We start from the raw sequence: 144,179 nt of genomic DNA, 5'->3' as shown, positions 1-144,179 counted from the left end.
CCAACGAACGTGCCGAGCATCCCTGCTATCCTAGCTCTCCGTTGAATGCATTCAGAGAATTGGCCTCCACTGCCTTCTGAGGCAGAGAATTCCACAGATTTACAACTGTCTGACTGAAAAAGTTTTTCCTCATCTCAGTTCTAAATGGCCTACCCCTTATTCTTAAACTGTGACCCCTGGTTCTGGACTCCCCCAACATTGGGAACATGTTTCCTGCCTCTAACGTGTCCAACCCCTTAATAACCTTATACGCTTCGATAAGATCTCCTCTCATCCTTCTAAATTCCAGTGTATACAAGCCTAGTCGCTCATGTCTTTCAACATATGACAGTCCCGCCATTCCGGGAATTAACCTAGTAAACCTACACTGCACTCCCTCCAAGTTCTCACCATGCTATCTTTGCCTAAAATGTATACCGTTTCCTGGGCTGTTCTGGTTTGTTTATCTTTCTAATGGACCTGGGAGGATTTGGTTATAAGGTCATAAGTGATATGAGCAGAATTAGGCCATTCGGCCCATCAAGTCTACTCCACCATTCAATCACGGCTGATCTATCTCTCCCTCCTAACCCCATTCTCCTGCCTTCTCCCCATAACCCCTGACATCCGCCTTAAAAGTACCCACTGACTTGGCCCCACAGCCGTCTGTGGCAATGAATTCCACAGATTCACCACCCTCTGACTAAAGACATTTGTGAAGATTGCATACAATAGTGAACTCCTAACGTCTTTATAGACAGTGTGCTGAAAGATTACACATATTGAATTAATTTAAAGTGATTTACATACAAAGGAATCAAAAGCCACAATATTAAAAAATCAAAACAGATCATGTTTCATGTGCAGACGTGCCAGTGAATATTACACAGTAGTTGGTGGTGATTTACAGACCTGTAATCAGCCACAGTTCAGACATTCTTGTCTGGGTCTGAAGTTGTGGGTTAAAGACTCCACCAAGAGACTTTGATCCAATGATACTTTATTCTCACATGTACCTAGGTGCACGAAATGCTTTGTTTTGCCAACAGCCCGGTGAAATCCTGCAGCAGGTCCCACCTGGGCAGTACACAAACATCACCACGTTTCACGCACCGACAAATATATTTAAATAGAATCTCCCTAAGATATCTAAGAGGTTCACTTGCACCTCCTCCAACCTCAGCTACTGTATCCGCTGTTCCAGTTGTGGACACCCACTCTGGCATTCAAGAGAGAGCTAGATAGAGCTCTTAAAGATAGCGGAGTCAGGGGGTATGGGGAGAAAGCAGGAACGGGGTACTGATTGAGAATGATCAGCCATGATCACATTGAATGGCGGTGCTGGCTCGAAGGGCCGAATGGCCTACTCCTGCACCTATTGTGAATTGAGACCAAGCGCAGGCCCGGCGATCGTTTCGCTGAACACCTCTGCTCAGTCTGCCTGAACCTACCTGATCTCCCGGTGGCTCAGCACTTTAACTCCCCCGCCCATTCCCACACTGACCTTTCTGTCCTGGGCCTCCTCCACTGTCAGAGTGAGGCCCAGCACAAATTGGAGGAACAGCACCTCATATTTTGTTTGGGCAGCTTACACCCCAGCGGTATGAACATTGACTTTTCTTTCCCTTGCTTTCCCTCTCTCTCCATCCCTCCCCACTCTAGTTCTCCAACTAGTTTCACCGTGCTCCTGATTAAATGTTATTAGTTGTGTGCCTCGTTGTCACTTTCCCCTCACCTCACAATGATCCATTCTACATTTCCTTAGCAGCATACCCTTTGATTCTGTGTTTTCACACCTTTCCCTTGCATATCTTTATGTTTCCCTCCCCTGACTCTCGGTCTGAAGAAGGGTCTCGACCCTGAACGTCAGCCATTCCTTCTCTCCAGAGATGCTGCCTGTCCTGCTGAGTTACTCCAGCATTTTGTGTCTATCTTCTCTCGAAGATACCAGTTTGAAGCAAAGTATTGGTATCTCTGTTTCACCCTTTTAGGTTTAAGTTCATTATTGTCACATGTACCGAGGTACAGTGAAAGGCTTTGTTCTGCGTGTTGTCCAAATAGATCAGATAATATTATACATAAATACAATCAGGTCAAACTCAAGTACAACAGGTCGAGCAAAGGGGAAGATATAGAGTGCAGAATATAGTTCTCAGCATTGTAGCGCATCAGTTCCACAGACAAAGTCCAATGTCCGCAATGGGGTAGAGGTGAATCGGACAGTACCCCAGCTTATGGAAGGGCCGTTCAGAAGCCTGATAACAGAGGGGAAGAAGCTGTCCCTGAGTCTGGTGGTGCGCACTTTCAAGCTTCTGTACCTTCTGCCGGACGGGAGCGGGGAGAAGGAATGACGGGGGTGGGACAAGTCTTTGATCGTGTCGGCTGCTCTCCCGAGGCAGCGTGAAGTGTAGATGGAGTCAATGGTGGGGAGTGTGGTGTGTGTGATGGGCTGGGCTACATCTACAATGGTGAGGAGTGTGGTGTGTGTGTTGGGAGTTTGTAAGAGTCATTGGAGACATGGCAATTCAACAATCGAAGTCCCGGGACTAAATTCTAACATAAATGGCATGTTTCTTCACATTTGTTCTTTAACATATAACATATACCATATAACAACTACAGCATGGAAACAGGCCTGTCCGGCCCTACCAGTCCACGCCGACCATTCTCCCTGACCTAGTCTCATCTACCTGCACTCAGACCATAACCCTCCAATCCCCTCCTATCCATATACCTATCCAATTTACTCTTAAATAATAAAATCGAGCCAGCCTCCACCACTTCCACCGGAAGCCCATTCCATACAGCCACAACCCTCTGAGTAAAGAAGTTCCCCCTCATGTTACCCCTAAACCTTTGTCCCTCAATTCTGAAGCTATGTCCCCTTGTTGGAATCTTCCCCACTCTCAAAGGGAAAAGCCTACCCACGTCAACTCTGTCCGTCCCTCTCATAATTTTAAAAACCTCTATCAAGTCCCCCCTCAACCTTCTACGCTCCAAAGAATAAAGACCCAACCTGTTCAACCTCTCTCTGTAGCTTAAATGCTGAAACCCAGGCAACATTCTAGTAAATCTCCTCTGTACCCTCTCCATTTTGTCGACATCCTTCCTATAATTTGGCGACCAGAACTGCACACCATACTCCAGATTCGGCCTCACCAATGCCCTGTACAATTTCAACATTACATCCCAACTTCTATACTCGATGCTCTGATTTATAAAGGCAAGCATACCAAACGCCTTCTTCACCACCCTATCCACATGAGATTCCACCTTCAGGGAACAATGCACAGTTATTCCCAGATCCCTCTGTTCCACTGCATTCCTCAATTCCCTACCATTTACCCTGTACGTCCTATTTTGATTTGTCCTACCAAAATGCAGCACCTCACACTTATCAGCATTAAACTCCATCTGCCATCTTTCAGCCCACCCTTCCAAAAGGCCCAAGTCTCTCTGTAGACTGAAAATCTACCTCACTATCAACTACTCCACCTATCTTAGTATCATCTGCATATTTACTAATCCAATTTGCCACACCATCATCCAGATCATTAATGTAAATGACAAACAACAGTGGACCCAACACAGATCCTTGGGGCACTCCACTAGACACTGGCCTCCAACCTGACATACAATTGTCAACCGTTACCCTCTGGTATCTCCCATTCAGCCATTGTTGAATCCATCTTGCAACCTCACTATTAATACCCAACGATTTAACCTTCTTAATCAACCTTCCATGTGGAACCTTGTCAAATGCCTTACTGAAGTCCATATAGACAACATCCACAGCCTTGCCCTTATCAATTTCCCTGGTAACCTCTTCAAAAAATTCAAGAAGATTAGTCAAACATGACCTTCCAGGCACAAATCCATGTTGACTGTTTCTAATCAGGCCTTGATTATCCAAATAATTGTATATATTGTCCCTAAGTATCTTTTCCATTAATTTTCCCACCAAACGGCCCTTCCATAATGTCTCAACTGTTTACGATCAAGGTGATAAACATTTTTATTTCCACTTCCGTTGAGAATGATTCAACAAGACTCGATTACAGAGCTATCAGACCTGTTTAGATCTGACAGGTTTTCTGCACGGTGGCACGGCGGTTGAGTTGCTGCCTCACAGAACCAAAGACCCGGGTTTCATCCTGACTACGGGCGCCGTCTGTACGGAGTTTGTACGTTCTCCCCGTGACCTGCGTGGGTTTTCTCCGAGATCTTCCGTTTCCTCCCACGCTCCAAAGACGTGCAGGCTTGCAGGTTAAATGGCTGGGTAAATGTAAAAATTGTCCCTAGTGTGTGTAGGATAGTGTTAGTGTGCAGGGATCGTGGGTCGGGGCAGACTCGGTGGGCCGAAGGGCCTGTTTCCCCATTTTATCTCTAAACTGGTTCCCTCCCACACTCCAAAGACATACAGGTTTGGAGGTTAATTGGCTTGGTGTACATGTAAACAAATTGTCCCTAGTGTATGACAGTGTTGATGTGCGGTGATGGCTGGTCTGTGATGGCTGGTCTGTGCGGACTCGGTGGGCCATCAATCTCTGCGCTGTATCTCTAAACTAAACTAAACCTGATATTGTTACAGGATTTATTGGTTTATAATCCCTTCTATTTGTGTCTGTGATTAGCGGTATCAAACGATGTTCCTTTAGTCTTTTATTAACTTTCCAGTGTCATCATTTCGAGGTCGGAGTTATCGGTGCATTTTAACAATTAATTTTGTGCGTCTACTGCACTTAGGGTTGCCAACGTCCTGACTCCCAAATACGGGAGAAAGGGTGATGTCACCGCCCCGCGCCCCACGTGACCTCACCCAGTCAGCGGCCACGTGCTCCCGGCCCGGGCGGCCGCCATTGGTGGAGTGGGAGCACGTGGCCGCTGGCTGAGCGAGGTCACGTGGGGCGCGGGGCGGTGACGTCACCCTTTGTCCCGTATTTGGGAGTGAGGAAGTTGGCAACCCTACTAATACGGGACAAGGGCGGTCCCGTAAGGGGACAAACTAATTTAGCCCAAAATACGGGACGGTTGGCAACCCTGACTGCACTTTAATAACACAATCAACTTTTACTCCTGCACTCCTTTCAAATTAAAGTTCGCTGTGGTAAAGTACAGGGTTTATCACAACATCAAAGTGTCCCAAAGACTTTACGGACTGTGGAATAATTTGGATGAGTAGTCTCTGAAGGAATTTGGCACAAATTTGTACAATAACAAGGCAAAAGCAAATTTATTTCAAGAGGACTAGAATACCGGGTCAGGCAGCACCTCTGCAGAGAAGGAATGGGTGATGTTTTGGGTCGAGACCCTTCTTCAGACTATTAAACTATTAAACTGACCTGGTCACCTTCCGCTGTGCATACGTACAGTCCTAATTCTCCTTGTGCCTGTCTCTGTGACCCACACTTTCAAGCTGCCCCTCCTCACTCTTCAAGGCAAGTGTGTTTCATTGTCGTACGTACGAACAACAGAACAATGACATTCCTACTTCCAGCAGCATAACAGACCTGTACAGGCAATGATATGAGATAATTCACAATAAACAAAACAATCATTAAAATGGCACCCCCAGTACCAGTGCAAAAAAAGCCCAACAAACTCCTAATGCAACCAGATCCATAGACGTTCATAGTTGAGGTTCGTGTGTTGTGTAGTGTTCAAAAGCCTGATGGTTGTTGGGAAGAAGCTGTTCTTGAACCTGGAGGTCACGGTTTTCAGGCTCCTGTACCTTCCTCCCCATGGTAGCAGCGAGATGAGAGTGTGGCCAGGGTGGTGTGGGTCAGTGAGAGTGTGGCCAGGGTGGTGTGGGTCAGTGAGAGTGTGGCCAGGCTGGTGTGGGTCAGTGAGAGTGTGGCCAGGCTGGTGTGGGTCTCTGATGATGCTGGCTGCCTTTTTGAGGCAGCACCTCCTGTAGATCCCTTCGATGGTGGGGAGGTCAGTGTGTGATGGGCCTTCGATGGTGGGGAGGTCAGTGTGTGATGGACCAGGCAGTGTCCACCACTCTCTGTAGTCTACTTTGTTCATGGGCGTTCGAGTTGCTGAACCAGGCCCTGACGCCACCAATCATTTTTCTCTCTGCCATCTGAAGAAAGATCTCAAACCGAAACGTCACGCATTCCTTCTCCAGAGATGCTGCCTGACCCGCTGAGTTACTCCAGCACCCTGTGTCCTTGTCTGTAGTTCCTTGTTTGTAGTTCCTTGTTTGCTCGGGTACAGTATTATCTGATCTGATTAATACCACACAAACAAAAGCTTTCCACTGTATCTCGGTACATGTGACAATAATAAAACAAGACCCGTACGTCAGAAGGAAGAGTTGCTCAACAGGTTGGGCTGCTTACTGCAAGAGCTTCACGTGAGTTATCCAGAGCATCCATGTGAATTAAATTCAAGTAGTCACAAGGTGCTAGTCATCACCATCATCGGCGGTCACTGGAAGCGAGTGTGACTGTCCTCTCCATAGGGTCGGACGCCTGTGCGTGACTTTGTTTAACGTGGGGAGACTGGTGCACAGACAGCCACCACACGGTCCTTGACAGATCTGGGTCAGGATCCAGTGGCGTGGAGTCCAAGATGACCGGGGACCCTTTTCTGCCGCAGCCTTCATCCATCCGCCTTCCCAGCCGTTGTGATGCCCCACTAAAGTCAGCCATCATCCTCCCTCCGCCTGTTCCACCATTGAGGTCTCGGTTGGATCGCTCTTTGTCAGGGACCTCCCCCCCCCTTCGACCTTACCGCCATGGGTGACCCTACCAGGAGCGTAGCTCCAGACGGCATCGCTCTCAGGATCTCAGGACCACACGAGCTTCTCCACCGCGACAAGGCGACGATTCACGGAGTAACTCAGTGAGTCAAGAACCAGAGGATGTAGGTTTATGGGTCAGGCCGGAAAGATTTAACAGGAACCTGAGGGGCAACTATTTCACAAAGAGTGGTGGTGGGTGTATGGAACGAGCTGCCGGAGGAGGTAGTTGAGGACTGGGACTATCGTAATGTTGAAGAAACATTTGGACAGGTACATGGATAGGACAGGTTTAGAGGGATCTGGGCCAAACGCAGGCAGGTGGGACTAGTGTAGATGGGGCATGTTGGTCGATGTGGGCAAGTTGGGCTGAAGGGCCTGTTTCCATGCTGTCTCACACTATAGCAGCATCTCTGGAGAACATGGATAGGTGTCGTTTCGAATCGGGGCCTTTCTCTAGTCTGAAGAAGGGTCCCAACTTGAAATGTCACCTATGCATGTCCTCCAGAGATATTGACTGCCCCGGCATGGATAGGACATGTTGATCTGCACGGGGAAGATGGGCCAAAGGGCCTGTTTCAGTAGTGTGTGACTTTGAGACTCCAAGCTGACCCGTTGAGCTGAGTTTAGTTTAGAGATACAACGTGGAAACAGGCCCTTCGGCCCACCGAGTCCGCACCGACCAGCGATCCCCGCACACTAACACAATCCTTCACACACTAGCGACAATTTTTACATTTACCAAGCCAATTAACCTACAAACCTATATGTCTTTGGAGTGTGGGAGGGAACCAAAGATCTCTGAGAAAACCCACGCAGGTCACGCGGAGAACGTACAAACTCCGTACAGACAGCGCCCGTAGTCGGGATGGAACCCGGGTCTCTGGCGCTGCATTGGCTGTAAGGCGGTAACTCTACCGCTGCGCCACCATAGCGTTCCGCCTTCACTTTGTGTCTTTAGCCCCTGTAGTTCCTTGCATCTGCAGAGTGACGCATTAGTTTCTGAGCCTGATGTAGGCAGGGTGACTCTCTGAGTCAACACAGGTGTGACGATGGTCTATTGTTCTGGTTTCTCAACAAGGCTTGGTGGCTGCACCCAACAAAATCTCTTTTGTTTTGTCAAGGGAGGGAACTCGTGATGCACCACTCCTGAATTAATCAGGTCAGGAAGATATCTTTCTTCACTTTAGACCTTGGAGATACAATGCCGAAACAGACCCTTCAGTCTGTACAGGAGTCCCGACCTGAAATCCATCTTCTCCACAGATGCTGCCTGACCTGCTGAGTTACTCCAGCACTCTGTGAAACGTCACCTATCCATGTCCTCCACAGATGCTGCCTGACCTGCTGAGTTACTCCAGCACTCTGTGAAACGTCACCTATCCATGTCCTCCACAGATGCTGCCTGACCTGCTGAGTTACTCCAGCACTCTGTGAAACGTCACCTATCCATGTCCTCCACAGATGCTGCCTGACCTGCTGAGTTACTCCAGCACTCTGTGAAACGTCACCTATCCATGTCCTCCACAGATGCTGCCTGACCTGCTGAGTTACTCCAGCACTCTGTGAAACGTCACCTATCCATCTTTTCCACAGATGCTGCCTGACCCGCTGAGTTACTCCAGCACTCTGTGAAACGTCACCTATCCATGTCCTCCACAGATGCTGCCTGACCCGCTGAGTTACTCCAGCACCCTGTGTGTATCTTTGTACTGTGCAGTGTGGAATCGAATCCAATAAATGACTATGATGTTGCTTTAAATTCATTAACACAATGCTTTTGTGTAAGCCCCGATCTCTGTTTAGTATAGTTTTGTTTCGCGATAAGGCATTTGGCCTCCCAAAGTGCAACACCTCACAATTGAATTGAATTGAATTGAAGGAAAGAAACAGGCCCTTCGGCCCACCGAGTCCATGCTGACCATCGATCCCCCATTCACACTAGTTCCATGTTATCCCACTTTCTCATCCACTCCCTACACACTAGGGGACAATTTACAGAGGGGCCGATTAACCCACAAACCCGCACGTCTTAGGGATGTGGGAGGAAACCGGAGCACCCGGAGGGAACCCACGCGGTCACCGGGAGAGCGTGCAAACTCCACACAGACAGCACCCAAGGTCAGGATGGAACCCGGGTCTCCGGCGTGGTACGACAGAGGCTCTACCCACCGCGCCATTGTGCCGCGCCATTGTGGTTGAGGTTTACTCTTGCTGTTGAATATAAAAAATAAAGGAAACGTTCTCCTCTGAGCCTGGAATACCTGTTTGTGCAGGTGCTGCGGTTTATGTGGGAGATGAGATAAGCTTGTTTGTCCCATCACAAAGCCATAACTCTTCATCGATGGAAGTGGATTTCACACCAGCTGTGAATGTCTAGCTTATCTTAAAGATGCTTATCCAGGGTACTCATTAGTCACAACCCTTGCCCCCAGGGTGGAAATGGCCAGGACTAGAGGGCACAGCTTGAAGGTGAGAGGGAAGGGTTGCCAACTGTCCCGTATTAGCCGGGACATCCCGTATTGTGGGCTAAATTGGGTTTGTCCCTTACGGGACCACTCTTGTCCCGTATTAAGCCCTGGGGGAGGGGGGGGCGCGCTGTGGGCCCAGACAGTGTAGGCCCAGGCACTGTAGGCCCGGACACTGTAGGCCCGGACACTGTAGGCCCGGGGGCCGCAGTAGGCCCGGATACTGTCTTTTAAACTAAACCTAATGTAGTGTTACGGCGTCATAGCTGCAAAGAAAGCGCAGATAAAATAAAAAGTGCAAGGTGTGCAATGAGGTAGGTTGGAGGATTAGGAATGGTGCTTTGCTGGTAATTGGTGCACTCCAGGGCATTAGAACGCCTCAAAGAAAGCAACTCTTAGTTAACTGGCCGACTGAACACTGGGTGTGGTGACCTGGATTCCGGTTTTAAATCGTTTCAGCCCTAGCGGTTTGTTATGTTAGATTAAGTAGATCTGGGCTCTTGGATTGTTGAAATAATTATGGTTTATTCACCCAGAGGTGTAATTATAATATTAAGCATTTCAGGCCTAAGGTGCCAGATTGAAGGTTATGCATTTCATTGCACGATAGTCAAATAAATAACTTTGTTGAATGAAGTGTACGGTGTGTGTATGAATTTACATTCTGTGTGTGCGTGTGGATGTGTGTGTGAGTTGTCTCTACGGTTGCCAACTGTCGCGTATTAGCCGGGACATCCTGTATTCCGTGCTAAATTGGTTTGTCTCGTATGGGACCGCCCTTGTCCTGTATTAGGCCCGGACGCTGTAGGCCCGGACACTGTAGGCCCCGACAGTTTAGGTCCCGACACTAGTGTGCAGGGAGTGGATGAGAAAGTGGTCGGCGTGGACTCAGTGGACCGAAGGGCCTGTTTCCATGATGTATCTCTAAACTAGGGGTGGCACGGTGGCTCAGCGGTAGAGTTGCTGCCTCACAGCGCCAGAGACCCGGGTTCCATCCTGACCACGGGTGCTGTCTGTGCGGAGTTTGTACGTTCTCTCCGTGACCACGTCGGTTTTCTCCGGGTGCTTCGGTTTCCTCCCACACTCCAAAGACGTGCAGGTTTGCAGAATAATTGGTTGCCCTGGTGTGTGCAGGATAGTGTTAGTGTACGGTGGTCGGCACGGACTCGGTGGGCCGAATGGCCTCTTTCCAGGCTGTATCTCTAAACTAAACTAAAACTGGCAAATGATGGGCAATGAAGATTGGAAAAATTAACAGTGAAACTTCACGTAATGTTAAATGTTATAAGGTTATCCTGTCAGCAATATTTAGCTCACGGTTTCATCAAAGGTTTAGTTTAGTTTATCATTGTCACCTGTACCAAGGTATTGAAAAGGTTTTTGTCATGTGCTCTCCAGTCAGCGAAAAGACTTTGCAGGAAATCGCAGCGAATTGTGGACGCAGCCCAGACCATCACACAAATCAACCTCCCTTCCACCGACTCCATCTACACCTCACGCTGCCTCGGCAAGGCCAGCAGCCCAGACCATCGCACAAACCAACCTCCCTTCCACCGACTCCATCTACACCTCGCGCTGCCTCGGCAAGGCCAGCAGCATAATCAAGGACCAGTCTCACCCCGGCCACTCCCTCTTCTCCCCTCTCCCATCGGGCAAGAGGCACAGAAGTGTGAAAACGCACACCTCCAGATTCAGGGACAGTTTCTTCCCGGCTGTTATCAGGCAACTGAACCATCCTACCACAACCAGAGAGCAGTGCTGAACTACTATCTACCTCATTGGTGACCCTCGGACTATCCTTGATCGGACGTTGTTGGCTTTACCTTGCACTAAACGTCATTATTTTTATCCTGAATCTGTACACTGTGGACGGCTCGATTGTAACCATGTGTTGTCTTTCCGCTGACTGGTTAGCGCGCAACAAAAGCGTATTGTTTATTGTCACTGTACCTCGGTACACGTGACAATAAACTAGACTGAACTACAGTTTTCATGATTACAATCAAGCCATCCAGAGGGTGTCGACCTGAAATGTCACCCATTCCTTCTCTCCTGAGATGCTGCCTGACCCGCTTAGTTACTTCAGCATTTTGTGTCTACCTTCGATTTTAACCAGCATCTGCAGAGTAAAATTCAGCTGCTGTGTGAAAGTCTGTGCGTTGTACTAGTTGACTGGTTTTGATGTTCAGTTGGTCAATATGACCTTGTAGCTTATATGTGGGCTTTCTTTTGATGGAGAGATACCAGCTCAGCCCTGGATATTTTAACTGGTTCATCTGAAAGCATTTTGTCCAATATTGGGAAGAGGGGTATTAGGAAGGAGATGAGGAGGAATTTCTTTAGTCTGATTAAAGATCTTTATTCATAGGGTGGTGAATCTGTGGAATTCATTGCCACAGACAGCTGTGGAGGCCAAGTCATAGAAACACAGGAAACACAGAAACATAGAAAATAGGTGCAGGAGGAGGCCATTCGGCCCATCGAGCCAGCACCGCCATTCATTGTGATCATGGCTGATCATCCACAATCAGTAACCCGTGCCTGCCTTCTCCCCATATCCCTTGATTCCACTAGCCCCTAGAGCTCTATCTAACTCTCTCTTAAATCCATCCAGTGAATTGGCCTCCACTGCCCTCTGTGGCAGAGAATCCCACACATTCACAACTCTCTGGGTGAAAAAGTTTCTTCTCACCTCAGTTTTAAATGGCCTCCCCTTTATTCTAAGACTGTGTGGCCCCTGGTTCTGGACTCGCCCAACATTGGGGAAATTTTTCCTGCATCTAGCTTGTCCAGTCACTTTATAATTTTACATGTTTCTGTAAGATCCCCTCTCATTCATCTAAACTCCAGTGAATACAAGCCCAGTCTTTTCAATCTTTCCTCATATGACAGTCCCGCCATCCCGGGGATAGTCAGTGGATTATCTTTAAGACAGAGATACGTAGACAAAACCCGTTGAGTTATTCCAGCATTTGGTGTCAACCAAAAGATGGACTGACTTCAAAGTTGATTAGTACGGGTGTCAGGGGTTATGGGGAGAAGGCAGGAGAATGGGGTGAGGAGGGAGAGATAGATCAGCCATGATTGAATGGCGGAGTAGACTTGATGGGACGAATGGCCTAATTCTGCTCCAAGAGCTGATGAACATTGATTCTGTGAATACAAAGAGATATCAGGACAGCTGTCAAAAACTAAGTTATGTGAAGAGGTTTTAAAGGGGAGAGTGAGAGAGGAATCTAATGTGTTTGGGAGTGAGGAAGTTGGCAACCCTACTAATACGGGACAAGGGCGGTCCCGTACGGGACAAACTAATTTGGCCCAAAATACGGGATGTCCCGGCTAATATGGGACAGTTGGCAACACTAGTGGTGATAAAGCATTGCCCTCGAGTGTTATAGTTTCTCCTATCCTAACTCATCACCTTGTTGAGAGTAATTATCCCCTCGCTATGGTTCTCAGGGGATGTTGGGCCTGGTGGTGCGGTGTTACATCAGTTGAACCAAAGACCAGAGGGCACAGTTTTAAGGTGCGAGGGGCAACGTTTAAAGGAGATGTGCGGGACAAGTATTGTTTTACACCAAGGGGGGTGGGGGCCTGGAACGCACTGCCAGGGGTGGGGGTTGTGGCAGATACGATAGTGGTGTTTAAGAGGCTTTTAGACAGGCACTTGGATTTATTTGAGCCTTTTACATCAAGTCAAGTCAAGTTTATTTGTCACATACAAGATGTGCAGTGAAATGAAAACCTGCAGATTGTGCTAAACTACAAACAGGAGAGAAAAATTTTTTTTTGACACAAAACATAAATGAATACAGTAAATTAAACGAGTCCCTGGTGATATGAGAGTTAACAGTCCTGATGGCCTGTGGGAAGAAACTCCGTCTCATCCTCTCAGTTTTCACAGCTTGACAGCGGAGGCGTTTGCCTGACCATAGCAACTGGAACAGTCCGTTGCTGGGGTGGTAGGGGTCCCCCATAATGTTGCTGGCTCTGGATCTGCACCTCCTGATGTATAGGTCCTGCAGGGGGGCGAGTGTAGTTCCCATGGTGCGTTCAGCCGAACGCACTACTCTCCGCAGGGCCATCCTGTCCTGGGCAGAGTTGTTCCCAAACCAGATTGTGATGTTGCCGGACAAGATGCTCTCTACAGCCCCAGAGTAGAAGCACTGAAGGATCCGCAGAGACACTCTGAATTTCCTCAGCTGTCTGATATATGGTGTATGGACATGCTGCATGTTGCAGGCACATGGTTGGGACCAGTGGAGACGGGGCATTTCGGTCGCTATGGGAAAGTTTGGCTGAAGGCCCTGTTTCCAGGCTGTATGATTAAGAAGGATACCGTCCTGAAACATCGCCCATCCTTTCCCTCCAGAGAAGCTGCCTGACCCGCTGAGTTACTCCAGCACTCTGTGAAACGTCACCTATCCATGTTCTCCACAGATGCTGCCTGACCCGCTGAGTTGCATTGTGTGTCTTTCTCTGTGCTGTTCTTTGCTCTCTGCAAGGTTTCCTGAGCGGGGGAGAGAATCATCTTGTGGAAGGTCTCGCCCGCCTGCCCGCCCGCCCGCGTGTGTGTGTGTGTGTGTGCTGAGGGTTTAACTTCCACCTCTGCTTCCGTCCCCAGAACAGTGCATTCCCCTGCACGGGGCACGTCTGGAGACAGGGTCTTACCTTCGCCGCCGCTGCAGCGGCCTGAGATGCCAATGGAGAATCTGTACGCAGAGTTAAACTTTGACCGCTCTCCGAGCTCCAAGATACACAGGATGCAACGGAAGGCCAACGGGGACAGTGGCTTCAGCTCCAGGTCCAGGAACTCCGACTCGGTGAGTGTTCCCACTCGTGCCCCCTCCGACCCCCCCTCACACGGCTGCCCCACCACCCCGGGGTTAACCTGGCCAACCTACGCAGACCAAAACTGCACACAGTACTCCAGGTGTGGACTCACCAGGGCCCTGAACAACTGCAGTAGGACCTCCTTGCTCCTAAACTCTTCTGGCAAACCACGGACAAATGCCCCGATTAAAATGGAGTCATAATCACCAGCGTGATAAGGCGTGGAAACAGGCCCTTTAGCCCAACGTGCCCACGCCGACCAACATGCTGCCATCCACAGCCAAACACAAAGTGCTGGAGGAACTCAGCGGGTCAGGCAGCATCTGTGGAGGGGGTGGATGGGTGACGTTTTGGGTCAGGACACTTCTTCATAAGTCACAGGAGCCGAATTAGGTCACGAGATATCCACGCTGTATTTCTAAACTAAACTAAGCTTCAAAGTTAGACACAACGTGCTGGAGTAATTCAGCGGGTCAGGCAGCATCTCTGGAGAACATGGATAGGTGACGTTTCACAGAGTGCTGGAGTAACTCAGCGGGTCAGGCAGAATCTCTGGGGAACATGGATGGGTGACGTTTCAGGACGAGACCTTCAATGGTTGAATGGTTTCTTTATCATCACGTATACCAAGATTATTGTCATACATAGGTACGATCCACGGTTAGGTACACAATGCATAGAAACAGCTCTCTGAGTACAAGAGTCGCCAGGTTTTGGCTCCGTTTCCCAATCCAGGCTGCAGTTGGCCATAAAGGCCCGTTTGCAGCTGTCATCTCCATTCCAGTCAATAGACAATAGGTGCAGGAGGAGGCCATTTGGCCCTTCGAGCCAGCACCATCATTCAATGTGATCATGGCTGATCATTCTCAATCAGTACCCCGTTCCTGCCTTCTCCCCATACCCCCTGACTCCGCTATCCTTAAGAGCTCTATCTAGCTCTCTCTTGAATGCATTCAGAGAATTGGCCTCCACTGCCTTCTGAGGCAGAGAATTTCACAGATTCACAACTCTCTGAGTGAAAAAGTTTTTCCTCGTCTCCGTTCTAAATGGCCTACCCCTTATTCTTAAACTGTGGCCCCTGGTTCTGGACTCCCCCAACATTGGGAACATGTTTCCTGCCTCTAACGTGTCCAATTCCAGTCGTCCCGCAAACCGTCGTCCTTACGCTTACGGTGGCGCAGCGGTAGAGTTGCTGCCTCACAGCGCCAGAGACCCGGGTTCCATCCCGACTACGGGTGCTGTCTGTACGGAGTTTGTACGTTCTCCCCATGACCTGCGTGGGTTTAATCCGAGATCTTCGGTTTCCTCCCACACTCCAAAGAAGTACAGGTTAATCGGCTTGGTATCAATGTAAAAATTGACTGGTTAATTGACTGGGTAAATGTAAAAATTGCCCCTAGTGTGTGTAGGATAGTGTTAGTGTGCGGGGATCACTGGGCGGCGTGGACCCGGTGGGCCGAAGGGCCTGTTTCCGCGCTGTATTTCTCGACTAAACTTATCCGTGAACTCTCGCCCTTGTGAAGGGTGACTGACTTTGCGTGTCTAATTTTTTAGATCTTTAGATTTAGAGATACAGCGCGGAAACAGGCCCTTCGGCCCACCGGCTCCGCGCCGCCCAGCGATCCCCGCACATTAACACTATCCTACACACATTAGGGACAATTTTTAAAAACATTTGCCCAGCCAATTAACCTACGTACCTGCACGTCTTTGGAGTGTGGGAGGAAACCGAAGATCTTGGAGAAAACCCACGCAGGTCACGGGGAGAACGTACAAACTCCGTACAGACAGCACCCGTAGTCAGGATCGAACCTGAGTCTCCGACGCTGCATTCGCTGTAAGGCAGCAACTCTACCGCTGCGCCACCATGCTGCAGAACTTTGTGCGTAGTCTAACTTTGTTCGTAGTCTGACTTTGTTCGCAGTCTGATTTTGTACGTGGTCTGACTTTGTGCGTGGTCTGACTTTGTACGTGGTCTGGTTTTCGGTGCGTAGTCTAACCGTTGTGTTTTGCCCGGTGCGTGGTCTGATTTTCGGTGCGTAGTCTGACTTTGTACGTGTCTGGTTTTCGGTGCGTAGTCTAATCGTTGTGTTTTGCCCGGTGCAGGACGATGAGCTCCTCAGCTACCTGTCTCGCGAGGAGCAGGAGTGCATTCTGTTCTTCGACACCACGCTGGACTCCCTGAATGACGACTTTGAGGACAACAGCTCCATCTCCAGCGTGAAGAGCAGAGATGCTTCCTCCCCGACCAGGGCCAACTCCACCAGCGAAGAAATCATCGATTTAGTGACGACTCACCGCCTGCCTGCAAAGCCCATCCCGAGATACCTCAACATATGTCCAGGTGCGTTAAACGACCAAACTTTCCTCCGTTCCACACGTTTCACCAGCTTCAAGGCTCAATCTCTGAATTCATTCTAGCTCTTCCTCATAGTCATGGGGTCATACAGTGTGGAAACAGGCTCTTCGGCCCAACTTGCCTGTGCTGGCCCATCTACACTAGTGGGCCGAAGGGCCTGTTTCTGCGCTGTATCTCTAAACTAAACCGGGAGGAAACCCACGTGGCCACAGGGAGGTACAAACTCCTCACAGGCAGCAAACTAACTCCACGCAGAATGAAGGTAGACACAAAGTGCTGGAGTAACTCAGCGGGTCAGGCAGTATCTCTGGAGAGAAGGAATGGGTGACGTTTCGGGTCGAGACCTTCATCAATCTGAAGAAGGGTCTTGACCCAAAACATTACCCATTCCTTCTCTCTAGAGATGCTGCCTGACCCGCTGAGTTACTCCAGCATTTTGTGTCTATCTTCGATTTAAACCAGCATCTGCAGTTTTTTTCCCCACACAGATTGAACCTGGGTTATGGGTTCGAGAATCTGCAGACTGCCTCACCTTAAGCTTATATGTGATAGGAGCAGAATTAGGCCTTTCGGCCCATCGAGTGTGGTGTGTGTGATGGACTGGGCTACATCTACAATGGTGGGGAGTGTGGTGTGTGTGATGGACTGGGCTACATCTACAATGGTGGGGAGTGTGGTGTGTGTGATGGACTGGGCTCTCCGCAATGTTTTGCGCTCTTGGGCAGAGCTGTTCCCAGACCAAGCTGTGTGCAACTCGACAGTGTGCTTTCTACAGTACATCTGTGGAGGTTTGTGAGAGTCAAATGGTGAATTGCCTCAGTCTGCTCAGGAAGCCCAGGCATTGCTGCACCTTCTTGGCTGTTGTTTGTCTGGTCGGCCCTCGATACAACCTTTACGTTTTAGAGATACGGCGTAGAAACAGGCCCTTCGGCCCACTGAGTCCTGTTCACATAAGCTCTGTGGTACCCCAGTTTCCCATCCCACACACTTGGGGCATTTTACAGAAGCCAATTAAACCACAAACCTGCATCAGTTACACGAGCAGAATTAGGCCATTCGGCCCATCAGGTCTACTCCGCCATTCAATCACGGCTGATCTATCTCTCCCTCCCAACCCCATTCTCCTGCCTTCTCCCCGTAACCCCTGACACCTACACTAATCAACTTTGAAGTCAGTCCATCTTTTGGTAGACACCAAATGCTGGAATAACTCAGCGGGTCAGGACCCGAAACGTCACCCATTCCTTCTCTCCCGAGATGCTGCCTGACCCGCTGAGTTACTCCAGCATTTCGTGTCGACCTTTGATTTTGACCAGCACCTGCAGTTTTTTCCCATCTTCTAAATGGTTGCTTTGTGTTCTCTTCCTTGCAGCTGATGAAGATGGAGGAGGGTGTAAGGCGGAGGAGGTCCGTGAGCAGTGGGGGGTGGTGAAGCCCCTGGAAAGCCAGCCCCCACCGTTGCCCCCGCCGCGGGTGCCGAAACAACGTAGCTTTGAGATGGCGAGGGCTATGGAACCCGCTGTGGAGAGGGGCCGAGCGTCCAGCAGCCAGACCAAGCCGCCGGGCTCGGTGCCAACACCCATGGTCATCGCTCAGAAGATCGCAGAGGGGCGGGTGGAGAATGGCGTCCCACACCCCACGTCTCCATTGGAGCGGAAGCCCCCTCCCCAGGAGAAGCCGCCGCCCAGTGTGTCCCCTCCCCTCCAGGCCAGGGTGGTCTCGTTGAGAAACCCAAACGTCCAGAGGCTGCCGTCCAACATCAGCATCTCCGTGGCCAACAAGCACAACAACACCATCACCATGGCAGCGGTCAAGGTGCAGGATCGCAAGGCCCAGGTGCTGGCCAACCTGGGGGATGGCGGTCTCTTGGCCATCGAGTCTGAGGAGAAGCAGCTGAGAGGATCTAGCCCCAGCTCCAGACGGAACTTCTCCTTCGTGAATCCCACCCATGGGCCGGTCTCACCACCGCCACCCGTCAAACAGGCCGCGGACCAGACGGACAACAGGATGTCCAACGGCCTCAGATCGCCGGTCAGGATTGGTGGGGTGGCTCCATCCCAGCAGGTCCATGCAGTGGCCCCGACTGCTCACCATCTCCCACCTCCCGCCCATCTCCCACTTCCCGCCCATCTCCCACCCCCTCACCATCTCCCACCCCCTCACCATCTCCCACCTCCCGCCCATCTCCCACCCCCTCGCCCTCTCTCACCTCCTGCCCATCTCCCACCTCCTGCCCATCTCCCACCCCCTCACCATCTCCCACCCCCTCACCATCTCCCACCTCCCGCCCATCTCCCACCCCCTCACCCTCTCTCACCTCCTGCCCATCTCCCACCTCCTGCCCATCTCCCACCCCCTGCCCATCTCCCACCCCCCACCCGTGTGCCCAGCACCAGACCGGCCCCTCAGATGATGGACTCTCCCAAACCCCCCGCCGTGCAGCGCGCCCGCTCCTTCCAAAAGCCGTCGGGATTCCGGCCGCAGGGAATCACCGTCCAGTTCTCTGGCCGCGGGTCCACGGATGAATCCCGCAAAGAGGCGCTACGGAAGCTGGGCCTGCTGAGGATCAACGAGGCCCAGTGAATCCCCGACCCACCGACCCACCGACCCACCGACCGACTGACTACAGACACACACAATACTGGAGTAACTCAGCGGGACAGACTGGGCAGCATCTCTGGAGAGAAGGAACGGGCGACGTTTCGGGTCGAGACCCTTCCTCAGACTGACTGACTGACTGGAGATGCTTGCTTGGTCCAGGAGTTGGGATTGCAAGTCCTTCCAACCCTGTTGGGTTCCTCACAGAGATGGGTCCATGGCCACTTTCCGATTCTACCATCGGGCATTCCTGCAGGAGGCTGCATCGCTGCTCAAGAGCAGAGGACCTCAACAAGATGTGTAGCAAAACACCTGCAGATGCTGGTTTACATCGAAGGTAGACACAAGATGCTGGAGAAACTCAGCGGGTCAGGCAGCATCTCTGCAGAGAAGGAATGGGTGACGTTTCGGGTCGAGACCCTTCTTCAGTCTGATGTCAGGGGAGGGGGCGGGACATTGTCCCGAAACGTCACCCATTCCTCCTCTCCAGAGATGCTGCCTGACCCGCTGAGTTACTCCAGCACTCTGTGTCTACCTCCACAAGATGGTTGACTTGCCCAATCTGCATTCCACCAGGACTCCAGCACAACCAAGCCAGTCTTGGTGAAGCCAATGGAACATCATTAACCAGGACAAATGCAGCTTGTTGGGTGTGCTGGCTTGCGGTGTTTCCTGTTTAGTTTATTGTCACATGTACTGAGGTACAGCGATAAGCCTTTGTTGCGCGCTAACTAGACAGCGGAAAGACCATACACGATTACAATCGAGCCGTTCACAGTGTGCAGATACAGGATAAAGGGAATAACATTCAGTGCAAGGTAAAGCCAGCAAAGTCCGATCAAGGATAGTCCGAGGGTCTCCAGTGAGGTAGATAGTAGTTCAGCACTGCTCTCTGGTTGTGGTAGGTCGGTTCAGTTGCCTGATAACAGCCGGGAAGAAACTGCCCCTGGATCTGGAGGTGTGCGTTTTCACACTTCTGTACCTCTTGCCCGATGGGAGAGGGGAGAAGAGGGGGAGTCTGTAAAATCGTGGTTTGGTGCCGTTAGGAGATTATATGGCTAAATTATTATCGAAGTCATTACCTTCGATGCAACTCAAAGGGCCGAGAATGGGGTTGAGAGGGAAAGATCAATCAGCCATGATTGAATGGCGGAATAGACTAGATGGGCCGATGGGTCTAATTCTGCTCAAATAACTTACGCAAATTGACATCTCGTCATATTTTAACTTCAATGTTTTGCTCCCATATTGTATTGGTAAAGGATTATTATATTGTACAGTTTATATTATATTATTATTCTTTATATCATATTGTAGTTCTGGTCTTCAGCGGGTTAATGGGACACAGAGGGCTGGAGTAACTCAGCGGGTCAGGCAGCATCTCTGGAGAACATGGTTAGGTGACCTTTCGAGCCCGTTTGTAGAAGGGTCCCGACCTGAAACGTCACCTATCTATGTCATCCATTGATCATAGAGTGATACAGTATGGAAACGGGCCCTTCCTCCAACTCACCCACATGTCCCATCTACACTAATCCCACCTGCCTGCGTTTGGCCCATATCCCTCCAAACCTGTCCTATCCATGCACCTGTCTAAATGTTTCTTAAACATTGGGACAGTCCCAGCCTCAACTACCTCCTCTGGCAGCTTGTTCCACACACCACCATGCTCTGTGTGGAAAAAATTTACCCCTCGGGTCTGTGGTAAATCTTTTCCCCCTCACCATAACCCTATGTCCTCGATTCCCCTATTCTGCGCAAGAGACTCTGTGTGTGTGTGTGTCTACCTGGTCTACCCTCATGATTTTGTACACCCCCATAATATCACCCCTCATCATCCCAGCCTGTTCAGCCTCTCCCTGGAGCAAAGACCCTGGAGTCCTGGCAACATTTTCGGAAAGCGTGTAGGATAGAACTAGTGAATGGGCAATCGCTGGTGGGCACGGACTTGGTGGGCCGAAGGCCCCGTTTAGTTTAGTTTAGAGATACAGCGCAGAAATAGGCCCTGCCGGCCCATCGGGCCTGCACTGACCAGCGATCCCTGCTGTAGCTCTAAACTAAACTAAACTCTTACCTTAACATATCACAGAGGACACTTTGCCTTGTGTTAAGTCCTGCATTTAGAGTGCTGCTGGAGGATATGAATCTGTTAAAGTAGTTGCAATATAAAGCATTATGTTTATGAACAAAGGTTTTCGATTATATCAGGGGGATGTGCATTGTATTCAGCTTTACCTGTTGCTTGAAAATGCAATGCTTGCCAAGTATCTCGAGTTATCTAGTCGTACAGCATGGAAACAGGCCATTTGGCCCAACTTGCTCATACTGACAAAGATGCCCCTTCTACATTAGTGTCCCCCCCCCCCCCCTGCTCGGGTTTGGCCCACATGTCTCTAAAACCTTTCCTATCCATGTGTCTGTACATATGTCTTTTATATGTAGTTCTAGTACCTGCCTCAACTACATCCTCCGGCAGCTCATTCTATACATGTAAAAAAGATGCCGTTTAGTTTAGAGAACAGGCCCTTCGTCCCACCCAGTCCCTGCCGACCAGCGATCCCCGCACATTAACACTATCCTACACACACTGGGGATAATTTGACATTTTAAAAAATACATTTATACCAAGTCAAATAACCGACAAACCTGTAAGTCTTTGGAGTGTGGGAGGAAACCGGAGAGCCCGGAGAAAAACCACGCAGCTCACGAGGAGATAGGGTTGCCAACTAATCTCACTCCCAAATAAGGGACAAGGTGACGTCACCGCCCCGCGCCCCACGTGACCTCACCCAGCCAGCGGCCACGTGCTCCCGCTCCACCAATGGCGGCCGGGAGGCCGGTTGCTATGCCTCCAGGCCTACAATTTCCGGAATTACGCTGTCCGGGCCTACGCTGCCGGGGCCTATGCTGTCCGGGCCTACGCTGCCCCAGGGCCTAATACGGGACAAGGGCAGTCCCGTACGGGGCAAACCAATTTAGCCCAAAATACGGGATGTCCCGGCTAATATGGGACAGTTATCAACCCAATGAGGAGAACATACAAACTCCGTACAATCAGCACCCTTGGTCAGGATGGAACCCGGGTCTCTGGCGCTGTGAGGCTGCAACTCTACCACTGCGCTCCTATCTAAACCTTTCCCTTTGCTTCAGAGTTGCAAACTATCCCTTCTAGACTTGTGACGGGTTACATCTTTGCAAACTGGGTATAACTTATGAAATGTGAAATGTTCATTCAGACTTTGTTCATGATACCAAATAAACTATGCACACAATGGTCTTGAAACATATTATCTTGATGCAAGTTATGTGTATATATAGTCTATGTTCTCAACTGATCATTCTGAAATGTGATTTTATAATGTATTTACACATGATGTAAGCATTAAATAATTCAAAGGTTACTTTATTGATTTTTATTACTTAAGTCAGTTAACTTTGTAAACTTGCAATTTTTGACATGTCCCCTAAGGAACTAAGTATCGACAATATTTGTTCTACAAAAAAACTGTGAAAGGTTTCTGTAATAATTGCATATATTGGTGGAAGGTGTCACATAATGTATTTGTTATTGTAAACATTAAAACTTATATGTAAAATAATTCCTGCATTGTTGGGAAATATTAATATGAAATTACTTTATTCTATCACATGCTTAAACTCGGGATGGCCGGAAGTGTTTTGAAACCATTGATGGACATTTTTTGGGGTTTTAGAGATATAAACAGGCCCTTCGGCCCACCAAGTCCGTGCCAACCAGCGATCCCCTCACACTAGCACCATCCTACTACACAGTCCAGGGACAGTTTTACATTTATACCAAGCCAATTGACCTACAAACCTGCACGTCTTTGGAGTGTGGGAGGAAACCCACGCAGGTCACGGGGAGAACGTGCAAACTCCGTACAGACAGCGCCCGGTCAGGATCGGACCCGGGTCTCTGACGCTGTGACATTTAATCACTGTTTAACATAGGATATGGTGTAGCCCTCACCCCATAGTCCTCTAATTAGCGTGCGACCTCACACATTACTGCTGCTCTTTCCACAGATGCTGCCCGGCCCACTGAGTATTTTCAGCATTTACTAGTTCTTATTTGGGATTTCCAGCATCTGTGGCATTTGCTTTCTTACCTATAAGAGTGATATAACTGCTTAAAAATCAGGACATTGATCAAACAAAGGGAAGGGTAAACCAATTGGGAATGAGAAACATTTTTGGTTGAAACAAAGAGATGGCTCTTTGTTCACTGCCGAGGCTGCAGGGCTTATTTATATTAAAAGAAACCCTCCACAGAAGTGTTAGTGTGCTGGTGCTACATTTACTGATATAATATACCTCTTGTGATTGAATTGACAATAACCCTCTTCGCCCTGTCATGTAACTGCAAGTTACCGAGAGAATGAGGAATGAAATGGTAAAGTGATCCGTTGTAAAATAACACGTTGGTCGTAGAGTCAAAATCAGGTCAACCTGTCAAATTATTGAACACAATTCATCTCGAGTTCAATTGTGACTGAGAATTAGACTGGATATTGTTTTCACAATCTGGGTTTGATGTTAGAGGTGTTGGTGTACAACAGCAACAGGTGTATGGTTTTGTTTTGAGAACCAATTTGTTATCGCAGATGTGAAGTCAGGCTTACTGTCATATGTGTAAGTACGGTCAGCTACAGATACAACGGAAATCATGCAACATACAAACTCCGTACCCATGGACCCAGACAAACACACAATAATATAAATTGCACATCAGTGAACAGCTGCACGGTGACGCAGCGGTAGAGTTGCTGCCTCACAGCGCCGAAGACCCGGGTTTAATCCTGACTACGGGCGCTGTCTGTACGGAGTTTGCACGTTCCCCCCGTGACCCGCGTGGGTTTTCTCCGGGTGCTCCGGTTTTGACTACGGGCGCTGTCTACGGAGTTTGCACGTTCCCCCCGTGACCCGCGTGGGTTTTCTCCGGGTGACAATAGACAATAGACAATAGGTGCAGGAGTAGGCCATTCAGCCCTTCGAGCCAGCACCGCCATTCAATGCGATCATGGCTGATCACTCTCAATCAGTACCCCGTTCCTGCCTTCTCCCCATACCCCCTCACTCCGCTATCCTTAAGAGCTCTATCCAGCTCTCTCTTGAAAGCATCCAACGAACTGGCCTCCACTGCCTTCTGAGGCAGAGAATTCCACACCTTCACCACCCTCTGACTGAAAAAGTTCTTCCTCATCTCCGTTCTAAATGGTCTACCCCTTATTCTCAAACTGTGGCCCCTTGTTCTGGACTCCCCCAACATTGGGAACATGTTATCTGCCTCTAATGTGTCCAATCCCCTAATTATCTTATATGTTTCAATAAGATCCCCCCTCATCCTTCTACTCCAAAGACGTGCAGGTTTTGTAGATTAATTGGCTTTGGTAAAATTGTAAATTGTCCCCAGTGGGTGTAGGATAGTGTTAGTGTGCGGGGATCGCTGGTCGGCGCGGACCCGGTGGGCCGAAGGGCCTGTTTCCACGCTGTATCTGTAAACTAAACTAAACTAAAAAGACTGCAAAATAAATTGATGCAAAACATAATTAGAAACAGCCGTGTGGCGTTGCTGAGGTGGGATTACGGGCGTGTGGGTCGGTTCAGGACCCTGATGGATGTAGGAACCTGGTGGTGAGGGCCTTCAAGCTTCTGTACCTCCTGCCTGATGGTAATGGTGAGAGGAGGGCCGGGCACACTAACACTATCCTACATACACAAGGGGCAAGTTACATTTACACCAAGCCAATTACCCTACAAACCTGCACGTCTTTGGAGTGTGGGAGGAAACCGGAGCACCCGGAGAAAACCCACGCAGGTCACGGGGAGAACGTACAAACTCCGTACAGACAGCACCCGTAGTTGGGATGGAACCCGGGTCTCTGGCGCCGTGAGGTAGCAACTCTACCGCTGCACCACCGTGCCGCCCCTAAGGATCTAACCATGTCTTCTTGTACCTGAAAATGAACCGCTGCCTCACAGCACCAGAGTTGCGGGTTCGATCCTGACCTCAGATGCTTTCTGTGTGTCTGTGTGTGTGGAGTTTGCACGTTTCTCCCTGTAACCCGCGTGGGTTTTCTCCGGGTGCTCCGGTTTCCTCCCACATCCCAAAGACGTGCGGGTTTGTAGGTTAATCGTCCCCTCTGTAAATTGCCCCCCAGTGTGCAGGGAGTGGATGAGAAAGTGGGATAACACAGAACTAGTGTGAACGGGTGATTGCTGGTCGGCGTGGACTCGGTGGGCCGAAGGGCCTGTTTCCACGCTGTGTCTCTAAACTAAACAAAAACTAAACTAAACTCCAATGACCTCCACCAGCCTGAGTCATGACCTTGTCTGTGGCTTTTGACTGTTCCATTTGGGACCGATCTCAAGTGACTCCAGATAAAGACCATTATAACCGGAGACTTCAGTCTACAATGGGAGCTTTATACAGTGTGGGCTTTGGTACTGCAGAGATGGGGAGTCAAAGCTGCCTGATACTGTACGACCTTCAATTTCACCATTCAGAACGGGCAAATTCTCAGCGGCTATCCAACAATGGAATCGTTGAGTCAAAGGACTTCTAAAGTGACAGGGTGAGATAGTTTAAATATTGTTATCCGTAGCACGGGACTCCTGCGACCAAGAGTTCTTCTTTCATTCCTGGCTATCGGGGAATTGCACTTGTACGAGTTATTTCAGAGACGGAAGTGCAGGTCTCACCAGAAACACTGGCCATCTCTTTCATGCCTCTGAAACCTTCCCCTCAATAACTGAGCTCTCTTTGTTGCCACTGTAAACAGACACTGTGTGTGGGGATCATTAGCCAAGGATCCAATTTGCTTTGATCCCTGCCCAGAAATACTCTGAATACACAACAGGTTTGCCTTGAAACCTCTTTAACCTGGCCGCCTGAATCCCACCTGAGTTCCAAAAACACCAAGGGTGAAATGAAAATCAAAAATATTCTCCTTTATATTGGGTCCTTAATGCAACGAGAGTCAGGGTGCGTACATCGGTGGTGTGTCAAAATACATCACAGAGAGAGAGAGGGAGACAGAGAGAGACAGAGACAGAGAGAGAGAGAGAGAGAGAGAGAGAGGGAGAGAGACAGGCAGGGAGACAGAGAAACAGGGAGAGACAGTGAGACAGAGAGAGACAGAGACACACACACACAGGCAGGGAGACAAACAGCAAAAGGGAGAGAGACAGAGAGAGAAACAGAGACAGAGACAGCAAGACAGAGTAGAATCGAGAGAGCCCACCTTTCTATCGCTCTGTATTTCTTTCTCATTCACTCGCTCTGATTGTCTCTCTCTATCTGTCTGTCTTTCACACTCTCATTCTATCTCTCTTTCTTTGCTTTCTCATTCTTCACTCTCGTTGTCTCTCTTTATTTCCCTCATTCTCCCTCCCTCTCTCTCTCTCTTTGCCTCCGTCTTTCCTAAACTGTAGATTGTCCCTCGTGTGCGGGATACTGCTAGCGTGCGGGGTGATCGCTGGTCGGCACGGACTGGGTGGGCTGAAGGGCCTGTTTCCGGGCTGTAGTCTCTAGTCTAGCGGTCGGCACGGACTGGGAGGGCTGAAGGGCCTGTTTCCGGGCTGTAGTCTAACGGTCCAGAACGTTGGTTACTGCTTGGGTAAGTTAACCATGTTTTTATTCACAAAATGCTGGAGTAACTCAGCGGGTCAGGCAGCATCTCGGGAAAGAAGGAATGGGTGACGTTTCGGGTCGAGACCCTTCTTCAGTCTGAAGAAGGGTCTCAACCCGAAACGTCGCCCATTCCTTCTCTCCTGAGATGCTGCCTGACCTGCTGAGTTACTCCAGCATTTTGTGAATAAAAACCTTCGATTTGTACCAGCACCTGCAGTTATCTTCAAGTTAACCATGTGTTACATTGCCTGCTGAGCAGCCAACCATGACAGGCAGTGATGTTTAGAGATACAGCGTGGAAAGAGGCCCTTCGGCCCACTGAGTCCACGCCAACCAGCGATCGCCCGTTCACACTAGTTCTACATTATCCCACTTTCTCATCCACTCCCTGCACACTGGGGGGCAATTTACAGTGGGGCCGATTAACCTACAAACCCGCACGTCTTTGGGATGTGGGAGGAAACTGGAGCACCTGGAGAAAACCCTCGTGGTCACGGGGAGAACGTGCAAACTCCACACAGACAGCACCCGAGGTTAGGATCGAAATGGGATCTCTGGCGGCAGCAACTCCACCAGCTCAACAACTGTTCCACCCCTAATATTAATGAGTCACCATCTGCTCAAGGGCAATAACCACAGCTCAGGTAGGAACCTTTTCCCAGCCTGTTCAGCTCGATGAAAACATAGAAAAGCACAGCACAGGAACAGGCCCTTCGGCCCACAATGTCTGTACCGAAAATGAAGCCTAGACCTACTCTTATCTGCCCGCACGTGATCCATAACCCTCCATATCCACGTGCCTGTCTAAAAACCTCTTAAACACCACTATGGTATCTGCCTCCACCCCCTCCCCTGGCAGTGCGTTCCAGGCCCCCACCCCCCTCTGTGTAAAAACACTTGCCCCACACATCTCCTTCAAACTCTGCCCCTCTCACCTGGCAGCCACGCCCTCATGTTTAATGGGATGATTTGAAATTCCGTTATCGGTTCGAACTTTCACACACTTATTCATCTACGTGTTCACTCCGGTGGAGCTTTGGAAAGCAAGGCCGACACTGCGGGCATTTCTTTGTGTACAGCCTCAGATAACGTATGGCTATGGACCGTTCAATACAATGGAGTGTAATCTCTCCATTGCCCACCCTTTGCACACAATGTTTACAGTGGGCTGACGGATGGTGGTAATTGGGAACTCGAGTGCCCCAAGCTCTCAAAATGTAACACAAACTTCACTTATTGGGGCGTAGTGTTGCCAACCGTCCCGTATTAGCCGGGACATCCCGTATTTTGGGCTAAATTGGTTTGTCCCGTACGGGACCGCCCTTGTCCCGTATTAGTAGGGTTGCCAACTTCCTCACTCCCAAATACGGGACAGAGGGTGACGTCACCGCCCCGCGCCCCACGTGACCTCACCCAGCCAGTGGCCACGTGCTCCCGCTCCACCAATGGCGGCCGCTCGGGCCGGGAGCATGTGGCCGCTGGCTGGGTGAGGTCACGTGGGGCGCGGGGCGGTGACGTCACCTTGTCCCGTATTTGGGAGTGAGGAAGTTGGCAACCTTATTGGGGCGGCACGGTGGCGCAGCGGCAGAGTTGCTGCCTCACAGCGCCAGAGCTCCGGTTTCGACCCTGACTACGGGTGCTGTCCGTATGGAGTTTGTACGTTCTCCCTTGGATATTTTCTGGGTGCACACACTCCAAAGGCGTACAACTTTGTAGGTTAATTGTCTTTGATAAAATTGTGTATAGTCCCTAGTGTGTAGGATCGTGCTTGTGGATAACTTGGCCACAGAATTGAGCGTATAAGCCGTAGAGGAGAGGGGGGGAAGGAAGGCTATCTTAAATCTCCTGCACTATTTAAAGAGTTCAGAAGAGCATACAAGATACCATCAGGTATTACATGAATACACCTCTCTCTTTATTTAACTTCTATTAACTACTCTGTGATAAGTTATCTGGCCAGCCATAGAAAGCAGAGCCTTTGATAATTCCCAGGTCTAATTTCGCGTTGCTCCAGTGGTTTCAATTTGAACAATGCCCGGCAATGAAATCATTGATGTTTGTGCAAAAAAAGCTTTTGAGTCAGAGTTGTGGAAGGAATAAGCAGATTGTTTAATAGCCCAGGGGATGTTAGATTTAGTATACGTACGGAACACAATATTAAAGATATTTGACAGCCACGGTGGCGCAGCGGTAAAGTTGCTGCCTTACAGCGAATGCAGCGCCGGAGACCCGGGTTCCATCCCGACTACGGGCGCCGTCTGTACGGAGTTTGTACTTTCTCCCCGTGACCACATGGGTTTTCTCCGGGTGATCCCGTTTCCTCCCACACTCCAAAGACGTGCAGGTTTGTAGGTTAATTGGCTTGGTATAAATGTAAAATTGTCGTTAGCGTGGGCGATGTTAGTGTGCGGGGATCGCTGGTCGGTGCAGACTCAGGGGGCCAAAGGGCCTGTTTCCGCGCTGTATCTCTAAACTAAAAGGGCAGGGAATGAAGTCTGAAGGGTCCCGACCAGAAACATCACCCGCCCATTCCCTCCACAGATGCTGCCTGACCTACTGAGTTCTTCCAGCACTTTGTAATTTGCCCAAGAATCCAGTTCATTGTGCCTCCATTGCACTATTTTGGGCTGGTTAACTTGTATTACTGTTTATTGTATTGTGGATGATTAGAGTCATACAGCATGGGAAACAGGCCATTCGGCCCATCTGGTCCATGCTGACCAAGATGTCCCATCCAAGCTAGTTCCATTTACCCACATTTGGCCCATATCCCTTGCAACCTTTCCTATCCATGACCCTGTGCAAATGTGTTTCAGTCTGAAGAAGGGTCTCAACCCGAAACGTCACCCGTTCCTTCTCTCCAGAGATGCTGCCTGTCCCGCTGAGTTACTCCAGCTTTTTGTGTCTATCTTCGTGCTTTAAATGTTGTTTATCATACCTACAATAACGACCTCCTCCGGCAGCTCATTCCACACACATACCACACTTTGCTTCAGATTCCTATTAAATCATTCCCCCCCCTCACCTCACCTCACCTTATCCGTGACCTCTGGTTCTTGATTCCCCTAGTTTGGATAAAAGACTGTGCATTCACCCTCTCTATTTCCCTCATTGTCCACCTCGACAAGATCGCCCCTCATCCTCCTGCGCTCCAAGGAATAAAAGTCCTAGCCTGCTCAACCTCTCCCTGTATTTATGTTCCAAAAGTAAACTTTATTCAGAATTTAAAAGTATACACGAAACGAGAACAGTGCAAGAAAACTCTTCCAACGTTCTCAGGGTTTACACATTCATTAATGTTATACACCGATCAGCCAAAACATTATGACCACTGACAGGTGAAGTGAATAACACTGATTATCGTGTTACAATGGCACCTGTCAAGGGGTGGGATATATTAGGCAGCAAGTGAACAGTCAGTTCTTGAACTTGATGTGTTGGATGCAGGAGAAATGGGAAGGAGTAAAGACCTGAGCGACTTTGACAAGGGCCAAATTGTTATGGCCAGACGACTGGGTCAGAGCATCTGTGAAACGGCAAGGCTTGTGGGGTGCTCCCGGTCAGCAGTGGTGAGTACCGACCGACAGTGGTCCGAGGAGGGACAAACCACAAACCGGCGACAGACAGGGTGTTGGGCGCCCAAGGCTCATCGATGCGCGAGGGCAACGAAGGCTATCCCGTCTGGTCCGAACCAACAGAAGGTCGACTGTGGCACAAGTCACTGAAAACTTTAATGGTGGTCACGGGAGGAATGTGTCACAATACACAGTGCATCGCACCCTGCTGCGTATGGGGCTGCACACGGAGGACCAACAGCATATTAGGCAGGTGGGCATAATGTTTTGGCTCATCAGGTCATAATGTTTTGGCTGATCGGTGTATATGATAGTGTTCCGAAACAATCCTTATACCAAGAACCCTTGGCACTCATGTGGCTCCAGAGGTGATATCCCTTCCCTCGTTCAGGGGTGTCCCCACCGGACTCTGCCCCTCAATGTGCATCAGTTCATAACACCCAGGAGCAGAATTAGATCCTTTGGCCCGTCAAGTCTAACTTTGGGTCACTGGAACTGGTGAGGAGTGTTTCAAGCTGCACACTAGTAGAACAGATTTATACAGAACAGAAGTTAAAGGAGCAGAGTCCATTCTGCCCATCGAATGACACCGCATTCAATCGTGGTTGATCTATCTTTCCCTCCTAACCCTATTCGCCTGCCTTCTTGGTTCTTGATTCTTGGTCCTCCAAAATATTCCAAATGGAATTTAAACCCAGAATTCCAGAATTTCTCCCCATAATCCGACACCCGTACTAATCAAGAATCTATCTATCTATCTCTGCCTTAAAAATATCCACTGACTTGGCCTCCACAGCCATCTATGGCAAAGAGTTCCACAGATACATCACCCTCTGACTAGAGAAATTCCTCCTCGTCTCCTTTCTATAGGTACATCCTTTTATTCTGTATGTGCAACAGCGGAAGGAAGGACCCGAGACTGTGGTCCTCTCCCACAGGGCCTTGGCGTTGGCTGCACCGAGCTTCAGTGCATCCCTCAGCACGTCCTCCTGCAGTCTGGAGCGGGCCAGTCGGCAATATTCCCCCAGACATCTCGCTCTGCTGGGAGGTCAACAACTTTCAGACAGACACTAACCTCTCCCTGTAGCTCTGCCCCCCCCCCCCCCCCCCCCCCGAGTACAGGCATCAGTTGCTTCCCAGCTGTTATCAGGCGACTGAACCATCCTGGAGTACTGTGTGCAGTTTTGGTCTCCAAATTTGAGGAAGGATATTCTTGCTATTGAGGGCGTGCAGCGTAGGTTTACTAGGTTAATTCCCGGAATGGCGAGACTGTCATATGTTGAAAGACTGGAGCGGCTAGGCTTGTATACACTGGAATTTAGAAGGGTGAGAGATCTTATAGACAATAGGTGCAGGAGTAGGCCATTCAGCCCTTCGAGCCAGCACCGCCATTCAATGCGATCCTGGCTAATCACTCTCAATCAGTACCCCATTCCTGCCTTCTCCCCATACCCCCTCACTCTGCTATCCTTAAGAGCTCTATCCAGCTCTCTCTTGAAAGCATCCAACGAACTGGCCTCCACTGCCTTCTGAGGCAGAGAATTCCACACCTTCACCACTCTCTGACTGAAAAAGTTCTTCCTCATCTCCGTTCTAAATGGCCTACCCCTTATTCTTAAACTGTGGCCCCTTGTTCTGGACTCCCCCAACATTGGGAACATGTTTCCTGCCTCTAATGTGTCCAATCCCCTAATTATCTTATATGTTTCAATAAGATCCCCCTCATCCTTCTAAATTCCAGTGTATACAAGCCTAATTGCTCCAGCCTTTCAACATACGACAGTCCCGCCATTCCGGGAATTAACCTAGTGAACCTACGCTGCACGCCCTCAATAGCAAGAATATCCTTCCTCAAATTTGGAGACCAAAACTGCACACAGTACTCCAGGTGCGGTCTCACCAGGGCCCGGTACAACTGTAGAAGGACCTTTTTGCTCCTATACTCAACTCCTCTTGTTATGAAGGCCAACATTCCATTGGCTTTCTTCACTGCCTGCTGTACCTGCATGCTTCCTTTCAATGACTGATGCACTAGGACACCCAGATCTCGTTGAACATCCCCTCTTCCTAACTTGACACCATTCAGATAATAATCTGCCTTTCTATTCTTACTTCCAAAGTGAATAACCTCACACTTATCTACATTAAACTGCATCTGCCATGTATCCGCCCACTCACACAACCTGTCCAAGTCACCCTGCAGCCTTATTGCATCTTCCTCACAATTCACACTACCCCCCAGTTTAGTATCATCTGCAAATTTGCTAATGGTACTTTTAATCCCTTCATCTAAGTCATTAATGTATATCGTAAATAGCTGGGGTCCCAGCACCGAACCTTGTGGTACCCCACTGGTCACTGCCTGCCATTCCGAAAGGGACCCATTTATCCCCACTCTTTGCTTTCTGTCTGTCAACCAATTTTCTATCCATGTCAGTACCCTACCCCCAATACCATGTGCTCTAATTTAGCCCACTAATCTCCTATGTGGGACCTTGTCGAAGGCTTTCTGAAAGTCGAGGTACACCACATCCACCGACTCTCCCGTCAATTTTCCTAGTTACATCCTCAAAAAATTCCAGTAGATTTGTCAAGCATGATTTCCCCTTCGTAAATCCATGCTGACTCAGAATGATCCTGTTACCGCTATCCAAATGCTCAGCAATTTCGTCTTTTATAATTGACTCCAGCATCTTCCCCACCACTGATGTCAGACTAACTGGTCTATAATTACCCGTTTTCTCTCTCCCTCCTTTCTTAAAAAGTGGGATAACATTTGCTATCCTCCAATCCACAGGAACTGATCCTGAATCTATAGAACATTGAAAAATGATCTCCAATGCTTCCACTATTTCTAGAGCCACCTCCTTAAGTACCCTGGGATGCAGACCATCAGGCCCTGGGGATTTATCAGCCTTCAGTCCCATCAGTCTACCCAAAACCATTTCCTGCCTAATGTGGATTTCCTTCAGTTCCTCCATCACCTTAGGTTCTCTGGCCCCTAGAACATTTGGGAGATTGTGTGTATCTTCCTCAGTGAAGACAGATCCAAAGTAACGGTTTAAATCGTCTGCCATTTCTTTGTTCCCCATAATAAATTCCCCTGCTTCTGTCTTCAAGGGACCCACGTTTGTCTTGACTATTTTTTTCCTCTTCACGTACCTAAAAAAACTTTTGCTATCCTCCTTTATATTATTGGCTAGTTTACCCTCGTACCTCATCTTTTCTCCCCATATTGCCTTTTTAGTTAACTTTTGTTGCTCTTTAAAAGAGTCTCAATCCTCTGTCTTCCCGCTCTTCTTTGCTATGTTATACTTCCTCTCCTTAATTTTTATGCTGTCCTTGACTTCCCTCGTCAGCCACAGGTGTCTCTTACTCCCCTTAGAGTCTTTCCGCCTCTTATCGAAACGTATAAGATTATTAAGGAGTTGGACACGTTAGAGGCAGGAAACATGTTCCCAATGTTGGGGGAGTCCAGAACAAGGGGCCACAGTTTAAGAATAAGGGGTAGGCCATTTAGAACTGAGATGAGGAAAAACTTTTTCAGTCAGAGAGTTGTGAATCTGTGGAATTCTCTGCCTCAGAAGGCAGTGGAGGCCAATTCTCTGGATGCTTTCTAGAGAGAACTAGATAGAGCTCTTAAGGATAGCGGAGTCAGGGGGTATGGGGAGAAGGCAGGAACTGGGTACTGATTGAGAATGATCAGCCATGATCACATTGAATGGCGGTGCTGGCTCGAAGGGCCGAATGGCCTCCTCTTGCACCTATTGTCTATTGTCTACCACAGACAGAGATCAGCCCTAAACTACGATCTACCTCCTTGGTGACGCTCGGACTTTTCTTGATTGGCTTTACCGCGTACTAAATGTCATTCCCTTATCATGTATCTATCTATACACTGTCAATGGTTCAATTGTAATCATTTATGTCCGTTGACTGGATAGCAGGCAACAAAAAGCTTTTCACTCTACCTTGGTACACGTGACCATAAACTAAACTAAACCAAACTAAATCATTCTGGTAAATCCTTTCTGCACTCTTTCCAACTTACCAGCCTGACTCACCTGCATTTAGTCCACAGCCTCCTTTGTCTTGGTGTGCATAAGTGTTTTTCAAAATGGTTCTTCAACGTTGCATGTCTCTGCCTCCATCTCCTCCTCAGGCACTGCTCGGGGTCGCCAACTTCCTCACTCCCAAATACGGGACAAAGGGTGACGTCACCGCCCCTCGCCCCACGTGGCCTCACCCAGCCAGCAGCCACGTGCTCCCGCTCCACCAATGGCGGCCGCCCCGGACCCTTGCTCGCCACCCAAGACCAGCTATCCTTGTCCCACTTGCCTGCCCTATCCATGTACCTGTCCAACTATTTCTTAAACGATGGGATAGTCCCAGCCTCAACTACCTCCTCCGGTCTGAAGAAGGGTCTCGACCCGAAACGTCACCCATTCCTTCTCTCCCGAGATGCTGCCTGACCTGCTGAGTTACTCCAGCATTTTGTGAATAAATCGATTTGTACCAGCATCTGCAGTTATTTTCTTATACCTCCTCCGGCAGCTTGTTCCATACACCCACCACCCTCTGTGTGAAAAAGTTACCCCTCGGATTCCTATTAAATCTTTCCCCTTCACCTTCAACCTATGTCCTCTGGTCCTCGATTCCCCTACTCTGGGCAAGAGACTCTGTGCATCTACCCATCTATTCCTCTCATGATTTTCCTCTCACGAGTCGGCGACAGCAGGCACTGGACAGAGGGCCGGTCGGATGAACCAGGGGGTCTTACCCTCCGTGTCCTCGAGGTCGGCTGCGGGATTTGCCTACCCCCCCCCCCCCCCCCCCGGGGCACGAAGGTTGAAGAGGGGCCGGGCGGGGAGAGGGATGAGTTCACGTGACGAGCGGAATGGAGGCGACGGCTGAAGCGAGCCTTTGTGGCCAACTGGGCGGTCACGGTGGCGCAGCAGTAGAGTTGCTGCCTGACAGTGAATACAGCGCCGGAGACCCAGGTTCCATCCCGACTACAGGCGCCGTCTGTACGGCGTTTGTACGTTCTCCCCGTGACCTGCTTGTGTTTTCTCCGAGATCTTCGGTTTCCTCCCACACTCCAAAGACGTGCAGGTTTGTAGGTTAATTGGCTGGGCAAATGTAAACATTGTCCCTAGTGTGTGTAGGATAGTTTTAGTGTGTGGGGATCGCTGGGCGGTGCAGACTCGGTGGGCCAAAAGCGCTTGTTTCCGCGCTGTATCTCTAAACTAAACTAAACAAAACTGCAAGTGGGACTGGGATATGGCGCTAACACCTGGCGACTCTTGCATATGTGACAGTGAGCTGCTTCTATGTGTTATGTACTTAACCTGGGGATTGTCCTTATGTTTGGCAGTAATCTTACTGATCTGTATGGAAAATACTCATCTCACTGTACCGCTATGAGATGTGGCTGGCCTATTGTTTCATCCTGTAAGGTTGCCCCGAGTGGGAAAACATAGAACTAGTGTGAACGGGTGACCGATGGGCGGTGTGGACTCGGTGAGCCGAAGGACCTGTTTCCGTGCTGTACCTTTCAAACCAAAAACATAAAATAAATTGGACCCAAATTGACGTTGCAGGTTGCTCCTGAGTTGATAGCCAACCAACCAATGATGGAAGGGGCAGATGATGGCCAACTAACCAATGATGGAAGGGCAGTTAATGGCCAACCAACCAATGATGGAAGGGCAGTTAATGGCCAACCAACCAATGATGGAAGGGCAGGTGATGGCCAACCAACCAATGATGGAAGAAGGGGCAGTTAATGGCCAACCAACCAATGATGGAAGGGCAGTTAATGGCCAACCAACCAATGATGGAAGGGCAGGTGATGGCCAACCAACCAATGATGGAAGAAGGGGCAGTTAATGGCCAACCAACCAATGATGGAAGGGCAGTTAATGGCCAACCAACCAATGATGGAAGGGGCTGCTGGATTACAAGCTGATCAAGCTGGTTCATTCATGGGGCCATCACTGGGCCCTTCGCTAGTGACAACGGGCTGTTTGGTTCTGATCAGGAAAGTTGCCAGTACCAGGGCAGTAGCTGATGACACGCTTTTGATGTTGAGTTCCCACACCACCTCTTCAATCTTTCAGGAGCCCTGTTCGTGAACCGCTGCTAGCTTGCACCTTCGGAGGTCAGAGAGCTTGGAGTCTTGTTTCCAGGAACAAACCTTTACCTGACTTAACTTCACAGATGTTCGTTTTGGACTGACTTCGATATAATTGCAGGATTTCCATCTGCAGCAGACTGTAGGTGAGCCAAAAGCTGACAAAGGCGACTTTCATCCCAGCGATCCAAGCAGAGTTTGATTCTGCATGTGAAAAACTCTTGTGCAATCTCACCGCAAACTACCCTGGTGATTTATTTTACACACAAGGGCTGTAGGAAGGGCTTCGGGGCTGCAAGTTTCCAAAACCGTGAGGATCAAGTTTAGAACAGAACTTTCTATGCAGTCCTTGATGTGTAGGAACGAACAATGACTTGGTTGTGCTTTTACATTGGTCCGAACCTGCAGTAAACTACACTGAAACAGTAGAGGATCTCGAATTAACATTAAAGATATTGGTGCAAAGTGACAACACAAGTAGAGAGATGGTAAAGAAGGCATATGGTTTACTTGCTTTCAAAGGTTGGGCAACGCTCTACCTCATTGGGGACCCTCGGACCATCCTTGATCGGACATTGCTGGCTTTACCTTGCACTAAACGTTATTCCCTTATCATGAATCTGTACACTGCGAATGGCTCGATTGTAATCACGTAGACATTCTACCGCTGCACCATAGAGAGCATCCTAACACGTGGCATCCCTGTGTGGTACCTCAGCTGCACGGAGGCAGAGAGGAAAGCTCTTCAGCGGGTAGTCCATAGAGCTCAGAGGACCAGAGGACACAGCTACCAGCCTTGGGGGGCATCTACAACACACGATGCCTCAGAAAAGCCACCAGCATCCACAAAGACTCTTCACACCCCTGCAACAGTCTGTTCGAACTCCTTCCATCGGGCAGACGATACAAGGCCTTCTACGCCCGCACCTCCAGACTCAGGAACAGCTTCATCCCCAGGGCCATAGCTGCTATGAACCGGTCCTGCTGAGCCGGATGGTCACATCGCACAGTGAACCGGCATAGACCTACTTGCACTTTATTCTGTTTTAAAACTGTTACAATTTGTTTCATTGGGTTGTTTAAATTAATACTAACTAGCTAATTAAATTAGCGCACCGTATGGGAGGCGCATTCCCAATCTCGCTGTACCCCTGTACAATAGAGATATATTGTATTGTATTGTCTTTCTGCTGTGGTTAGCACGCAACAAAAGCTTTTCACTGTACCTCGGTACACGTGACAATAACCTAAACTGAACTGAGTACAAGAGTGAGGAAGTCATGATGCATTTGGAGTTCTGGCCGCCCCCATTACAGGAAGGATGTAGAGGCTTTGGAGAGGGTGGAGAAGGTTCACTAGAATGATGATGCCTGGATTAGGGGGCATGAGGTTGGACAGACTCAGATTGTTTCCCCTGGCATGCCGGAGGTTGAGGGAAGACCTGATAGAAGTATGGACTGGTTCTAGACAGACAAAACGTTTTCCCCTGAGGACGGAAAGATCAAATACGAGAGGCAATAGTTTTAAGCTGAGAGGGGCAAAGTTTAAAGGAGATATGCAGGACATACTTTTTTTTAAACACAGAGTGGTGGATACCTGGAATGAGCTGTCGGTGGAGAGGGGGGGGGATTGAAACAGATACGATAGTGGCGTTTAAGAGGTTTTTCGATAGGCTCGTGGATATGCAGGGGATGGAGGGATATGGATTATGTGCAGGCACATAAGAGTTGGTCTTGGCATGATGTTCAGCTCGGACACTGCGGGCTGTTCTTGTGCTGTGCTGTTCTGTGTTACATGTTCACATTTGTACACACATACTTATTTGGCAGGGACTCAAATCAGACCCACGAAGGTACCACGAAGCTTTTATTGACGATCCAGAATAAAATCGAGATGGACTAAAATTCCCTCTGGAAACTTCGCAGGATTTCACCGATAAAACTTTTCTTTTTATTCCCGTCGTTCGAAAATACTTGGGAGCACAAAGAGGCCGAGCAGAAACTCAAGGAGGTCAACAACTTTCTTTTTGTTTTTACTGCGAGGTTGGGCAACAGCCAACGATTCAGCAAGTCATGAATTAGACCCATGCAGCCTATGTCAAGCCAAACATACACATACATCTACACTTTGCTTCTGCAAAAAAGTATTGTACAAACAGAAGAAACAAACGGTGGCGCTCGTTAAAAAAACGGAAATGACAGAATTCTTCACGTAAAGAAAAAAAGTGACATTTTATGAATGCACATGGCCATACCTTCAATAACACATTTAAGCAAATGGGTTTGCTGACAACTGTGCTCCAACTAACAACCAAAATGGCATTTCTGGTGCAAAAATTCCAAAACTCAGTTAGTCTGCGATTACTTCATCCGTCTTGCCAAAGGACTGGCAAAAGAGGAAAGAAAAAGGTTTAAGTTTACAAATACTTTGAAAAGTTTCAAAAACTGAATGCAAAAACAGAATTAGTTCTTTCCTTGCCCTTTAACACCAGTTTTGGGTTTTTTTGCTGCCAAGTGTTCAGGTTGATAGCAATCGTTAAAGATAGACTTGACATTTTGTTTTTAAAGAAAAACTTAGCTGGGATTTTAAGTTCTTTTCTTTAAAAAAAAAAAATTCCCTTTGAAACTCAAACGTAATCGGGGACCCGCGAATGACGCTGATGTTGAGGGGTGCCCAGAGGTTGAGGGGGGTACAAGGGAGATCGGCTTTTGGTGGGGGTTTTTCGCTACTTACTGACTGACACAAAGGCCACCTCAAAAAATTCCACTCTCATCCTAAATAAAGGTGCCAAAGATGTGAGAAGGATTAAAACACTTGGGAGTGTTCCACAATTGATGACGCATTATCAATTGTCTTGTTTGTTTTTTTAGACTGCCAGCCGCTCTGCGCTACTGATGGAGTCTGCAATGTGTGCCCGAGAGGCCTGGCTCAGACCAGGCACATGATGATCGCTAGATAGCCATGGTGAGGTGTGTCCACTGCTCTTGCTGGGAAGGACTCAGATATCCTTTGATATCAGAGACAAACAGGGCAAGTCAAAGTGCCACCTGTCACTAACATCAACGTCGCCTGCAAATGATAAAAAAAGATCAATAAAGTACTGATTTGACAAAGTTCAAAGAAAAAGGTATTCCTTGAAAACAATTTACAAGATATTCATTGCTTTTTCCCCTTCCAATTCATGTTCATAAATCATAGGAGCAGAATTAGGCCATTCGGCCCATCAAAGTCTACTCCTCCATTCCGTCATGGCTGATCTATCTCTCCCTCTCAACCCCATTCTCCTGCTTTCTCCCCATAACCCCTGACACCGGCACTTATCAATTTCCCACACTAATTCCCTCCTTCCCCTTCCCTGCCCTTCCTCGTCCTAATGGATAATATTTGAGGACATTTCATGGATGTCGGCCTGATATTTTCTCACATTAAAAGATACAAAAAGCGCTGGAGTAACTCAGCGGGTCAGGCAGTATCTCTGGGGGGGGGGGCAGGGGTTAAGTCTCCTATCAGCATGTTCCCAACAACTCTCACCAACATCTGCAGAAGCACCACAGACAGTGTTTTATCAGGACGCATCACAGGATGGTTTGGGAACAGTTCCATCCAAGACCGCAAGAAATTGCAGAGGAATCCGGACGTAGCCCAGACCATCGCACAAACCAACCTCCCTTCCTTTGAAGGTAGACACAAAATGCTGGAGTAACTCAGCAGGTCAGGCAGCATCTCTGGAGAGAAGGAATGGGTGACGTTTCGGGTCTCGATCCAAAACGTCACCCATTCCTTCTCTCCAGAGATGCTGCCTGACCTGCTGAGTTACTCCAGCATTTTGTTTCTACCTTCGATTTAAACCAGCGTCTGCAGTTTTCTTTCCCACTCCCTTCCATTGACTCTATCTGCACCTCACATTGCCTCGGCAAGGCCACCAGCATATTTTACTAACAAACTCAATGGAGACTCTGACTATTTTTTAATCAGACTTTACCTCACACTAAACGTTATTCCCTTTATCATGTATCTGTACACGTGGATGGCTCAATTGTAATCAAGTGTCGTCTTTCCACTGACTGGTTAGCACGCAACAAAATCTTTTCACCATACCTCGGTACACGTGACAATAAACCAAACTGAACTAAAGGAGACGTATTGGGTCGGGGCCCTTCTTCAGAATCCATGTTCTCCACTGACTGACCCGCTGAATTACTCCTGAACTTTGTGTACTTTTTTGTAAACCAGCATCTGCAGTTCCTTGTTTTAATTTTTTTCCTCACCCTGTTAGTTTAGTTTAGAGATGCAGCGTGGAAACAGGCCCTTCGGCCCCTCGAGTCCACCCCAACCACCGATCACCTACTCACACTAGTTCTATGTTATCCCACTTTCTCACCCACTCCCTACACACGCGGAAGCAACTAGGGGCCTATTTATTGCAGCAAAAGGCTCTACCTGCACGTGATCCATATCTCTCCATTACCTGCATATCCATGTACCAACCTAAACAAGCCTCTAACGCCACTAGCGTATTTGCCTCCACCACCACCCCTGGCAGCGCGTTCCAGGCACCCAACATCCTCTGAGTAGAAAATTAACTTGCCCCACTAATCTCTTTTAAACTTTGCCCCCCTTACCTTAAAGTTGTGCCCTCTACTCTCTTACAACCATTTTCCTTGGGTAAAAATGTGTCTTTTAAGAGTTAGATTTAGCCCTTAGGGCTAATGGAATCAAGGGATGTGGGGAGAAAGCAGGAACGGGGAACTGATTGTGGATGATCAGCCATGATCATATTGAATGGCGGTGCTGGCTCAAAGGGCCGAATAGCCTACTCCTGCACCTATTGTCTATGTTTTAATGTTTCCTTACAAAAATCAAATTTGTGAAATTCTCCATAAGTGAATTTGTGGAATTCTCTGCCACAGAAGGCAGTGGAAGCCAATTCACTGGATGAATTTAAAAGAGAGCTCGATAGAGCTCTAGGGGTAGCGGAAGCAAGGGGTATGGGGAGAAGGCAGGCACGGGTTACTGATTGTGGATGATCAGCCATGATCATATTGAATGGCGGTGCTGGCTCGAAGGGCCAGATGGCCTCCTCCTGCACCTATTGTCTATGTTTCTATGTTTCCTTTTCCATCAGTGTCTCTCTTCAACCTCTGAGCCGCAGAGAAAACAATCCAATTGTTCATCTCTCAAGAGAGGTTCTCTTGGAATCTGGGCCTGAAATACAATATGTGACAAAAGAACAATCTGTTATCAGGCAATTGAACCGCCCTACAGAATTGAGACCCTCAGACTATCTTTAATCGGACTTTATCTTGCACTAAACGTTATTCCCTTTATCCTATATCTGTACACTGTGGATTGATCGATTGTAATCATGTGTTGTCTTTCCACTGACTGGTTAGCACGCAACAAAAGCTTTGCACTGTACCTCGGTACACGTGACAATAAACTAGACTAGACTAGAAAGTATTAAACATCGAAAATAGGTGCAGGTGCAGGAGTAGACCATTCGGCCCTTCGAGCCAGCACTTCCATTCAATATGATCATGGCTGATCATCCAAAATCAGTACCCCGTTCCTGCTTTCTCCCCATATCCCTTGATTCCGTTAGTCCTAAGAGCTATATCTAACCCCCCTCTCTATTCAGAAGCTAGCTACATTTTAGTTCAGTTTGACAGGTTTCAGTATTAACAAACATCTTGTTATTCTTTAGTTTGTCCATTCTGCCCTGCATACCTTTAGGATCTGCTGTGTAATTGTTGGCAATGCTTAACAAAGCGGGTGTATTAATTTCTTAAAAATAACTAAACTAATTTGGGTACAAAGTTGTATAAAAGTTGATTTATTGAAGATACACAAAACCTCAGCTGACTCTTCAAATTAAAAATAATTCACAAAATAACCGTGGTCAAAGTGTGCAGACAGAAACATTAAACTATAACACAAGGAGGGGTGAGGAAAAAAGGGGAAAAATTGCAACAAGCAGCACAAATCTAAACAAGATTTTATTTATAACTATCGAATCCTTCCCCATGCTTTCCACTAGACTGTTAAAGGTTGTCACTTGAACCATTCTCATTCCCAAGCACAGATCAATTTCTTGCTGTTTTGGCACCATTCATTTACACCAACCACAATGCAAACACTGATTATAGTCGTCACAAAGTTTAGCACAACCAGAATCTAGCTTTTAAATCACACAGGGTAGATGCAGGAAAAAATGTTCCCCATGTTGGGGGAGTCCAGAACCAGGGGTCACACTTTAAGAATAAGGGGTAGGCCATTTAGGACTGAGGCGAGGAAAAACTTTTCACCCAGAGAGTTGTGAATCTGTGGAATTCTCTGCCATAGAAGGCAGTGGAGGCCAATTCACTGGATGTTTTCAAGAGAGAATTAGATAGAGCTCTTGGGGCTAATGGGATCAAGGCATATGGGGAGAAAGCAGGAACGGGGTACTGATTTTGGATGATCAGCCATGATCATATTGAATGGCGGTGCTGGCTCGAAGGGCCGAATGGCCTCCTCCTGCATGTATTTTCCATGTTTCTAACTGCGTTCACTGCTATGAGTTACTCCAGCACCCTGTGAAACGTCACCTATCCATGTTCTCCACAGATGCTGCCTGACCCGCTGAGTTACTCCAGCACGCAGTGAAACGTCACCTATCCATGTTCTCCACAGGTGCTGCCTGACCCGCTGAGTTACTCCAGCAGGCAGTGAAACGTCACCTATCCATGTTCTCCAGAGATGCTGCCTGACCCGCTGAGTTACTCCAGCAATTGTGTCCATCTTCGGTTTAAACCAGCATCTGCAGTTCCTTCTTACGTACTTTGTGTTTTTGTATTGTAAAGCAGCATCTGCGGTTCCTTGTTTCTACATGTAAATCACCCAAATTGATTCAGCCACGCTACTCCATTTCAGCTGATAAAACAATGCAAAACAATTTCCCACTTGGCAGGTCTTAAATTTGCAATTGTCTCTGCATATTAATACGTAACAAAGAAAAGGTAATTATAATAAGAAAGGAGGGAACTTCAACAGGAGTCAGTTGTTAAATTGCGGTTTTCAATGGCTCTTTTGTTTAGGGGAAATAGACTCTTGCTTTTATGCAGAATAAGACTTTAAATGCTCCCAGTAAGCAGAGCTGATTTACAACAGGCAGTTGTACAAGGATCATTGGACAAATCCAGTCCTCTGTTCACCACTGCTGGTGCAAATATACCAAAGATAAAGTGGTGTTTGCCAAGAAGGAGGAGAGATATTTGCAGGTCAATCTAGATAGTTTATGCACACATCTTATTTAGCCACCCCAGGTGCAGATAATCAGGGGTTACTTGTACCAAAGATAGACACAGAGTGCTGGAGTAAACTCAGCGGGTCAGGCAGTATCGGGGCAGCTCGGTGGCGCAGTGGCAGAGTTGTTGCCTTGCAGCGCTCACAGCTCCAGAGACCCAGGTTCGATCCCGACTACGGGTGCTACCTGTACGGAGTTTGTACGTTCTCCCCGTGACCGCGTGGGTTTTCTCTGAAATCTTCGGTTTCCTCCCACACTCCAAAGATGTACAGGTTTGCAGGTTTTCTTGGTATAAATTTAAATTGTCCTTAGTGTGTGAAGGATAGTGTTAGTGTGCAAGGATTGTTGGTTGGTATGGACTCAGTGTGCCGAAGGGCCAGTTTCAGCGCTGTATCATCGAAACTAAAACTAAAACAGCATCTCTGAGGAAAAAGGATGGGTGACGTTTCAGGTCCCGTTTGTTCCAAGCTGGACAGTTCAAGACTCCTTTATATGTAGGAAAGATCTGCAGATGCTGATTTACACCGAAGATAGACACAAAGTGCTGGAGTAACTCAGCGGGACAGGCAGCATCTCTGGAGAAAATGGGCGGGTGACGTTTCAAGTCGGAACCTTTCAGCAGAACCAGGGCCCACAGTCTAAGGAGTCCAGAATCAGGGGCCACATTCCAAGGAGTCCTGAACCAGGGGCCACAGTCTAAGAATAAAGGGGAGACCATTTAAAACTGAGATGAGAAAAAACCTTTTCACCCAGAGAGTTGTGAATTTGTGGAATTCTCTGCCACAGAAGGCAGTGGAGGCCAATTCACTGGATGAATTTAAAAGAGAGTTAGATAGATCTCTAGGGGCTAGTGGAATCAAGGGGTATGGGGAGAAGGCAGGCACGGGTTACTGTTTGTGGATGATCAGCCATGATCATAATGAAGGGCGGTGCTGGCTAGAAGGGCCGAATGGCCTCCTCATGCACCTATTTTCTATGTTTCTATGTGAACCCTCATGATGCCCCTTTTATACTTCTTTAGGTGGCCTCTCTGAATTATAAAAAAAGACCCTCCCTTAGACAAAAGCAGCCCTGTGTAAGGTTAAAAGTATGCAGAAGAACCTGCTCCGTGGGTGGTAATATAATCCAAACAGAACCTGCCCTAAACAACTTCAAAACATCCCAAGGCCAGACACAGAATGTGTAGCAAGGAGCTGCAGATGCTGGTTTACATTGAAGCTAGACACAAAATGCTGGAGTAACTCAGCGGGACAGGCAACATCTCTTGGAGAGAAGGAATGGGCGACATCACGTCTTCCTCCTCTCCAGAGGTGCTGCCTGTCCCGTTGAGTTACTCCAGCATCTTGTGTCCATCTACAGATTTGCAATCATTCAGACCCAAACCGATGCTCAGCCAGAGGACGAGGCATTTGGAAGGGGAGAGCAAAAGGCAGGGTGAGAGAGAGGTGGATTTCACAAAGGTAGGAGGGTGGGGATGGGCAGGGGAGCAGAGGTAGGTTGGGGGGGGGGGGGGGGGGGTATTGCGGAGTGCAGTGCCTGAGTGACTAAAGGCGTGACAGCCATCCGTGGAGTGAAAGGACAAGGAGGTGCCTGAGCTGCAGAGTTTCTGGAGGGCTGTAAAACCCTTACCTCCCCCCTGTCTTGAAGATAAGGTCGGCATTTGGCGCTCCTTTCGGGTGCTGGTACCGAGGACGCCTCTCACGGTTGGTGTTGGCTGGAGCCGGTCGCTGTGCCAAGGACTGCAACATCTCTGCAACGACATGTTAATAGAATCAGCTTTAGGTTTATCATTGTCACAGTGGAAAGGTAGACACAGAGTGCTGGAGTAACTCAGCGGGTCAGGCAGCATCCAGGAGAGAAGGAATGGGTGACGTTTCACAGAGTGCTGGAGTAACTCAGCGGGTCAGGCAGCATCCAGGAGAGAGGGAATGGGTGACGTTTCGGGACAAGGTCCCGCCCCCTCCCCGGACATCAGTATGAAGAAGGGTCTCGACAGGAAACATCACCCATTCCTTCTCTCCCGAGATGCTGCCTGACCCGCTGAGTTACTTCAGCTTTTTGTGTCTTTCTTCGGTTTAAACCAGCATCTGCAGTTCCTTCCGGCACATGTCTTTGATTATATTGGCCGCTTCTCAGAGGCAGCGCGCTATTAAGCACAGTGAAATACTTAACGTGATAGTAGTCAAGGGGAATGAGGATAGGGAAGCAAATGTTGAGCCAAAATCATAGCAGTTATGATCTTATCGAACAGTGGAGCGAGCAAGAGGGGTCATGACCAACTCCTGCTCTCTGAACATTCCAATGTCCCTTCTCCCTGACTAATTGTAATTATTAAAGATGAAAATGACCATATTTACTATACGTCAACTAAACCACAATCCATTAAAAGTGCAACTGTCTTACTGCGTTCAAGGCTGCTCAACCTGCTGAAGAACCAAAAGCATATTTGTTCCACTGGTCTCTCAACAAAGTTCCATGACAAAGCTGCATCAACATATTTGCTTCAATATACCTAGAGTGGTACAGTGTGGAAACAGGCTCTGTTCCAACTTGCCCACACCGGCCAACATGTCCCAGCTACACTAGTCCCACCTGCCTGCGCTTGGTCCATATCCCTCCAAATCTGTCCTATCCATGTACCTGTTTCTTAACGATGGGATAGTCCCAGCCTCAACTTCCTCCCCTGGCAGCTCGTTCCATACACCCACCACCCTCTGTGTGAAAAAGTTACCCTTGGATTCCTATTAAATCTTTTCCCCATCACCTTGAACCTATGTCCCCTGGTCCTCGATTCCCCTAGAGACTCTGTGCATCTACCCAATCTATTCCTCTCGTGATTTTGTACACTATACTTAAAGGAGAAAACAAGGACAAAGAAAAACATTTATTTATTTAAAGTTTTGAATTTTAATGGTGACGCAAGTAATTGCAAATGATGGAATTTTGAGCAAAACACAAAAGTGCCGGAGGAACTCAGCGGGTCAGGCAGCATCTGTGGAGGGAATGGAGAAACGACTTTGAGTCAGGAGCCTCCGTCAGACTGATTCCTTTTTCAATTATCTTGTCCATTCCCCCTATGGATGCTGCCTGACCTGCTGAGTTCCTGCAGCACTTTGTATTTTGCTCAGAATCAGTCTGAAGAAGGGTCCCGGCGGGAAACATCATCTGTCCATTGTTGCTGCCTTACAGCGCCAGAGACACAGGTCGATCATGACTGCGGGTGCTGTCTGTATGGAGCTTGCACGTTCTCCCTGTGACTGTGTGGGCTCCTCCTGGTGCTCGTTTCCTCCCACCCTCCAAAGACGTACAGGTTTGTAGGAAGATGCTGGTATACACCAAAGATAGACACAAAATGCTTGTGTAACTAAGCGGATCAGGCAGCATCTCCGGAGAAAAGGAATAATGTGACGTTTCGGGCTGAGACCCCTTTTTCAACTTGAAGAAGGCTGTCGACCTGAAACGTCACCCATTCCTTCTCTCCAAAGATGCTGCCTGACCCGCTGAGTCATTCCAGCATTTTGTGTCCATCTTTAGGTTGTAGGTTAATCTGCTTCTGTAAAGTGTAAACTGTCCCAGGTGTGTAGGGTAATGCCAGTGTACGGTGTGATCACTGGTCGGCGCGGACATGGTGGGCCGAAGGGCCGGCTTCCGTGCTGTATCTCTAAAGTGTAAAGTAAAGATGCTGCCTGACCCACCGAGTTCCTCCAGCACTTTGTGCTTCGCTAACTTTTAATGAAGATTTGTTTGGATTCTCCTCCTCTCCCACTGTTGGATCAATCACATCACGGTACCTGCACCTCCCATGTGGGCTCCATTCCCGGCTGGGAGAGACTCGAAGCTCTGCTGCTGAAGCTGGCTGACTGCAGGAAACCACAGCACAGACAGGCCACCCTGCCATTCACGCCTGCCCTACACACGAGGCGTGTCAGCATCAATCACCAACTAGCTCTTATCCACACTGATATCCTCCAGCTCCACCTCCGACAGAATTGTGGATCAGATTTAGATCTCCAAAGGTTGTTAACACAGAAACATAACCCCTCTCTCAGTGCAGCATGGTTGTTTTGCAGATATACCATTTTCCCATTGAAATCCTATAGTTCCTTGGATTCTAAAGCAGCATAGTGGTGCAAGATGGTGGTGCCATTCACAGTTCCACCAACCCGGATTCCCAATGTTGGGGGAGTCCAGAACAAGGGGCCACAGTTTAAGAATAGGGGGTAGGCCATTTAGAACTGAGATGAGGAAAAACTTTTTCAGTCAGAGAGTTGTAAATCTGTGGAATTCTCTGCCTCAGAAGGCAGTGGAGGCCAATTCTCTGAATGCATTCAAGAGAGAGCTAGACAGAACTCTTAAGGATAGCGGAGTCAGGGGGTATGGGGAGAAGGCAGGAACGGGGTACTGATTGAGAATGATCAGCTATGATCACATTGAATGGCGGTGCGTACAGGCTCGAAGGGCCGAATGGCCTCCTCCTGCACCTATTGCCCTAAGGACGACCCGAGGATCCTCCAGTTGATCCAGTTTCCTCCCACATCCCAAAGTTGAACAGCACGGAAACAGGGCCTTTGGGGCCGCGGGTCTGTGCCAGCCAGCGATGCCTGCACGCTGACACGACTCTGGGGGGTGGCTGCCCGTCACTTACCCTGGTAGTCCTCCTGTTCCTGCCGCTCATTAATATCAAGGGTGAGTTTCTTCATGCGCATCCTCTCCTCCTGCTCCGCCTGCTGCTGATTCCAGTGGTTGGCAGCAAGTTGCGAATTCATCGGCACGTTCAGTATCTTAAACTGCACGGAGAGAATGCAAATCGTCAGAAGTGGGTTTTGCAGCACCCTGCCAACGAGATAGTTAAGCTGCAACTGGGTTTTGCAGCGCCCTGCCAACGAGATAGTTAAGCTGCAACTGGGTTTTGCAGCGCCCTGTCACCCTTTGTGTGGAAAAGGTTGCTTGGCCCTTGTTGGGCTTAAGTACAAGTCATGGAGTTATACAGCCCTTCGGCCCAGCATGAACATGCTGACCAATATACCCCATCTACACCAGTCCCATCTGCCTGCGATTGACCCTTATCCCTCTAAACCTTTCCCATCATGTACCTGTCCAAATGTCTGTTAAATGTTAAATGCCTGGCTAATTTGCAAAGGAGGATAATGAAGGAATTTTGGATTTGCAATAAAGCAAAAGCAATCAGTCCCTCTCTCCACCCTGGTTCACCAAGGTGACTTTCACCACATTCCTCAGATAACTGCATAGTGTACGACTGGTGAGATTAAGAATTAACAGGTTAGTTATTAACGTTTGACATATCCAATCTACAAAGAGACCTGTTTTCTGATCGTCTTCCTTGCTTTTGGTAGGTTTTAATAGAGACAGGGCAAATTAATATCCTGCAACTTGGATTTTGTGTTTTCTGTGCCACCTCTGTAGATTTCTGCTCTTTCTTTTCTAAAATAATTATCAGACACGGGTGGCCTGAGATAAGGTTTCGCTGAACACATCCGCTCAGTTCGCCTTAACCGACCTGATCTCCCGGTTGCTCAGCATTTTAACCGCCCCTCCCATTCCCAATCTGACCTTTCTGTCCTGGGCCTCCTCCATTGTCAGAGTGAGTGAGGCCCAGCGCAAATTGGAGGAACAGCACCTCATATTTTGCTTGGCTTACAACACAGCGGTATGAACACTGACTTCTCTAACTTCAAATCGCCCTTGCTTTCCCTCTCTCTCCATCCCCTCCCCAGTTCTCCCACCAGTCTTACTGTCTCCGACTACATTCTATCTCTGGCCCACCCACTCCCCTGACATCAGTCTGAAGAATGGTCTCGACCCGGAACGTCACCCATTCCTTCTCTCCTGTGAGGCTGCCTGTCCTGCTGAGTTGCTCCAGCATTTTGTGTCTACCTATGGCCTGAGATAAGGCTATTTCTGGTTATTCCTTTACACACTGTTCCAGCAAAGGGGCAATTTCCAAGGGTCAATTTGGTTTAATCACACCCAGACACACTGCCACTCTGTTACACACACACACACACTTTGCCACTCTATTACACACACACACTGTTTTACACACAGCCACTCTGTTTCCTGCCCACACACACACACTCCCTCCCTCATATAAGACACAGGAGCAGAATTAGGCCATTTGGACCATCAAGTCTGCTCTGCTCTGCTCTGCTCTGTTTTTTTTTTCTTTTTTTCCTTTTTTTCCTCTCTTTTTTCCTCTCTCTTTTTTCCTCTCTCTTTTTTCCTCTCTCTTTTTTCCTCTCTCTTTTTTCCTCTCTCTTTTTTCCTCTCTCTTTTTTCCTCTCTCTTTTTTCCTCTCTCTTTTTTCCTCTCTCTCTCTCTCTCTCTCTCTCTCTCTCTCTCTCTCTCTCTCTCTCTCTCTCTCTCTCTCTCTCTCTCTCTCTCTCTCTCTCTCTCTCTCTCTCTCTCTCTCTCTCTCTCTCTCTCTCTCTCTCTCTCTCTCTCTCTCTCTCTCTCTCTCTCTCTCTCTCTCTCTCTCTCTCTCTCTCTCTCTCTCTCACTCTTTCCCTCTCTCTGTCACGCACACTCACTCTTCCCCCCCCTCTCATACATATTCACTCTTTCCATCATACACACTCTCTCTCTCTCTCAAACACACAGTCATTATCTGATGTCCTGGAATCTACTCCAACTCTTGTCTTGACTCCTGAAACGATCCCCCGACGTTTAGAATATTTAGGAGAACATTTCAAAGTACTAAGGAAAAACTGCACAAAGATACTATCTTGTCGATGAGATCTTAAACCAAGATTCGCAGGCCCACTGGTAGTATAAATGATCCGTGACACTATTTGAAGCGAGGCAGTGAGTATTTTTCCATGGCTAGCATTTGTCCTACAACTAACAATAAACATTGATTTTTTTGATCATTCATTCATGTTGAACCGTTCCTTGCTCAAATTGATTGCCACATTTACTGACATAACCAATGGTATTTTAAATGGTAACACATTGCCTGTTTGAGCCAAAATAAGTTGCTATGAAAACGCCAATACTTCCTTCAAAAGCATGTACATTGTGGAAAAGAATCAGAGAATCACTCCAACAAGGGTACACAGCTTAAGGAAAGATCTTAAGGAAAGATCTGCATGAAGAAGGGACCCAACCCAAAACGTCACCTATCCATGTTCTCCACAGATGCTGCCTGACCTGCTGAGTTAATCCAGCACTCTGTGAAACGTCACCTATCCATGTTCTCCAGAGATGCTGCCTGACCTGCTGAGTTACTCCAGCACTCTGTGAAACGTCACCTATCCATGTTCTCCAGAGATGCTGCCTGAACCACTGAGTTACTCCAGCTCTCTGTGAAACGTCACCTATCCATGTTCTTCAGATGAAATGTGTAAGAAGGAACTGCAGACGTTGGTTTAAACCGAAGACAGACACAAAAAGCTGGAGTAACTCAGCCGGACAGGCAGCATCTCTGGAGAGAAGGAATGGGTGATGGTTGTCTGAAGAAGGGTCTCAACCTGAAACGTCACCCATTCCTTCTCTCCCGAGATGCTGCCTGACCCGCTGAGTTATTCCAGCATCTTGTGTCTACCTTGGATTTAAACCGGCATCTGCAGTTTTTTCTGACAAACTAGAGTAGAGGGACATTAGTGTATTTAAACGCAGAAGGTTAAAATATGGGAGCATTGTTAGAAATCTCCGTAACCCTGAGGCATGTCAGAGGTTGAATATCTTGCATTCTGTACAGACAAGTTGCCATGAGTGATCACATCTCGTTAGCTTCATAATCACTGATGCTTTATGAAGTGAAACAGCTTGGCAAAGCACCAGACAATTCAGCAGAAACATGCATCCAGCCATAAATGTACTTCAGATGAATCTAATCAGATTAATCAAAAGTCAAAGTGCTTGGAACACAGTGCATTTAAAGAAAAGATGAAAGAAAAAAAATGCTCCCTCCCAGCAAACAAAATGGTCAATTTCTTGAGAAAATTGAGAAAGAGGGGCAGCGCGGTGGCTCAGCGGTAGTCACAGCGCCGGAGACCCGGGTTCAATCCTGATTACGGGTGCTGTCTGTGCGGAGTTTGTACGTTCTCCCCGTGATCTGCGTGGGTTTTCTCCGAGATCTTCGGTTTCCTCCCACACTCCAAAGACGTGCAGGTTTGTAGATTAATTGGCTTGGTATAAATGTAAAATGTAAAATTGTCTCCAGTGTGTGTAGGATAGTGTTAGTGTGCGGGGATCGCTGATCGGTGCGGACTCGGTGGGCCTGTTTCCACACTGCATCTCTAAATTAAACTAAATTGCTATGAAGAGGAGTATAAATGGTGCAAGTAAAAGCAGGAAATTATCCAGCAATTTCCTCTCTGGCTGGCTAGAGAACAGCCACTTTATTGAATGGCAAACATGATCCGAGATCCACAATCACCCTCATGACTTTGTAAAGATACGACTGCTTGTCACTCGAGGCAAGGTACAGTTATATAAATTCCTTTAATGTGTGAAAAAACGCTTATCTTGTAGGTCCACTATTGGCAGATTGGCAAGAGGAATAAAGCTGCAGCAGGTATGTTAAAGTAGAACCAAGCCTTCGATGAGTGGAGATACGCTGCCATAACACAATGCAAGAAGGGCGTGTCAGAATTGGGACTCTGTAATCACAGCGTCTCAAAACAGGAATTTTTATTCTATTTTCGATTGGTTTGAGTCATACCTCAACAATGCTGCCAGGAAATCAGCGCTGGATAAAATGAATAGGTGGTGTTTCGGGTCGAGACCTTTCGTCAGACTGAGAGTCAGGGGAAAGGGAAACGAGAGACATAGACGATGATGTAGAGAGATATAGAACACATGAATGATAGATATGCAAAAAAGGAACGATGATAAAGGAAACAGGCCATCGGTAGCTGTGTTTTAGTTTCTTTTTTAGATTTAGAGATACAGCGCAGAAACAGGCCCTTCGGCCCACCGGGTCCGCGCCGCCCAGCGATCCCCGCACACTAACACTATCCTACACCCACTAGGGACAATTTTTACATTTGCCCAGCCAATTAACCTATATACCTGTATGTATTTGGAGTGTGGGAGGAAACCGAAGATATCGGAGAAAACCCACGCAGGTCACGGGGAGAATGTACAAACTCCGTACAGATGGCACTCGTAGTCAGGATCGAACCTGAATCTCTGGCGCTGCATTCGCTGTGAGGCAGCAACTCTACCGCTTCTCTAGTTCTGCCTGACCCGCAGAGTTACTCCAGCATTTTGTGTCTATCTTCAGGTTAAACTAGTATCTACAGTTCCTTCTTACACAGAAAATCATTGCTACTGCCTTCCCTGCTTTGCCTCACCATTATATATTTTTTTGCCTTCCCCGATCTAGCCTGGGGCCTTGTCATGCATGCTACTTCCCGGCAATATCAATTGAAGATACAGCACCAGCTTCCCCACATTGCCTGGTTCAGCTGGAAAAGGTGCCTTGCCTAATCCGGCCCGTCACTCATCTCCCAATATAGATTTCGCAGCCTTTAGAGGTGCAGCAGGGAGCAGGCCCTTTGGCCCACCCAGTCCACACCGACCATCGATCACCCGTTCACACAAGGGGCAATATACAGAGGGCTAATCAACCTACAAACACGCACGTCTTTGTGATGTGGGAGGAAACCGGAGCACCCGGAGGAAACCCATGTGGTCACAGGGAGAACGTGCAAATTCAACAACAGTTCAACAGAGCTTTATTTGTCATTCGGTACCAAGGTACCGAACGAAACTACATAGCAGTCACACAAAAAAAAGAACACAAGACACATGACCCCAACACAAACGTCCATCACAGTGACTCCAAACACCCCCTCACTGTGATGGAGGCAACAAAACTTCCACTCTCTTCCCCATGCCCACGGACAGACAGCTCGTCCCCGACCGACCCGCACAGTCCCCGCAAGGGGATGGGAGTCCCCGCGGCCGAGTCGCACCGGGCGCTGAAACGTCCACACACAGGGTGGCACCGAGCTCAGGATGGAAACTGTGTCTCTGGCGCTGTGAGGCAGCTGGCCTACCCACTGCGCCACTAATGCTGCCCCCTAATCATTAATAAAACCTTTACCAGCTAAAGTCCCTCATCTGTCCGACCATCAGTTCATGATTTCTCCATTCCCCTCCCTCCACCCCTAAAATTTTCCATCTTTCTTTGAGTTTGAAACTTCTCTTTTCAATTTTTTTCAAGTTTTGTTCACCTACCCTAATACCTCTTTGGCGACCCTCGGACTATCTTAGATCGGACATTACTGGCTTTACCTTGCACTAAATGTTAGTCCCTTATCATGTATCTGTACAGTGTAAAGGGCTCAATTGTGATCGTGTGTTGTCTTTCCGCTGACTGGCTAGCACGCGACAAAAGCTTTTCACTGTACCTCGGTACCCGTGACAGTAAACTACACTGAACTCAACCCCCCTATAAATGGCCAGGCATCGACTTTGATAATGTGCCTTGGAAAATTTGCTTTAGAGAGCCAAAGGTCTCAAAATGGTTTAACACCGAGATGATAGCTTGAAAACTGTACAAGACAAACAGTCCGCACATTGCACTGTCAAGTGCTATTTTCTATTTAAGTTTCCACAGTGAAACCGGAGAAACAGCTTTTGCCCAGCCCTAACCTTCCTGTAGTCAACTATGAGCAGAAGTGCCTTCTATAGAGCTTTCTCCATGGCTGACAAAAGAACCCTTGTTTTTTTGTCTCGTTAAAACATCATTTATAAGTAGTCAGTGGCCTCAAAACTTTGGAATCTGTCAAACCAGAAAAATCTGTATTTAAAAAGGAATTTACTCCTAGGTGCCAGGAGAACGCACCCTTTTAGAAAACAGCAGAAACACCTACAGAACAAAGTGCAGCTTCATTGCTCAGACTCAGAAGCCTAATTGAATCATTTTGTTAAAATTCAGCGTTAATAAGCTTGAAAACAAAAAAAACTGTCCCACAACCACCCACAACTAGTTTGGTAAATGTTCAGAATGGATGTGCAAAAGGTTGGAAGCATCTTTTGGAGATCCATCTACTTACCTACCTTCAGTTAAGAGTCATGCAGCAGGGAAACAAACGGGGCCTTCAGCCCAACTCGCCCATGGCCACCAAGATGCCCCATCTCTATTAGTGCCATCTGTCCATGCCTGGCCTCTAATCCTAGAAATGCTGCTACAGTACCTTCCTCAACTACCTCCTCTGGCAGCTCGTTCCATACACCCACCACTCTTTGTGTGAAACAGTTGCCCCGCTGGTTCCTATTTAATCTTTCCTCTCTCATCTTAAACCTATGTCCTGTTTCCTGATTCCCCTACTCTGGGTAAAACACTATACATTCAGAATGAGGCCCACTGCAAATTGGAGGAACAGTACCTCATATTTCACTTGGGCGGCTTGCAGCCCAAAGGTATGAACATTGACTTCTCTAACTTTAGATAGTTTCTCTGTCCCTCTCATCCCTTCCCCTCCCTCCCCCCTCCCAGATCTCCCTCTATCTTCCTGTCTCCCCCTATATCCTTCCTTTGTCCCGCCCCCCTGACATCAGTCTGAAGAAGGTCACCCATTCCTTCGCTCCAGAGAAGCTGCCTGACGTGCTGAGTTACTCCAGCATTTTGTGATACATTCACCTTATCTATATTCCCCTCATGTTTTTATACACCCGTCATCCTCCTGCGCTCCAAAGAATAAAGTCCTAGCTAGCCTGCTCAGCCTCTCCCTGCAGCTAAGGCTCTTGAGTACTGGCAACATCTTCGTAAATCTTCTCTGCACCCTTTCCAGCTTAACATCCTTCTTATAGCAAGTTGACCCAAACTGAACACAATACTCCAAATGGGACTCACCAACATCTTGTACAACTGTGACATAACATTCCAACTTCTATACTCAATATTGATTTATTCACAAAAAGCTGGAGTAACTCAGCAGGTCAGGCAGCATCTCGGGAGAGAAGGAATGGGTGACGTTTCGGGTCGAGACCCTTCTTCAGACTGATGTCGGGGGTGGGACAAAGGAAGGATATAGGTGGAGACAGGAAGATAGAGGGAGATTTGGGAAGGAGGAGGGGAAGGGAGGGACAGAGGAGCTATCTGAAGTTGGAGAAGTCGACGTTCATACCACCGGGCTGCAAACTGCCCAGGCGAAATATGAGGTGCTGCTCCTCCAATTTCCGGCGGGCCTCACTATGGCACTGGAGGAGGCCCATGACAGAGAGGTCAGACTGGGAATGGGAGGGGGAGTTAAAGTGCTGGGCCACCGGGAGATCAGTTTTGTTAATGCGGACCGAGCGCAGGTGTTCAGCGAAGCGATCGCCGAGCCTGTGCTTGGTTTCGCCGATATAAATAAGTTGACATCTAGAGCAGCGGATGCAATAGATGAGGTTGGAGGAGGTGCAGGTGAACCTCTGTCTCACCTGGAAAGACTGTTTGGGTCCTTTGATGGAGTTGAGGGGGGAGGTAAAGGGACAGGTGTTGCATCTCGTGCGGTTGCAAGGGAAAGTGCCCGGGGTTGGGGTGGTTTGGGTAGGAAGGGACCAGGGAGTTACGGAGGGAACGGTCTCTGCGGAACGCAGAGAGGGGAGGGGATGGAAAGATATGGCCAGTGGTGGGGTCCCATTGTATACTCAATACCCTGATTGGTAAAGGTCAATGTCCCGAAAGCATAATTGACCATCGTATGTACCTGTGACACCACTTTCAGGGAATGATGTACCTGCACTCATAGATCCCTCTGCTCTACAAAACCCCTCAGGGCCTTGTCATTCATTGTAAAGGCTCAGCCATGCTTTGACATCACAAAATGCATTACCTTGCACTTATCGACGTTAAATCCATTAGCCATTCCTCAGCCCATTCTGCAGCTAATCATAAAATGGAGTCCCCGTAAATCAGACCTGCTACTACGAGAGTGGACATCTTGTGCATTGTAGATACATGCTCATTTTTAACCAGTAAACACTGCATCACTACTATATGCATCACCATCCTGTAACTAGTCAGCCTTTGATCAGGCCAGTCAAATGCTTTCTTTTACATTTAAACAGTTTTAAACAATTAAGGTCAGGAACTAGAACTTCACCACAATTTATTTTGAAGTCTTTAAAATGATGTATTGAATCAGCGGCATGGTGGCGCAGCAGTAGAGTTGCTGCCTCACAGCGCCAGAGACCCAGGTTCAATCCTGACTTCGGGCGCTGTCTGTTCAGTTTGTACGTTCTCCCCACAACCACGTGGGTTTTCTCCGGGTGCTCCGGTTTCCTCCCACACTCCAAAGACTTGCAGGTTTGTAGGTTAATTGGCCCTCTGTAAATTGCCCTTGGTGTGTAGTGAGTGGATGAGAAAGTGGGATAACATAGAACTAGTCTGAACAAGTGATGGATGGTCGGCATGGACTAGGTGGGCCGAAGGGCCTGTTTGTCAAGCTGGGTCATTCAATCAATATAGAGATAGAATATTGTGAATAATGTAGCAAAGACTAATCTATAAAATTAATTTAAACTTTGACACTGTACTAACAGGTAGACACAAAATGCTGGAGTAACTCAGCGGGTCAGGCAGCATCTTGGGAGAGAAGGAATGGGTGGCGTTTCGGGTCGAGACCCTTCTTCAGACCTGAAACGTTACCCATTCCTTCTCTCCCGAGATGATGCCTGACCCGCTGAGTTACTCTAGCATTTTGTGTCTACCTTCGATCTAAACCAGCATCTGCAGTTTTTTTCCTACAGGATACTTCAGGTTGGACAGGTAAAGGACAGGTGAAGGACAGGTGAAGTGACGTCAAGACGTCCTTAACCCCATTGTAGGGGAAGTGAAGAACTCAGATGCCGGAAACTAAAATAAGGTCATTGTGGACCTTGGGATTAAATAGGACAGTGAAACACCAAAACTGAAGGTAAACACAAAATGCTGCTGTAACTCAGCGGGACAGGCAGCATCTCGGGAGAGAAGGAATGGGTGACCCGAAGGTCTCGACCCAAAATGTCACCCATTCCTTCTCTCCCGAGATGCTGCCTGACCCGCTGAGTTACTCCAGCATTTTGTGTCTACCTTCGGTTTAGACCAGCACCTGCAGTTTTCCCCATACACCAAAACTGGTTCAGTTCAGTGTGCAAGGTAATACCACGCCCAACCGTGCTACAGGAGGAGCGTTATAGATGAGGACAGTACCTGTTGTTTGTTGCCTCTCCTGGTGAGCATGACAAACTGCATAGTTTCCGAATTTTCAGAGTCCCCTTCACCGCCTCCCTGTGGCGGGGGTCCCTTCTTCAGCTGGCTTTTCAGCTGGAGTGGAATAGCCACGTCCAACTGGTGCACCTTCACCGACTCGCCAGTTCGCTGCTGTATGAAAATGGAAAAATCATTTCAGTGCAATTTGTTCTTAAACTTCACCTTCAATTTGCAGCTTCTTTTTTTTTTGCCAAGGTAACAGATAGCAGTGGGATAAAGCTATCAGAGTCACACAGCACGAAAACAGGCCCTTCAGCCCAACTTGCCCCTGCCAAAACAATGAACTGTTGGCTTACAAAATAAGACACTAAGTGCTGGAGTAATTCAGCGGGTCAGGCAGCATCTCTGGAGAACATGGATAGGTGACGTTTCACAGAGTGCTGGAGTAACTCAGCAGGTCAGGCAGCATCTCTGGAGAACATGGATAGGTGACGTTTCACAGAGTGCTGGAGTAACTCAGCAGGTCAGGCAGCATCTCTGGAGAACATGGATAGGTGACGTTTCAACACAGGGACGCTTCTTCAGAAGAAGGGGTCCTGCTTGGAAACATCACATAGAAACATAGAAAATAGGTGCAGGAGTAGGCCATTCGGCCCTTCGAGCCTGCACCGCCATTCAATATGATCATGGCTGATCATTCAGCTCAGTAGCCTGTACCTGCCTTCTCTCCATACCCCCTGATCCCTTTAGCAAAAAGGGCCACATCTAACTCCCTCTTAAATATAGCCAATGAACTGGCCTCAACTACCTTCTGTGGCAGAGAATTCCACAGACTCACCACTCTCTGTGTGAAGAAATGTTTTCTCATCTCGGTCCTAAAAGACTTCCCCCTTATCCTTAAGCTGTGACCCCTGGTTCTGGACTCCCCCAACATCGGGAACAATCTTCCCGCATCTAGCCTCTACAACCCCTTAAGAATTTTATATGTTTCTATAAGATCCCCCCTCAGTCTTCTAAATTCCAGCGAGTACAAGCCCAGTCTATCCAGTCTTTCCTCATATGTAAGTCCCGCCATCCCAGGGATCAATCTGGTGAACCTTCTCTGTACTCCCTCTAAGGCAAGAACGTCTTTCCTCAGGTTAGGAGACCAAAACTGCACACAATACTCCAGGTGCGGTCTCACCAAGGCCCTGTACAACTGCAGCAGAACCTCCCTGCTCCTAAACTCAAATCCTCTTGCTATGAATGCCAACATACCATTCGCTTTCTTCACTGCCTGCTGCACCTGCATGCTTGCTTTCAATGACTGGTGCACCATGACACCCAGGTCACGTTGCATCTCCCCTTCTCCCAATCGGTCACCATTCAGGTAATACTCTGCTTTCCTGTTCGTGCCGCCAAAGTGGATACATTTATCCACATTATATTGCATCTGCCATGCATTTGCCCACTCGCCTAATCTATCCAAGTCACTCTGCAGCCTCCTAGCATCCTCCTCACAGCTAACACTGCCACCCAGCTTCGTGTCATCCGCAAACTTAGAGATGTTGCATTCAATTCCCTCGTCCAAACTATGTTCTCCTGTGAAATTATGCTACTCCAGCACTTTGTCTCTTCTCTTGTCCATGACGATCAACATGCCCCATCTACACTAGTCCCACGCCCACGCCCACGTTTGCCCCTCTAAACGCTCACTAGCCACGTACCAGTCCAAATGTCTTTTAGATATTAGACAAAAGGTGCAGGAGTAGGCCATTCGGCCCTTCGAGCCAGCACCGCAATTCAATGTGATCATGGCTGATCATTCTCAATCAGTACCCCGTTCCTGCCTTCTCCCCATACCCCCTGACTCCGCTATCCTTAAGAGCTCTATCTAGCTCCCTCTTGAATGCATTCAGAGAATTGGCCTCCACTGCCTTCTGAGGCAGAGAATTCCACAGATTCACAACTCTCTGACTGAAAAAGTTTTTCCTCATCTCCTCTCTAAATGGCCTACCCCTTATTCTCAAACTGTGGCCCCTTGTTCTGGACTCCCCCAACATTGGGAACATGTTTTCTGCCTCTAAAGTGTCCAACCCCTTAATAATCTTATACGTTTCGATAAGATCCCCTCTCATCCTTCTAAATTCCAGTGTATACAAGCCTAGTCGCTCCAGTCTTTCAACATATGACAGGTATGTAGGTTAATTGGCTGGGTAAATGTAAAAATTGTCCCTAGTGGGTGTAGGATAGTGTTAATGTACGGGGATCGCTGGGCGGCACGGACTTGGAGGGCCGAAAAGGCCTGTTTCCGGCTGTATATATATGATATGATAGTCCCGCCATTTCGGGAATTAACCTAGTAAACCTACGCTGCACGCCCTCAATAGCAAGAATATCCTTCCTCAAATTTGGAGACTAAAACTGCACACAGTACTCCAGGTGCGGTCTCACTAGGGCCCTGTACAACTGCAGAAGGACCTCTTTGCTCCTATACTCAACTCCTCTTGTTATGAAGGCCAACATTCCATTGGCTTTCTTCACTGCCTGCTGTACCTGCATGCTTCCTTTCAGTGACTGATGCACTAGGACACCCAGATCTCGCTGTGGCGGCGCCTAACGGCAGCGGCTGACTAGCAGTCTGTCCGTCTTTTTTTTTTTCCCTTTTTTTGTTGTGTGTCGGTGTTGGAATGGTTTTTATATATTTTTTTTGGTTGTGTATGTGTGGGAGGGGGTGGTGGTGTGGGAGGGGGTGGTGGTGTGGGAGGGGGTGGTGGTGTGGGTGGGTGGGTGTGTGGGGGGGGAACTTTTCTCTTCCTCACGGCGCGGGGTGCGGCTCGGCTGCGGGGCCTAACATCGCCCGGTGCGGCTCGGCCGCTGGACTTTACATCACCCGGTGCGGCTTGGCCGCTGGACTTTACATCCCGGTGCGGCTTGGCCGCTGGACTTTACATCCCGGTGCGGCTTGGCCGCTGGACTTTACATCCCGGTGCGGCTTGGTCGCTGGACTTAACAGTGCCCGGTGCAGCTCGGCTGCGGGGCTTAACATCGCCCGGTGCAGCTCGGCTGCGGGGCTTAACATCGCCCGGTGCAGCTCGGCTGCGGGGCTTTTCATCGTGGTGCAGCTCGGCTGCGGGGCTTTTCATCGCTGGTGCGGCTCGGCTGCGGACTTGACATCGCCCGGTGCGGCTCGACCACGGGACTTAGCTGCGCAAGGCTTGGTCGCGGGCCTTTCATCGCCCGGTTCGGCCGCGAGACGTTTCAGCGCCCGGTGCGGGGACTGTGCGGGTCGGTCGGGGACGAGCTGTCTGTCCGTGGGCGTGGGGAAGAGAGTGGAAGTTTTGTTGCCTCCATCACAGTGAGGGGGTGTTTGGAGTCACTATGATGGATGTTTGTGTTGGGGTTATGTGTCTTGTGTTCTTTTTTTTTTCTATGACTGCTATGTAGTTTCGTTCGGTACTTCGGTACCGAACAACAAATAAAGCTCTGTTATACCTGTTATACCCTTTCCTAACTTATTATAGTACCTGCTTCAAATAGCTCCTCTGGCAGCTTGCTCCATATACCCACCAGGCATATCAGCATTAATTGTGTATGTTATATTGGCACTTCAACATCTAATCTGTGACTACTTGCAGATAAAGTCGGCTCATTCAAATGAGACTAGACATTCCACTCGCAGTATAGATATGGTTCAAGCCAGAGTCATAATTCTTAGTCATAGGTAAGAGTCCACTGATGCGATCCTTAATAAGGTCATTGACTTTAGAGACACAGCGTGCAAACAGGCCCTGCGGCCCACAGAGTCCACAACGACCAGTGATCACCCCGCACACTAGCTTGATCCTACACAATTTACAATTTTCACTGAAGCCAATTAACTTGCAAACCTGCGCGTCTTTGGAGTGTAGAGCTGCTGCCTCACAGCGCCACAGACCCGGGTTCCACCCTGACGTGCTCTCTGTGGGGTTTTTCCGGGTGCCCGGGTTTCCTCCCACACTCCAAAGACAATAGACAATAGGTGCAGGAGGAGGCCATTCGGCCCTTTCGAGCGAGCACCGCCATTCAATGTGATCATGGCTGATCATTCTCAATCAGTACCCCGTTCCTGCCTTCTCCCCATACCCCCTGACTCCGCTATCCTTAAGAGCTCTATCTAGCTCTCTCTTGAATGCATTCAGAGAATTGGCCTCCATTGCCTTCTGAGGCAGAGAATTCCACAGATTCACAACTCTCTGACTGAAAAAGGTTTTCCTCGTCTCCATTTTAAATGGCCTACCCCTTATTCTTAAACTGTGGCCCCTTGTTCTGGACTCCCCCAACATTGGGAACATGTTTCCTGCCTCTAACGTGTCCAACCCCTTAATAATCTTATACGTTTCGATAAGATCTACGGGTTTGTACTTTAATTGGCTTTGGTAAAAATTGTAAATTGTCCCTCGTTTATGGATGATGATAATGAACGGGGATCAATGATCGGCGTGGACTGGGTGGGCCGAAGGGCCTGTTATTTTGCGCTGTAAACTAAACGGAATCTTTAAACTGATCTAAACCAAAAGTGACATTTATTTCCTTCCAAGGTCTGGAGTTAAACATAGAGAAAAAAAAAGAAAGTATTTCTAATTTCAGGTTCTCTTACAATTTTACAACGATGCGGGAAAACATAAAAAATGTTAAAGATCAAGTTATCAGAGCGTCCATTCAGAATCCCGCTCACGTTTTGGAACGTTGCTAAAAATAGCAGAATTGGACCTGGAGGTTGTAACATAAACAAAACACCGGCTACATAAAACACAGACTTACTCACTTGGCAAGGCAAATGTGGCTTTAACCTGCCAATTACTGTACACTGCACTCTTGACATAATTACCCCACAAGCTGGCAGGCTGTGGTGATTTTAGACAACACCCCTTGCCTGTTAAATTTAATTTGAATTTCTTTAAAAACAATTGCTCAAGTCATAGATAACGAGTTGTGCCGCACAGAAACAGGCCCTTCGGTGGCGAGTCTGTGGGATTCTTTGCCACAGAAGGTTGTGGAGGCCAAGTCAGTGGATATTTTTAGGGCAGAGATAGATTATTGATCAGTACAGGTGTCAGAGGTTATGGGGTGAAGGCAGGAGAATGGGGTGAGGAGGGAGAGAGATAGATCAGCCACGATTGAATGGCGGGGTAGACTTGATGGGCCGAATAGCCTGATTTTACTCCTATTCCTTTTGACTTTCGGTCTAACTTACCCACGTCGAACAAAATGCCTGGTCCTATTTGCCCACATTTAACCTATTTCCTGAATCTTCCATGTGCCTGTGCAAATGCCTTGGGATTGTTACTGGACCTCAACGTCTCCTCTGACAGCTCGTTCCATACACCCACCACCCTCTGTGTGAAAAAGCTGCCCCTCAGGTTCCTATTAAATCTTTCCCCTGTCACCTACGTTCTCTGGTTCTTGATTCCCTGACCCTTGCATTCATCAAATTATTAAGGTCCGAGGAGCGAGCGATGGATCTCCTTAAATGATCAGCCCTTCAAAATTACACTTTTCCTTCCACATCCCAAAGACGTGTGGGTCTGCAGGTTCATTGGCCTTCTGTAAAATTGCCCCAGGCGGGTAGGGAGTGGATGAGAAAGTGGGATAAGATAGAACTTATGAAAACGTATCAAATTATAAAAGGACTGGACAAGCTAGATGCAGGAAAAATGTTCCCAATGTTGGGTGAGTCCAGAACCAGGGGCCACAGTCTTAGAATAAAGGGGAGGCCATTTAAAACTGAGGTGAGAAAAAACTTTTTCACCCAGAGAGTTGTGAATTTGTGGAATTCTCTGCCACAGAGGGCAGTGGAGGCCAAGTCACTGGATGGATTTAAGAGAGAGTTAGATAGAGCTCTAGGGGCTAGTGGAATCAAAGGATATGGGGAGAAGGCAGGCACGAGGTATTGATTGGGGACGATCAGCCACGATCACAATGAATGGCGGTGCTGGCTCGAATGGCCGAATGGCCTCCTCCTGCACCTACTTTCTATGTTCCTGACTTGCGTGAACGGGTGATCGATGGTCGGCGTGGACTCGGTGGGCCGAAGAGCCCGTTTCCATGCTGTATCGCTAAACATAATAATATCTTGGGGTACCTGCAGATTCTCCAGCATCATTTTATCCAATGCCTGGATGAATTCTTCATCTTCTGCACAAGGAAGGTGCTTCAGTCCTCCGCCTTTGATCATTACCTCCTGGATCACACAAATAACAAGGAGTACTTTGTCACCCAACAACAAATACATACGTTTTTAATAATCCTACTCTCTGTGAAAACATGTTGGAAACCAAGTGAAGAAATTACCATAAATCCATACTTTTCAATAAAAAGGGATAGAGTTGAGAGCATAGAGTGAAGGGGTAAGTGACATCGTGTTGTTACTTTCGACGATTTTAATCCACGATTTAACATTCGCAAAACATTCTGTATTTAAAAATCGATAGTTAAACCTCATCTGCCATTTCTCACAGCTAAATTAGACTGAAGAAAGACTAATGACTAAGAAAGAGTCATGGAGTCAGACAGCAGGGAAACAGGCCCTTCGGCCCAACATGCCCACGTCAACCAACATGCCCCATCTCTACTAGTCCCACTTGCCCACGTTTGGCTCATACCCCTCTACACCTCTCCCATCCATGCAAATGTACAAATGTCTTTTAAATGTTGCTATAAAAGAAATATACATAATTTGAGTGGAATATCAGGCAAACGGATGGGCTTCTGTAATCCTATAGAATCAGCTGCTGTGATTTTATCAACTTCCACGATGTCTCAATGTATAAGATCATGAGAGGATTAGATAGAGTAAAGGCACAGTGTCTTTGATTCTTTTTAGGAAATACATCTGTGATCGTGGTGCAACCTCACTGTGAAGAAGGGGCAAGTATTCCAGACTGTCCACCCGCTCACACTCACGTTGTTATCCTCATCAGTCTCATTTTCTTTATTGGAGTCCGTCAGGTAGTCTGTGTTTTCCTCCTCCTCTTCATCTTCTACCTCATTCTCAGATGCATCCTAAAAGAGAAAAAGGGATTTTTTTCAAGGGATGTGGGGAGAAGGCAGGAACGGGGTACTGATTTTGGATGATCAGCCATGATCACATTGAATGGCGGTGCTGGCTCGAAGGGCCGAATGGCCTCCTCCTGCACTTGTTTTCTATGTTTCCATGTTTCCTTATAAAAACTGTTAGTAAAGCAATAATTCATCTCAATTAGCTGCTGTAAGCAGTGATGCTATTTTGAAATAATGTGACTCAATGATTTAACTACTGTGTAGGAAAGAACTGCAGATGCTGGTTTAAATACCAGGGGGTATGGAGAGAAGGCAGGTACGGGATACTGAGTTGAATGATCAGCCATGATCATATTGAATGGCGGTGCAGGCTCGAAGGGCCGAATGGCCTACTCCTGCACCTATTTTCTATGTTTCTATAGACACAAAATGCTGCAGTAACTTAGCGGGTCAGGCAGCATCTCTGGAGAAAAGGAATAGATGACGTTCTGGGTTGAGACCCTTCTTCAGACTCCAGACTACCAAACTGAGTAACTAGGTTACATAATGAATTAACTACCAAAGAGACTGATAACAAAGTTTTAGAATAAGTCGATGACATGGCATCAAAACTCTCAAGTACTAACCGACTTGTCAGTGATTTCAGCGAAAATTAGGTCGCCGGAGAAGCATCGACAGTGTGGGAATGTCGCGATGTTTCCGAAGACGCTGTAATCTCAACCAGACTCGGCATTGCCGTCGGGTAAAAGAAAAATTTGGCGATCTGCTACGACATTGACAGTCGCTGGCAGTCGCCTAAAGTGGGACAGGCCCTTTACCATGCACTAAACGTTACTCCCTTTATCCTGTATCTGTACACTGTGGGCAGCTTGATAATAATCATGTACAGGTGCTCCTCAACTTATGATGCGGTCACGTTCCGAGAAACCCATCGAAAATAAAAAATATCGTCCGTCAAAATGCATTGAATACACGCGATCACGTGGTGGGTGGCTGAAATATCGCAACGTCGAAATATCGCAAGTCGAAGCATCATAAGCTGGGAAGCATCGTGTAGTTTTCCGCTGACTGGCTAGCACACAACAAATAGCTTTTCACTGTACCCGGGCACACGTGACAAGAGTCTAAACTAAACTAAAGCATGAATCAGTGGAAGCAACCATTCATTTTGGACAGGGATTGGACGCACAGCGATCCTACCTCTTCTTCGTGTTCGTTCATTTCACTTTCATTGCCAGACTGTTCCTCGGTCTCTGCTCCACCCTCCTCCTCCTCATCATCCTCATCCTCATCCTGGTTCTCGTCTCCATCACCCAGCTTATCCGACTTGGAATCTTTCCCATCGATAGCAAGCCCTAGGAAAGAACAGCAGACCAATCACACCAACGCTATTGCCAGTAACAGGAGACGCATGCAACGGTAGACGCTGCAATCCTGAGCAAATCACAAAGTGCTGGAGTAGCTCAGCAGGTCAGGCAGCATCTGTGGCGGGAAAGGAGAGGTGATGTTTTGGATCAGGACCCCATCCAGCAGAATCTGGCAATCATGTATCTATCCTGAAGGGAATGGGCAGGCTAGATGCAGGAAAAATGTTCCCCATGTTGGGGGAGTCCAGAATCAGGGGTCGCAGTTTAAGAATCAGGAGTCGCAGTTTAAGAATAAGGGGTCGGCCATTTAGGACTGAGATGAGGAAAACTTCTTCACCCAGAGAGTTGTGAATCTGTGGAATTCTCTGCCACAGAAGGCAGTGGAGGCCAATTCACTGGATGTTTTCAAGAAAGAGTTAGATTTAGTTCTTACGGCCAACGGAATCAAGGGAAAAAGCAGGAACGGGGTACTGATTTTGGCTGATCAGCCATAATCATATTAACTGGTGGTGCTTGCTCGAAGGGCACCTATTTTCTATACTTCTACGTTTCTGTACACTGTAAATGACTCGATTGTAATAATATACTGTCTTTTCGCTGACTGGAAAGCATGCAACAAAAGCTTTTCACTGTACCTCGGTACACATGACAATAACCTGTTCCAACTATAATCAAAGTGTTATGCAAAGAAAGAAAGGGATGCATCTGAATGAATGAGTGATACTTTATCATCCCACGTGGCATGTCACCGTGAGATTCTTTACTTTGCTTTACAAGAACGCAAAGAGTCGCCAAATTCAGGGAAAAGTTGCAACGTTTTCTTTTGGCATTTATTCATTCCGACGCTTCCTTGACCCACTGAGTTACTCCAGCACTTTGTGTCTTTTCTTCCCTGTTCATGAGTTCTAGGAGCAGAATTAGACCATTCGGCCCATCAGGTCTACTGTGCCATTCAATCGTGGCTGATCTATCTTTCCTTCTCAACCCCATTTTCCTGCCTTCTGCCCTTAACCCTTGAATAGGGAAGTATCGGAATTATTCCAAGAAGCTAATCTGAACCATCTGACCGTTACTATAGACAATAGGTGCAGGAGGAGGCCATTCGGCCCTTCGAGCCAGCACCGCCATTCAATTTGATCACGGCTGATCATTCTCAATCAGTACCCCGTTCCTGCCTTCTCCCCATACTCCGCTATCCTTAAGAGCTCTATCTAGCTCTCTCTTGAATGCATTTAGAGAATGCATGCAATGTAACTGCTTGCAATGTTACTCTAATTGACAAATTAGGAAAGGTTATGGGATCAGAGTGCAAGCTTCACAGTTGCTGACCTAGTTTGAGTTTTGTTTGTGGTATCCTTTGAAAGACGACCAAGATGAAAGATATAATTTTTTTTTAATGCATTTGCCAGAAAATGATCAATGTCGTTATCAAAGTCTATCCCAATTGGATAGCGAAACCATGATTTCTCGATCCATAAATGCCTGGAATAAAAATTATTTTAATCTTATGTAAGAGCACTGGGTAATTACTACTTACCCAGTAGATATTTGTTTAAAGCAAATAGATGTTTTAGCTGTGTAGGAAGGAACTGCAAATGCTGGTTTAAACCGAAGATAGACACAAAATGTTGGAGTAAATCAGCGGGGCAGGCAGCAACTTTAGTTTAGTTTAGAGATACAACGCGGAAACAGGCCCTATCAGCCCAGCGATCCCCGCACATTAACACCATCCTACACACACTAGGGACAATTTTTACATTGACACAAAGCCAATTAACCTACAAACCTGCACGTCTTTGGAGTGTGGGAGGAAACCGAAGATCTCGGAGAAAACTCACGCAGGTCACGGGGAGAACGGACAAGCTCCGTACAGACAGCCCCGGCAGTCAGGATGGAACCCGGGTCTCTGGCGCTGCATTCGCTGTAAGGCAGCAACTCTACCGCTGCACCACCGTGACCGCCCATGAGCATGAACGCGATACCCCACTACCACAAATGTCGCAGTCGAGTGCCCGCATCTAGGGTCATGGCAGGCAGCGTCAGCACACACAGAGTGCAATGGGATAGCCTCGTCCTGGGAGATCTGCCATCGTGACCACTGACTCTCCCCTCCCAGGTAAGTATAACTCTGGAGACAAGGAATGGGTGACGTTTCAGGCCGAGACCCTTCATCAGATGTTTTAGTTGTTTTCTTTAAATAATTCAAAAGCAACGAAAAACAGGCGGCAATTGATGGGAGCACATTTTCAGCTCTTTAGTGTTCTGCGAGAAACCTGAAATATTTGAGAGAGAAATCTTCTGAGAACTTAACATACTGTATATCGTTCACTGCATAAATGCAACAATGTCCTGGCACATGCTTGGGCGCGGTTGCCAGCTATTGTAATAAAAGAGCTTTGTGAAATTCCTTCCCCACCCTCACTGAATCTATGAGATAAAGAACAAGAGCTCTTTCAATAGTTTGTTTCCATTAACAATGACCCGAATTAGCATTGACGAACAACCACCCTGCCAGCTCATTCATCATAATCCCTGCATTAACTCTCAACATGGACGTGAAAGATTATATATAGAACGCTTGCCAAAAAGCATCCAAATACCAGAAGCAAGGAACTTGACACAAAAGTGGGTGGTATTGTAGATAGTGAAGATGGTTGATGGAATTTAATACAGAGAAATGTAATGTGTTGCATTTTGTGCAACAAAAGGTGTTGCAAAAAAATACTTACATAGTACTGGATGTACTATGTAATCCAGTACATTACAGCGGGTCAGGCAGCATCTCTGGAGAACATGGATAGGTGACATTTCACAGAGTGCTGGAGTAACTCAGTGGGTCAGGCAGCATCTCTGGAGAACATAGATAGGTGACGTTCCACAGAGTGCTGGAGTAACTCAGCGGGTCAGGCAGCATCTCTGGAGAACATGGATAGGTGACGTTCCACAGAGTGCTGGAGTAACTCAGCGGGTCAGGCAGCATCCTTGGAGAACATGGATAGGTGACGTTTCACAGAGTGCTGGAGTAACTCAGCGGGTCAGGCAGCATCCCTGGAGAACATGGACAAGTTACTCTTCAGGTTGGGACCTTCCCTCAGATTGTCAGATGGGCCCCGACCCAAAACATCACCTTTAGGCTTCAGAGATACAGCGCAGAAACAGGCTCACCAAAGGTCTACCAGAGATGCCGTCTGACTCACTGAGTTACTCCAGCACTCTGGGGATTTCTTTAAAATGCTAAAAGTCAAATTGGTTGAAGAGCAGTAAAAAGCTACAGGGGTACATTGGAAAACCACCTATATCTCTCGGGCAAAATTTGTAGGAAAGAACTGCAGATGCTGGTTTAAATCGAAGGTGGACACAAAATGCTGGAGTAACTCAGCGGGTCAGGCAGCATTTCTGGAGAGAAGGAATGGGGGACATTTCGGGTCGAGACCCTTCTTCAGACTTCTATATCTCTCGTTTCCCTCTCCTCTACCTCACAGTCTGAAGAAGGGTCTCAACCCGAAGCATCACCTGTTACTTTTCTCCAGAGATGCTGCCTGACCGGCTGAATTACTCCAGCCTTTTGTGTCTCTCAGAATACAGGCCGTGGCTTGCTTACCCAGTTTGATCAGAAATTCGCGTTCGAGTTCCTGCACTTGCTTGACCGCCTCTTCAAGGGAGACGCAGAACTTCACCTTTGGCCGCAACAGCTCGAGGATATCACTTATCATGTAGTCGACGTCGATGGGGAAAGGGTGATCCTTCGTCCACACGTCCAGACACTTCTTCCACCAGATGTAACGCTGCAGCGGGTAAACGATCACAGGAAAACAATCACGACTATTCATCCAAAATCAGATCCAGCAGTAGATTTTAGATTTTTGTAGATTTAGAGATACAGCACGGAAACAGGCCCTTCGGCCCACCGAGTCCGCGCAGCCCAGCGATCCCCGCACACTAACACTATCCTACACACACTAGGGACAATTTTTACATTTACCCAGCCAATTAACCTACATACCTGTATGTCTTTGTAGTAGCTGAATATACAAAGGAACCCTCCACACAAACTATGTACCTGCACCCCCTCCACACAAACCATGTACCTGCACCCCTAGGTCCCTCTGCTCACTCTCCAATCCCCAAATTAGTTTAGGAAGGAACTGCAGATGTTGGTTTAAACCAAAGATAGACACAAAAAGCTGGAGTAACTCCAGATTTTCATTAGCTTGGAATGCCAAATTGGAAACTTTGACACACACACACTACGGCCAATCTGTGCCAAACCTTTGAAAATACTGAAGATAAACACAGTGCTGGAGTAACTCAGAGGGTCAGGCAGCATCTCTGGAGAAAAAGGATGGGTGACATTTCGGGTTGAGACCCTTCGTCAGACTGAGAGTCAGGGGAGGGGGAAACAAGAGGCACGAAAAGGAACAAAGAACAAATGAATGAAAGGGATGAAAAGAACAAATAAAAGCCAGCACGGATGATAGAGTTCAAGTTCATAAGAGATAGGAGCAGAATCAGACCATTTGGCCCATCAAGTCTACTCTCCCCCATTAAATCATGGCTGATCTATCTTTCCCTCTCATTCTCCTGCCTTCTCCCCATATCCCCCGACACCCATACTAATCAAGAACCGATCTATCTCTGCCTTAAAAATATCCATTGACTTGGCCTCCACAACCGTCTGTGGCAATGAATTCCACAGATTCACCACCCTCTGACTAAAGAAATTCCTCCTCATCTCCTTCCTCTAAAGGTACGTCCTATTATTCTGAGGCTGTGCCCTCTGGTCCTCGACTCTCCCACTAGTGGAAACATCCTCTCCACATCCACTCTACCCAGGCCGCTCACTATTCTGTAAGTTTCAATGAGGTTTCCCACCACCTCATCCTTCTAAACTCCAGCGAGTACAGGACCTATGGAAGGGTGGAGCCCACAATGGTCCATTGTTGGCTGTGGAAGAGGTGATAACGGCGGGATACGAAGAGTGGAACTAAGCAGGGTTGCACACTGACTGACTGATGTGGTGTGAAAGTGGCGCAATAGAAGGTCACCTGGAAGTACACGAGGAAGCAGTCAAGCTTTCGCTTGCTGGAGCCTCTGTCGAAGTACTGGCCGCAGGTGTCCAGCAGGGTGCAGACCAGCCGGATGCGGAAGAGGTGCTCGGGTGGGTCGAGCGGCGTGGCGCTGCCGTCCGCACTTATCCCAAACGTGATGAAGGAATACAGAATCCGGAAAATGACGGTGGACTCCACCATCCTGTAGTTGTACAGCTCTCCGAGGAACTTCACACTGCTGATCCGCCTCTGGTTGAATTTAGGCTGGTTGACCTGAAAAAGAAAGACCGTCTCGTTTTAAGTTGGCGGATGCCAGGTTCATACGAAAACACCGTGGAAATTCCCCGCTGCCTCACGGCGCCAGAGACCCCGGTCTGACTCCAACCTCGGATTCTGTCTGCGCGTGGAGTTTGCACGTTCCCTGTGACCGTACCGGTTTCGTTCCATACCCCAAAGACGTGAGGTGTAGGCCTCTTCCACTGTCAGAGTGAGGCCCAGCGCACATTGCAGGGACCGCACCTAGTTTACACCCCAGCGGTATGAACATTGACTTCTCTAACTTCAGGTAGTCCCTGCTTCCCCTCTCTATCCCCTCCCCCTTCCCAGTTCCCCCACTAGTCTTCCTGTCTCCGACTACATCCTATCTTTGTGCCGCCCCCTCCCCTGACATCAGTCTGAAGAAGGGTCTCGACCCGAAATGTCGCCCATTCCATCTCTCCAGCGATGCTGCCTGACCCGCTGAGTTACTCCAGCATTTTCCGTCTACCTGAGGATTTGTAGGTGATGTGTGTTCTGCGAATTATTGCCCACATTTTGAAACCCCATCAGCAACTTTTCAGAGTGAGGACAATCTTCTTTCGTTGGATGCAAAATGGCTATGCACACTAAATAACACCAGGAAGATGAAGGGCACACTGACAATATGACCACAGTGTGCCACATAAGTGTTGCCTGACAGGGCTGCATCCCATCAGTAGATTGCATCCATTTCTAAAACCAAAGACCCCACGCTTCCACTCTCACCGCTGGATATTATGTTAAAGGGCAGATCTTAGTTTAGTTTAGAGACACATCGCAGAAACAGCCCCTTCGGCCCATCGAGTCCGCGCCGACCAGCGATCCCCGTGCAGTATCGGTATCTACGCACACTAGGGACAATTTACAATTTTATCTATGTCAATTAACCTATAAACCTGGATGTCTTTGGAGCGTGGGGGGAGGAGACGAAAAATAATGGAGAAAACCCATGCAGGTCACGGGGAGAACGTACAAACAACACCCGTAATCAAGATGGAACCCGGGTCTCTGGCGCTGTGAGTCTACCGCTGTGCCACCATGCTGTCAAATGTGAATTATCAGTATCAGTGGCCCTGGTTAGCACGTAACAAAAGCCTTTCACTGTACCTCGGTACTTGTGACAATAATAAACTAAACTAAATCAAACAAAAGTAATTCTTCAGCTGATAAGAGTTGCTGCCTCACAGTGCCAGACACCTGGCGTCAATCCTGACTACAGGTGCTGTCTGTACGGAGTGACCTGCGTGGGTTTTCTCCGGGTGCTCCGGTTTCCTCCCACACTCCAAAGACGTGCAGGTTTGTAGACTAATTGGCTTCGGTAAAATTGTAAATTGTCCCTAGAGTGTGTGGGATAGTGCTAGTGTACGGGGATCGCTGGTCGGCACGGACACAGTAGGCCGAAGGGCCTGTTTCCACGCTCTATCTCTAAACCAAATCAAAAAAGAAAACAGAGAGAAGGGTATAAAATGAGAAAATTACCATTTGCATTCTCTAAAAGATGAAATGAAAACACTTGATCTCATTTCACTGCCATTATCATAATAATATTCAAATACACATTAGCAGTTTTTAGTTTAGTTTAGAGATACAGCACGGAAACAGACCCTTCGGCCCACCAAGTCCACGCCGACCAGCGATCCCCTGCACATTAACATTACCCTGCACACACTAGGGACAATGTTTACACTTATACCAAGCCAATTAACCTATAAACCTGTACATCTTTGGAGTGTGGGAGGAAACCAAAGATCTCGGAGAAAACCCACGCAGGTCACGGGGGGAACAAACAAGCTCCATGCAGACAGCGCCCGTAGTCGGGATGGAACGAGGGTCTCTGGCGCTGTGAGGCAGCAACTCTGCCGCTGCGCCACCGTGCTGATCTGAAAAGCAGTGTGTATTAGGGAAGGACATTGTTTAATATTTAGACAGCATGTGATCACCTCCATTCCAAGACGGATATCTTCCAGCACTCCATCAACAACGTGTATTCCCACATCTTCCTGGTACGGCACCAGTCCCGCCAGCAGGTTTGCAACACAGTGAATACTGTTGTATTTTACATTCCAGATGTTGATCATGCAGTTAATCACATATTCCTTCACCTCCGGATCGTGCCATGCCAGTTTTCTCATCTGTCTCAACACCTTTAATGTAAAAGTTTCGTTAGGTGTATTTATAAAATAAAAATTATTTTCCACACTTCATTTGCATTAATTACCATCGGCATAGAAAGAGAAGAATCATTGTGTCGCACACACGGACACGGGCCCTCAGGCCCAACAAGCCACACTAGTTCCGTGTTATCCCACTTTCTCATACGCTCCCTACACACTAGGAGCAATTTATAGAGGGCCAATTAACCTACAAAGCCACACGTCTTTGGAGTGTGGGAGGAAACCGGAGCACCCGGAGGGAACCCACGCGGTCACAGGGGGAACATAGAAAAACAGGTACAGTGGTAGGCCATTTGGCCCTTCAAGTCAGCAACACTGTTCAATATGATCATGGATGATCATCTAAAATGAGTACCCCTTCCTGCTTTCTCCCCATATCCCTTGATTTCTTTAGCCCCAAGAGCCAAATCTAACTCTCTCTTGAAAACATCCAGTGAATTGACCTCCACTGCCTTCTGTGGCAGAGAATTCCACAGATTCACAACTCTCTGGGTGAAAAAGTGTTTCCTCATCTCAGTCCTAAATGGCCTACTTCTCATTCTTAAACTGTGACCCCTAGTTCTGGACAATCCCCAACATCGGGATCATTTTTCCTGTATCTAACCTGTCCAAACCTTTAAGAATTTTGTATGTTTCTATAAGATCCCCTCTCATCCTTCTAAATTCCAGTGAATACAAGCCCAGTCGACCCATTCTTTCATCACATGTCAGTCCCGCCATCCCTGGAATTAACCTGGTGAACCTACGCTGCACTCCCTCAATAGCAATAATGTCCTTCCTCAAATTAGAAGACCAAAACTGCACACAATACTCCAGGTGCGGTCTCACCAGGGCCCTGTACAACTGCACTAGGACCTCTTTGCTCCTAAACTCAAATCCTCTCGCAATGAAGGCCAACATGCCATTAGCTTTCTTCACTGCCTGCTTTACCTGCATGCTTACTTTTAGTGACTGATGTACAAGCACACCCAGGTCTTGTTGCACTTCCCATTTTCCTAATCTGACACCATTCAGATAATAATCTGCCTTTCTGTTCTTGCCACCAAAGTGGATAACCTCACATTTATCCACATTATACTGCATCTGCCATGTATCTGCCCACTCACCCAACCTATCCAAGTCACCCTGCAGCCTCATAGCATCCTCATCTCAGCTCACACTGCCACCCAGCTTTGTGTCATCCGCAAACTTGGAGGTATCACATTTAATTCCATCGCCTAAATCGTTAATATATATTGTAATCAACTGGGGTCCCAGCACCGAGCCTTGTGGCACCCCACTAGTCATTGCCTGCCATTCTGAAAAGGACCCATTAATTCCCACTCTTTGCTTCCTGTCTGCCAACCAGTTCTCTATCCATGTCAATACCCGACCCCCAATATTGTGTGCTCTAATTTTGCACACAAATCTCTTGTGTGGGACCTTGTCAGAGGCTTTTTGAAAGTCCAGATATATCACATCTACTTATCCCTTATCCATTCTACTTGTCACATCCTCAAAAAAATTCCAGAAGATTAGTCAAGCATGATTTCCCCTTCATAAATCCATGCTGACTTGGAGCGATCCTGTCACAGCTTTCCAAATGCGCTGCTATAACATCTTTAACAATCAACTCCAGCACCTGATGTAAGGCAACCCTGCTGGCTCGAGGGTCCGAATGGCCTACTCCTGCACCTATTTGTCTGTAAGGCAATCTGAATATAAGGCAAATTATAAGCGGGTCTATAATTCCCCGTTTTCTCTCTCCCTCTTTTCTTTAAAAATGTGGTTACATTGTCTACCCTCCAGTCCACAGAACTCCAGTCCAACGTGCAAAGAACATGCAGACTCCTCACGCAGAGAGCTCCCGAGGTCAGGATGGAACCCAGGCCCCTGGTGCTTTGAGGTAGCAGCTACACCCGCTGCACCACAGGTGCTTGCACCCAGGTCGATCGAGCAGAAATATTCTTCTGGCAAAAACCTCCTTCAGAAGAGCAGTACCATTTTCTTCAAATGATCATCTAACTGATTGCTCTTGAGTTCATGTCTCATCTCATCGGTACACATGACAATAAACTAAACTGAACACGTCCACACACTATGTATATGCAGATGCTCCCCGACTAACGATATTTAGACTTTACAACGATGCAAAGGCTGGGCAATGGTGGCGACCCGCAGCTCGCTTCCACCCACGTGATCAGGTGTATCAAATGCAGTTCCACATAGAATATTCTCGATTTGCGATGGGTTTATCGTAACGTAGCCCCATTGTAAGTTGAGGAGTATATATAAAAATATATATATACATATATATATATACATATATATATGTATATATATATATTTTTATATATATACTTAACTTACACACATTTTTTTTATTCACAAAATGCTGGAGTAACTCAGCAGGTCAGGCAGCATCTCGGGAGAGAAGGAATGGGTGACGTTTCGGGTCGAGACCCTTCTTCAGACTGACACACATATATGCCACACACACATATACCACACACACACACATATACATATATATGTATATACTCACACATACACACATAATATTTTCGGTTTGCGATGGGTTTATCGTAACGTAACCCCATTGTGAGTTGAGGAGTATATATAAAAAAATATATATACACACACACACATACATACATATATATATATATATATATATATATATATATGTATATACTCACACATACACACACACACACACGCATACACACTTGTATATGTGCATGTGGGCGTGTGCGTATGTGGGGGCGTGAAGGAGAGTGAACGATTCATTTGATAAACAAGCCATGAACGTACCTTTTCCGTGGTGACCTTGGACAGGTCCTTGTACAGGAGTTTGCGGACGTACTCTTGGAGGGGAGGCCGCTTCTTCCTGATGGTTTTCTCGACGGGGGGAGGGTTACAGTAGTAATAAGCGTTCTCCACCATGGTGACGTAGCGGCCGTCCAGGTGCATCGCCTGCTTCTTGCGCATCATTTGCTCCTGACGAGACCACACCAAAGGGCTCAGCGTCATTAGCAGTCAAAGGTTTTTTAAAAAGCTACTTAATTTACCCCAATAAAAGGAATACTTAAGCAAATCTCGTCAACACCCAATGTGTGGCAAGCACATAGGTGAGGATGTTCACAGGTTCTAAGTCAGCTTGGTGACCAAGTCAAATCTAAAGCTTGGAGACACACAGAAACTGGAGGATGCTGGAATCTTGAACTAGACACAAAGTGCTCAACGGGTCAGGCAGCATCTGTGGAGGGAATACTCGAACAGTGTTTCGGGTCGGGAGAGCTGGTAAAGATCACAAAATCATGAGATAGGAGCAGAACGAGGCCATTCGGCCCATCAAGTCTACTCCGCCATTCAATCAAGGCTGGACTATCTCTCCCTCTCAACCCCATTCTCCTGCCTTCTCCCCGTAACCCCTCACACCCTTCCACACTGAACAGTGCACTACATCTGCAGTCAGCCAGCGCCTATTTTCCAACAGTTGCTGCTAGCAAACTTGAACATCTACAACATACAACAGAATGTTGTATGTAGGTATGTAGGTTAATTGGCTGGGTAAATGTTTTAAAAAAATTGTCCCTAGTGGGTGTAGGATAGTGTTAATGTACGGGGATCGCTGGGCGGCACGGACTTGGTGGGCCGAAAAGGCCTGTTTCCGGCTGTATATATATGATATATGATATGATATGATAATGATGCAGGTCAGAATCTAGGTAGCACACAATAGCTGTCAATGTGGAACCATTCCCTGCACACCTGTGCCACATTTATAGTAGAAAGGCAGCTCGCTTCTGGATCTGGCCAAGCACAAACCATGCCATTCATAGCGTGCAAAGCAAAGGCAAACGCAAAAATAGTAGACACAGAGTGCTGGAGTAACTCAGCGAGTCAGGCAGCATCTCTGGAGAACATGGATAGGTGACGTTTCACAGAGTGCTGGAGTAACTCAGCGGGTCAGGCAGCATCTGTGGGGAACATGGATAGGTGACGTTTCACAGAGTGCTGGAGTAACTCAGCAGGTCAGGCAGCATCTCTGCAGGACATGGATAGGTGACCTTATGGGTCAAGACCTTACTTCAGGGTGATGGAGCAGGAAGCTGGAAAAGAGAGGTGGGGTGAGACAAGATGAGTGATAGGTGGATACAGGTGAGGCAGGGGGTTTGAATGGCAGATGGGTGGAGTATCTTTGTCCTGCCCCGACCTCTCTTCCAGCTTTCTCCCTCTTGCTCCAATCAGTCTGGAGAAGGCTCAGACGAAACGTCACCTATCCATTTCTTCAGAAACACTGCTTGGCCTTTGGGCTTTAAAGATACAGTGTGGAAACAAGTCATTGGGCCCACTAGCGATCAGCATCGCCACTGCTGCACCACTGTGCAGCCTGCTAAGCTGCTCCAGCACTTTGTGTCCTGTTTTACAAACCGGCATCTGCAGTTCTTTGCATCTCCGTTTTACAAAACAATTGTATACTTTGGATGTACATATCTTACCAAAAGAACGCTTGTCCTCAAATGGGATTCAGGTGATCGGAACAGAAAGCGACCAGCTGTTTCCAAGAGGGTGCAGGCCATTTCAATGTGATGGTGAGAAAAGTCAGCCAAGAGCATCTGTATGTAAGAAAGAATGTTACAAAATGTTTCTGCTTACAAAAGTGTAGATGGAGTCAATGGTGGGGAGTGTGGTGTGTGTGATGAGCTGGGCTACATCGACAACCCTCTGCAATTTCTTGCAGTCTTGCAGAGTTGTAGATGTCGCCCAGTCCATTCATGGAACACTTACAGGTGTAATGCCAACATGCATGGATACAAGATATTGCAGACTGACCTTTAAGCAATGAAGCGTATCATTCTTTGAGAACATTTTAAACTTTGCCAGTTCCCCAATGAACCTCACAGTCTTGTTCTTAGTTTCAATATTGATCTGATCCTTCTTCCTGACCTGAATATAAGCAAATAAAATCCAAACGAATGAATATCAATCAAGTCAGTTAATCGATTATATTAATGTATATGTAGAGAAGGAATGGGTGACATTTCAGGTCGGGACCCTTTATCAGATCCTACGACCCAAAACATGACCAATTCCATTTCTCCAGAGATGCTGCCCGACCTGTAGAGTAACTCAGTATTTTGTGTCCATCTTCACTATAAACCAATATCTGCAGTTCATTCCTACATATTAATGTTTATGTTGTTTTTAGGCGCACACAACATATAAAAGTACACAGAGCGCTGGAGTAACTCAGCGGGTCAGGCAGCATCTGTGGAGAACATGGATAGGTGACATTTCAGAGTGCTGGAGTAACTCAGCGGGTCAGGCAGCATCTGTGGAGAACATGGATTGGTGACGTTTCATTTTGAGCCTCAACTTCAGGCCCGAATCGTCACCTATCCATGTTCTCCAGAGATGCTGTCTTTCCGCTGAGTTACTCCAGTTCTTTGTTTCTATATAAAGGTACAGCACAGGAACAGGTCCTTCGGCCCACAATGTCCGTGGCCAACATGATGCCAAGATAAACTACTCTCCTCTGCCTGCATAGCCATATCCCTCCATTCCCCGCATATCCACATGTCTCTTAAATGCCACTCTTGTATCTGCTTCCACCACCACCACCCCTGACCGTGTGTTCCAGACACCCACCGCCCTCTGGGTAAAAATATTTGCCCCCACAAAATCTCCTAGTGAGACCGCACCTGGAGTACTGTGTGCAGTTGTACAGGGCCCTAGTGAGACCGCACCTGGAGTACTGTGTGCAGTTTTGGTCTCCAAATTTGAGGAAGGATATTCTTGCTATTGAGGGCGTGCAGCGTAGGTTTACTAGGTTAATTCCCGGAATGGCGGGACTGTCATATGTTGAAAGACTGGAGCGACTAGGCTTGTATACACTGGAATTTAGAAGGATGAGAGGGGATCTTATTGAAACGTATAAGATTATTAAGGGTTTGGACACGTTAGAGGCAGGAAACATGTTCCCAATGTTGGGGGAGTCCAGAACAAGGGGCCACAGTTTAAGAATAAGGGGTAGGCCAGTTAGAACGGAGATGAGGAAAAACTTTTTCAGTCAGAGAGTTGTGAATCTGTGGAATTCTCTGCCTCAGAAGGCAGTGGAAGCCAATTCTCTGAATGCATTCAAGAGAGAGCTAGATAGAGCTCTTAAGGATAGCGGAGTCAGGGGGTATGGGGAGAAGGCAGGAACGGGGTACTGATTGAGAATGATCAGCCATGATCACATTGAATGGCGGTGCTGGCTCGAAGGGCCGAATGGCCTACTCCTGCACCTATTGTCTATTGTCTCCCTTAAACTTTGCAGCTCTCACCTTAAAGCTATGTTCTCTAGTCTTTGATATTTCCACCCTGGGGATAAAGATTCTGACTGTCTACCCTATCTATGTCACTCAATGGTCAGGTCTCCCCTCACCCTCTGCCGTTCCAGAGAAAACAATGCAAGTCTGTCCAATCTCTCCTGGTAGATTACACCCCCTAATCCATTGTGTAGGAAGGAACTGCAGATGCAGGTTTAACACCGAAGATAGGCACAAAATGGAGTAATTCAGCGGGTCAGGCAGCTACCCGAAGAAAAGGAATAGGTGACGCTACTGGTCAAGACCCTTCTTCCTTTTCTCCAGAGACAGTCTGAAGAAGGGTCTCAAACCAAAACCTCACCTATTTCTTTAACTCCAGAGATACTGCTTGACCCGCTGAGTTACTCCAGCATTTTGTTTCCACCTTCGAGAGAAATACTGATTCTGAAGTGGTTTCTTAAGATTATTTGAAATAGTAATCAATGTGAAGAACAAAATGTAGACGTACGTGGAATCTGAAGTCGCCTTTTAACATGGTACAGAGATCGTCTGCCACGTCACCCATACACGGATGAAGAGTGCCAACTAGACGGGCGTAAAACGGAAGCAGATCCAACCTGCAGGGGGACAAGTGGTGAATAATCAATGCGCATGAAGCATCTCGTGCTTTAACCGCAGGCTGATCTACCATGCATTCAAAACATCCGTTTCCAAAGCAATTAAGGAGGAGGAATTAGATTTTACTTATGGAACCTCTGGAAGAATAACAAGTTTGCATTGTCGTGTCAGGCAGATTTAATGTGTAAGAAAAAAACTTCAGATGCTGGTTAAAATCAAAGGTAGACACAAAATGCTGGAGTAACTCAGCGGGTCAGGCAGCATCTCGGGAGAGAAGGAATGGGCGACGTTTCGGGTCGAGACCCGAAACGTCGCCCATTCCTTCTCTCCCGAGATGCTGCCTGACCCACTGAGTTACTCCAGCATTTTGTGTCTACCTTCAGGCAGATTTAAACCAGCTCACCTAGTCCCTCCCTCAATACAAAGGCTGCCTACGTTGTAAGCGTTACAACACAAGGAGCTGCAGGAAATAAAACTATGAAATAAAGACACAAAGTGCAGGAGTAGCTCAGGTCAGTCTGACGAAGAGGCTCTTCGACCCAACCTGCCCACTATACCCCCATCCACACCAGTCCCACCACACAAGTTCATGAAATGAAACTCTTTGTGCTCCAGCAGTGAGCAGCATGACAGCTGGGTGAAACATTGCCTCAACACCTGCCACTAAGTGTAGACAAAATTATTCTTTTATAGACACATTGTTATTTAAAATCTTGCTTTGATTTCAAGCCAAGGAGTTCCTATTTCTCTTCATCAGCCTGCAAATCACAGTGCCATCAGTCTGAAGAAGGGTCTCGACCCACAAGAACACAAGAAAAAAGAACACCCGAATCGTCACCCATTCCTTCTCTCCCGAGATGCTGCCTGACCCGCTGAGTTACTCCAGCATTTTGTGCCTACCTTCGATTTAAACCAGCATCTGCAGTTGTTTTTCCTACACCTATCTGTAAACCTTAAGAAGGGCAGCACAGTGGCACAGCTGGTAGACCTGCTGCCTCACAGTGCCAGAGACCCAGGTTTTGTCCTGACTATGGGTGCGGGCTGTATTGAGTTTGCATGTTCTCCCTGTAATCGTGTGGTTATTCCGGTTTCCTCACACATCCCAAAGGCATGTGTTTTTTAGGTTGTGTTGGGTGGAACTGCAGATGCTGGTCCAAACTGACGACAGACACAACACGCTGGAGTAACTCAGCGGGTCAGGCAGCATCTCTGGAGAAAAGGAATAGGTGACGTTTCGGTTTGAGTCTCAACCCAAATCGTCCCCTGTGCATGTTCTCCAGAGATGCTGCCTGACCCGCTTAATCCTTTTGTATCAGTCTTCAGGTTTCAGTTCAGTTCAGTCTAGTTTATTGTCACGTGTACCGAGGTAAAGTGAAAAGCTTTTGTTGCGCGCTAACCAGCCAGCGGAAAGACAATACAAATGATTACAATCAAGGTTCGTAGGTTAATTGGCCCTCTGTAAATGGCCCCGAGTGTGTAGGGAGTGGATGAGAAAGTGGGTTAACAATCCTACAGAACTGGCCTTGGATCAACTTATAACTGTTCTGTCAATGGCACAGCTTTTACAAACTCACAATGGACAATGGTGTGATTCACCTATGTCAGCCACTGCAGCAGTGTCAGTCGGGAGACAAACAACTGGCCCCAAACAGCTTATGAACAGCATACAAAATGTCTGCTTGATGCGCCAAATTGTGGGCAGCACAATTTATTCAGCGTAGTTTAGTTTAGTTTAGGGTTATTATTGTCACGCGTACTGAGGTACAATGAAAACCTTTGTATTGCGTTCTATGCAATCAGATCAGATAACACAATACATAAATACAATCACGTTAAACTCAAGTACGATAGGGAGTGAGCAGAGGGTCCTTCCATAAGCTAGAGTCATGACCGGGGTGGTCCAGTCTTTGATTGCGTTGGCAGATGGAAGAGAAAAGACACAGAGTGCTGGAGTAACTCAGCGGGTCAGGCAGCATCTTTGGAGAACATGGATAGGTGATGTTTCGGGTTGGGACCCTTCTTGAGACTGATTGTAGTTGGGGAGGGTGGAGGAGAGAATCAAGTACAATCAGTCTGAAGAAGGGTCCTGACCCAAAACGTCATGTGCCTGTGTTCTCCACAGATGCTGCCTGAATTACTCCAACACTTTGTGTCTTTTTGTGGAAACCAAAATCCGCCGTTCATGGTGTCTGGTGTCAGGCAACTCACTCAGGTTAAAATAAAATTGTGTACATAATATATAATAATGAACATTATTGTTATTTTGTAAAACATAACTGAGTTCCACAGATGGATTTGCAATTTTCTGTAAAAAGGCTTTATTCCTTCTGTGGTCATAAAACGTGCTTCTGCTAATGAGCAGACGTTGATGGTCCTGAACACAACTTTGGCAGTGTTCAGTCACTCTGGCACCACTGGAATGGTAAACTACATCCTGAAGAACTCGTGCAACCAAATAAACAATTCCAACTTCGTATCAAAAGCAGATTATTTTTGATTAGAGATGCAGCATGGAAACAGGCCCAACACCTGTCCCTTTACCTCCCCACTTGACTCCATCCAAGCACCCAAACAGTCTTTCCAGGTGAGGCAGAGGTTCACCTGCACATCCTCCAACCTCATCTACTGTTTCCTCTGTTCCAGGTGTCAACTTCTCTACATCGGCGATACCAAGCGCAGGCTCGGCGATCGTTTTGCTGAACACCTCCGCTCAGTCCGTCTTAGCCACCCTGATCTCCCGGTGGCTCAGCACTTCAACTCCCCCTCCCATTCCCAATCTGACCTTTCTGTCCTGGGCCTCCTCCATTGCCAGAGTGAGGCCCAGCGCAAATTGGAGGAACAGCACCTCATATTTCGCTTGGGCCGCTCACACCCCAGCGGTATCAACATTGACTTCCCTAACTTCAGCTAGTCCCTGCTTTCCCTCTCTATCCCCCTCCCTCCCCTTCCCAGTTCACCCACTAGTCTTCCTGTCTAGGACTACATCCTATCTTTGTCCCGCCCTCTCCCCTGACATCAGTCTGAAGAAGGGTCTCGACCCGAAACGTCACCCATTCCTTCTCTCCAGAGATGCTGCCCGACCCGCTGAGTTACTCCAGCATTCTGTGCCTTCCTTCGGCCCACCAAGTCCATGCCGACCAGCGATCACCTGTTGACTAGTTCGATGTTATCCCACTTACCCATCCATTCCCCTATACACCAGGAGCAATTTACAGAGGGCTAATTAACCTCCAAACCCACATGTCTTTGGGATATGGGAGGAAACCAGAGCACCGTGAGAAAACCCCACAAAGTTACAGAGAGAATGTGCAAACTCTGTACAGACAGCACACGTAGTCAGTGAACGATAATCTGGAAAAGTTACTCTCACCACCAGTGCTACTTTTCTTTCCAAATTTATTTAATTAAATGTACTTTCCCAGATGCCCAGATGTGAATTAAACCTTTGTTTCAGGATCATAGATCAAATTTGTCCAGGAACTTAAACATTATACTTCTGTAGAGGTTAATGGGAGATGTTTTGGCTGAGATTCAAGCCTGGTCACCTCGATGGTGAGTGAGAATCCATCCGTCAGTCACCATGGCTCAGATTTGTAAGTGATTTTTGGAAATGTAGGCACAAGGAAATGCAGATGCTGCAGTTACAAAAAGAAAAGACACAAGGCGCTGGAGTAGCTCAGCGGGTCAGGCAGCATCTCTGGAGAACATGGACAAGTTACTTTTCAGGTTGGGACTTTTCCTCATTGTCAGAAGGGCCCTGACCCAAAACGTCACCTTTAGGCTTTATAGATACAGCGCAGAAACACGCCCTTCAGTCTTCCGAGCCGTACAAACATTAACCTACAAACCTGCACGTCTTTGGAGTGTGGGAGGAAAGCGGAGCACCCGGAGGAAACCCACGCGATCGCAGGGAGAACGTGCAAGCTGGGTTTCCTGGGTTTCTCCCGGGAGCTCTGCTTTCCTCCCACACTCCGAAGACGTGCATGTTTGTAGGCTGATTGACTTCTGTAAACAATCTCTAGTGCTCGTGTAAGGGGTGATCGCTGGTCGGCACGGACTCAGTGAGCCGAAAGGCCTGTTTCCACGATGTATCTCCAAACTAAACGATCCCGGTCGAGTCTGAAGAAGGGTTCGACCCAAAACGTCGCTAATTCTCTTTTCTCCAGAGATGCTGCCTGATCCTCTGAATTACTCCAACACTTTGTGTCTGTTTTGAATACCCCGATATTTTATTATAAGTAGAGCTCTCATTGTTTGTACGTGATATTAAATTCCATATAGAATTTTTTTTAAAAATAGGAGTGCATAAAATGAACTGGATAGCGTAGAGATTTCAGAGCAAAAGATGGGGCCTTGTGCTCCTGTAACCTAATACCACTGATTTCAGTTAAATCAATTGACTTTAGACACATTATAACCGCCAGTGATAAAATTATAAAACACAAAGTTGTCCATTTTTATGATTTCTTTTGAAAATAAACTCAAATCAGAACTGTCATACAGCACGAAAACAGGCCCTGTGGCCCAACTTATAAATGCCAACAAAGATGTCCCATTTATTCTTGTTCCATTGGCCCATATCCCCCCCCCCTCCCAAGTCTTTCCTGTCCACTTATGGAGTCAGGCGTCTTCGATATGTTAAATCGCTTTGGCTGGGAGTCGTTGGAGTCAAGACGCACTAAAGCCCACTTATGTACTGTCTACAAAGAGACTCATGGCATCAGCCCCAGTAACATATCTCACTTCATTCAATCCAATACCCAGAAATTCACAAGGCAGTCCTCAGGTCACTTCATTTATACTAGAATTAGAGCAAACAAACATATCCGCCTACAGTCACTGTATCCGTGGACTGTCCCAGAGTGGAACATCCTTCCCGACACCACCAGGTGTGCACCAACTGTGTCACTCTTCAAGTCACAGCTCGACAACTTGGACATGGATCATCTCACCGAACTTGCCCACATAAACATCTAAATAACCCTTTTGCAACCGGTACCCACGCGAGCGGAACCTGCACCAGATAGTCCAGTTGTGCTGTAGAAAGCAGAAAAGCATGGGCAAATGGGTATACACAAAATGCTGGAGTGACTCAGCGGGGACAGGCAACAACTCTCGAGAGATGCTGCCTGTCCCGCTGAGTTACTCCAGCATTTTGTGTGTATCTTCGGTGTAAACCAGCATCTGCAGTTGGGCAAATGGGTGGGACATCTTGGTCGGCATGGGCCAAAGGGCCTGTTTCCACGCCATACGATGTTGTTAATAATTAGAATTGCTGACCAATTCCCCCTGTGTGTGTGAGCCGTTAGTGGTGGAAGGAGCGGCCAAGCTGCCATCTCAGTGCTGCCCACACTGGTTTGAGATGTGTTCCTCTCTGCAGTGCCAACATGCCAGGTTGAGAAAGAGTGTGACCACATTATTCCACCAACCTCTGCCTGGGTACAGTGAACAGTGCCCGGACCAGCTTCCTCCGATTTGCCTTCGTGTTCATGTTCATGCAGAAATCCATTGCAGCCTAGGTGAAAGAATTAGAAGTTATTGTTGATTCAAGAGCTTTTCAATTGGAGGACAAAGGATACATTTAGTTACAGCTAGTCACAGTATAGTGTATTGTCACGTGTGTCGAGGTACAGTGAGAAGCTATCCAGTCAGCAGAAAGACAACACATGATCACAATCTAGCCATTTACAAGTCAAAGCCCAATTATAGATAGTCCGAGGGTCGGCAATGAGGTAAATGGGAGATCAGGACTGCTCTCTAGCTGGTTATCATTGCCTGGTAACAGCTATCCTATTTAGGGAATATAGAACCATTGAACTATAAAGAACGAGTGAATGGAATGGAATACGTTATTGTCACATGTGACAAGGCACCGTGAAATTCTTCGCTGGAAATTCGTTGGAAGACGCATTGACATAGAGGGCAGCAGGTTCACATGCCGGGACTGACCTTGTCTATCAGGTCACGGTTGACACAGTTTGGGAGCTGCTGCAGGAAGGCATCGACGATGAGCTTCAGGTGGGACCCTGTGCTGGTTTCCTCTTCTTCTTGCTCTGCAATGCAATCACCAACATTCAGTCAGAAGGTAAAGGCATTTACACTTTTGACAGTCAGATAAGTTCTCAAGTTCTAAGAGCAGAATTAGACCATTCGGCCCATCAGGTCTACTCTGGCATTCAAGCATAGCCGATCTATCTTTCCATCCCAATCCCTTCTCCCCATAACCCTTGACACCCGTACTAATCAAGAATCTGTGGAAACAGGCCCTTCGGCCCACCGAGTCCGTGCTGACCAGCGGTCCCCCCGTACACTACGTCTACCCTACACACTCGGGACAATTTACAGAAGCCAATGAACCTACAAACCTGCACGTCTTCGGAGTGCGGAGCACCCGGAGAAAACCCACGCAGGTCACGGGGAGAAGGTACAAACTCCGTACAGACGGCGCCCGTAGTTGGGATTGAACCCGGGTCTCTGGCGTAGTAAGGCAACTGCTCCACCTCTGCGCCACACCTGGTAGGTCACTACCTCACAGCGCCAGAGATCCGGGTTTGATCCGGATCTCCGTGGCTTTATGGAATCTGTGACCATGACTTTTGTCCGGGTGCTCCGGTTTCCTCCCACATCCCCGATATGTGCAGGTCGATAGGTTATTTGACCACAATAAATTACCACTGGTGTGTAGGAGAGTGATGGAATTTTTGGGGATTGGTTCTCCCACTCACTTAAGAGAACGTGGGGAGATTTAGCAATGGGATTAATAGGTGATTAGTGTCAAATCGGGTGGGTGCGGATACGATGGGTGGAAAGGCCCATCCCGTGAGGGATCTCTCTACAACAAATGCTGATTTGGGACATTTTGGTCACCATGTTGTGGGAAAGGCGTCGTTAAGCTGGAAAAGGTACAGAAAAAAATTACCAGGAAGTTGCCATGACACGGGGGGCCTGAGCTGCAGGGAGAGGTTAGGCAGGCTAGGACTTTATTCCTTGAAGCACAGGAGGACGAGGAGTGGTCTTATACAAAATCATGAGAGGAATAGATTGGGTAAACACAGAGTCTCTTGCCTAGAGTTGTGGAATTGAGAACACCGGGTTTAAGGTGGGGGGGGGGGAAAGATTCAATAGGAACCTGAGAGATAACTTTTTTGTTTACACAAAGAGTGGTAGGTGTAAGGAACAAGCTGCAAGTTGGGCCAAAAGACCTGTTTCCACGCTGTATGACTATGATTATCTCCCAATAACTTTGTAGAAACATGGAACTGCAGATGCTGGTTTACAAAGGATGACACAAAGTGCTGGAGTAACTCACCAGGTCAGGCAGCATCTGTGGAGAACATGGATAGGTGACATTTCACAGAGTGCTGGAGTAACTCAGCGGGTCAGGCAGCATCTCTGGAGGTCTTTGAGAGGTGAGGTTTCGGGTGGGACCTGAGATTGTAGGATTATCAAACATGCTTTCGAATTCCCGTCACTCCCTTACGATTGCCCTCACTCTAACCCCCTGCATTCCTGAACTCTGCAAGTCATCTTTGCCTCGATCAGCCGCACTAATACTCTCTCCATCTCTGGACCACTGCACAGCATTTTTAATTTTTTTTTTACAATAGGTGCAGGAGGAGGCCATTCGGCCCTTCAAGCCAGCACCATCATGGCTGATCATTCTCAATCATTTGCTGTCCACCCCCCTCCCCTGCCCCGCCCCCTCACCCCTCCACTCTACCTCTCTTTCCTTCCTCGATCGGTTTCTTTCAATGAACATTTCCTACACGGGCCTGATGTTAAATTGTGCTTCCTAGTCTTCCCAATGAAATGCCCTGAGACATTGAACTGCATTGAGCAGCTGCACTACAACAAGCTGCAGCTGCAGTTTCAAGGAGTGGCTATGGGTGTTCCCGCATTCTTTAGAACCAGACCGACAAGCCCAGTCAACGCACCTGCATCCAGCCAGATATCGCCCAGCCACTTCCACCACTAATTGGTTAGCAGAGTGCCTCATTACAAGTACCCTTTACTTAGGGTAAGTGTTCAAACCCAGATAGTGAAGGTTTGGCCACAGAAGTTCACCAGAGCATCTAAAGTTGTTAGGCCACTTGGCTAAGACGAGTGGACTAATAATAATAAACTACATTTTCAGACACGGGCTTATATGGTTACATAGACAGTAGAAAAATTGAATGTACAAACAAGGAACTGCAGATGCTGGTTAATGCACAGAAGGACTCAAAGTGCTGGAGTGACTCAGCGGGTCAGGCAGCATCTCTGGAGAACATGGACAGGTGACGTTTTACAGAGTGCTGGAGTAACTCAGCGGGTCAGGCAGCATCTCTGGAGAACATGGATAGGTGATGTTTTGGGTCAGGTCCCTTATAGTAACTTCCTCAATTACCTCCTGTGGCAGTTTGTTCCATACACCCAGCACGTGTGAAAATGTTGCCCTTCGGGTTCCCGTTAAATGTTGTCCCTCTCACTTAAACATTCATCCTTTACCACATCCCAGGGATGAGTGGTTTACATGATGAGTGTTTGTCGGCACTGGGCCTGTACTCGCTGGAGTTTAGAAGAATGAGGGGGGACCTCATTGAAACATACCGTATAGTAAAAGGCTTGTATAGAGTGGATGTGGAGAGGATGTTTCCACTGGTGGGAGAGTCTAGAACTAGAGGTCATAGCCTCAGAATTAAAGGACGTTCCTTTAGGAAGGAGATGGGAGGGAATCCTTTCAGTGAGAGGGTGGTGAATCAGTGGAATTCTTTGCCACAGAAGGAGGCCAAGTCAGTGGATATTTTTAAAGCAGAGATAGATTCTTGGTTAGTGCGGGTGTCAGGGGTTATGGGGAGAAGGCAGGGCATGGGGTTAGGAGGGAGAGATAGATCAGCCATGGTGGTGCAGACTTGATGGGCCGAATAGCCTAATTCTTCTCCTATCACTTATAAACTTGGTCAAGCCAGACAACATGCAAATATTCTATTTTGTTGCTCCATCTTCCATGTGAGCATGAACTTACCATTTGGAACATTACAGTATCTTATTCTGTCTGCTTGTCCTTTAAAGGACGGTCTGGTGTGAAACTTATTGGAAGCTCTCCATCCAACAAAATGAATAAAACATAAAGGCTGCCCCCACCCCCAAAAAAACAATTATGAAGCGTAAAATTACACCCGAAGCAAGCATGGGGACTTTCTTCCAAGCTTTCTTTGCCAACAAAGGGCCCTTCATCCTGCAGACAAGGGAACCATCAAATGCCAAAGACAAAGCATGCAAGGGTGTAATAGCAGGCTGTACACATTAAAACATAATGTTACCGTGTTCATCCAGAAGCTTTTGGTTAGGATCCTCTGTTTCATCTGCTACTTCTTCTTCTCCGATTATGTCATCATTAATATCCAAGGTCTCCAGTTCCAGCTCCAGCTCCTCTGTGGCGGCCAACTCTTTGGAGTCTTTCGCATCCTTCAAATCTTTCGCCTCCTTAGAATCTGTGTCAAGAGGTTTGCACATCAATAACCGGGGGATTTATAAAAGGGTGGTGGCGGAGGCAGATACGATAGTTGCATTTAAGAGGGTTTAAGATAGGCGCATGGATATGCAGGGAATGGAGGGATATGGATCACGTGCAGGCACAGGAGATTAGTTTAACTTGGCATCATGTTCATTGTGGGCCGAAGGGCCTGTTCCTGTGCTGTAGGAAAAAAAACTGCAGATGCTGGTTAAAATCGAAGGTAGACACAAAATGCTGGAGTAACTCAGCGGGTCATGCAGCATCTCTGGAGAGATGAAATGGGTGACGTTTCGACCCGAACGTCACCCATTCCTTCTCTCCCGGGATGCTGCCTGACCCGCTGAGTTACTCCATCATTTTGTGTTTACCTTCCTGTGCTGCACTGTTCTGTGTTCTATATATAGTCAAAGCTGTACTTAGTTATTCTCAAAGGCTATTGCAACTTAATAATTAACTGCTTCCCTTTCGCATTGCCTGACAACAGACAACATGTGGCACACCAGCAAGCTACTTTTCTCCTCCATTCACCTCTCCAGTGTGCATGCAGGTTAACCAGCTGGTGTTTAGGGTTGCCAACTTCCTCACTCCCAAATACGGGACAACGGGTGACGTCACCATCCCGCGCCCCACGTGACCTCACCCAGCCAGCGGCCACGTGCTCCCGGCCCGGGCTGCCGCCATTGGTGGAGCGGGAGCACGTGGCCGCTGGCTGGGTGAGGTCACGTGGGGCGCGGGACGGTGATGTCACCCATTGTCCCGTATTTGGGAGTGAGGAAGTTGGCAACCCTACTAATACGGGACAAGAGCGGTCCCGTACGGGACAAACTAATTTAGCCCAAAATTCGGGATGTCCCGGCTAATACGGGATGGTTGGCAACACTAGTGGTGTTGAAGCCAAGCTAAATGTACTCGACACACGTCATTTACCTATACACTAGCTATTGGTATTGATATTGCTATTGGTGCTAGCGAAAACACATTAAGGTTGGTGTATTTTGCTTTTCATCTATTTATTCCTATAAAATTCTTTCACAAGAGATCTTACTCCCAGTTCTCAGTAAGACAATGTACAGTGTGCAAATTAATTTGACTCGTCTTCAAATATTGAAATGTTGGGCATTGCAGCGGTAGAGCCACTGCCTTACAGCGCCAGACATCCGGGCTCAACCCTGATCCCGGGCGCTGTCTGTGTAGGACTTGCACATTCTCCCCGTGACCACGTGGGTTTCCTCCGGTTTCCTCATACATACTAAGGACGTGCGGGTTTGTAGGTTGATTGCCCCTCTGTAAATCGTCCCTGGTGTGAAGGGAGTGGATGGGAAAGTGGGATAACAGAGAACTAATGTGAACGGGCGATCAATAGTCAGTGTGGACTCGGTGGGCCGAAGGGCCTGTTTCTATGCTGTATCTCTACGCTAAACCAGGACTAAAACTGAACTAAACTTGATGATTCTACGGACAATTATCGGAAGGGTCTGACTTCTTCAGAAGGGTCTCGACCCAAAACGTCACCCGTTCCTTCTGTCCCAAGATGCTGCCTGACCCGCGGAGTTGCTCCAGCATTTTGTGACTACCTTCGATTTTAACCAGCATCTGCAGTTTTTTTCCTACTACACTGTTCTATTTTCTATAACTGCTTTGATGACTAGTTAAGCGAATCGGCTATCAAAACTGTCAAAGTTTAAATCCTCCGACATTCAAACACGAGGAAGCATACCATTAAAACTGAAAATGGTTAACTTAAATAATTAAAAGAAACATTATTAAAACCATCCATAGTAATAATGGTGGTGCAAACTGTAGATTTTCTGGATGACTGGATATAACTCCTTTCAACACTTTTAATTAACTTTTATGATATTAGTAGAAATTTTAATGCAAATGCAGTTAAGTCGATACTGTTAAAATAAAAAATATCAATTATCTTCTACATGTCTGACATCCCACCCAAAGACATTTTTTTCCTCTTCAAATGGATGAAGAGACATTAAAATGGCGGCGCTGCCCTAGCAGCTGCGGCTCACCTGCGGTCCATTTGTCTTTGTGTTTTTGTTGTTTTTTTTGTCTTAATTGTAGTTGTGATGTGGTGTTTTTGTGTTTGTGTACTATGTGTGTATGTGGGGGGGAGGGGGGGAACTGTAACATTGTAAATAGATGTCCCTTCCGAACGGAGACCCGACCTTTGTTTTCTGGGCCGTGTCTCCGTTCCTGCTGCGGCCTACCATCGGCCCAACTCCTGGAGCTGGCGGCCTCCAGGGCTCTGGTTCGCAGAGCCCGCGGATCGGACTTACCATCACCGGAGCCGGCCGTCCTCGGAGGCTGCGGGAGCGGCTACGACTCGCCTTAGGCTCTGGCCGCGTGGATGCCGACATCGGGAGCTCCGGCAGCGGCAGCGTGTTCGCCCGCCCCGGGGTCGCGGGGCATGGGGCGCGGACATTCACCGTCCGGCGCGGCCTAAGATGGCCGCGGGATATTTCTCTGCTTGGCGGGGGCTTCAATGTCGGGAGCCACGACCGCCACGACGTGCAACAACAGCGGCAGCAGCAGCGTGTTCGCCCGCCCCGGATCGGACTTATCATCAGCGGAGCCGGCCGTCTTCGGAGGCTGCGGGAGCGGCTGCGACGCGATGCGCCTTGGGCTTGGCCCGCTGTGGACCGTCCGGCGCGGCCTGCAACAACAACAACCTGGCTGCGGGCGAGGACAGCGGGAGAAGGGAAAGACATTGTGGCCTTCCATCACAGTGAGGAGAGGACTGGAGGAGACTCACTGTGATGGATGTTTCTTTGATGGATGTTTCTTTTTTTGTGTGTTTTTGGGGTTGGGTAATTTGAATGCCTATTTAATGCTTTTATTGTTGGACTGTGTTTTTGGGGGTTTTGGGGTTGTGTAATTTGAATGCATATTTAATGCTGTTATTGTTGGGCTGTGTTTTGGGGGTTTTTGGGGTTGTGTAATTTGAATGCCTATTTAATGCTTTTATTGTTGGACTGTGTTTTGGGGGTTTTTTGGGGTTGTGTAATTTTAATGCTTATTTAATGCTTTTATTGTTGGACTGTGGGTGACTGAATTTCGTCCAATATTGGATGACAAATAAAGCTATCTTGTATCTTGTATCTTGTATCTAAACTAAAGTCTAAAGGAGCTTCTAGTGTAAAGTCACAGCGTGGCAACAGGCCCTTCGGCCCACCGAGTCTGCACTGACCCCATACATTATTAACACTATCCCACACACTCGGGACAATTTTACCAAAGCCAATTAATCTACAAACTTGTACGTCTTTGGAGTGTGGGAGGAAACCGGAGCACCCAGAGAAAACCCACGCAGTCACAGGAAGAACGTGCAAACTCCATGCAGGCAGCACCCGAGGTCAGGATGGAACCCGGGTCTCTGGTGCTGTCGAACAGCAACTCTACTGCTGCGCCCCATAAATGACACAAATATATACAGGGATCCTTGTCAAGCACCAAATACTGGCTTACCTTTTGAATCTTCTTTGTTGCCATCTTTATTCTGCGCGTTCTTGTCATTGTCCTTGAATAATATGGCAGGCACAAAAGCTTTCAGGTCAATGAGGTTTTCGTAGAAATTGCGTGCGTCTTCGTCCTCCCAAATTCCTCCGTCGAGGTCGTACTCTCCAGGCTTCCCGGGAGTGAAGATGTCTATACCAGCGCCGTGTTCTGTCAAGTAAGAACATAAATAGTTGAGCTCCAACACTGTAATGGTTCAGTGCATCAACAGTCATTTTAATGTCACGTGTGCAAACGCACAGTGAAATTCTTTTCTTACCGGCAGTCCGGTACGGTATTGCCATACCTAAACATATCCCCAATTAGCAAGTGTACAGAGAGAGTCAGTCAGAAGAAGGGTCCCAACCCAAAATGCCACACATTTTTGCTATTGAGGGAGTGCAGCGTAGGTTCACCAGGTTAATTCCTGGGATGGCGGGACTGTCATATGATGAAAGAATGGAGCCACTGGGCTTGTATTCACTGCAATTTAGATGGATGAGAGGGGATCTTATTGAAAATTATTAAGGGATTGGACAGATGCAGGAAACATGTTCCCGATGTTGGGGGAGTCCAGAACCAGGGGCCACAGTTTAAGAATAAGGGGTAGGCCATTTAGAACTGAGATGAGGCATTACCTTTTCACCCAGAGAGTTGTGAATTTGAGGAATTCTCTGCCTCAGATGGCAGTGGAGGCCGATTCACTGGATGCATTCAAAAGAGAGTTAGATACGGCTCTTAGGGCTAGCGGAGTCAGGGGGTATGGGGAGAGGCAGGAGCGGGATACTGAATATGGCTGATCAGCCATGATCACATTGAATGGCAGTGCTGGCTCGAAGGGCGAATGGCCTACTCCTGCACCTATTGTCTATGTTTGTATGTATCTATTCATGATCCCCAGCAATGCTGCCTGAGCCACTGGTTACTCCAACATTGTAATCGTTTTTGGCTTAAGTGAAACTATTGACTTCCATTGATGGTGTTACCTCACACCCACCACTGCCCATGTGCACCCATTACTCCCGCTATGCCACCCCTTCCCCCATCCCATCCCACCAGTATCCCTCCCTCCGGCTTTACATTTCACCCCTCCACTTTTCTCCACCCTTGTCCCCTTTGCACCTCCAGCCTTTGTCACTGACTCCACCCATCTGCCCATCACCCCCCCCCCACCTGTATCCACCTATCACTTGCCAAGCTTTGTCCCACCCCCACCTCTCTTTTTCCAGCTTTCTTCCCCCCTACTACGGCAGTCTGAAGAGGGGTCCCGACCCGAGACGTCACCTGTCCATTCCCTCCACAGATGCTGCCTGACCCACTGAGTTACTCCGGCACTTTGTGATTTGCTCCAGCCAGTCTTTCAGTGACACCTAGTGGAAAGTTTGTAAAATGTAGTTTACAATTTCACCAGTTTGCAATCACAAATTGCACTGCAGCTATCGGAATCAAATGCTGGGCTCAGCAGCTCGAGTTCGTCAGTAGAGTTAGTTTTAGTCTTACTTTAGTTTAGAGATACAACACGGAAACAGGCCCTTCGGCCCACCAAGTCCACGCCGACCAGCGATCACCCCTTCACATTAGTTCTGTGTTACCCCACTCGGGGTCATTTTCAGCGGCCAATTAACCAACAAACCCACACATCTATGGGATGTGAAAGGAAACTGGAGCACCCTACAGTTGTACAATCACATGGAGAACATGCAAACTCCACAACCACAGCACCAGAGGTCAGGATGGAAGCCCATTGGGTCTCAGACACTGTGAGGTAACGGCTCTACCAGCTGCACCAGAGTGCCGCCCAAGCTGAAGATCTCAGATAGTTCACTAAATCTTTTTATATTGGAACAATAAAAAACGGAAGAATGTTTATGACGGCTCTGATTTATGGTACAATGGGGAAATTTTCACCACGGTGTGGACTAACACATCATCATTAGCACCACAGCCTGGTTCGAGAACCGTTCCATCCAAGACCACATGAAATTGCAGAGTTGTGGGCATAGCCCAGACTGTCACACAAACCAACCTTCCTTCCAATGACGTCCTATCTCTAACTAGAGATTAGTCCTGACCACCCACCTACCCCATTGGAGACCTTTGAACTATCTTTACTGGACTTTATTTTGCACTAAATGGCTTGATTGTAATCATGTAGTCTTTTCACTGACTGTACAGCACGTAACAAAAAGCTCTTCACTGTACCTGTGACAATAAACTAAACTAAACCATCCAAAGCTGTGATCTTAATATGAACAAATACAAGAGATCACACATTATTCACTCACAAAATGCTGGAGTAACTCAGCAGGTCAGGCAGCATCTCGGGAGAGAAGGAATGGGCGACGTTTCGGGACAAGACCCTTCTTCAGTCTGAAGAAGGGTCTCGACCCGAAACGTCACCCATTCCTTCTCTCCGGCGATACTGCCTGACCTGCTGAGTTACTCCAGCATTTTGTGAATAAATACCGTCGATTTGTACCAGCATCTGCAGTTATTTTCTTACACATTATTCACTACATCAGGCGGCTGGGCTGCACAGTGGGCAGAGCCAGAGACCCGGGTTCCATCCTGACTACGGGTGCTGTCTGTGCGGAGTTTTACGTTCTCCCCATGACCTGCGTGGGTTTCCTCCGGGTGCTCCAGTTTCCTCCCGCACTCCAAAGATGTGTGGGTTTGTACTGTAGGTGAATTGGCTTTGGTACATTGCAAATTGTCCCTAGTGTGAGGTTGCTGGTCGGCACGGACTCAGAGGGCCAAAGGGCCCGTTCCTGCTCTGCGTCTCTCTCACGTCACTCACCTTCCTGCGCTGATTTATCTTGGGGAAGTTCAGGCATGTTTTCATCCAGTAGATCAGCCAGGCTCTGCGTGTTTGCCAACAGCTTCTGGTAGGAGGTGGCAAATTCCTCGTACTGCTTGTGCCGATCTTCACTCAGCTCTCCTTTTGAATGCAAAATGCGCCTGGGAGAAAAGGCAGAGAGCGGGAGAGCTTGTAAAACGGAGAGCCATTCCGTTGACACGTTAATTAAATACAGCAAACATTATTTATTTTTTTAAGCGCAAAATGTTAATTATAAATTTTGAGACCAATGCAGAATCAATTTTGTGCATGCATATTTTATTGATGCATCAATTTGTTGCTAGCAATTATTAATCCACTTGCAAAGTGAAGCAAGAGAATTGCAAACCATTGGGCAACACTGGAACCGCAGCCTAATTTCAGTTGGCGATACTGTCCAAATATACTTCCCCTCTCCTCTTCCCCCCCCCCCACCCACCACCTTCTCTCTTGTGGCCCATCTGCACTTGCATCTATTTCTCCCCTCCACTTCCACCTACATTTCTTCCTCTAGTTTCACAATTTGCAACTTTAGTTTAGTTCACTTTCGAGATACAGCATGGGAACAGGCCCTTCGGCCCACCGAGTCCATGCTGACCAGTGATCACACTGCCCTGCTCACCAATTTACAATTTTACCAAAGCCAATTAATCTACAAACCTGCATGTCTTTGGAGTGTGGGAGGAAACCAGAGCACCCGGAGAAAACCCACCCAGGTCACGAGGAGAACGTACTAACTCCGTACAGACAGCACCCGTAGTCAGGATGGAACCCGGGTCTCTGGCGCTGTGAGGCTGCAACACTACCCACTGCGCTACCTTGCCGCCCTCTCTGTATATACTGTGCAGACAACTGAACCGTCCTCTCACCCAGTAGAGAGCGGTCCTGGCCTCCCAGCTACCCCATTGGAGACCTTCTATCTTTAATTGGACTTTATCTTGCTCTATGCATTATACTCTTTATCTGTACATTATACTATTGATCGTAATCACATATCGTCTTTTCGCTGATCGGACAGCACGCAACAACAAAGCTCTCCTCTGTACCTAGGCACACGTGACATTAAGAATAACAAACTAAAGCAGCCAAATTCTGCTGCAGCTCCATCCATGGGTTTGCAGACGACACTACTGTGATGATACTGTAATTCTACTCCTGTCACTTATGACCTGGTATTTTATTTCATTCACATGTTTAAACCATAATGTTTTATTCTTAGTGTTTTAATGTTTTATGCTTTATTCTTAATTGTTTACTGTATGTCCGCGTTGTTACTTGTGAGCGGAGCACCAAGGCACATTCCTTGTACGTGTACATACTTGGCCAATAAAACGTATTCAATGCGAGTGGGTGTGGGGTAGCGTCTGTGTGCAGGGATGGCTGGTCGGCGTGGACTCGGTGTGGGGTAGGGTCTGTGTGCAGGGATGGCTGGTCGGCGTGGACTCGGTGTGGGGTAGGGTCCGTGTGCAGGGATGGCTGGTCGGGGTGGACTCGGTGTGGGGTAGGGTCCGTGTGCAGGGATGGCTGGTCGGCGTGGACTCGGTGTGGGGTAGCGTCCGTGTGCAGGGATGGCTGGTCGGCGTGGACTCGGTGTGGGGTAGGGCCCGTGTGCAGGGATGGCTGGTCGGCGTGGACTCGGTGGGCCAAACAACCCGTTCCCACGCTGCATCTCTAAAATAAACTAATTCCCTTAAAAAAAAACGAAAGAGAAAAAGATGGCTGACCTGTTCTGCCGCTCCAGGTTCTGCAGTTCGCGGTGGTCTTTCTTCAGGTGCTTTGTGAGCGAGGTGAAGTACTCTCTCAGCAGATTCATGAAGGGCTGCTGCTTCTCCAGACTGATGATCTGTCCGGGGGGGAAGCTGAGGCTGTACTTGTCGGAGGCCAGCTTCATCTTCCTGGTCACGAGGCTGGCCACATCGTCACCGCAGTGGCGGCAGAAGCTGATGATGACCGAGACGTGCGAGTGGGTATCGCGGTCGACGTAGATGATGTTCTTCAGCTGCTCGTAGATGAGCGACAGACCCTCCTTGTCGGTGAAGATGCCGCAGATGGTCAGCTCGGCGATGAAGCGCATGTCGGTCCTCAGCTTGCTGATGTTGGGCATCTTCTCCTCCCTCCTGGCCTCAAAGTGCTTGCGCCAGCCCTGCAGGAGGAGCGGCGAGAAGTCGACGTAGCGCAGGTGGAAGAGGCAGCACAGGTGCACGGCACAGTTGACGTCGGAAAGCTTCAGCTTGGCCTCTACCACCGAGGTGATGGCCTCGGCGATGTACTTGCTCAGGTTGAGCACGTTGAAGTCACTGGACAGGCCGTCCCTCTGCTGCTCCGTGATGGTGCGCAGCTTCTTGACGAAAGCCGTGTTCTTCTTCAGGCTGGAGTCCAGCCGGGTGAAGAAGCTCTCCTCCGGCCTGCACTCCTGGGCCGTCTGGTTGCGGCCGCGCAGCTCCAGGCGGATCTGATGCCGCTCCCAGGCCTCCTGGTGCAACTGATACGCCTCTTCCTTCTCCCTGCAGGACAAGCACAGAGACAATCGCATCACATATCTACCACTGTGCTGCACCACTTATCCCTTCACTCTGGCTGCCATGATTGCATTCATATATAGTCTTTTCTTTGTTGGCATGCATATGGGCCGGTACGGGGGCCTGCGGTGGATTTGCTGCCTTACTGCGCTTGCAGAGCCAGAGACCCGGGTTCCATCCCGACTACGGGTGCTGTCCGTACAGAGTTTGTACGTTCTCCCCGTGACCTGCGTGGGTTTTCTCCCGGTGCTCCGGTTTCCTCCCACACTCCAAACACATACAGGTTTGTAGGCCAATTGGCTTGGTAAAATTGTAAATTGTTCTTGGAGCGTAGGCTAGCGTTAGTGTGCAGGGTAATCGCTGGTCTGCGCGGACTCATTGGGCCGAAGGGCCTGTTTCCGCGATGTATCTCTAAACTAAACTAAATTAAATTTGAGGATGATCTTAGAGGTGCACAAGATCACGAGAGGAATAGATAGGGTGAATGGACGTTCTCAGATTAAAAGGATTTAACCGTAGCAAGGAGATGAGGAAGAATTTCTTTAATCAGAGGGTGGTGAATGTGTGGAGTTCTTTGCCACAGACAACTATGGAGTCCAAGTCAATGGATATTTTTAAGGCTGAGATTGAGATTCTTGATTAGTGCTGCCGGAGGAGGTAGTTAAGGCAGGATATTTCACAGCGTTTAAAAAATGTTTGGACGAATACATGGATAGGAATGGTTTGAAGGGAAATGGGCCAAGTGCAGGCAGGTCGGTTCAGTGCAGTTGGGGCATGCTGGTCAGCATGAGAGAGTTGGGCTGAAGGACCTGTTTCCACACTGTATGACAATGACTACATGACTCGAAGACATAGGTTTAAGATAAGGGGGCCAAGTTCAAATGAGGCATTTTATTTTTAAATTGGTGCATCGGAGGCTGAGGGAAGGACTGATAGACGTACATAAAATTATGAGAGGCGTAGATAGGATAGACAGTCAGAACCTTTTTCCCCAGCGTGGTGCGTATTCACACAGAAGATGGTGGTTGTATGGAACGAGCTGCCAGAGGAGGAAGTTGAGGCAGGGACCATTACAGCATTTAAAAGACACTTGAACAGGTACTTGGAGAGGACAGGTTTCGAAGGATATGGGCTAAACCCGGGCATGCGGGATAGACAATAGACAATAGACAATAGGTGCAGGAGTAGGCCATTCAGCCCTTCGAGCCAGCACCGCCATTCAATGCGATCATGGCTGATCACTCTCAATCAGTACCCCGTTCCTGCCTTCTCCCCATACCCCCTCACTCCGCTATCCTTAAGAGCTCTATCCAGCTCTCTCTTGAAAGCATCCAACGAACTGGCCTCCACTGCCTTCTGAGGCAGAGAATTCCACACCTTCACCACTCTCTGACTGAAAACGTTCTTCCTCATCTCCGTTCTAAATGGCCTACCCCTTATTCTTAAACTGTGGCCCCTTGTTCTGGACTCCCCCAACATTGGGAACATGTTTCCTGCCTCTAATGTGTCCAATCCCCTAATTATCTTATATGTTTCAATAAGATCCCCCCTCATCCTTCTAAATTCCAGTGTATACAAGCCTAATTGCTCCAGCCTTTGCGTCAGATTAGTGTAGAAGGGGCATGTTGGTCAGCATGGTCGTGTTGGGACGAAAGGCCTGTTTCCGTGCTGTACTTTACCTGTCTATGTACCTGTTCAATATCATAAACATAAGTGTGCAGGAAGGAACTGCAGACGCTGGTTTAGACCAAAAATATACACAAAAAGTTGGAGTAACTCAGCGGGACAGGCAGCATCTCTGGAGAGAGGAATGGTTGACGTTTCGGGTTGAGACCCTTCTTCAGTCTGAAGAGATGCTGCCTGTCCTGCTGAGTCGCTCGAGCGTTTTGCGTCTATTTTCGTACACACAGTTATCTGACCATTATTTCGACAACTACTGACAGCAGGAAATGCATGAATTGGTGGCAGGAAATGCATGACTTTCCCTGCATTTACAAGAGGAACCACATAATAAATATTTCTGAAATAACTCCCAGGGGGTTGTGAGTGACCCTGTGCCTGCGTGAGTTTATGTTGTTTCATGATTACATGCAGCTCAGATTATAAAGTCAGACATAAGGGCCACACAGCATGGACGCAGGCCCTTCGGCCCAACATGCCCACGCCGACCAATATGTCCCATCTACACCCCCCCCCCCCCACCTGCATGCATTTGGCACATTTCCTTCTAAACCTTTCCTATCCATATACTAGTTTAAATGTATTTTAAATTCTGTTATGGTACCTTCCCAATTACCTCCTCTGGCAGCTCGTTCTGTACACCCACCACCCTCTGTGAGGTAGATAGAGCTCTTAAGGATAGTGGAGTCAGGGGGTATGGGGAGAAGGCAGGAACGGGGTACTGATTGAGAATGATCAGCCATGATCACATTGAATGGCGGTGCTGGCTCGAAGGGCCGAATGGCCTCCTCCTGCACCTATTGTCTATTGTGTGAATTTCACAAAATGCTGGAGTAACTCAGCAGGTCAGGCAGCATCTCAGGAGAGAAGGAATGGGTGACGTTTCGGGTCACGTGTGAATACGCATCATGCTGGGGAAAAAGGTTCTGACTGTCTGCCCTATCTATGCCTCTCACAATTTTATATACTTCTATCAGGCTTTCCCTCAGCTTCCGAAACACAGGAAAGTTGGCAAAATGCTTTAAAGAAAAAGGAACAGGTAAAGCACAGGAGGATGAACGGTGTATAAAATCACGAGGGGAATAGATCGGGTAGACGCACAGAGTCTCTTGCCCAGAGCAGGTGAATCAAGGACCAGAGGACATAGGTTTAAGAGGGAACGATTTAATAGGAATCTGAGGGGTAACTTTCTCACACAAAGGGTGGTGGGTGTGTGGAACAAGCTGCCAGAGGAGGTAGTTGAGGCTGGGACTATCGCAACGTTTAAGAAACAATTAGACAGGTACATGGATAGGACAGGTTTGGAGGGATCTGGACCAAATGCAGGCAAGTGGGACTAATATAGATTGGACATGTTGGTCAGTGTGGGCAAGTTGGGCCGAAGGGCCTGTTTCCACAGTGTGATGCTATGACTCTATAATTCAGTATTTTACAAGTGATAAACTTTATCCAAAGTCCCATTCGACACATTAGTGAACGTTAAAGTCTCCAGCGATGCTACCTCTGTCGAGCTGCTTCTTCCTCTCTCTGCCTCTTCTCCTCCTCCTCCTGTTTTTTCCTCTCCTCCTCCTCTACTTTCCTCTTCTCCTCCTCCTCCTTCTTCTTTTGCTCTTCCTCAGCTTTCAGCTTTTCTTCTTCCTTCTTCTTGCGCTTCTCATCTTCCTTTTTCCGCTTCTCGTCCTCCTGCCTCTTCTTCTTCTCCTCGGCCGGCTTCAGTCCCTCCCGTCTGCCGCTGCCGGCGGCCTTCTGCTCGTCCCGCAGCTTGTCCCGGCTCTGGCCGGTTCTCCTCTCCGCCCCGTCCTTCTCCTTGCCGCCTTTGCTCTCGCTGCTGAAGACCGGCGCGTCCTTCTCGTCCATGCTCGCCGGCCTCTTGCGCTCTCCTGGAGTCCTAGGGAGAGAAAAATAACAATGACCAAAAACACCCGAAACGTCACCCGTTCCTTCTCTCCAGGGATCCTGCCTGTCCCACTGAGTCACTCCAGCATTTTGTATCTATCTTCAGCTGGATAAAACCCTCTCAGGAAAAAATATGGATAAGGGGAGTCCAGAACCAGGGGCCACAGTTTAAGAATAAGGGGTAGGCCACTTAGAACGGAAATGAGGAAAAGCTTTTTCACTCAGAGTTGTGAATCTGTGGAATTCTCTGCCTCAGAAGGCAGTGGAGGCCGATTCTCTGGATGCTTTCAAGAGAGAGTTAGATAGAGCTCTTAAAGATAGCATAATCAAGGGATATGGGGAGAAGGTAGGAACGGGGTGCTGATTATGGATGATCAGTCATGATCACAGTGAATGGTGGTGCTGGCTCGAAGGGCCGAATGGCCTACTCCTGCACCTATTGTCTATTGAAAGGTTTTGAAGGCATACGGACCAAATAGGACTAGTTTCGACTTTAGAGATTCAGCACAGAGACAGGTTCTTCGCCCCACCGAGTCCGCACCACCCAGCGATCCCTGCACATTAAACACTGTCCTGCACACAGCAGGAACTTTTACATATCCTGAGAATATTTGTGCAAGTTCTCAACTCCTTCTCGGGGTTTGGACGCGGTGTTCAGCGTGTGACCATATGAGGCAGTGGTTGCTGTGACCTGGCAGTGCTGCAGTAACTGGGTTGAATCATTAATAATTGACCCAGCCTCTGGTGAAATGGAACACCAGATAATGGTGAGGCTGGCTTCGGTTGCACAATGGACCAGGGGTTGTTCTTGTAGCAGTGTAGTAGTTATTAATATATGAATATTATTTTAAAAATCAATAAACGGTGTATTTTGTTTAATGTTCATATGGATTGGCTGTGGTTGTACAGAGGACTTTAGTTTTTATTTTGCACTAGTATAGTGGTTATTAATATATAATATACTTGGGGTGGCGCAGCGGTAGAGTTGCTGCCTCACAGCGCCAGAGACCCGGGTTCCATCCTGACTATGGGTGCTGTCTGTACGGAGTTTGTACGTTCCCCCTGTGACCTGCGAGGTTTTCTGATGCTGGATGATCAGTCATGACCATATTGAATGGCGGTGCTGGCTCGAAGGGCCGAATAGCCTACTCCTGCACCTATTTTCTATGTTTCTAAGTTCATAAGTGAAAGGAGCAGATTCGCCCACTCGGCCCATCGAGTCTACTCCACCATTCAATCATGGCTGATCTATCTCTCTGTCCTAACTCCTGCATCGTTCTGCTGATGGGTCATATAGAAACATAGAAAATAGGTGCAGGAGTAGGCCATTCGGCCCTTCGAGCCTGCACCGCCATTCAATATGATCATGGCTGATCATCCAACTCAGTATCCCGTACCTGCCTTCTCTCCATACCCCCTGATCCCTTTAGCCACAAGGGCCACATCTAACTCCCTCTTAAATATAGCCAATGAACTGGCCTCAACTACCTTCTGTGGCAAAGAATTCCACAGATTCACCACTCTCTGTGTGAAAAAAAACATTCTCATCTCGGTCCTAAAAGACTTCCCCCTTATCCTTAAACTGTGACCCCTTGTTCTGGACTTCCCCAATAACGGGAACAATCTTCCTGCATCTAGCCTGTCCAACCCCTTAAGAATTTTGTAAGTTTCTATAAGATCCCCCCTCAATCTTCTAAATTCCAGTGAGTACAAGCCGAGTCTATCCAGTCTTTCTTCATATGAAAGTCCTGCCATCCCAGGAATCAATCTGGTGAACCTTCTCTGTACTCCCTCTATGGCAAGAATGTATTTCCTCAGATTAGGAGACCAAAACTGTACGCAATACTCCAGGTGTGGTCTCACCAATGCCCTGTACAACTGCAGCAGAACCTCCCTGCTCCTATACTCAAATCCCCTCGCTATGAATGCCAACATACCATTCGCTTTCTTCACTGCCTGCTGCACCTGCATGCCTACTTTCAATGACAATTAAACTCTTGACTCAGTGACTGAGTGTTTAATGATGGAACATTCAACCGGCTGCTACAAGTGCAAACGTAAAAGCTGTCAAATGACCCACTTTCTTGGTGTAGCCTGTCTATCTACGCATTATAGTAAACAAAATATGAAATTATAACCTTCAACTGTGTGCGATTTCAAATTGGTTCCACTCAAAAAAATAATTGTGCCAGTTTAGTGTAGTTTAGTTTAGAGACACAGCAGGGAAACAGGCCCTTCCATCGACCATCGATCACCCGTTCACACTCGTTCAATGAAATCCCACTTCCACATCCACTCCCTAAAACTAGGGACAATTTTACAGAGGGCCAATTAACCTACAAACCCACACATCTTCACAGGGAGAAGGTTTAGGTTTATGATTGTCACGTGTACCGAGGTACAGTGAAAAGCTTCGTTTTGCGTGCTATTCAAACAGATCAGAAATACCATCCAGAAAGGCAATCAAGCCAAACAAAAGTACAATAGGTAGAGCAAAGGGGAAGATACAGAGTGCAGAATATAGTTCTCAGCATTGTAGCGCATCAGTTCCACAGACAAAGTCCAATGTCCGCAATGGGGTAGAAGTGAATCACATAGCTTATGGATGGACCGTTCAGAAGCCTAGTATCTAGCATGGAAGGACGTACAATCTCCACACAGACAGCACCCGAGGGCAGGATGGAACCCGTGTCTCTGGTGCTGTGAGGCAGTGGCTCTACCAGCTGCTGAGTAGGAAGTTAATTTATTTTTGTGCAAGTCAAATAATGCCACAGCTGTCAGCTGTTCCCCCAACCCCATTACCTCAGGGGTTAAATACAAGCAAAAACTCACCAGAAGGCAGAGAATGTCAAAATGCTCAATGCCACATTCCAGTAAAGTTGGCTCACAACATCAGGTTCACAATCACCTGCAGAAATTGAAGAAGGCACAGTTATACCAAACACAAGACATTTGTGTAGTTCTGTCTAGTGGTGATTTTTATATTCACCAGTTGATCATTACTGTACATGGGGATGATCAATATCAAACCTTCACACATTCTGAAATCATTAGCAGGCCATTGAGCACTAACTTATACAGAAATTATTTCCTGGTACATTTGTCTTCAGAACCACATGCCTGAAATTATCAGGCTTTATTTACTCCAGATATTGGATGAAGTAGACATTTTTGTTTGCACAAACCATGAGTTGATGGGTGTTTAAAAAAATACTAAGATAGTTTCAACCACAGCTTATCAAACCAGAGTTAAAAGAAACACTTGTAAGTGTTGAAAAGTAAGTGTAAGTGTCGTAACTTATGTTGAAAGACTGGAGCGACTAGGCTTGTATACACTGGAATTTAGAAGGATGAGAGGAGATCTTATCGAAACGTATACGATTATTAAGGGGTTGGACACGTTAGAGGCAGGAAACATGTTCCCAATGTTGGGGGAGTCCAGAACAACGGGCCACAGTTTAAGAATAAGGGGTAGGCCATTTAGAACTGAGATGAGGAAAAACTTTTTCAGTCAAAGAGTTGTGAATCTGTGGAATTCTCTGCATCAGAAGGCAGTGGAGGCCAATTCTCTGAATGCATTCAAGAGAGAGCTAGATAGAGCTCTTAAGGATAGCGGAGTCAGGGGGTATGGGGAGAAGGCAGGAACGGGGTACTGATTGAGAATGATCAGCCATGATTGAATGGTGGTGCTGGCTCGAAGGGCCGAATGGCCTCCTCCTGCACCTATTGTCTAAGTGCAGTTTCATGAGGAGCCGTAATAAGGTACAACTTGGAAAAGGGAGGCTGGAAAATAGGACAGGTGGGTTCGATTAAAATAGGACAATGTTGTTTCATTTAGAGCCAACACAGGCATGTTTAAGATGTTTTTGCATGGGCACATGGAAATGCAGGGAATGGAAGGATACAGATCACAGGCAGACAGAGATTAGCTTATATTAACTTATATATTAACTTAATTAGCTTATATTAACATCATGTTTGGTACTGGGGTTGCCAACTGTCCCGTATTAGCCGGGACATCCCGTATTTTGAGCTAAATTAGTTTGTCCCGTACAGGACCGCCCTTGTCCCGTACGGGACCGCCCTTGTCCCGTACGGGACCGCCCTTGTCCCGTATCAGCCATGATCACATTGAATGGTGGTGCTGGCTCGAAGGGCCGAATGGCCTACTCCTGCACCTATTGTCTATTCTCATCCTAGAATGTCTGTGGCAAACATGATGTTAATATAAGCTGATCACCTCTGATCTATATCTCGGGTTCCCAAATAAGGGACAACAGGTGATGTCACCGCCCCGCGCCACACGTGGTGGAGCGGGAGCACGTAGCCGCTGGCTGGGTGAGGTCACGTGGGGCGTGGGGTGACGTCACCCTTTGTCCCTTATTTGGGACTGAGGAAGTTGGCAACCCTAGATATGGATCATGGGCAGACAGAGGTGATTAGCTTATATTAACATCATGTTTGGCACTGACATTGTGGGATGAAGGGCCTGTTTTTTTTTGCATTGTGGGCCATATGGCCTGTTCCCGTTCTGGAATGTTCAATGTTCAATGGATGAAATGGCCTCCCACATGGCAACATTACACGGATTCCAAAATTAAATGTCTTCAAGTTCATGAGACGTAGGAGCAGAATTAGGCCATTCGGCCCATCAAGTCTGTTCTGCCATTTCCCTCTCAACCCCATCTTTCCCTCTCAACCCCATTCTCCTGCCTTCTCCCCATAACCTTTGACACCCGTACTAATGAAGAACCTGTCAACCTCTGCTTTTTTCCGATCACCCAAGCGAATCACAGGGTGGGGACTACTACAATACCAAATTAAAAGTGGCAAATTCAGCTGTGCAAGACCTTTCTCCCCATTCAACGTAGCATCGGTTTCTTACCTTAAATGGTTCAATCAGGGAGGCAGAAAATTAATCTCGGGGAAATCTCAGCCGGATTCTACAAGGGTAGAATGAAAGGAACGTTGAGTATATTTAACCCGCATAGATTCATGCACCAAAACACAAATGTGTTCCAAAATAATTTAGAAATGTTTTAAATGTTATCTTTCATTGCAAGGTTCCCCATCAGTTATAACTCTACACAGGAAATTTCATTTGCGATCCCTTATGACTTTCACTTCTTTGTTGCTTCAAGAGAGTGTCTTTAAGATTAGTTTGACAAAATATTAACAGGAATATTTCAAGGCAATGGTCTATTTCTGAGACACCCGAGACGGAAAATTTGTGATATATTACATCCGTAAGTTTAAATTGAGAAAATACCTTTCTCTGAGGAACTTATAAACTTATGATAGATACAAAATGCAGGAGTATCTCAGCGGGACAGGCAGCATTTCTGGAGAGAAGGGAATGGCTGATGTTTCAGGTCGACACCCTTCTTCAGACTCGACCCGAAACGTCACTCCAGAGATGCTGCCTGTCCCTCTGAGTTACTCCAGCATGTACTGTCTATCTTTATGTTTAAAGCAGCATCTGCAGTTCTATCTTGCACATTATAAACCTATGACCTTTCTTGTCAATAATTGCAAGAACGTACAGTGCCAATCTGTTTAAATGACAATCATTGAATTCCATCTGTAGAATCTTTATTGCATTCTCTCTATCATGAATATATCCTTCATTATTATTCCCAGAGCAAGGGTTGATCACAGAAGACAAGAGAATTTGATTCATCACAACATTTTCCTGTATTAACTTCATGATTCTTCATCTCCTTAGTTTACTTTATTGTCACATGTGCTGAGCTACAGTGAAAAACTTTTTGTTGCGTGCTAACCAACAGACGGAAAGACTAAGTTCTCCAGAGATGCTGCCTGACCCGCTGAGTTACTCCAGCGCTCTGAAACGTCACCTATCCATGTTCTCCAGAGATGTTGCCTGACCCGCTGAGTTACTCCAGCACTCTGTGAAACGTCACCTATCCATGTTCTCCACAGATGCTGCCTGACCCGCTGAGTTACTCCAGCACTCTGTGTCCTTTCACATTTCCACACTGTTTCATCCGTTTTACCCTTGCCCATACGCTGAACCTGTTAGTGCTGTATTTTGAAGCCTCTGCAATGAAATGCATCTTCCATTTGTGCTTTCATACAGCAGGGAAACCGGCCCTTCGGCCCCACTTGCCCTGCTGACCAAGGGTGTCCCATTTACGCTAGTCTCATCTGCCTGTGTTTGGCCCATATCCCTCCAAACCTTCCCTAACCATGTACCAGTCCAAAGGTCTTTTAAATATTGTTATGGTACCTCCCTCAACTACCTCCTCTGGCAGCTTGTTCCACACACCCACCACCCTCTGTGTGAAAAAGGTGCCCCCAAGATTCCTTTTAAATCTTTCCCATCGCATCTTGAGTCCTCTGGTTCTCGATTCCCCTACCCTGGGTAAAAGACTTGTCCATTCACCCTATCTATTCCCCTCATGTTTTTATCCACCACCAGAAGATCACCCCTTTGCCTCAAGAAGGGTCTGAAAAAGGGTCTTGACCCGAAACGTCACCCATTCCTTCTCTCCTGAGATGCTGCCTGACCTGCTGAGTTACTCCAGCATTTTGTGAAATAAATACCTTCGATTTATACCAACATCTGCAGTTATTTTCTTACACCCTTTTGCCTCCTGTGCTCCAGGGAATAAAATCACTCATCCCCACCCCTTGTAATCTGGTTAATAAATGCAATCCACTGTCAGAAGGAGCTGGAGAATTGGCAACGCTGGTATTCTGCTTGAAAACGAAAGTAAGAATAAACCAATAACCAGAAAATACTGGAATAACTCAGCGGGTCAGGCAGCATCTCTGGCGAGAAGGAATGGATGACGTTAAGGGTCTCGACCCGAAACATCACCCATACCTTCTCTCCAGAGATGCTGCCTGACCCTCTGAGTTACTCCAGCATTTTCTGTCCATCTTCGATTTAAACCAGCATCTGCAGTTTTCTTGCCATACACACCATGAACACAGGATTCACTTGCAGTAACACGCATTAATTGTGAAACTCAGAACTGCAAAGAAGGGACAGGGAGAAGATACAGATAGCACGATGACAGCAGGCAAGGATAGATGAAAACAGGGATAATGGGGGGGGGGGGGGGGGGGGAAGAGGACTGACAAATGACAACATTGAAACACAGACACAAGGAACGACAGATGCTGGAATCTCAAACACAGAAGGCAGAACCCTTCACAGGTGGACGTCATTGCATCTGTGCCAGTCCAAAATTCCCTCTCAAGGACCAGTCTCACCCCCACACTCCCTCCTCTCCACTCTCCCATCAGGCAAGACGTACAGAAGTTGGAAAACACATACCACCAGATGCAGGGACAGATTCTACCCAGTTGTTATCAGGCAACTGCACCTGTCTGTCAACTAGAGAGCGGTCCTGACCTCCCATCTACATCATTGGGAAACACTTGGACTATAATTAATCGGGCTTTACTACTAATGTTTATCTTGCACTAAACATTACTCCCTTTATCCTGTTATGTGTACACTGTGGGCGGCACAACTGTGATCATGTACAGTCTTTCTGCTGCCTGGATAGCACGCAACATAAACCTCAGTAAATCGTGTACCCTGTACCCCCCTCTCTCCCCGTTTTCCTTTTCCCCCCATTCCCCCTCTCCTCCCCCATACACCCCCCCTTCTCAACACCCCCCTCTTCCCCGGTATCTTCCCCCACCCCTCTCTGTTACACCCCCCAACAACATTACCACCCCACTATCTCCTCTCCCCCCTGTACCTCCCCTTTTCCCCTGTACTCTTCTCACCTCTATCTCCCCCTGAACCTCCCCTCTCCCCCATGTACCCTCTCTCTCTCTCTCCCCTGTACCTTCTCCCCTCTCTCCCCCTGTACCCTCCCCTCTCTATCCCCCCCCCTCTACCTCCTCTCACCTCCATCACCCCCCCCCCGTCTCTCCCACCTGTATCTCCCCTCTCCCCCCCCCCCCCCCCTCCTATACCCCTCGGCATCCCCCCCCCCGGTATCTCCCCCCTCTCCCCCCCCCCCGTATCTTCCCCCTCCCCCGGTATCTTCCCCCTCCCCCGGTATCTTCCCCCTCTCCCCCCCCCCCCGGTATCTTCCCCCTCCCCCGGTATCTACCCCCTCCCCCCGTATCTCCCCCCTCTCCCCCCCCCCCCCCCGTATCTTCCCCCTCCCCCGGTATCTTCCCCCTCCCCCGGTATCTCCCCCCTCTCCCCCCCCCCCCCGTATCTTCCCCCTCCCCCGGTATCTTCCCCCCCCCCCCCCCCCCCCCCGGTATCTTCCCCCTCCCCCGGTATCTCCCCCCTCTCCCCCCCCCCCCCGTATCTTCCCCCTCCCCCCGTATCTTCCCCCTCCCCCGGTATCTACCCCCTCCCCCCGTATCTTCCCCCTCTCCCCCCCCCCGTATCTTCCCCCTCTCCCCCCCCCCCCGTATCTTCCCCCTCCCCCGGTATCTTCCCTCTCTCTCCCCCCCCCCCCCCCCGGTAGCGGACACACTGGGTGTAGCGCGGTCCGGTCCGGTCCGGTCCGGCGCGGCGCGGCGCGGATGGACTGGACTGGTCTGGCGGTGTCGGCGCGGATGGACTGGGACGGACCGGTCACTGGCGGTGTCGGCGCGGATGGGATGGACTGGGGCGGGGATGGGATGGGATGGGATGGGATGGCGGACGCGCCGGTGTCGGTGCGGTGGGATGGCCTGGCCTAGACTGATTACCGGCCCCGCGGTTCCTCTCACCGATCCTGCAGGCGCGGGCGGCGGACACCCCTTTCCCACCCCCCCCTCCACACACCCCGAGGACCCCAAACCGCCAACCGCTGGGCGGGGCCCCGCGCCCGGGACGGACGTGACGTCGCCGTTGCCAGGGGCGTTACTAAGGGGCGGGGCCCAGCGCTGTCATGGGGCGGGGAGTGACGTGCATCGGGGTGTGACTGACACCGTCTCCGCCCAATGGGCGTGTAGGGGGCGGGACCAGTGCGGTCCGGTACGTCATGCCGCCAGCCTGTGACTGCCGGTCACCACCAGCAGGGGGCGAGACCTCGGAGCGAGAGCAAGTGGAGACACCTGAGCACCAACTCACCTGGGCACATAGATACCTGGGTACCAACACACCTGGGCACATAGATACCTGGGTACCAACACACCTGGACACATAGACATAAGAAAATAACTGCAGATGCTGGTACAAATCGATTTATTCACAAAATGCTGGAGTAACTCAGCAGGTCAGGCAGCATCTCGGGAGAGAAGGAATGGGTGACGTTTCTGGTCGAGACCCTTCTTTGTGTCTTTGAAGAAGGGTCGCGACCCGAAACGTCTCCCATTCCTTCTCTCCCGAGATGCTGCCTGACCTGCTGAGTTACTCCAGCATTTTGTGGACACATAGATACCTGGGCACCAACACACCTGGGCACCAACACAACTGGACACCTTGGCACCAACACACCTGGACACATAGATACCTGGGCACCAACACATCTGATCACCTGGGCACCAACACACTTGGGCACATAGATACCTGGACATCTGGGCACCTGGGCACATAGATACCTAGGCATAAACACTGGGCACCTGGACACCTAGACACCTGGACACATAGAGACCTGGACACCAAAGATACTAGAGGAGCAAGATGAACCACTCCGTCAAAATCGCCTATACTGAAGTGTAGTACGCAAAGGAGCGTAACATCCGCCATTTTAGTAAGCACCTGGGCACATAGACACAGACACTTGGACACATAGACACAGACACCTAGACACCTGGACACCTACACACCTGAGCACTTAGACACAGACACCTGGACACCTGGACCTGGACACATAGACACAAACACCTGGACACAGACTCCTGGACACATAGACACATACACCTGGACACCTAGACACCTGGGCACATAGACACCTGGGCACATGGACACCTGGTCACATAGATACCTGAACACCAGCCAACATGTCCCATCTATACTTCCTGTGTTTGGCCCATTGCCCTCCAAACCTGTCCTATCCATGTACTTGACCAACACTTAAACGTTGGGATAGTCCCTGCCTCAACTACATCTGCCATCATCATCCCCACCTGTTTGAACACTAATCCAACATTAATCCTATGTGTAGAAAAGAACTGCAGATGCTGTTTTAAATCGAAGGTAGACACAAAATGCTGGACAGGCAGCATCTCTGGAGAGAAGGAATGGGTGCGTTTCGGGTCGAGACCCTTCTTCGTGTGGGGTTTTGTTTTTCCCACAGTTTATTCCAATCCCTCCAGGTGCTGCCCATCCACCTGTACACCAGCAGCGATTCACAGTGGCCAATTAACTGGGCAAGCCATACAGCGTTGCGATGTGGAAGGTGAGCGTGGCGTGCATGTGGTCAAGGAGAAGGTGCAAACTCCACAGGCAGCGACTGAGGTCAGGATTGAACGTGGGCCTCTGGAGCAGTGAGGCAGCTGCTCTACCAGCTGCACCACAGTAAGTTCCAATTGAATAATTGAATTGAATAAACTTTACTAGCCAAATTTGTGCACATACAAGGAATTTGCCTTGGTGCTTTGCTCGCAAGTAACAACATGACATACAGTAAACAATTAAAAATAAAACATTATAATTTACACATGTGAAGAATGAAATAAAATACCAGAGCAAAAGGAGACTACAGACATTTGGTTGTCAAGTAGAGCTACTGCTCATGTGAAAAAGCTGTTTTTATGTCTGGCTGTGGCTGCTTTGACAGTCCGGAGTCGCCTTCCAGAGGGAAGTGCTTCAAAGAGTTTGTGGCCAGGGTGAGAGGGGTCAGAGATGATTTTGCCCGCTCGCTTCCTGGCCCTTGCAGTGTACGGTTCGTCAATGGGGGGAAGGTTGCAGCGGTAGAGTTGCTGCCTTACAGCGAATGCAGCGCCGGAGACTGAGGTTCGATCCTGACTACGGGTGCTGTCTGTATGGAGTTTGTACGTTCTCCCCGTGACCTGCGTGGGTTTTCTCCGAGATCTTCGGTTTCCTCCCGCGCTCCAAAGACGTACAGGTTTGTAGGTTAATTGGCTGGGCAAATGTAAAAATTGTCCCTAGTGGGTGTAGGATAGTGTTAATTTGCGGGGATCGCTGGGCGGCGCGGACCCGGTGGGCCGAAGGGCCTGTTTTTGCGCTGTATCTCTAAACCTAAAAATCTAAATCTACAACCTTCTCGGCTGATCGGACGATGCGCTGCAGCCTCCAGATGTCGTGCTTGGTGGCTGAGCCAAACCAGACCATGATGGAGAAGGTGAGGACGGACTCTATGATGGCATCATTGCCTGTGGCAGATTGTGTTTTCTTTATGTGATCTCTCGTCATTCTTCTAATCTCCTGAGAATACAAAAGGAAACATACTCGATTTCCCCCGACACAGCAATGAATCCCGCTAAGTATGATGTAATACATTTGCAAAGGACTAGTGAGGGGAGGAGGTACATCATGAATAACGGGAGCTCAGGGAGTATTAAGTAACAACGGTACCTCGGTGCACAAGTCTGAATATACCTGAAGCTGGCAGCACAGGGAGATGATGAGGTGAAAGATTCAGCAACTCAAATGCACAGGAATGAAACATACAGAATGGTGAAAGGCCTGGACAGAGTGGATGTGGAGAGGATGTTTCCACTAGTGGGAGAGTCTAATACTAGAGGGCATAGCCTCAGAATTAAAGGACGTTCTTTTAGGAAGGAGATGAGGAGAAATCTCTTTAGTCAGAGGGTGGTGAATCGGTGGAATTCATTGCCACAGACGGCTGTGGAGGCCAAGCCAGTGGATATTTTACGGCAGAGAAAGATAGAATCTTGAATAGTACGGGTGTCAGGGGTTATGGGGAAAATGGGGGTGAGAGGGAAAGATAGATCAGACATCATTGAATGGCGGAGTAGACTTGATGGGCTGAATGGCCTAATTCTACTCTTATTCATTATGACTTTTGATTTAGTCAAGTCAAGTCAATTTTATTTGTATAGCACATTTAAGCACAACCCACGTTGACCAAAGTGCTGTACATCAGCACAGGTACTAAAAAAGAACATACAATAGCACACAAATTATAAGCAGATTATAAAAATTGGTAGACACCACCCAACCATCGAATGGGGTCTATAGGAAATGCTGCATCAAAAAGGCAGCCAGAATCATCAAAGACCCACACCACCCTGGCCACACTCTCATTTCACTTTTATCATCAGTAACAAGGTACAGGAATCTAAAACCATGACCTACAGGTTCAAGAGCAGCTCTTAGTTGTGTATGGAAGCTCACTGCTCTGTAGAAATTCTGGGCCATCATTAGGGTTGCCAACTATCTCACTCCCAAATACGGGACAAGGTGATGTCATCGCCCCGCACCTCATGTGACCTCACCCAGCCAGCGGCCACGTGCTCCCGCTCCACCAATGGCGGCCGCCCGACCCAGGAGGCGGGTTGCCAGGTAACCTCCGTTAGGCCAACACACTCGCTCAGCCCCGCTCCCCGAACCGAACACACTCCGTTAGCTTACACTGTCTCGGCCGACAGCGGCCCGCGGGCCTAATATGGGACAAGGGCGGTCCCGTACGGGACAAACCAATTTAGTCCAAAATACAGGATGTCCCGGCTAATACGGGACAGTTGGCAACCCTAGCCATCATCTCCCTATCAATCTTGGCGTGAGAGCAAGTGGAGAAAGTGGAGCAGCTGGAAGGGCCGCTGCCTCACAGCGCCAGAGACCCGAGTTCAATCCTGACCTCGGGTAATGTCTGCATGTGGAGTTTGCACGTTCTCCCTGAGACCTCGTGGGTTTTCTCCGGGTGCTCCAGTTTCCTCCCTCATCCTAAAGACCGCAGGTTTGCGGGTTAATTGGCCCTCTGTAAATTTAGTTTATTGTCACGTGTACCGAGGTACAGTGGAAAGCATTTTGTCGCGTGTAAAAAAATATTCATTAAGAAAGATGCAGGTTAGTCAGGAACTGTCAGCACATATGTGTCGATCTTCGGTTTAAGCCTGCAGTTCCATCCGACAGGTCACATCAAAAGTGACCTGACAAAAGGGAAAGCCTTGCTGGTCACGTTGGAGAGAACAATATTGGCCCAGCATTCCACAGTTCAAAATTCCTAACAGACACCAAAAAATAATTTATTCACCTATTTACAATAACATGTACAATACTAAATTATTCAAAACAAACCCTGCACCCCAATGCAAGCAAAAACAAATATACCAAGTTTATAAAAACATAGAAACGTAGAAAATAGGTGCAGGAGTAGGCCATTCGGCCCTTCAAGCCTGGACCGCCATTCAATATGATCATGGCTGATCATCCAACTCAGTATCCCGTACCTGCCTTCTCTCCATACCCCCTGATCCCTTTAGCCACAAGGGCCACATCTAACTCCCTCTTAAATATAGCCAATGAACTGGCCTCAACTACCTTCTGTGGCAGAGAATTCCACAGATTCACCACTCTCTGTGTGAAAAAAAACTTTCTCATCTCGGTCCTAAAAGACTTCCCCCTTATCCTTAAACTGTGACCCCTTGTTCTGGACTTCCCCAACATCGGGAACAACCTTCCTGCATCTAGCCTGTCCAACCCCTTAAGAATTTCGTAAGTTTCCATAAGATCCCCCCTCAATCTTCCTGGTTTGAATGTGAGTGATAGAAATTTACTGGGTGCAGAAATAACTATGAAAGACGTTGAAGAGACTATTAAATCCATGAAAAATGGGAAGACTCCTGGCCCTGATGGCTTAAATAATGAATTTTATAAAAAATTCAGTGGTTTGATCTCTCCACGTTTGCAAACTGTATATAGTCACGCCTTTAAACAACAGAGATTGCCACAAACTCTGACTGAATCAACAATAATCCTCATTCCTAAAAAAGATAAGGATTCTGAAGACCCTGGTTCGTATAGGGCGATAGCTCTTTTAAATACTGATCAGAAGATATTAGTGAAAATCTTAGCTCAGAGATTAAGTCTAGTTATAGACAAATTGATACACCCCGATCAATCAGGCTTTATAGCCAAACGATATTCATTTTTCAACTTGAGACGCTTGTTTAATATAATTTATTCAAATAGACTATTAAATGAAGATTTAGCAATCATCTCGCTAGATGCTGAAAAAGCATTTGATCAAGTAGAATGGCCCTATCTTTTCTCAGTGATGGAAAAATTTCAACTAGGTGAAAATTTTTGTGCATGGGTGAAACTTTTATATACATCCCCAACAGCTAGAATATTAACTAATCAAATGCTGTCATCTAAATTTCATTTAGCTAGGGGTTGTAGACAAGGATGTCCACTATCACCACTTTTATTTGCCCTTATCATAGAACCACTTGCTGAGAGTATTAGATCAAATTCAGATATTTATGGCTACAACACTAAACATACAACCATTAAAATTTCTTTATATGCGGATGATGTATTAATATATATTACAAAGCCAGAAATTAGCATTCCGAATTTATTAAATCTCATAACTCAATTTGGTTCATTTTCAGGTTATAGAATTAACTGGTATAAAAGTGAAATTATGCCAATAATGGAGCATAATCCGGCCATACTTCAACAATTTCCTTTCAAAATTGCCTATGAAAAGTTTAAATATCTTGGAATTTACGTGACTAGGAAATATACTTCTTTATTTAAATCAAATTTTCCTCCTTTACTTGCTAAATTACACAGAAATATCCAATTTTGGAAAACACTTCCTATATCATTAGTTGGTCGTAGTAATGCTATAAAGATGATCTTTCTTCCACAGCTACTATACTTATTTCAAGCAATTCCGATCTACCTTCCAAAAAAGTTTTTTTTTAAAATTGATTCAATTGTTACTAATTTTATTTGGGACTACAAGACTCATAGAATAAATAAAAGACACTTATGTAAGTCTAAAATTAATGGAGGAATTGCTTTACCTAACTTTTTATTTTATTATTGGGCGGTTAATATTAAAAATATAACCTGCTGGTTGGATGATTCTGATCAACAACCGGATTGGTTAAAGATGGAGAAAGAGGATTGTTTACCATTCGATATTGGTGCGATCCTCTTAGCTCCAATAAATTTAAATAAAAAAACATATGGAGGTAATCCCATTATACACAGTGTTATCCGTACCTGGAAACAATTAAAGCTTACGTTAAAATTGAGTAAATTATCTGTTTTCCTTCCTATTGCGAATAATCCTTCTTTTAAACCGTCTGTCTTAGATAGAGGCTTTGCTCAATGGAAAAGTTATGGAATCAAAAGGGTGGGAGATCTTTATCATAAGGGAACTTTTCTTTCGTTTCAGGAGTTACAGCAGAAGTACGGATTACATGTTAATAATTATTTTAGATATTTACAACTTAGAGATTATGTAAAATCACACATGCAAGAATATAAGTTTAGAGGTCCAGAAACACTTGATGTATGCCTGAATCGACATTATAACTCAAATAAATTAATATCTTTTATTTACAATATTCTCCTTGACATTGACATTCCGTCATCAGAATCTTATAGACGAGCATGGGAGGACGAATTGAATCAATTTATAATGCAAGATATATGGGATGAAAGTTTACAACATATACATCAATGTTCATTGAATACTAGACATTCCTTAATACAATTTAAAATAATACATAGATTACATTATTTGAAGACGAAATTAAATAGGATTTTTCCTAGTATCTCTCCTATGTGTGATAAATGTCAATTTCAAGAAGCTAATTTAACTCATATTTTCGTAACTTGTATAAAAATGCAAAACTTCTGGTTGGAGATTTTTAAAATAGTTTCTAAAGTTATTAATAAAAAATTAGATATGGACCCAAAATTAATTATATTAGGATTATCAGAACATACTACAAATTTTACAGTAAGTCAGGTACATTTTCTTGATTACAGTCTAATAACTGCGAAAAAACTAATACTTAAATTTTGGAAAAAACCAATAACCCCCACAATTAAAATGTGGACTATGGAAATGACAGAGACCCTGCATTTGGAAAAAATAAGGTTTGCCTTAATCGACAAACCTGAGTTATTTTAAAAAATATGGTCTCCATTTATTGAATTTTTAGAAAAGTAAATGGGTTTGGCACAGGACTAAAATAAAAAAAAATTTAAATAAAAAGTTGAAACTTGAGTTGGGGGTTGGATGTACAGCTGTGGTTTTTGTCTCCCGGATCTACTCCCGTTAATTTTTATTGTTAGATCCTTTTTTTTTTTTTTTTAACCCTCTTACTCTCTCTCCCCAAGTTTATAGTTTTATATTTTTATTTTTACTTTCTCTCTTCAAAAATTTAAAAATTGAAGCTATGTAAGAACTTTGTAACAAATGTGTTTTTTCTTATTTCGATTTGTACATATGCTTTTCAAAAATAAAAAAGCATCCCCCCTCAATCTTCTAAATTCCAGCGAGGCTGAAGAAGGGTCTCGACTCGAAACGCCACCCATTCCTTCATTCCTTCTCTCCACAGATGCTGCCTGTCCCGCTGAGTTACTCCAGCACTCTGTGAAATAATATATTCCTTTATTGTCCCACAACGGGGAAACGTCACCTATCCATGTTCTCCACAGATGCTGCCCGACCCGCTGAGTTACTCCAGCACTCTGTGAAACGTCACCTATCCATGTTCTCCACAGATGCTGCCTGACCCGCTGAGTTACTCCAGCATTTCGTGTCCATCTGCAGTACCTTGTGGCTGGCTGGTAACTTGCAGCAGTTTTTGTTGGTGAATGTGCTGGGTAACACAGGGGGCGTTTAGCTTTTCTGCACCGAGCCATTGGCTGGGCTGTAGAGTTTGGAGGCGGTGTCTGTGCGTCTTGCTTACTTACTTACTTACACACACACACTTCCACACACACAGTGCGTTCTGTGCACCTGTGCAGGCCCCCCCCGGCTATTCCAGGACAGCCGGGCACAAGGCAGGAGGGGATTTTTTTTTTTTCTTAAACAGAATTTGAAGCCATTAATTCCCCTTGCTTGGTGCAGGGGACAGACAGTGTGAGTGAGGATGGCCAGCATGCCAGGCAGCGCCTTGAACGGGCTGTTGAAGTGGTCGGGCCGGGGAGTGTATCTCAGCCGCCTGTATCACAGCGAGAGAGGAGTCTACGGCTACAAACCCCGGGGCAACGAGTGTGCAAACAAGCCACCAAGACAGGCGATACCAGCGCAAGGTCAGTCAGTCAGTCACCCAGCCGGCCGGCCTGACACCGCGGGATTACAAGCCTTTAATGGGGCAAAAACACCACAGGAGCTGGGGTTATTTTGTCTTGGTGGTTTTGCTGAAATCGCGATGACTTTGTGCTGTTCAGGTCACTTTAATTTCATATTTCATGCATCATGTAAAGTCTGGAGAAGGGCCTCCGCCATCACGCTGTGAGAACAGAGAGGTTCAGACAGAGTTTCTTCCCACAGGCCATCAGGACTGTTAACTCTTATATCACCAGGGACTCATTGACTGTATTCATTTATTTTTTTGTGTTGTGTCTTTAAAAAAAATGATCTATTCTGTTTTGTAGTTTTAGCACAATCCGCAGGCGTTGCCACTTTCATTTCACTCCACATCTTGTATGTGTCGGGGACAAATAAACTTGACTTGACCTGAAACGTCACCCATTCCTTCTCTCCAGAGATGCTGCCTGACCCGCTGAGTTACTCCAGCACTCTGTGAAACGTCACCTATCCATGTTCTCCACAGATGCTGCCTGACCCGCTGAGTTTCTCCAGCACTCTGTGAAACGTCACCTATCCATGTTCTCCACAGATGCTGCCTGACCCGCTGAGTTTCTCCAGCACTCTGTGAAACGTCACCTATCCATGTTCTCCACAGATGCTGCCTGACCCGCTGAGTTACTCCAGCACTCTGTGTCCATCTTGTGTTTTTGTCACTGTTTGGCAGACCAATTCCCCCTCCCGGGGTAAATGAAGTTGTATTGTATTGTGTTGTGATGTAAGAGTTGGTAAACTTCCAGCAAAGCGTGAATGGTTGAAAGCGTTGAGAACTTTAAAGGGCCATGCATGCCACATCGCCCAGCAACCTGAATCCCACCATTTGTTGCACGTTAGATAGGCACGGACTGCTGGAGTAACTCAGCGGGTCAGGCAGCATCTGTGGAGGGGAAGGAATGGGTGATGTTTCAGGTCGGAACCCTTCTTCAGACCCACGTTAATGGAGACACAAGGAACTGCAGATGGCCCGGAATCTTAAGTAAAACACAAAGTGCTGGAGGGTAGACACAAAAAGCTGGAGTAACTCAGCGGGACAGGCAGCATCTCTGGAGAGAAGGAATGGGTGACGTTTCGGGTCGAGACCCTTCCTCTAAAGAACTTTGGTCCAACTATTATACTTGTGTTTGACTTGATTGTATTTATGTATGGTATAAGAAAGTATAAGAAAATAACTGCAGATGCTGGAACAAATCGAAGGTATTTATTCACAAAATGCTGGAGTAACTCAGCGGGTCAGGCAGCATCTCGGGAGAGAAGGAATGGGCGACATTTCGGGTCGAGGCCCTTCTTCAGACTGATGTCAGGGGGGCGGGACAAAGGAAGGATATAGGTGGAGGCAGGAAGATAGAGGGAAATCTGTGGAGGAGGAGGGGAAAAGAGGGACAGAGGAACTAGTATGGTATATCTGATCTAAAAAAGACACAAAGTGATTTTGCCAAGGGCACTTGTCTTTTTTTTTTGTGAGCCAGCATCTGTAGTTCCTTGTTTCCATACAGCTGATCTATCTGGATAGAATGCAAAGCCAAGCTTTACTTGTATGTCCGTACACCTCACAATAGTAAGCTTAAACATAAACATTTCGTGACATACTCAGATTGAGTGGAAAAGAAAATGACACAGAGTGCTGGAGTAACTCAGCGGGTCAGGCAGCATCTCTGGAGAACATGGATAGGTGACGTTTCACAGAGTGCTGGAGTAACTCAGCGGGTCAGGCAGCATCTGTGGAGAACATGGATAGGTGACGTTTCACAGAGTGCTGGAGTAACTCAGCGGGTCAGGCAGCATCAGTGGAGAACATGGATAGGTGACGTTTCACAGAGTGCTGGAGTAACTCAGCGGGTCAGGCAGCATCTCTGGGGAACGTGGTTAGGTGACGTTTCACAGAGTGCTGGAGTAACTCAGCGGGTCAGGCAGCATCTCTGGGGAACGTGGTTAGGTGACGTTTCACAGAGTGCTGGAGTAACTCAGCGGGTCAGGCAGCATCTATGGAGAATATGGATAGGTGACGTTTCACAGAGTGATTTCCCTACCCTGGGCAAGACACCATGCATTCACCCGATCTATTCCTCTCAGGAGCTCATTCACCTCTGTAAGATCAGCCCTCATCCTCCTGCGATCCTAGCCGACTCAACCTCTATCGATAGCTCAGGCCCTCGAGTCTTGGCAACGTCCCGGTAAATCTTCTCTGCGCCCTTTTCCAGCTTAGTGCCACCCTTCCTGTGGTCAGGGGGACCAAACCTGAACACAATACTCCAAACACGCCTCACCAACATCTTGTACAACTGTAACTGTGGACGATGGAGTGGGAGAACATAACATTTGGAATGTGGGATACAAAAGACTATAGTTGCTAGAAATCGAAAACAACAGGAACTGCTGGAAATGGCAAGCAGACCGACATAACATAAAACAGTACATCGCAGGAACACAATGTTCGTGCTGAACATGTTGCCAAGTAAACTAATCTCCTCTGTCTGCACGTGACCCATGTCCCTCCATTCCCTGCGTATCCATGTGCCTGTCCAAAAGGCTCTTAAACGCCACTATCGTATCTGCCTCCACCCCCACCCCTGGCAGCACGATCCAGGACCCCACCACCCTCAGTGTAAAAAAAAAGTAGTCCCTGTACAGAACAGTACAGCACAGGGACAGGCCCTTCGGCCCACAATGTCTGTGCCAAATGTGATTCAAATTAGCTTCTGCCACCAAGTTCAACTAATCTGTTCTGCCTGCACGTGATCCATATCCCTCCAACCCCTGCATATCCATGTGCCCATCTAAAAGCGTCTTAATACACCCCTATCGTGTCTGCCTTCACCACCACCCCTGGCAGCACGTCCCAAGCCCCCACCACCCTCTCTGTGAAAAAAGAAACATTCCCGCACTTCTTTGAATTTTGCCCCTTTCACCTTTCAGCTATGTCCTCTCGACTTTGCCACTGCCACGCAGGAACAAAAGTTATATCATGCATATGGATCATTTATATGCTAGAGAAATTTCACAGTCATAAACGTAAACTTTTGTTCCGGAATATAATCTATAGAAGATAGACACAGAGTGCTGGAGTAACTCAGCAGGTCAGGCAGCATCTCTGGAGAACATGGATAGGTGACGTTTCACAGAGTGCTGGAGTAACTCAGCGGGTCAGGCAGCATCTGTGGAGAACATGGATAGGTGACGTTTCACAGTGCTGGAGTAACTCAGCGGGTCAGGCAGTATCTCTGGAGAACATGGATAGGAGACGTTTCAGGTCGCTACCCTTCGTCAGACCCGACTGAAACGTCACCGATCGATTTTCTCCAGAGATGCTGCCTGTCCAGCTGAACGGTATTTTGTGTCTATCTTCAGTAAAAACCAACAATGCAGCTCTTTCCCACACACATAACATATAGACGTTGTGAAATGAGCTGCAGAAAATTTGTGTGAGTTAAAATAGAAACCAAGTATTGTGCAAATGAGGAAGAGTATTTGCACAACTGACCCTCTTTAATTTCACTTTTGACAAAAAAGAGTTGCAAAGTTGATTGAATGCACAATGTTGTGTAACCTTAGAGCTAGACATAAAATGCTGGAGTAACTCAGCGGGTCAGGCAGCATCTCTGGAGGGAAGGAATGGGTGGCATTTTGGGTCGAGACGGGTCTCCCATGAAACGTCGCCCATTCCTTCTCTCCATAGATGCTGCCTGTCCTGTTGAGTTAGTCCAGCTTTTTGTGTCTATCTTCGGTTTAAGCCAGCATCTGCAGTTTCTTCCTGCACAATATGAAGCTAAGTACTTCTATCCGGTCTCCCTGCAAGCCGTGGCATTTCAGAGAGAACCCTCTGAGCCTGTCTGAACTCTCTCTGCTGTGTGAGGTGTCTCCTCCAGAGATAGACAATAGACAATAGGTGCAGGAGTAGGCCATTCAGCCCTTCGAGCCGGCACCGCCATTCAATGTGATCATGGCTGATCATTCTCAATCAGTACCCCGTTCCTGCCTTCTCCCCATACCCCCTGACTCCGCTATCGTTAAGAGTTCTATCTAACTCTCTCTTGAATGCATTCAGAGAATTGGCCTCCACTGCCTTCTGAGGCAGTGAATTCCACAGATTTACAACTCTCTGACTGAAAAGGTTTTTCCTCATCTCCGTTCTAAAGGGCCTACCCCTTATTCTTAAACTGTGGCCCCTGGTTCTGGACTCCCCCAACATTGGGAACATGTTTCCTGCCTCTAACGATCCAACCCCTTAATAATCTTATACGTTTCGATAAGATCCCCTCTCATCCTTCTAAATTCCAGTGTATACAAGCCTAGTCGCTCCAGTCTTTCAACATATGACAGTCCCGCCATTCCAGGAATTAACCTAGTAAACGTACGCTGCAAGCCCTCAATAGCAAGAATATCCTTCCTCAAATTTGGAGACCAAATCTGCACACGGTACTCCAGGTGCGGTCTCACTAGGGCCCTGTACAACTGCAGAAGGACCTCTTTGCTCCTATACTCAAGTCCTCTTGTTGTGAAGGCCAACATTCCATTGGCTTTCTTCACTGCCTCTGTCCTCCCGTCCCACATCCGTGTGAACTAGGAGGGGTGCTGGCAATTCCTGCCTGCTGACTCACTGGGTAAGAAAGAACTGCGGATGCTGGTTTAAATGGAAGGTAGACACAGAGTCCTGGAGTAACTCAGCGGGACAGGCAGCATCTATGGAGAGAAGGAATAGGTGATGTTTCGAGTCGAGACCCTTCTTCAGACTGAGAGTCAGGGGAGAGGGAACCTAGAGGTGCAAAAAGGTACAGAACAAATCAGAGCCGGCGTCGATGGCCAAGGAGCCCACAATGGTCCTTTGTTGGCTGTGGAAGAGGTGATAACCAAGGGATACGGACAGTGAAACTAGCAGGACGCCTAGGATGGGGATGTTCTCAGCTTGTAAACTATGGAGTGATGTAGTAGTCACAGTCTGGGAACCTCTTCTTCAGTGTCGCTGGCTTTGATTCGTTCTTTTCAGATCTTTCACTCATTTGTCCTTCATTCCTTTTCACACCTCTTGTTTCCCTCCCCCCTGAATCTCGGTCTGAAGAAGGGTCTCGACCCGAAAAGTCACCTATTGCTTTTCTTAAGAGATGCTGCCAGACTCGCTGAGTTACTCCAGCTTTTTTTGTGTCTAAAGATTTATTTTAATGGGAGATTGACACCAAATGCTGGAGTAACTCAGCGGGTCAGGCAGCGTCTCTGGAGAGAAGGAATGGGTGATGTTTCGGGTCGAGACCCTTCTTCGGACTGTCTGAGGCAGCACAGTGAGCAACTCCAGGACTGCTAAGCATTTTGTTTCAATCGCAAACCTTAATGGTCCTGCCCGGTTTGGCGGACAATTTAATTGAAAGTTTTCCAAGTAAAGCTCTGATTATCTTTCACTTTCCAGACCTAGGTGTTGGGTTGGCAGAAGTTCCATTGGCACCATTGGCACTGTGGCACAATATTCCCATTGGCACTGTGGCACAATACTCCCATTGGCACTGTCGCATAATACTCCCATTGATGAGCCAACTTGCTTTTTAACGTCAAGTTCATTCTCATTTGCATGGGTAACCTTACACATTTTTCAGTCAACCAGTTGAATATAAAGGAATATATTTGGGCGGTCACGGTGGCGCAGCGGTAGAGTTGCTGCCTTACAGCGATTGCAGTGCCGGAGACCCAGGTTCGATCCCGACTACGGGTGCTGTCTGTACTGAGCCTGTACGTTCTCCCCGTGACCCACGTGGGTTTTCTCCGAGATCTTCGGTTTCCTCCCACACTCCAAAGACGTGCAGGTTTGTAGGTTAATTGGCTTGGTGCAAATGTAAATTGTCCCTAGTGGGTGTAGGACAGTGGTGATGAGTGGGCATCGCTGGTCGGCGCGGACTCGGTGGGCCGAAGGGCATGTTTCCGCGGTATCTCTAAACTAAACTTTAAGAATAAGTTTAAGAATAAGGGGTCGGCCATTTAGAACGGAGATGAGGAAAAACCTTTTCAGTCAGAGAGTTGTAAATCTGTGGAATTCTCTGCCTCAGAAGGCAGTGGAGGCCAGTTCTCTGAATGCTTTCAAGAGAGAGCTAGATAGAGCTCTTAAGGATAGCGGAGTCAGGGGGTATGGGGAGAAGGCAGGAACGGGGTACTGATTGAGAATGATCAGCCATGATCACATTGAATGGTGGTGCTGGCTCGAAGGGCCGAATGGCCTCCTCCTGCACCTATTGTCTATTGTCTAAACTAAACTAAGTTCACATGACATAGGAGCAGAATTAGGCCATTCGGCCCATCGATTCTACTCTGCCATTCAATCACGGCTGATCCACTCCATCAGGCAATCACGGCTGATCGATCTCTCCCTCTCAACCCCATTCTCCTGCCTTCTCCCCATAACCCCTGACACCCGCACTAATCAAGAATCTGTTTCATATTAAATGATTTTTTTTTATTTTCCAGTGGACCATGGTTTAATCCGTCTGGTGACAGCTTATCGGGAGCATGGGCATAAGGCTGCTCAAATCAACCCTCTGAGTCAAGGCGAGCAAACGATTATTCCTGAAATACAGGTTTTAACTGAGTTGCTGCAGGGAAATGATCGGATGTGCACTGGAGGTAATTATTTCTGTCCTTCGAACTTCGTTGTTCTGGTGTTACCTTGGAGAACTATTCGGGATGATTGTGTTAACATATGATGAGCTTTTGATGGCCCCCACATCTGAGGAAGGATGTGCTGGCACTGGAGACGGTCCAGAGGAGGTTTACGAGAACGATCCCAGGGATGAGTGGGTTAACATACGATGAGCTTTTGTCGGCACTGGGCCTGTACTCGCTGGAGTTTAGAAAGATGAGGGGGGGGGGGACCTCATTGAAACTTGTCGAATGGTGAAAGGCCTGGATAGAGTGGATGTGGAGAGGATGTTTCCACTAGTGGGAGAGTCTAGGACCAGAGGGCACAGCCTCAGAATTATAGGACGTCCCTTAAGAAAGGAGATGAGGAGGAATTTCTTTAGTCAGAGGGTGGTGAATCTGTGGGATTGACAGCTGTATCCTGTCACCAACTAGAGACCGGTCTTGACCAACCGTCCACCTCATTGGTGACCCTCAACTATCTGTAATATGAATGAATGAATGAATGAATGAATGAATGAATGAATGAATGAATGAATGAATGAATGAATGAATGAATATCCTTCTAAACTCCAGCGAGTACAGGCCCAGTGCTGTCAAAGGCTCATCATATGTTAGTTAACCCACTCATTCCTGGGATCATTCTTGTAAACCTCCTCTGGACCCTCTCCAGAGCCAGCACGTCCTTCCTCAGATGTGAATGAATAAGTTTATTGGCCAATAATGTGCAGAAACAAGGAATGTGCCTTGGTGCTCCGCTCACAAATGACAACACAAACATACAGTTAAAAATTAAGAATAAAGCAGAACCACATCAAAACAATAAGGATACAACATTACGGTCTAAACGTGTGGGTGAAAATAAACCAGAGCAAAAAAGAGACTACAGACTTTGGTTATTGAGTAGAGCTACTGCTCGTGGGAGAAAGCTGTTTTGATGTCCGGCTGTGGCTGCTTTGACAGTCCAGAGTCGCCTTCCAGAGGGAAGTGCTTCCAAGTGTTAGTGACCAGGGTGAGAGGGGTCAGAGATGATCTTGCCCGCTCGCTTCCTGGCCCTTGTAGTGTCCAGTTCGTCTATTTACCAGACTTTATCTTGCAGTAAACATTATTCCCTCTATCCTGTATCGGCACGCTGTGGACGGCTGGATTGTAAACATATATAGTCTTTCCATGGACTGGATAGTATGCAACAGAAAAGCTTGTGGAATCTGTGGAATTCATCGTGACAGACGGCTGTGGAGGCCAAGTCAATGGGTATTTTTAAGGCGGAGATTGACAGATTCTTGATCAGTGCGGGTGTCAAAGGTTACGGGGAGAAGGCAGGAGAATGGGGTTGAGGGAGAGATAGATCAGCCATGATTGAATGGCGGAGTGGACTTGATGGGCCGAATGACCTAATTCTGCTCCTACCACTCATGAAAGGGAATCCATGAGTTGGAGGGGGTGTGGTTGAATTACGAGATGGGGTTGGGACACTAATTGGACTCCGCCCCATTAAGGTTGGAGATTTAATTAAATCTGGAATTTAAAGAAACTTATCCAAGCAGTAATGATGATGGTGAAGATTCAAACCAATCTGGTTCACTAATGTCAAACTAATATCTTAACGAGTGAGTTTCCTCCGGGTGCTCCGGTTTCCTCCCACATCCCAAAGATGTGCGGGTTTGTAGGTTAATCGGCCCTCTGTAAAAATTGCCCCCTAGTGTGTAGGGAGTGGGTGAGAAAGTGGGATAACATAGAATTAGTGTGTGAACGGGTGATCGATGATCAGTGTGGACTCGATGGGCTGAAAGGCCTCTTTCCGTGCTGTATCTCCAATCTAAATTCCCTTTTCGGAGGGAAAACTACCCTGTTTCTGCCGTCTGGTCTGTAATCCACCAACAATGTTGATTCTGGGCAATTTGGGATGTGAAGTTAGTACACACTTTGTGAATTATTTGGGAATAGACGTGAAGATTTTGTTCGAGTGCATTGAATAAAAAAAGCAAGATCCTGATCGCTGGTCGGCACAGACTAGGTGGGCCGAAGGGCCTATTTCCACAATGTATCTCTAAGGTCTAAAGTAAACTAAAACTCTAAAGTCTAAAGACAAGACCATTCAATTAGTTTAGTTTAGAGATACAGTGCAGAAACAGGCCATTTCGGCACAGTTATCCCCGCACATTAACACTATCCGACACACACCAGGAACAATTTTTACATTTACCAAGCCAATTAACCTACAAACCTGTACGTCTTTGGAATGTGGGAGGAATGTGAAGATCTCGGAGAAAACCCACACAGGTCACGGGGAGAACGTACAAACTCCGTACAGACGGCGCCCGTAGTTGGGATGGAACCCGGGTCTCCGGCGCTGCATTCGCTGTAAGGCGGCAACTCTACCGCTGCGCCACCGTGACCGCGAATAATTAGTCAATAAGATAATAAATAGAAACGATAAATTTATTTATCGCAGGAGGGAAATTGGTCTGCCAACAGTCATACAACACAACAAGATACATGAAACCTGGAATTAAAGTGATGAGTGGAAAGTCCAGGATTGGGGATGAGCAAAGATTGGGGGTGGGGGGGGAGGGGGAGGGGATACTGGGAGGAGATAGTGGGAGGGGAGTCAGTCTACCCCTGACAGAAGGGGGAGGAGTTGTACAGAAACCCAAATGGACATGATAAATTGTTAAGAAATAATATCATTTGTTATTATTTTAAACAATATCCAGATCTGTTGAGCTTTGGGAAGGGCGAGGCTACTCTGGAGGAGGTGTTGGCCTACCTGGACGAGACATACTGTGGACATATGTCGATCGAGGTCAGCCATCTGGAGACCGCAGTGGAGAGGGAATGGTTCACGCAAAGATTTGAACAACTCAAGAAAGAAACTTTAACGCAAGAAGAGAAAATACTTCTCGCAAAATTGATGTTGGAGTCGCAGGTAAGTTCGAGGTATGACAATAGACAAGAGGTGCAGGAGGAGGCCATTCGGCCCTTCGAGCCAGCACCTCCATTCACTGTGATCGTGGCTGATCGTCCACAATCAGTACCCCGTTCCTGCCTTCTCCCCATACCCCCTGACTCCGCTATCTTCAAGAGCTCTATCTAACTCTCTCTTGAAAGCATCCAGAGAATCGGCATCCACTGCCTTCTGCGGCAGAGAATTCCACAGATTCACAACTCTCTGGGTGAAAAAGTTGGAACATGGACACATGGAACTAGTGTGAACAGGTGATTGATGGTTGGTATGGACTCAGTGGGCCGAAGGGCCTCTTTCCATGCGATATCCCCAAAAAACATTATGTAAACAGATCTGTGTAGAAAACCGTCTCTCCAGAGATGCTGCCCGTCCCACTGAGTTACTCCAGCACTACTTGTCTATCTTTGGTTTAAACCAGCATCACCAGTTCCTTCCTACACACACAGGGCGGCACGGTGGCGCAGCGGTAGAGTTGCTGCCTTACAGCGAATACAGTGCCGGAGACCCGGGTTCGATCCCGACCACGGGTGCTGTCTGTACGGAGTTTGTACGTTCTCCCCGTGACCTGCGTGGGTTTTCTCCGGGTGCTCCCACACTCCAAAGACGTGCAGGTTTGTAGTTTAATTGGCTTGGTAAATGTAAAAATTGTCCCTAGTGTGTGTGGGGTCGTGTTAATGTGTGGGGTTCGTTGGTCGCCGCGGATCCGGTGGGCCTGTTTCTGCGCTTGTACCTCGAAAGCCAAATTGAACACTAAAGCTAATAGGTTCTGCTTTGTTCTTCAGGAGTTTGACCATTTCTTGGCGACTAAGTTCTCCACTGTGAAGCGGTATGGCGGAGAGGGAGCAGAGAGCATGATGGGCTTCTTCAATGAATTATTCCGCGTGGCGGCGCTCGGTGGAGTGACGGACGTGGTGCTGGGAATGCCGCATCGAGGGCGACTTAACCTGCTGACGGGGCTGTTGCAGCTGCCACCCCAGGTGAGCTGACCGTCCCAACAGTCCCAGACACAACAGTCCCAGACACAACAGTCCCAGACACAACAGTCCCAGACACAACAGTCCCAGACACAACAGTCCCAGACACAACAGTCCCAGACACAACAGTCCCAGACACTTGCCGTCGTTTCAACAGTCATAGCACCACAAATATCAACCTTGCATAAAACCTCCCATTACCATCGCATAGAAACATAGAAAATAGGTGCAGGAGGAGGCCACTCGGCCCTTCCAGCCAGCACCGCCATTCATTGTGATCATGGCTGATCATCCACAATCAGTAACCCATGCCTGCCTTCTCCCCATACCCCTTGATTCCACTAGTCCTTAGAGCTCTATCTAACTCTCTTGCAAATACATCCAGTGAATTGGCCTCCACTGCCCTCTGTGGCAGAGAATCCCACAAATCGGCACACAACTGGCAGGTCACGATGGTACTTTATCACGTGCACCCAGCAACAGTCACGTTCATTGCTTTGCGTAACGTACACAGAGTAGGCAAAGAGTTGACCAAGTTACAGAATGTTCAATGTGGTCCCCAATGGTCCCCCTTTGTTCTCTCGGCAGCCCCCCCCCCCCCGCCCCACGCTGGGTCCCTCTCTGTTCTGGGTGGCCTGAGGTTAGCTGACCATTCAAACAATCCCAACAATTGCAGCAGTAGAGTTGCTGCCTCACAGCACCACAGACCCGGGTTTGATCCCGATTACGGGTGCTGTCTGTTCGGAGTTTGCACGCTCTCCCCATGACCTGCGTGGGTTTTCCACGGATGCTCCGGTTTGCTCCCACACGCCAGGTTTGTAGGTTAGTTTGGCTTCAGTAAATTTGTATAGTGTGTAGGATAGTGTAAGTGTATTGGGACTCGGTGGGCTGAAGGGCCTGTTTTCATCCTGTATCACCCGTTCCTTCTCTCCGGAGATGCTGCCTGACCCACTGAGTTACTCCAGCACTCTGTGAAACGTCACCTATCCATGTTCTCCACAGATGCTGCCTGACCCACTGAGTTACTCCAGCACTCTGTGAAACGTCACCTATCCATGTTCTCCACAGATGCTGCCTGACCCGCTGAGTTACTCCAGCATATTGTGTCTGTCTTATACTTGGAGGGGTGTGGGCCAAACGCGGGCAGGTGGGACTAGTGTAGATGGGACATGTTGGTCAGTGTCAAGTCAAGTCAAGTCAATTTATTTGTATAGCACATTTAAAAACAACCCACGTTGACCAAAGTGCTGTACATCTGACCAGGAAAAAAAAGAAACATACAGTGGCAGGCAGCCAAACACAACGGCGCGGCCATCTTGAACAAAATGTTAATTCAATCACCCACAGTCCAACAATAAAAGCACTAAACAGGCACCCAAAATTACCCAACCCCAAAAACCCCCCAAAACACAGTCCAACAATAAAAGCATTAAATAGGCATTCAAATCACACACCCCAAAACCCCCCAAAACACAGTCCAACAATAAAAGCATCAAACAGGCACTCAAACCACCCAACCCCAAAAACACACAAAAAAGAAACATCCATCAAAGAAACATCCATCACAGTGGGCAAGTTGGGCTGAAGGGCCTGTTTCCATAGTGTATCACTATCCATGTTCTCCACAGATGCTGCCTCCAGCACTTTGTGCATTACACTGAAGCAATGGCTTTCATTGGCAAAGTACCTGTCCGGCACACAAAACACAACAATGATTTTTTAAATTTGATTGCAGTTAATGTTTCGTAAAATGCGTGGGTTGAGTGAGTTTCCGGAAGGTTCCGCAGCCTCGGGAGACGTGCTGTCTCATCTGTCATCCTCGGTGGACCTGGACTTTGGCCTGGCCCAGCCCCTGCACGTCACGATGCTGCCCAACCCGTCGCACCTGGAGGCCATCAACCCCGTGGCGGTCGGCAAAGCCCGCGGCCGGCAGCAGTCGCAGCAAGATGGCGACTACTCCATCAGCCCCGACGCCTGGCCCGGAGACAAAGCCATCTGTGTGCAGGTTAGGGCAGTCCACACGCACCACGCACTCTCATTCATTACTTAGTTTAGAGACGCAGCGCGGAAACAAGCCCTTCGGCCCACCGAGCCCACGCCGACCAGCGATCCCCGCACACTGGCACCGTCCTACACACACCAGGTGTTATGCTCTGGGGCACACAGGAACTGGACTCAAACGCACGACTCACACACAAGAGTCAATTTGGAGTAAATAAAGGCGTTCTTTAATTTTCAAAGTAAAGAACACTGCGATTCGAACCAAAAACTCTAAACTTACTCAGCTACAAAAACATTAGTTACAAAAATTACTTACTAGCTATACTACGACCGAGAGCACATGAATCAGAGCACATGAATCACAATACGAACTGGCACAGGACAAAGGGTGGCGTGGACTATATATACATGAGGTAAGGGCACACAGGTGGAAACAATCAAGGCGGGGCTGACAATTACAATGGCAGGAAGTCAAGGGACCTGAAATGAGAATCTAAACACAGAACATGACACAAGACTAACAGATCTGACGGGACATTACACCAGGGACAATTTTTACATTTACCAAGGTAATTAACCTGCAAACCTGTACGTCTTTGGAGCGTGGGGGGAAACCAAAGATCTCGGAGAAAACCCACGCAGGTCACGGGGAGAACGTACAAACTCCGTACAGACAGCACCCGTAGTCGGGATCGAACCCGGGTCTCCGGCGCTGCATTCATTGTCAGGCAGCAACTCTACCGCTGCGAAATTGATATTGTTATTAAATCACAAAACAATTGTGCAATAACACCCTGGTAAGCGCTGAACCAAGATATACCCGTAAGTACGAACCGATACCAAATGGGCCAAACGCAGGCAGATGGGACTAGTGTAGCTGGGACATGTTGGCCGGTGTGGGCAAGTTAGGCCGAAGGGCCTGTTTCCATGCTGTATCACTCTGTGACTCTGACTGTAACATAATACGATACGATTAAAAAATTGTATTCGGCACGGTGGCGCAGCGGTAGAGTTGCTGCCTCACAGCGCCAGAGACCCGGGTTCCATCCCGACTACGGGTGCTGTCTGTACGGAGTTTGTACGTTCTCCCCGTGACCCGCGTGTGTTTTCTCCGAGATCTTCGGTTTCCTCCCACATTCCAAAGACATGCAGGTTTGTAGGTTAATTAGTTTGGTAAATGTAAAAATTGTCCCTAGTGGGTGTAGGATAGTGTTAGTGTGTGGGGATCGCAGGTCGGTGCGGACCCGGTGGGCCGAAAGGGCCTGTTTCCGCGCTGTATCTCTAAACTAAATCTAAACTAAATTTATTTATCCCAGGAGGGAAATTGATTTGCCAACAGTCACTAAACACAACAAGATACATTAAATTAAAGTGACGCGTGGAAACGTTTGGAGATGTGCAAAAATTAAGGGTGTGGTGGGGCGGAGGGTGAGTCAGCAGTGGCCCAGTGGGTAGAGTTGCTGCCTCACAGTGCCAGACACCTGGGTTCCATCCTCACTACGGGCGCTGTCTGTACGGAGTTTGTACGTTCTCCTCGTGACCAGCGTGGGTTTTCTCCGGGTGCTCCGGTTTCCTCCCACACTCCAGGTTCGTAGGTTAATTTGGCTTCGGCAAAATTGTGAATAGTCCCCAGTGTGCGGGAGAGTGTAAGTGTGTGCGGGGATCGCTGGTCGGCACGGACCCGGTGGGCCGAAGGGCCTGTTTCCGCGCTGTATCTCTAAACTAAACTATAGTACCGTTCCTTGGGACGTTTGGAGACGTCGTTGCTTGGAGGCTGGGTGAGTGGATGCTGACCGGTCTTCTCTTCCTCTGGCCGCCCTCTCTCTCGCTGCAGGTACATGGTGACGCCTCCTTCCCGGGGCAAGGGGTGGTTGCTGAAACCTTCACTCTGTCCAGACTCCCCCACTACCGGGTGGGTGGTAGCATCCACCTGATCGTCAACAATCAGCTGGGCTACACCACGCCAGCAGACAGGGGCAAGTCCTCCCTCTACAACACTGACGTCGGTAAGCTCCTCCATGCATGTGGCCATCCGTGAACATACATGTGGCAATCCGTGAATACACATGTGGCCATCTGTGAACATACATATGGCCATCCGTGAACACGCAACATGTGGCCATCCGTGAACACGCAACATATGGCCATCCGTGAACACGCATGTGGCCATCCGTGAATACGCATGTGGCCAACCGTGAATGCACAGCATGTGGTCACCCGTGAACACGCATGTGGCCATCCGTGAACACACATGTGGCCATCCGTGAACATGCAACATGTGGCCATCCGTGAACACACAACATGTGGCCTTCTGTGAACACACATTTACTGGCTTTACCTTGCACTAAACGTTATTCCTTTACCATGTATCTCTACACTGTAAATGTCTCGATTGTAATCATGTATTGTCTTTCTGCTGACTGGTTAGCACGCAACAAAAGCTTTTCACTGTACCTCGGTACACGTGACAATGAATTGAACTGAATCGTTCCAGACACTCACCCACTCTCTGTGTAAAAAAACTTGCCCGACACATCTCCTTTAAACTTTCCCCTCTCACCTTAAAGCCACACCCTCTAGTCCACGGCATTCCCACCCCAGCAAAAAGCTTTTGACTGTCTACCGTCTCGTAATGTTATATACTGGTGGATGGTCTGATGCAGTAAGTCGGCGGTACATACGGCAATAAACTAAACTAAACTTATTCATCTTCATTAATACCAATGAGGTTCTTGCATAGGGATGCCAACTTCCTCACTCCCAAATAAGGGACCGCCCCGCGCCCCACGTGACCTCACCCAGCCAGCAGCCACCTGCTTCCGCTCCACCAATGGCAACCGCCCATTCCGGGAGGTGGGTCGCTACGCAACCTCCGTTACGCGTGCCCGGGCCTCCAGGCCTGCACTGTCCAGGCCTACAGCAGCCCCCGTGCCTACAGTGTCTGGGCCTCCCGTGCCTACAGTGTCCGGGCCTACAGCGTCCGTGCCTACAGCATCCGGGCCTACAGCATCCGGGCCTACAGTGGCCCCCGGGCCTACAGCGTCTGGGCCTACAGTGTCTGGGCCTACAGCGTCCGGGCCTACAGCGCTCCCCGGCCTACATTGTCTGGGTCTACAGCGGCCCCCGGGCCTACAGCGTCCGGGCCTACAGCGGCCCCCGGGCCTACAGCGTCTGGGCCTACAGTGTCCGGGCCTACAGCGTCCGGGCCTACAGTGCTCCCCGGCCTACATTGTCTGGGTCTACAGCGGCCCCCGGGCCTACAGCGTCCGGGCCTACAGCGTCTGGGCCTAATAGGGGACAAGGGCAGTCCTGTACGGGACAAACTAATTTAGCCCACTATTAGGGATGTCCTGGCTAATACGGGCAGTTGGCAACCCTATTCTTGCAGCACCGGTAGACTAGGCACGCTTTGCCTTTAATGTGGAAACAACTGTTGGTTTTGTCACCTGCAGGTAAGATGGTGTCCTGCCCCGTCATCCACGTGAACGGAGATGATGCGGAGGAGGTGATCCGAGCCACGCGGCTGGCCGTGGAGTACCAGCGGTGCTTCCGCAAAGATGTGGTGGTGGACCTCCTCTGCTACCGGCAATGGGGCCACAACGAGATGGACGAGCCCACCTTCACCAACCCCATCATGTACAAGATCATCAGGTACAGTAGTGAGCCCACCCTCCTCAGCCATCTGACCGATGGCCTTCCATCCGTGATGAACTGGCCATCACGTACAAGATCATCAGGTACATCAGCGGTAGAGTTGCTGCCTTACAGCAAACGCAGCGCCGGAGACTCGGGTTCGATCCCGACTACAGGTGCTGCCTGTACGGAGTCTGCTCGTTCTCCCCATGACCTGCGTGGGTTTTCTCCGGGTGCTCCGGTTTCCTCCCACACTCCAAAGAAGTACAGGTTTGTAGGTTAATTGGCTGGGTATAAATGTAAAATTGTCCCTAGTGTGTGTAGGATTGTGTTAGTGTGCGGGGATCGCTGGTCGGCGCGGACTCGTTGGGCTGAAGGGCCTGTTTCGGTGCTGTATCTCTAAACTAAACTAAACTGTCACTTGTAGAACTAAAACAACACAGGTAGGAAAATAACTGCAGATGCTGGTACAAATGGAAGGTATCACAAAGTGTTGGAGTAACTCAGCGGGTCAGGCAGCATCTCAGGAGAGAAGGAATGGGTGAGGTTTCGGGCCGAGATCCTTCTTCAGAATGAAAACAACACACATCGTCTTCACGCTGCATTCTTTCTTTCTTTATCGTCCCGGCAGATCCCGTAGAAGTATCCCTCAGCAGTACGCTGACCAGCTGGTCGCAGACGGCGTCTTAACAGAGCAGGAGGTTTCCAGCATTAAGACCTCGTACTATTCCACGTTAAACGACCATCTGAGCAACACCACGTCCTTCTGCCCGCTCGCCCCCAACCTACAGGGCCGCTGGAGTGGCTTGGTGGAGCCACAGTGCAGGATCAGCACCTGGGACACTGGGATGCCCAGCGACCTGCTGAAGTACGTGGGAGCCAAGTCTGTGGAGGTTAGCGAGGAGATAACCGTGCACAACCACTTGCTGAAGACACACGTGCAGGTAGGTGATGGAGCGCGGCAGGGGCCGGGATAAGCACAACACTTATTGACGTCAGACACAAAACGCTGGGGAAACTCAGCGGGTCAGGCAGCATCTCCGGAGAGAAGGAATGGGTGACGTTTCACAGAGTGCTGGAGTAACTCAGCGGGTCAGGCAGCATCTGTGGAGAACATGGGTAGGTGACGTTTCACAGAGTGCTGGAGTAACACAGCGAGTCAGGCAGCATCTGTGGAGAACATGGGTAGGTGACGTTTCACAGAGTGCTGGAGTAACACAGCGGGTCAGGCAGCATCTGTGGAGAACATGGATAGGTGACAAGAGAGGAAGGGCAAGCTTTGTCCTGCCCTCCCCACCCCCCACACAATCAGTCTCAACAAGAGTCCTGACCTGAAGTGTTGCCAATTCATTTTGAACTTTGCCCAAGTTGCTTCCTCCACAGGAGATCTTAGTTTAGTCCAGAGACACAGCACGGAAACAGGCCCTTCGGCCCACCGAGACCGTGCCGACCACCGAGACCGTGCCGACCAGCGATCGCCCGTTCACACTAGATCTACGTTATCCCACTTTCTCACCCACTCCCTGCACACTAGTGGGCAATTTACAGAGGGACAATTAACCCACAAACCCGCACGTCTTTGGGATGTGGGAGGAAACCGGAGCGCCCGGAGAAAACCCACGCGGGTCACGGGGAGAACGTGCAAACTCCACACACAGAGACATCAGCCAAGGTCAGGATTGAACCCGGGTCTCTGGCGCTATGAGGCAGCAGCTCCACCTGCTGCACCACAATAGGCAATAGGTGCAGGAGGAGGCCATTCGGCCCTTCGAGCCAGCACCGCCATTCAATGTGATCATGGCTGATCATTCTCGATCAGTACCCCGTTCCTGCCTTCTCCCCATACCCCCTGACTCCGCTATCCTTAAGAGCTCTGTCTAACCCTCTCTTGAAAGCATCCAGTGGATCGGCCTCCACTGCCCTCGGAGGCTGAGGATTCCACAGATTCACATCGGCCACAGAATGGTTCAGCGTAGCAGCACGTCCTGCTCCAGTACATTCAGCGCGCGGGGTCGACCGCACTTTGGACTTTGAATGATGGCGCCAAACATGTCGGCGCTCGCACGTGTGATTAACGCAGATTTCACCGTGCAGTCACATCTGTGGCAAATCTGCGCGGCGGCACGGTGGCGCAGCGGGTAGAGCTGCTGCCTCACGGCACCGGATACCCGGGTTCCATCCCGACTAGGGGGACTGTCTGTACGGAGTTTGTACGTTCTCCCCGTGACCTGCATGGGTTTTCTCCGAGATCTTCGGTTTCCTCCCACACTCCAAAGACGTGCAGGTTTGTAGGTTAATTGGCTTGGTGTAAATGTACAAAATTGTCCTTGGTGTGTGTGGGATGGTGTTAGTGCATGGGGATCGCTGGTCGGCGCGGACCCGGTGGGCCGAAGGGCCTGTTTCCACGCTGTATCTCTGAACTAAATCCAGCACCATTGAACCATTGACGTTGGGCTGGGGCTCGGTGTGCACTGTTGGATGAGTCTGTTTATTCTTCACCTGTGTTTAGTCTAGGCTGCAGAGACTGGAGGAGGCAGCAAAGCTGGACTGGTCCACTGCGGAGGCCCTGGCTATTGGGACGTTGCTTTCTCAAGGTAATAACTCTGTGTCCACACAAAGTGCTGGAGTAACTTCGGCGGGACAGGCAGCATGTCTGGAGAGATGGGATGGGTGGCGTTTCGGGTCGAGACCCTTTTTGTCACTGGAACCAGTGAAGAGTGTTCCACGATTCACACTAGTGGAACAGATATGTTCATAAGTTATAGGGACAGAGTTAGACCACTCGGCCCATCGAATGACTGGTCCACTCCGCCATCCAATCATGGCTGATCTATCTCTCCCTCCGAACCCCATTTTCCAGCCTTCTCCCCGTAACCCCTGACACCCGCACTGATCAAGAATCTATCTGTCTCTGCCTTAACAATATCCATTGACTTGGCCTCTACGGTCTTCTGTGGCAATGAATTCCACAGATTCATCGCCCTCTGACTAAAGAAATTCCTCCCGGAAATCTGGAGGTCTGTATCTCTTGCCCGATGGGAGAGGGGAGAAGAGGGAGTGGCCGGGGGTGAGACTGGTCCTTGATGATGCTGCTGGCCTTGCCGAGGCAGCGTGAGGTGTAGATGGAGTCGGTGGAAGGGAGGTCGGTTTGTGTGACAGACTAATTCTGCGTACACCACTCTCAGCAGTTCCTTGCGGTCCTGGGTGGGGATGTTGCCAGACCAAAGAGCAGGTGAATCCTTGATCCAAGGGCGTGCAGCGTAGGTTCACCAGGTTAATTCCTGGAATGGCGGGACTGTCGTATATTGAAAGACTGGAGCGATTGGGCTTGTTTTCACTGGAAGGATGAGAGGGGATCTTATTGAAACATATAAAATTATTAAGGGATTGGACACGTTAGAGGCAGGAAACATGTTCCCAATGTTGGGGGAGTCCAGAACAAGGGGCCGTAGTTTAAGAAAAAGGGGCAGGCCATTTAGAACGGAGATGAGGAAAAACTTTTTCAGTCAGAGAGTTGTAAATCTGTGGAATTCTCTGCCTCAGAAGGCAGTGGAGGCCAATTCTCTGAATGCATTCAACGGAGAGCTAGATAGAGCTCTTAAGGATAGTGGAGTCAGGGGGTATGGGGAGAAGGCAGGAACGGGGTACTGATTGTGGATGATCAGCCATGATCACATTGAATGGTGGTGCTGGCTCGAAGGGCCGAATGGCCTACTCCTGCACCTATTGTCTATTGTCTATTGAATGTTAAATGAGTAACACGGGGATGCTTGCTTTCATCGAGGTTTCAACGTGCGGCTGAGCGGGCAAGACGTAGGCCGTGGGACGTTCAGCCAGCGCCACGCGATGGTGGTCTGTCAGGAAACGGGAGATGCCTACATCCCCCTCAACCACATCAGCCCGGAACAGCAGGGATTCTTTGAGGTACATAGGGCCGCGTTCACGACCTTCAGCCCGTGTGCCTCTGCCGCTAACCTAATGCTTAACGGAGGTCAGCTCGGGCTCGCTGGGGCCAATGGGCCTGTTTCCACCCTGCGTCCCTGACTAAACTAACTTGAGGAAGGACATCCTTGCCATGGAGGCAGTGCAGCGTTGGTTCACGATGTTAATCCCCGGGATGGCGGGACTGTCCTATGAGGAAAGATTGGAAAGACTGGGCTTGTATTCACTGCAGTTTAGAAAGATGAGAGGGGATCTTATAGAGACGTATAAAATTATAAACGGACTGGACAAGCTAGATGCAGGAAAAATGTTCCCAATGTTGGGGGAGTCCAGAACTAGGGGCCACACAGTCTAAGAATAAAGGGGGAGGCCATTTAAACAGAGATGAGAAATAACTTTTTCACCCAGAGAGTTGTGAATTTGTGGAATTCTCTGCCACAGAAGGCAGTAGAGGCCATTCAAGAGAGAGTTAGATAGAGCTCTAGGGGCTAGTGGAATCAAGGGATATGGGGAGAAGGCAGGCACGGGTTACTGATTGTGGATGATCAGCCATGATCACATTGTATGGCGGTGCTGGCTCGAAGGGCTGAATGGCCTCCTCCTGCACCTATTGTCTATTGTCTATTGACTCTGTGCATCTACCCGATCTATTCTCTCTGGGCAATGGACTGTGTGCATCCACCAGATCTATTCTTCTCTATATTATTTGACCGTGTAATATTAGGGGACTAACCTGCACCATCTTCTTCCCGTCAGGTGTGCAACAGTCCGTTGTCAGAGGAGGCGGTGCTGGGCTTTGAGTACGGGATGAGCATTGAAAGCCCGCGGCTGCTGCCCATCTGGGAAGCACAGTTTGGTGACTTCTTCAACGGCGCTCAGATCATGTTTGACACCTTTATCTGTGGAGGTGAGCTCTCAGTCCCTGCTTGTCAGCAGAGAGGCTGGCCACTCTTGGATCGGCACGGTGGCGCAGCGGGATGAGCTGCTGCCTCACGGCGCCAGAGACCTGGGTTCCATCCTGACTACGGGTGCTGTCTGTACGGAGTTTGTACGTTCTCCCCGTGACCTGCGTTGGTTTTCCCTGAGATCTTCGATTTCCTCCCACACTCCAAAGCTGTACAGGCTTGTAGGTTAATTGGCTTGGTACAAATGTTTTAAAAAATGGTCTCTAGTCTGGTAGTGTTAATGTGCATGGATCCGCTGGTTGGCATGGACTCGGTGGGCTGAAGGGCCTGTTTACAAGTTCTATCTCGAAACTAAACTAAACTGAAAAATTAAACCCACACCTCTTGTAACCGCACGTGATTATGGAAACTTTCATATCAAACGGAAAGGAGTTGAAAAGAGGAGTTCCCTCTGGTTTCCATCCCAATATTAATTACTCAAACAAACAAGTGGTGTAATGGAGAGTGAAGAACAGTCTGAAGAAGTCACGACCCCAAACGTCACCTATCCATGTTCTCCAGAGATGCTGCCTGACCCGCTGAGTTACTCCAGCACTCTGTGAAACGTCACCTATCCATGTTCTCCACAGATGCTGCCTGACCCTCTGAGTTACTCCAGCACTCTGTGAAACGTCACCTATCCATGTTCTCCACAGATGCTGCCTGACCCGCTGAGTTACTCCAGCACTCTGTGAAATGTCACCTATCCATGTTCTCCACAGATGCTGCCTGACCCGCTGAGTTACTCCAGCACGTTGAATGTTTTTCAGTTAAAGATAATAGTTGGTGTTGGAGGCCTCTGCTCTAAAGGACCGGCTATCCAGATCTGAAGAAAATAATGAATGTTTTACTCACACACTGCTTGTTGCTTCAGTGGCTTTAACGCCAATCTGTGTGGAACATGTGTTATGTCCAGTTCAGTTTCAGTTGAGTTTATTGTCACGTGTACCGAGGTACAGTGAAAAGCTTTTGTTGCGTGCTAACCAGTCAGCGGAGAGACATTACACGATTACAATCGAGCCGTCCACAGTGTACAGATACATGATAAGGGAATAACGTTTAGTGCAAGGTAAAGTCGATCAAGGATAGTCCGAGGGTCACCAATGAGGTGGATAGTAGTTCAGCACTGCTCTCTGGTTGTGGTTGGATGGTTCAGTTGCCTGATAACAGCTGGGAAGAAACTGTCCCTGAATCTGGAGGTGTGCGTTTTCACACTTCTGTACCTCTTGCCTGATGGGAGAGGGTCTGAGTATTGCAAGCTTACAAGCCTAATCGTGATCGTTTTCTCAGTGCTGAATGCAGTTCCTTTATTGTTACAGGTGAGGCCAAATGGCTGCTGCAGAGCGCAATGGTTATTCTCTTACCTCACGGATACGATGGAGCAGGCCCGGAACATTCCTCCTGTCGCCTGGAACGTTTCCTGCAGGTCATCTTTCCCTTTCCTTCCTAACCCGATCTTCACGACAAATACACACAGCAGCTCAGACACCATCCCTGGATTGGTGACAATTCTTCAGACTGATCACCTGTCCATGTTCTCCAGAGATGCGGTCTGACCCGCTGAGTTACTCCAGCACTCTGTGAAACGTCACCTATCCACGTTCTCCACAGATGCTGCCTGACCCGCTGAGTTACTCCAGCACTCTGTGAAACGTCACCTATCCATGTTCTCCACAGATGCTGCCTGACCCGCTGAGTTACTCCAGCACTCTGTGAAACGTCACCTATCCACGTTCTCCACAGATGCTGCCTGTCATTTAGATAATTAGACCATCCTCCCTCCCTCCGGTTAATCTTTATTCTTCCTTGCGAGCCAATGACAACCAGATCAAAATTATAATAAATTTTCCTTGCTTTTCATAATGTATTGACGGATAATGACCCAGATTTGTTTGACCTGAACTAGTATCTACCTCATTGGTGACCCTCGGACTATCTTTGATCGGACTTTGCTGGCTTTACCTTGCACTAAACGTTATTCCCTTTATCAATTATCTGTACACTGTGGACGGCTCGATTGTAATCATGCATTGTCTTTCCGCTGACTGGTTAGCACGCAACAAAAGCTTCCCACTGTACCTCGGTACACGTGACAATAGACTGAACTGTGACTGCGTGATAACCTCCTTCCTTCTGCAGATGTGTGACAGCGAGGAGGCGGGCGTAGATGGCGACAACGTGAACATGTTCATCGTGCACCCAACCACGCCCTCCCAGTACTTCCACCTCCTGCGCCGTCAGATGGTGCGAAACTTCCGCAAACCGCTCATCGTGGCCGCTCCCAAACAGCTGCTCCGCCTGCCGGTGAGCGCACGCACGCACGCACGTGGGGACAAAGGGCCAAATACGGGACACAGGGTGGCGTCACCGCCCCGCGCCCCACGTGACCTCACCCAGCCAGCAGCCACGTGCTCCCGCTCCACCAATGGCGGCAGCCATTGGTGGAGCGGGAGCACGTGGGCGCCGGCTGGGTGAGGTCACGTGGGGCGCGGGGCGGTGATGTCACCTTGTCCCTTATTTGGGAGTGAGGAAGTTGGCAACCCTGCTAATACGGGACAAGGGCGGCCCCGTACGGGACAAACTAATTTAGCCCAAAATACGGGATGTCCCGGCTAATACGGGACAGTTGGCAACCCTCGTGATAAAGCTCGCTTCATCCAGCCTCATCTCTTGTTCTCCTCTTCCTTCTGAAGGCAGCAGTCTCCAGTCTAGATGAGATGGCACCCGGAACCACCTTTAAGCCTGTCCTCGGAGATCCGTCTGTGGATCCAAAGAAGTAAGTTGTTTTCGTTTTTCCAAATTGATCACAAATCTATCACGCTGCGTTACTGTGAATGCATTGTCAGAAGGAACTCCAGAGATGCTGCCCGACCCGCTGAGTTACTCCAGCACTCTGTGAAACGTCACCTATCCATGTTCTCCACAGATGCTGCCTGACCCGCTGAGTTACTCCAGCACTCTGTGAAACGCCACCTATCCATGTTCTCCAGAGATGCTGCCTGACCCGCTGAGTTACTCCAGCACTCTGTGAAACGTCACCTATCCATGTTCTCCACAGATGCTGCCTGACCCGCTGAGTTACTCCAGCACTCTGTGTCTATCTTCTCGAGAATCACCTACGTGACAAACCTTTTTGTCATTTTTAAGCAGCTCCTCTGTCTTTTCTGTTTATTTGATAATTCTCTGGGGCTTTTCATTCCTAACTTTCATCGAGCTACCTATTTTAATGTGAAGTTATATTGCAGAGAATACACAAATGTCACTGAGATTATGGGTAAAAAATGATTGCAAAGAAGAGACTGGATATCTGCTTGTATTCAGAGACAAATGTTAACCCCTTGGGTGAAGGAATTCTGGTGTCGTTATCGAGGA

At 48.1% G+C, this 144,179-nt stretch overlaps 3 protein-coding genes and 1 non-coding gene across 7 annotated transcripts in view; 2 read left to right on the top strand and 2 right to left on the bottom strand.

Annotated features, from left to right (window-relative positions):
* Positions 1-19,364, top strand: part of LOC144605057 (proline and serine-rich protein 2-like) — a 27,667-nt gene extending 8,303 nt beyond the window's left edge. Inside the window, exons 2-4 of the mRNA XM_078420102.1 lie at positions 13,817-14,015; positions 16,132-16,369; positions 17,757-19,364. Coding sequence (XP_078276228.1) covers positions 13,890-14,015; positions 16,132-16,369; positions 17,757-18,967 — 1,575 coding nt within the window. The 5' untranslated portion in view covers positions 13,817-13,889 and the 3' untranslated portion in view covers positions 18,968-19,364. The remainder of the gene's footprint in view (positions 1-13,816; positions 14,016-16,131; positions 16,370-17,756) is intronic.
* Positions 19,365-38,206: 18,842 nt separating this feature from the next.
* On the bottom strand, positions 38,207-111,283 carry upf2 (UPF2 regulator of nonsense mediated mRNA decay). Of its 4 annotated transcripts, none has more exons than XM_078419472.1 (24): positions 111,227-111,283; positions 107,418-107,475; positions 105,365-105,440; positions 102,138-102,524; positions 98,162-98,941; positions 96,399-96,559; positions 93,575-93,772; positions 89,901-90,071; positions 86,548-86,651; positions 86,028-86,113; positions 80,489-80,597; positions 78,503-78,616; positions 78,169-78,285; positions 76,478-76,663; positions 73,451-73,654; positions 71,211-71,486; positions 69,767-69,950; positions 65,999-66,153; positions 64,703-64,801; positions 63,882-63,980; positions 57,779-57,949; positions 48,275-48,416; positions 45,259-45,379; positions 38,207-39,413 (listed from the first exon to the last, which is right to left on the bottom strand). In XM_078419472.1, exons 4-24 carry the CDS (start codon positions 102,491-102,493, stop codon positions 39,404-39,406), a joined length of 3,843 nt encoding a protein of 1,280 aa, XP_078275598.1. In that variant the 5' UTR covers positions 102,494-102,524; positions 105,365-105,440; positions 107,418-107,475; positions 111,227-111,283; the 3' UTR covers positions 38,207-39,403. The 4 variants fall into 4 exon arrangements, with proteins under 4 accessions (XP_078275598.1, XP_078275595.1, XP_078275596.1 ...); XM_078419469.1 differs by lacking the exon at positions 38,207-39,413 and adding an exon at positions 40,145-41,549; XM_078419470.1 differs by lacking the exon at positions 38,207-39,413 and adding an exon at positions 40,145-41,549 and having other exon boundaries at positions 111,248-111,278.
* LOC144605148 (U1 spliceosomal RNA) lies at positions 68,129-68,289 on the bottom strand. Its single transcript, XR_013548823.1, has one exon. It is a non-coding gene; the product is annotated as a U1 spliceosomal RNA (small nuclear RNA).
* Positions 111,284-119,338: 8,055 nt separating the features above from the next.
* The window catches only part of dhtkd1 (dehydrogenase E1 and transketolase domain containing 1), a 29,645-nt gene continuing 4,804 nt past the window's right edge, over positions 119,339-144,179 (top strand). Inside the window, exons 1-14 of the mRNA XM_078419467.1 lie at positions 119,339-119,675; positions 126,175-126,330; positions 129,063-129,274; positions 130,096-130,290; positions 132,023-132,292; positions 134,123-134,294; positions 135,741-135,939; positions 136,553-136,865; positions 138,431-138,515; positions 139,706-139,845; positions 140,620-140,770; positions 142,127-142,233; positions 142,947-143,111; positions 143,501-143,583. Of these exons, the coding sequence (XP_078275593.1) occupies positions 119,513-119,675; positions 126,175-126,330; positions 129,063-129,274; positions 130,096-130,290; positions 132,023-132,292; positions 134,123-134,294; positions 135,741-135,939; positions 136,553-136,865; positions 138,431-138,515; positions 139,706-139,845; positions 140,620-140,770; positions 142,127-142,233; positions 142,947-143,111; positions 143,501-143,583 (2,411 nt within the window). The 5' untranslated portion in view covers positions 119,339-119,512. The remainder of the gene's footprint in view (positions 119,676-126,174; positions 126,331-129,062; positions 129,275-130,095; positions 130,291-132,022; positions 132,293-134,122; positions 134,295-135,740; positions 135,940-136,552; positions 136,866-138,430; positions 138,516-139,705; positions 139,846-140,619; positions 140,771-142,126; positions 142,234-142,946; positions 143,112-143,500; positions 143,584-144,179) is intronic.

This window comes from Rhinoraja longicauda, chromosome 23 (assembly GCF_053455715.1).
Source record: "Rhinoraja longicauda isolate Sanriku21f chromosome 23, sRhiLon1.1, whole genome shotgun sequence".
NCBI lineage: Eukaryota > Metazoa > Chordata > Chondrichthyes > Rajiformes > Arhynchobatidae > Rhinoraja > Rhinoraja longicauda.
The sequence above is the reverse complement of the archived record's forward strand: the minus strand, read 5'-3'. Positions and strand labels throughout refer to the sequence as shown.

What these genes read in the sequence shown, in the direction of transcription:
- upf2 (XM_078419469.1), bottom strand. Translation starts at nt 102,493, where the DNA reads ATGGACGAGAAGGACGCGCCGGTCTTCAGCAGCGAGAGCAAAGGCGGC. An exon ending in AAAGCTTCTGGATGAACACG is followed by an intron (nt 86,652 to 89,900) that starts GTAACATTATGT and finishes ATTGCATTGCAG; the next exon opens with AGCAAGAAGAAGAGGAAACC. An exon ending in GGAACAGGAGGACTACCAGG is followed by an intron (nt 45,380 to 48,274) that starts GTAAGTGACGGG and finishes ATGTCGTTGCAG; the next exon opens with AGATGTTGCAGTCCTTGGCA.